The 144,179-nt window shown below is 34.0% G+C and overlaps 3 protein-coding genes across 6 annotated transcripts in view; 2 read left to right on the top strand and 1 right to left on the bottom strand.

Moving 5' to 3' along the window:
- LOC114329425 (inter-alpha-trypsin inhibitor heavy chain H3) overlaps positions 1-53,156 on the bottom strand; it is a 69,853-nt gene extending 16,697 nt beyond the window's left edge. For both annotated transcript variants that reach the window (XR_003652320.2, XM_028278524.2), the window contains exons 1-8: positions 52,894-53,156; positions 43,838-44,080; positions 40,488-40,691; positions 38,356-38,622; positions 32,190-32,486; positions 17,034-17,270; positions 3,303-3,594; positions 1,391-1,732 (exon numbers count right to left, since the gene is read on the bottom strand). Coding sequence is in view for 1 of the 2 variants with exons in the window: in XM_028278524.2 (XP_028134325.2) it covers positions 1,391-1,732; positions 3,303-3,594; positions 17,034-17,270; positions 32,190-32,486; positions 38,356-38,622; positions 40,488-40,691; positions 43,838-44,080; positions 52,894-53,031 (2,020 nt within the window). In the remaining variant the exon portion in view is untranslated. The remainder of the gene's footprint in view (positions 1-1,390; positions 1,733-3,302; positions 3,595-17,033; positions 17,271-32,189; positions 32,487-38,355; positions 38,623-40,487; positions 40,692-43,837; positions 44,081-52,893) is intronic.
- Positions 53,157-68,789: 15,633 nt separating this feature from the next.
- On the top strand, positions 68,790-143,642 carry LOC114329411 (inter-alpha-trypsin inhibitor heavy chain H5). Of its 2 annotated transcripts, XM_028278503.2 has the most exons (10): positions 68,790-68,992; positions 71,110-71,352; positions 73,598-73,801; positions 96,913-97,179; positions 101,840-102,136; positions 112,196-112,441; positions 118,675-118,972; positions 121,226-121,567; positions 137,976-138,152; positions 143,335-143,642. In XM_028278503.2, the coding sequence occupies exons 1-10, from the start codon at positions 68,864-68,866 to the stop codon at positions 143,598-143,600; spliced, it is 2,469 nt and encodes an 822-aa protein (XP_028134304.2). In that variant the 5' UTR covers positions 68,790-68,863; the 3' UTR covers positions 143,601-143,642. The 2 variants fall into 2 exon arrangements, with proteins under 2 accessions (XP_028134304.2, XP_028134311.2); XM_028278510.2 differs by lacking the exon at positions 137,976-138,152.
- On the top strand, positions 76,623-83,325 carry LOC126888315 (uncharacterized). Of its 2 annotated transcripts, XR_007699505.1 has the most exons (3): positions 76,623-77,033; positions 77,931-78,254; positions 81,998-83,322. XR_007699505.1 is itself a non-coding variant. In XM_050656450.1 (2 exons), the coding sequence occupies exon 2, from the start codon at positions 81,998-82,000 to the stop codon at positions 82,595-82,597; it is 600 nt and encodes a 199-aa protein (XP_050512407.1). In that variant the 5' UTR covers positions 77,621-78,254; the 3' UTR covers positions 82,598-83,325. The 2 variants fall into 2 exon arrangements, 1 of the variants encoding a protein (XP_050512407.1); XM_050656450.1 differs by lacking the exon at positions 76,623-77,033 and having other exon boundaries at positions 77,621-78,254; positions 81,998-83,325.
- Positions 143,643-144,179: the final 537 nt, after the last annotated feature.

Genomic DNA, 144,179 nt, shown 5'->3' with positions numbered 1-144,179 from the left:
ATTTAAAAATGTGTAACTAATACAATTTTTCTTATAAAACTCCAAATTTTGCACAACTTCCCTTTCAAACATCTTACTAAACGATGTTTTATTCAAAAAAATCTCAAAAATTTAATTCAAATGATGCGACGTCTCAAAAAATGTAATTTTTGAAAATTTCATAGTTTTACAGAATTACCACCACTTTAAGACTGTATTACTCAAGTTTGAACAGATCTATTAAAGATTTATAAGTGCTTTATTAAAGCTTAGGATGTAATCTTTAAAATGCACTCAATTATTTTACTATAGAAATAAAATAAACTATTTCTTTTTGAGAAAATTAAGAAAGATAACAAAAATGTAATACAAAAACCGAAAATTACCAGCTGAAAAAATGTTTATACAAAGTGATCGAAACTTTTTTCTGTAAAACTTACCTAAAATACATGTAATAATAAGCTTCAATAATAATATGTATTTGTTCAACAAAATTTTTTTTTAGTTCTTATACAGTATGTCTGCGTAACTTGGAACCTATTGATAACTTTTTTATTATCAGTCTTACGAAAAAAAGTTATTCTTTACAAAATAATCGTATACAATCTAAGATGCAACCATCAAATATAACCTTTTATTAATTTGTTACGAGGTATGTCAAAAAATATAAATTTCACTTAAGAGTAAAGTACCTTTATAATTCAGAATATCGAAAATTGTTATTAAGAAAAGTTGTTTGGAATTAAAACATATGTTTCAGTGTTCAATTACATCCTTCTAATTAAAATATTGTGAATAATAAAGGCACTTAAATCTTAAGAAAAATTCATATTATTTACATACCTCGTATAAAACTAAAAAAGTTTGATATCTGATGGTTGTATCTTAGATTCTAGACCAGGTAGAGCATTTTATGAAGAATAACTTTTTTTCGTAAAATTGATGATAAAAAAGTTTTCCATGTGGTACCTAGCTACGCAAACATACTGTATAAGAGCTTCTGTATAAGAATTTTCAAATTGTAATGCCATATTCGGATTCAGCATAACCAAAAACAAAATAGAAACATATTTGATGAAAATAAAATGATGAATTCAACCATATTTGTAAAATTATTTATACAAAACAGTTGTTATTGTTTAAACAATTAATAAACAATTAGCGGCCAAATCTGCGAGTAGAACTTTTTACTTTAACATAAACTTACTAAACTAACAAAAAAGGTTTTAGGAAAATTTTAGCTTGTTTGAATTTTCCGAAACAATGCATGTTTTCGTTCTAATTGCATTCCCCTAATATAGCAGTAGACCTGAAAGCTATGGGCGTGGAGAATTGGATGGAGGTTGCTCAAGACAGAGAAGACCAACATGTTATTGTGTCGTAAGTAAGTATATACTATAAAAATACGTACTTGTGATATTGCTGCACATTGGTAATTCACTAGGCTTTCTTGGAATGATCCCCTCGTAAGCATCTTCAATGTTCACAGTTTCATTAGGGGTATTTGGTTTAACTACGACCAAAGAGGTAAAATCGGTGACCAAGGAATAGTTCATAGCTATTTCTAAGCCAATTTTAGCGAGTGTTGTATTTCCTGTGACGTGATATTGATCAGCCAATTGTTTTACTGTTAAATAGGCCCAAATTCGTTCCAATTTTACCATAGGAATACCTATCTCTGCTTCAAAGTCCATGGGACCTTTCTTGGAGGTTGCTGAAATCGTTATTGGTGGAGAATTTTTACCACCAATTCCTAAAATAGATAAACTATGTAAAATAAGGACTCCTAATCGCCTTAACTTACTGATGTATTACTCTTATATTTATTTCTACAGGGTTAACCAAAATTATGTACTTAGATAACTATGATGCAAAAGTATGGAATACATTCATTATTTCTGGAATGGCGAATAGGCTAATGCTGGTTATTATGCAAAACAAATTCAAAGCGGACAGTACGGATATTATAACAAAACATTCTTACCTTGTGTAACTGGTAGGTCTCGATGTCTTCAGTTATTACTAAGGTGAGAGAAGGAGGGATAGAGGGTTAATTTATTTTATAGTATAAGTCAGTGGCGTGCGGTGACTTTTTCTAAAGGGGAAGCGATTCAATAAGGATATAAAAATATTTTCTTAAGGGTCGAGGGTCGAGCAACTTTCCACCTGATAACACTCTGATGCGCAGGGGCTCTCTATCAGCAAAGTACTTAATTATGTGAGACGTCCTGCGTACAAGGACTCACACACTAAATCCGTGACGCGTGAATGCGTGAGGCACTCTATTACCGCTATTTCTAGTGACTAGTGACATATCATTGATCTGTATTGCTAGCTCGGGCCTTGAGTCCTCGCGCCGGGCTTGGTTTTCTAAAGAAGAATCATATTAAAAAAAAAATATACTCCGAGGCATTTTCCACAACACACAACTTATGATACTAAAATGACACTTATTTAACTCGAGGTCTATTTCCTATCAACTTATTTCTATTTCCTATCAACAATAATTATACATTTGTCTATAAAGCAAAATAATTATTTACCAAACAGTTAAACTTCTTATTTCCTGGTCAATCTGTTCCAAAAGCGATACCACCGTGGTCTTTGACAAACGAAATCGGCAAAAAGGCTAAATCGTCCCAGTCATTGTAAATAGTCTCTTCTATAGGGCTTTTCATCAATAATTGTCATTTGTTTCGAGCTTCTGTCGTTCTGTTATGTGTCACATAATATTAATATATCTACGTCATACGTGTTTGGTTTGTATCATTGGTATATACCAATAACGTATGACGTAGATATATTAATATTATGTGACACATGACAAAAGCTCGAAACAAATGACTGTGAATGAAAAGCCCTATTATAAAACCGAGGTAGATATTATGAATCAAATGAAGATTTAAATATTTTTTTTAATTTGGTTATGAAATTGTTTTATTTATTTTTCTATCAAATTGATCATAATTTCTCGAACTGCACATGCGCAAGTACAATTATTAGTGCAGCCAACAGAAGAAAAAAAGTGGTTGGCTAACCGAGATTCTTTTAACTTGGTTTAAAGCACTGAAAAACGCTAGGAGGGTTAAAATATTGGTTAAAATTTAAACTAGGTTAGCTAACCAAAATTTTAACCAGCCATTGAAAAACTGGGCCTAAGAGGTCCCGATTAAACCCCGGTTAGCTAACCAAGGTTTAATCGAGACATAAAGTACCGGGACTCTTTTTTTTAAGTGGGTTTCAGAGATAATGAATTTATTCCATACTCTTGCGACACATTGTATATGCCTATCATTTGATTATTTTTTTAAATAAGAGTCTACCTTTTCCAGCAATCACCAATTCCGATCCATTAAAAAATATTGGAAAATTAATTTGTGTAACTTCAGCCGATGCAGGTAAATTTTTGACACCGACATTCTTTAAAATAGGAACTGAAATAGTTTTGTAGAAGTCTTGAATATATATCGATGAATTCAAATCCACAGTAATTTGATGTTCTTTGGCTTTAAGTCCACTTAAATCTTGCAGGAATTTTCGGTCTATATCTGGTTTTTTTCCAAAAGAAAGAGAATATATCGGAACATCGTAGCTAGCTTTGTTTAATTTTTTAATCTGTAACATTTATATAAAACATATAATTATAAAACAGGTAGTGAATCTTCGAACGAACCAAAAAAGCGATGGACAATTCTAAGGTGTTGAATCCTGTTTCCTCCATTATGTTGCACGTCAAATCTAGTTAAAAATCATTTGTAAAAGACTGATACCCATATTTATTGGACCAATCCGTCAGCAAAAATAAAATAAAAAGAGGATATATGAGACGAATATAACGAAAATGAATTTTTGGAGAAAATCAGCAGGACGAACTAGAAGAGAAAGGATTACCAACTAACGTATTAGAGAAATAAACAAATAAAAAAATATTTTTAAGAAACGCTTTTCTTTAGTTACGAGTGACTAAAATTAAACATACTTATAAAAAAATCAACACATTCGTCAAAGAAAAGCGTGGCGCGTCTTCATCGAATAAACGGTTTTCGCATCACGCTTTTCTTTAACGAATATGTTAGATTTTTTCAATTTTTTTTGCTTTTTGGTTGATTTTTTTATAATATGTATGTTTAATTTTAGTCACTCGTAACTAAAGAAAAGCGTTTCTTAAAAATATTTTTTTCATATTTTTTATTTTTTACTTTTTAGTCTTACACTTTTCAAACATTAAAATATACCATCATGTTTATTAAAATATGTATACCCAAAGCATATTATGATGTACAAACACGAAAAGTAGTCGGAATCGGCAAAAAATTTGAAAATTTATTGTTTACTTATGAATAAAATAAACAATTAACGTAAAAAGTGAAATTATGAATGTGTAGTTCATATAATTAGCTACAATCTGTAAAAGTTTCAAGTTTCTTCATTTTAAAAAACAAGAGAATTTAAGCCTTTTCGGTTAAAATCGTTTTTTTTTTATTTTAACAATTAATAACAAAAAATTTTTTTTATTGACTATTCGTGTATTGTTCCCGCAAATACATATGTCTGTAAATTTTTAGTCATTTGCATTGAAGAACAGGCAGTCAAATTAACGTCCAAAGATTTGACCCAAACAATTGAACTAAAGAAAAGCGTTTAATTAATTAATACGACAAAACGAATTCTAATGTTAATTGTAGCACAAAACGTCTCCACCGGTGGTTTTTCTAAGACTACGGAATTTTTTAAATTCGAGTTTTGGTTGAAGTTTTGTTTCGTATCGTATTGAAATTTTACACGAATAAAAGCCGATTTATATATAAACAAATATATGAGCGTTCAAAATTTGAAACTTTATTGTTTATTTATGAAGCTTAACGTAAACAATTAACGTAAGAAGTGAAATTATGTATAGTTCATATCATTAGCTACAATCCGTAAAAGTTTCAAGTTTCTACATTGTAAAAAACAAGAGATTTTAAGCATTTTCCATTAAAATCGTTTTTTTATTTAAACAGTTTTATAGTATGATAAGATTGATCCAAAAGATGGCATAACCCAGATATCCAAAGTGAAAGTTCTCCTCCAACACCAAATTGTTCTATATGGTCCACATAATGTTCAGAAAAAAGTCACACCATTTTGAGCGTCGGGTTTGGGGAGGAGAGGGGGGAGAAATCGGTAAATTCGTAGTTTTTTGCGTTTTTCGTCAATATTTCTAAAACTATACGGTTTAGCATGAACAACTTTCTATACAAAAATGTTCTACATTAAATTTGAAATAAAAAAGGTCCAATGCATAATGCTTCTAAAATGAACGGTTCCAAAGTTACAGAGGTAGGATAATTGGTCCAAAAAAGGCCTAACCCAGACATCAAAAATAAAAGTTTTCCTTAAACACCAAATTGTTCTATATGGACCACATATGGTTCAGTAAAAAGTTACACCATTTTGAGCGTCCGGTTTGGGGGAGAGATGGGGGAGAAGTCGGTAAATTAGTAGTTTTTTTACGTTTTTCGTCAATACTTCTAAAACTATGCTTTAGCGTAAACAATTTTCTATATAAAAATGTTCTACATAAAATTTAAAACAAAAAAGGTCCATATATAATTGTTATAAAATCAACGGTTCCAGAGTTACGGAGGATGAAAAGTGGAGGTTTTCGATACTTTTTATAGTTTTTGGGCAATTGATGATGATTTTGGGTGGTGAGGTTGACGTTTTTTCAAGGGCTTATCACTAACATACCATCGGCCACTGAAATAGCAAATTTGATTTATAAAACCCAATCCTGTTAAAGAAAATGAGTAGGAAATTGCCCAAAAAATATAAAAAGTATCGAAAACCTCCACTTTTCACCATCCGTAACTCTGGAACCGTTGATTTTATAACAATTATGTATAGGACCTTCTTTGTTTTAAATTTTATGTAGAACATTTTTGTATAGAAAATTGTTTACGCTAAAGTATAGTTTTAGAAATATTGACGAAAAACGTAAAAAAACTACTAATTTACCGATTTCTTTCCCATCTGCCCCCTAAACCGGACGCTCAAAATGGTGTAACTTTTTACTGAACAATATGTGGACCATATAGAACAATTTAGTGTTGGAGGAAAACTTTTACTTTGGATGTTTAGGTTAGGACTTTTTTTATACCAATTATACTATACTACCTCCGTAACTTTGAAACCGTTTATTTTAGAAGGATTATGCATAGGGCCTTTTTTATTTTAAATATAATGTAGAACATTTTTGTATAGAAGGTTGTTTATGCTAAATCGTATAGTTTTAGAAATATTTACGAAAAACGTAAAAAACTACGAATTTACCGATTTTCCCCCCTCTCCCCCCCAAACCCGACGCTCAAAATGGTGTGACTTTTTTCTGAACATTATGTGGACCATATAGAACAATTTGGTGTTGGAGGATAACTTTCACTTTGGATGTCTGGGTTTGGGTCTAGTTATACCATACTATTAATAAACATAAAAATTTTTTTATTGACTATTCGTGTATTGTTCCCGCGAATGCCTATGTCTGCAAATTTTCATTGATTTGCATTAAAGAAAAGTCAGTCAAATTAACGTCTAAAGATTTGATGCAAACTATTGAAGAAAAAAAAAAGCGCTTAATAATAAGAATCAAACAAGCAATCACGGATGACTTATCAATAAAACAACTAATCTGGATAAGACATCGAATACTTTGGTATTCGATACATCGAATACAAGGTATTTAATTTCTTCTACTCTTCCTAATTCTCCTAATGTCCCCAACCAGTCCTGTTTCTCGCAATCACATATTATACTCTCTTTTCGACCTGCTAGCCTTAAGTCCTCTCTCTTCAATAACTCTTCTCTAAACCTCCAACTTCTCCTCCAGCATTTGATAATTTTTCGAAATTTCAAAGTTGTGTCGAAAATATGGTTAACGGACCTGGAAATTTGAAAAAACCGCGGAGTGCTACCATCTAAATGATTGATTATGCTATTGATTATGTTCAAAATAAGAGAGCTAAAAGGAACTACAACGTTAACGGGATTTTATTGTCTCATATAGTCAATGGACCTCTAAATTTGAAAAAACCGCGGAGTGCTACCATTTAAATGGGTGCGTTTTTGAGAAATGGGTGAATTAGTCCCTAGGCGCATGGCGCATTAGGCTGAGTTCTATGCACTTTTGGTACAAACACGTCTACAGGAAAATTATTCCAGGTTAAATTTACTATCGAAATATCACATTTCAAAGTCAAAAATATTTGCTTTTTATAAAAATATATTCAAAAGAAAAGCAAGAGAAAAACATGAAAGAAAGCAATTTTGTTTTTTGTCCCATAACTTTTTTCCACAGTGATCTAAGTACAGGCATTGCTTTAGTGAAAAATAACCTCCATTCTTCCTCTTTAAAATGACGTCGTTTGGTAGAAGCCTTCAGGATTTATAGTTTCCAAAATACGATTTTTCAAAGCAAGTTCTGCTTTTTCAAGGTTTTATACTTTTAATGATTTTTGATATTTCTTATGATTATTTTTTAAATTTCTCATTATGACTTTTTTTCTTGTACATTTAGGTATATACATTGTGGAATAGAAAAGCTTACTTTCTTTACTTTAAAATGGTGTATTGCAAAAAATTCTAAGACTACTTTTAAACAAGATATCCGTAGAATATCCAAAGGAATTCTGAGAAAAATTTTAAATTTTTTTATTTTTTTCAATTAGAAGAATATAATTGCATATTGGAACATAATTTTTAATTCCAAATAACTTTTCTTAATAACACTTTTCGATATGGTGAAATAGAATGGTACTTTACTCTTGAGCGCAATTTATATTTTTTAACATACCTCGTACACTATTGATAAAATTTGATAATTGATGATTGCATATTAGGTTTTAGACTTTTAGACTATACAGAGCATTTTATAAGGAATAATTTTTTTCATAAAGTTAATAATAAAAAAGTTTTCCATTTGGTTCCAACTTAGTGGGACATATTGCATCTGTATATGTCACATTTTGATAAAGCATAATATCTAGTTTAAAAATAGTCCTAGAATTTTTTACTACACACACACCATTTTAAAGTAAAGAAAATATGCTTTCTTTTTTATTGCACAATGTATACGTATACCTATACCTAAATATACAATAAAAAAAGTTATAATGAGAAACTTAAAAATAATCGTAAATAATAACAAAAACCATTAAAAGTATAAAACTTTGAAAAACCATATAGTCCATGTGGTGAGACCGCTCCCGTCTGGAAAAAATTTCTGATTCGGTTTCTTTGTGGATTCATATTCAAAAATGTCCCCTTTAAGTAAATCTGAAGGGTGCCGGGCGGAATTTTTGGGCAGAAATTGTTTAAACAATTTTTTTAAACAAGTACAAAAGATAATATTTTTTTGCTCTGAAACATATATTTTTAAGTTTATTGGGACATTCTAAACAAGAAAGGTATCTTGTAATTTTTCTTAAAAATTGATAGTTTTCGAGTTATAGGCGATTTAAAATCTGAAAAATGCGAAAATACGCATTTTCGAGGCTTAAAAACTCATATTTAAATTAGTATTTTTGAGGTTGCCAGATACTTAAATTGAAATTTAAACATTCAGCTTGCAGATTCTGAAGAGTACTTGCGTCTAGCCTTAATTTAAACCGTTGTTTTTTAATTGTTAAATATGCATATCCATCCGATTTTTTTGCCGGTGCGGCGCGCTCTATTTAAAAAATCTCCAATTTTTCTCCGAAAAGTATTTTTTCTAGATTTTATAGGACATTCTAAATAAAATAAGTTTCTTGACATTTTTCTCAAAAGTTAATAGTTTTAAAGTTATAAGCGGTTTAAAATCCGAAAAAAGCCAAAAAACTCCTTTTTGGATTTTAAATCGCTTATAACTTTAAAACTATTAACTTTTGGGAAAAATGTCAAGAAACTTATTTTATTTAGAATGTCCTAAAGAATCCAGACAAAATACTTTTCGGAGAAAAATTTCAGATTTTTGAAATAGAGCGCGCCGCACCGGCAAGAAAATCGAATGGACATGCATATTTAACAATTAAAAAACAACGATTTAAATTAAGTCTAGACGCAATCACTCTTCAGAATCTGGAAGCTGAATGTTTAAACTTCAATTTAAGTATCTGGCAACCTCAAAAATACTAATTTAAATATGAGTTTTTAAGCCTCGAAAATGCGTATTTTCCCATTTTTCAGATTTTAAATCGCCTATAACTCGAAAACTATAAATTTTTGAGAAAATTTACAAGATACCTTTCTTGTTTAGAATGACCTACAAAACTTAAAAATATTTGCTCCAGAGCAAAATAAGGTGATCATTTGTATTTGTTTAAAAAAATTGTTTAAACAATTTCTGCCCAAAAATTCCGTCCGGCACCCTTCAGATTTGTTTAAAGGGGACATTTTTGAATAGGAATCCACAAAGAAACCGAATCAGAAATTTTTCCAGACTTCCAGCCTTCTGCAATAGACCATTTTAAAGGTACCTAATTGATTTTTCTTTCTATTAAATGTAACATTGCATATACCTAAAGCTGCGTAGAAAAAACTTACAGAACAATAAATAATACAATAGGTAAATGCGTGGCCAAAGTGTCCTATTTCATTTCTCCTATTTTCGTCGTCTCTTGTGCTTATACAGTATGTCCCTGTAAGTTGTATCCATATGGAAAACTTTTTTATTATTAATTTTACGAAAAAAAGTTATTCTTCATAAAAAGCTCTGCATGGTCCAAAACCTAAGATTTAACCATCAAATATCAAATTTTTTGAATATTATACGAGGTAGGGGAAGGGCGGGCACAACGGGGTGGACGGGCAAGACGGGGTACCGCAATTGAGAACGAAACCCCCAACTCTATCTACTTTGTACCATCACAGGTACTTGCAGGAGACGAGCCTCTGTAATTTGATCAAGTTTTAAACCGGTAGTGCAAACAATACCGTTGTAGGCGACTGAAGTGTATTGTGTGACTAACGGACGAGTAGTAGTTGTAATTGTTAAGAGCGATTTAAACTAAGATAAGTACTGTCAGGTTATTTGCACATTATTTTTTTTCATTTCAGCTAAACATGTACTATTTTGAGCGTAATATGTCGTAGCGGTTGTTCAAATAAACAATGTTTTAAGAATTTTTTAACACTTAACTTAAAAGTAGTGCAAAGCGGGCTAAACGGGGTAGAGTAGGGTAGGGTAAAATGGGGTACCCCATTTTGCCCTTCCTTAAATTAGGTACTTTGTTTCAGATGGTGTTTAAATACAAACGTGTCACCCAGAGGCAGAGCTGGTCTATACAGTCTATGGAAGGGGCGGTCAGAGCTGTAATCAACGGCGAAATGGGACATTACCGTGCATCGGTTCAGTTTAATGTCCCGCAAACCACACTCGAACGTTATGTGAAGAAACGAAAAAATGATCCAGATGTCCCTATTTCAAAAACTATGGGAAATTACAAGCCAGTTTTTACACAGACGCAGGAACAGGAAATCGCTGGTTACCTAAAAAATATGGAAGAACGATTATTTGGGTTTACGATGGAAGAATGCAGAGGTCTCGCCTTTCAGTTAGCTGAATTAAAAATTAAATGGTGTTGATCATCCATTCAACAAAAGAACTCGAATGGCTGGAAAAGCTTGGATGCAAAGCTTCTTAAAGAGATATGCGGAGCTGTCGATAATAAAACCTGAGGCTACGTCTGGAATGAGAGCTAGAGGGTTCAATAAAGTTGCTGTTTCACAGTTTTTTACACTACTGGTAGAAGTAGTTGAAAAGTATAATTTTTCAGCCGAAAAAATATATAACGTCGACTAAACCGGAATTACAGTGAATCCAAAGGGAAGTTCCAAAGTTATAGCTACGAAGGGTAAACGGCAGGTGGGGAACTTAACATCCGGAGAACGTGGAGAGTTAGTAACTGCGGAGATATGTTTTTCAGCAGCAGGTGCTTACATGCCTCCTATGTTGATTTTTCCTCGCAAAAGAATGCAGCAAGGGTTCATGGATGGACTGGTGCCTGGTGGTTGGGTGGAGTTGAATCAAAAAGGGTGGATAGACATGGAACTCTTTTTTAAATGGTTTAAGAAATTCGTAAAATTTTCTAAAGCATCAAAAGAAGCACCGGTGCTTCTTTTATTGGACGGCCACTCTTCCCATACAAAGAATTTGGAATTAATAAATTATGCAAGAGATAACGGTGTAATTCTCTTATGTTACCCTCCTCACACAACTCATTGGCTGCAAGCTCTTGACGTCTCATTCATGAAGCCGCTAAGCACTTATTACGATGACGAAGTGAGAAAATGGCTGAGAACCAATCCAGGTAGAGTAGTGACATTTCACCAACTCTCATCATTTAGTGCTGCTTTTATAAGGGCGGCTACAATGGCAACTGCTATAAATGGGTTTAAAAAGACTGGGGTGTGGCCTATAGACTTAGGTGTTTTTTCTGACGCAGATTTTTTGCCATCTGCAACAACTGAGATTGAAAAAAGAGAGAGAACTCCTGAACAAAATTGTGAGGTCTATCGAACTAGCAGTAAGCCAAACCAGCAAACAAATAATAATCCGACGTTTTCTGATGCAATGCCATCAACTTCAAAAGCTATTACTCAATTCGAAGAAATAACACCAAGAAAGAAAATGATTCCCACCGTTAGACCACAACCAGACACATCAAGAGCTACTGTTCCATTCGGCGAAAGAACCCCTGAAAAGAATACAACACCAATCAGCAATGCGAAGCCAGGTACCTCTAGTTCCAATGATTCAGCTTTTCCGATAGTATCACCAACCGTTTTTATGCCTATTCCGCAAGCCAGTGCTGCAACTAAACGGAGTTCAGACAGAAAGGGAAAAACTGTTATTTTGACTTCTACTCCTTACAAGAAAGAGCTGGAAGACGCTTTAGAAAAAAATAAGCCGAAAAGAATGCCAATGCTTGGGGTAGTAAAAAGAAAAATAGGAACCATCAAACAAACCAAGGGTATTAAAGGGAAAACTATCACGAAAAAAGTAAAAGTTTATAAAAAGTGTGATTCTTCAAGTGATAGTGAATCATGTGCTAGTGACGCAGAGTGCCTTTATTGTGGAGATCTTTATTCTACATCCTCTGAAGGATGGGCTTCATGTTCCAGGTGCATTCGTTGGGCGCATATGTCATGCGCTGGGATTGAAGAAGATGACGAAGAGATTTTTGATTGTTAACTCTGCAAATAGGTAGTTTACGTGTTTATTGGGTTATTATGCCTTATTTTGATCCTACCCCATTTTACCCTACCTGACAGGCAAAACGGGGTAAAAGGACTTTTCTTAATTTTTTATTGTTTTCATGTTGTATTTGTTTTTTGTTAGGAATAATTTATGTTTTTTTTGGATGTCCAAATATGCTTTTATTAATAAAATCATATGATGTTATTGTAAATATACAAATTTTTTTTGTACTGATCTTTCAACCTTAAGTACCCCATTTTGCCCGCCTTTCCCTATGTCAAAAAGTTTGAATTTTACTCAAGAGTAAAATAGCTTTATTTTTCACAATATTTAAAATTGCTATTATGAAAAGTTGTTTGGAATTAAAAACTATATTCTAGTATGCAATTACATCCTTCTAATTGAAAAATTTTTTTTTTGGAAAAATTATGAAAAACTAACATTAATTTCAATTATTTTTAATTCAGATAACTCTTTTATTATTAATTTTACGAAAAAAGTTATTCTTAATAAAAAGTTCTGCATGGTCTAAAACCTAAAATACAACCATCTTATGTCAAATTTTATCAATTTTATACGAGGTATGTTAAAAAAGATAAATTTAGAACAAAAGTAAAGTACCTTTATAGTTCAGAATATTTCAATTAGAAGGATGTAATTACACACTGAAACATAATTTTTAATTCTAAATAACTTTTCATAATAACAATTTTCGATATTGTGAAAAATAAACGTATTTTACTCTTGAGCGAAATTCATATTTTTTGACATACGTAGTATAAAATTATTAAAATTTGACACAAGATGGTTGTATTTTAGGTTTTAGACCATGCAAAACTTTTTATTAAGAATCACTTTTTTTCGTAAAATTAATAATAAAAGAGTTATCTGAATTGAAATACCTAACTGAAAATAATGTTACGTTTTCCATAATTTTTCAAAAAAAAATTTTTTTTTAATTAGAAGGATGTAATTGCATACTAGAATATAGTTTTTAATTCCAAAAAACTTTTCATAATAGCAATTTTCAATATTGTGAAAAATAAAGCTACTTTACTCTTGAGTGAAATTCAAACTGTTTGACATACCTCGTATAATATTCAAAAAAATTGATATTTGATGGTTAAATCTTAGGTTTTGGACCATGCAGAGCTTTTTATGAAAAATATCTTTTTTTCGTAAATTTAATAAATAAAAAGGTTTTCCATATGGATACAACTTACAGGGACATACTGTATATTGTAAAAGCCAGTTTATTAACGAAAAGTCTTGGATTTAAAATATTGTTTATTATATTTTTATCTCAATTATTCTAATTGTCTAAAAAGTAGTAAACTTTGTATCTAGGGCTTTTCGTTGTTTTCCTCGTTTTGCGAGAGATGTCGCTAGATTGCGTCTCAAAAGGTGGAATCATTGTATCGAGATGGTTTCTCTTAAATGCTGAAATATGCTGAAATAGCTATATGGAGATGGTGGTCCAACTCTGAATCGAATAAAAACAAAAATCTGCCTTTATTATTTTACAGAACAATGTTTGCGAAGTAACAAGGAAAATGGCCCAAAATCGCTGTGAGTGGCGAAGTTTGAGAAATCATATTTTGGAAACTATAAACTATAAAGAATTCTACCAGACATCATTTTAAAGAGGAAGGATGGACTTTTTTTCTCGTGGAAAAAAGGTATAGGCCAAAAAAACAAAATTGTTATCTTTCGTGTTTTTCCCTTGCTTTTCTTTTGAATATATTTTTGAAAAAGGTAAATATTTTTGACTTTAAAATGTGATATTTCGATAGTAAATTTAACCTGGAACAATTTTCCTGTAGACGTGTTTGTACCAAAAGTGCATAGAACTTACCCTAATTCGCCCTGTGCCTAGGGACTAATTCACCCCTTTCTCAAAAACGCACCCCTTTAAATGGTAGCACTCCGCGGTTTCTTCATATTTAGAGGTTCATTAACTATATGAAACAATAAAACCCCGTTAACGTTGTAGTTCCTTTCTAAAATACATAATCAGTAGCCTATTAAATAATGATAAGAACATAACATTCACTTCACTTTCACCCTCCTTCCCCAAAATCATCTACAGAACTTATCATCAGAAAACTTTAGATAACGCTTTTTTCACCTTTTTTGATAATTTGCCTGGTATACCAGTCCACTAATTGTATTTTAAAATTATATTTGTTGAAACTAGAATGTAACAGCTTAGAATTTCCTATCAAGCGTTCGAGTATCCAGAATCTTGTATGTAAAAGTTTTAATTATTGTACAGTAGAACCCCGCAAATACCCCCTCTGTGGCTCAGTGGTAAGAGCGCCTAACCTTTGGATCGAAAGTTCCGAATGGTAGTGAGTTCGAATCTCACCAGGGTCAGGATTTTTTTCATTTATTATAAATTAATAAATGAAAATAGTTTCTGTCCTTGTGGGATCGGTACTCACCGGAGGGACCGCAGACGTTCGGATACAATTAGCGTCTCTTTGCAAAGACAATGACGTCGACTTTGCAAAGTAACAAGACACTTACTCAACACACACACACACACACACACTACACATTACACCTGAGTTAGTGATAAGTTATACAATTACGTGGCTAAAGGTTCTAGTTCTAAACCAAGGCCAGAATCAGAGAAAAAAAAACCCCCGCAAATCAGAACCCCGCTAATTCGAACTTTCGGCATATGCAAACAATCGGAAAGTGAAAAAATAAATTCAAGACAAAAACTAAAAAATAGAAAAACAAGAAAATTTAACAATGTAGGATTAATAGGACTTTGACATTTAAAATTTTTTAAAAATGCATAGGTACGTATTTTATACGTAGTGCTTATCAAGGTCGACCATAAACTTACGTCCGTCGGTTTCTTGTAGTCAACTTGAGTCCAAAAATATTGTCCACACAGGGCCGTAAGTATGGTGTTGTCAGCACCGGGGCAAACGTGATCTGGGGCCCCCTACCGGGGTGTCTGGCGGTTTACCTCTAGGAAACCGGACCTCCAAGGGGGGTCCGGAAAAATGTTTGATATTTAACCCCTTGAAAACGCATTTTAATGCATTCCATGAAAAAAGTTTCCTGTAGGTATGTACATGTACATATTGCTATTTTAGTTTGTAAATATAGTTTAAATGGAATGGACGATTAAATACTCCCCTGAGGCATCCCCTCCTGAACTTGTTGTATCCTGGACGTCGCTTTATATCTTTACGAAAGGTCTCGGGGCCCCAGCATAGCCCGGTCCCCCGGTCCAATGGCATTTAGATTTTATTAAGCCGAAATAATTAATTTCCTAAGTAATAATTTAAATTTTTATGTTAAGTTCTTGGGGGCCCCAGCTTAGCTCAGGCCTCAGGGGCCCCTGTTCTGTTCCAATTGCATTTTAGTCGAAAAGACTAATTTCTCCAGTGAAAAATGAAAACTTTATGTTGAGGTTTAGGGTGACCCTGTGAGGTCTTTCTAAAATTGTGTCATTTGAAAATATTTCGTTAGGATCGGCTTTTAAAATACATATTATTATTTTCCTCGTTAAAATCTATGCACGGACAACCAAACGGGGGCCTCCTTGGCCGGGGGTCCCCGGGGTACTGCCCCGCTTGCCCCTATGGTAGTTATGTATCTGTGTCCACATTCTTGCGAGAACGTCGGCAGCCTTAGGCCGATGTCAGATTATGCGTTTTAACCGGATGCGTTTCCGCCGCATCAGGTGAAAACTCATAGTGTGACAGATCGGTCCGGTTGCGTTGGAACCGGACGCGTTTTGAGTCATCGGTACGCGCTTACAAACTGCACCAGCCTAAACGCATAGTGTGACAGGTCGGTCCGGTTGCGTTGGAAACGGATGCGTTTTCACCGCATCCGGTCAAAACGCATAATGTGGCATCGGCCTTAAGGTGTATTCTTAAAAAGTCTGTCACTTTCTTCTGACGCATGGAGGTGTAACGACTTGACTAAGCGTTGTTGAACCATTTACGCAGACCTCTTCTCCATGTAACGTAGAGCCACATCCAGAGCTTTAGTGGCATCTGCGTGTGAAACTCGACCTGACAGGGAAACTTCTTTCTCGGTTGCTTCATCTTCATTAGGATTGCCTTGAGTTTGAACCAAGTCTACAATGTCTTCATCCGTAAATTTTTGAAGAGCATTGTCGTCAGCTTTAATCCATTCTGTAATTGCACTTTCTTCTTCGTTTTCACAACCTGGAAGTTATATGACTTCTAGGAGGTCATTTTGTTATGGAGCTTGGAAAAATGGAACTTATAAGTCCATTCAGTCCATGGTGTTATGTAGCATTGTCTAAGAAAAATAGAGCTCTGTTGGGAAGCCCCACTCCTTATTGAATTTCGAAACGGATGGAACAAATTGTTTTCAAACCATTCCTTAAAAAGTACATTATTCATCCATGCTTTCCTTTGGGTTCTATAATAAACAGGCAAAGCCTGTTAACATGAACAGCGTTCATGTTAACGTCTTTCTAAGCTCGTGATTTTTTAGATTTGCCAATGACCGTTAAAAGTATTTTGTTGTAAGGCCATAACAGTCAAACGTTGCCTACTCATTTTAAAGCCAGATGCAGAAGCTTTTTCTTTTGAGGCAAGACTTTTGATAGACAGTGATTTGAAATTAAGTGGGAGAGGGAGAGACTGAGACAAGTGCAACAACTCAAAATCAACGACAAAGAAAGCTTTGAATTATTAGTTAGGCTAATTTTCGGATAATCCGAACAGTATGTTCCCCCATTTAGTTCGGATTTGCAGGGTTCTACTGTATTTAATAAATTAAAAAAAAATTTAACCTAAAAAACAGTAAATAGCGATGCAGTAAGAAATAAAATTACCATTTCAGTGATGAGAGTTGTATCACGAACGCCAGTATTTGGCATTCCGTCTGTGAGAAAGACAATAATAGGTAAATATTTATTCGGGTAAAGTTGTTGAGTCTTTGAGACAGCCATTAGCCCAACTTCTAAAGCTCCTATACTGTTAGTACCACCAGAATCATAAAAGTCATTAATAACGTCCGTCATGGTTGCTATATTTTTCTTGGTGGCTTGAATTATCGAAGGAGTATACGACTGCAAAACAAAAATTGTTAAAAATTTAAGCATCTACATATAGTCCTGTCGCCAGTGGGGGTGCAAAGGCATCCTTAATTCAGATGGACTTACCCAAGTTTTTTTTATGTATTTTGACCCGTAGAACACGAATTTTTTGGGTAACAGTCGATCCGGATGTCGATAAGATTGTTATAAACAAAGAACTTAAGGAATCACATAACAGCGATTTTTCACGAAACAAACCATTTTTTTGTATTTTTTGGGTCATTCTAAGCCAAAAATGTTTTTACAAGTTTTTTCGTAGGATGCATAGTTCTTGATATAAACGCGGTTGAACTTTCAAAAAATCGAAAAATTGCGTTTTTTGAACCCGAATAACTTTTGATTGAAAAATAAAATAGCAATTCTTCTTAGCGCATTTGAAAGTTGAAGTCAAATTCTATCGGCTTTGATTATTTGCATTGCTAAAAATTAATTTTTTTATTGTTAAACAAAGCTATAAACACATAGTGATTGAATGATGTTTTCAATGCATTTCTCATTTGAAATCCAACGAGTAGGCGCGCATACAGACAATTTCTACGTAGATTACGTACATTAAAACGCATGCGTTGGGCACGGGACACACTATGTGTTTATGGCTTTGTTTAACAAATAAAAACTTAATTTTTAGCAATGGAAATAATCAAAACCGATAGAATTTGACTTGAACTTTCAAATGCAGTAAGCAGAATTGCTATTTTATTTTTTAATCAAAAGTTATTCGGGTTCAAAAATTGCACTTTTTCGATTTTTTGAAAGTTCAACCGCGTATATCTCGAAAACTATGAATCCTACGAAAAAACTTGTAAGACCATTCTTTGCTGATAATCACCCAAAAAATACAAAAAAATGTTTTGTTTTGCGAAAAATCGCGGTTATGTAATTCCTCAAGTTCTTTGTTTATAACAATCTTATCGACATCCGGATCAACTTTTACCCAAAAAATTCGTGTTCTACGGGTCAAAATACATAAAAAAAACTTGGGTAAGTCCTTCTGAATTAAGGAGGCCGTTGTACCTCCCTGGCGACAGGACTAATAATATTGTAACAAGTCTGAAAAACCGCTAAACGCCGTAAAAATGAGTGACACAATATTCCAGCTACAAAAGAGCTGATATGAATATTACGTGGCGCGAAATAGTTATTTTTCTGCAAGCGTGCAAAAATGTCTACTTTCGCGCACGCATTTTAGTTTAGAAAGTTTCACTTTTCCGCACGCGTGTTACTTTTCCGCACGCGTGTTACTTTTCCGCACGCGGTTTTTACTTTTCCGCACGTGTGTTAATTTAGATATGTTAATATGGCCTTAAAATAATTATAATAAATGCAATAAACTAATATTTAGATATTATTTACTAATTTATTTCAAATATACAGTGTGTCCACGGATAGGGTGCCCAAGAGGAAAAACTTTTTTATTTTCAATTATAGCGAAAAATGTCATTCTTTATAAAAAGTTTTGGTTGTTCTAAAACCCCATCAAATGAAATAAAATTCAAGTTTTTCAAATTCTGCTTAATTTTATAGCCAATTTTATGTAAATCCCTATAAATTTTTGCACTAAGTTCGAGATTGTAACAATAATAACTTGGGAGAACAACCCTTTCGCTTCTCTGGATTATGAAGCCAGACTTTGTCGTTCTCCTTGAATTATCAAATTATTTATTAAAATAATAATTAATCATCCAATAATGTTAATAATGAAATTTATCATAAGATAAATTCTTAATTGAACGCTTAACATTGTCGAAAAAAATGACACTTTGCAAATTATTTAACGGAGTTGACAATTACTAAGCTACATTGTGGCTTGGCAACACTAGATTATTGTGTTACGATTTCGAACTTAGTGCAAAAATGTATAGGGATATACATAAAATTGGCTACAAAATTAAGCAGGATTTGAAAAACTTGAATTTTATTTCGTTTTATGGGGTTTTAGAACAAGCAAAACTTTTTATCAAGAATGACATTTTTCGCAAAAATTGAAAATAAAAAAGTTTTTCTTCTTGGGCACCATAACCGTGGACACACTGTATCTTATTGTGTTCCTGTTTTAATGAAATTAACGCGACAATTCGATGAAATAAAATTATTTTGACATAATATTCGAAAGTCAAATCGGTAGACAATAACAGTCGTTTTGAATCATCGTCATGGAAACCAAGATCGTCGTCATGCTAACTAATTATATTGAAAGTTTGGTTTTGACAACCTTGTCAAAGAATGACTTTCTGCACTTGTTAGGAAAATAACTATTTCCTAACAAGTGCAGAAAGTCATACTTTTCCGCGCGCAACTGCAGTTTGCCGAACGACGCGAAGCGGGAGTTCGGCAAGCAGTCGAGTGCGGAAAAGAGACTTTCTGCAAGCGTTAGGAACAATATTTTTTCTACGAGTCTTTAAAAAATGACCAAATCTTAATCAATTAATTTAATTAATATGAAAATACATACACAAACTAATTCTTTGACAAGGTTGTCAAAACCAAAGTTTCAGCATAATTGGTTAGCATGACGAAGATCTTGGTTTCCATGACGACGATTTAAAACCACTGTTATTGTCTACTGATTTGACTTTCGAATATTATGTCAAAATTATTTTATTTCATCGAATTCTCGCGTTAATTTCATTAAAACATGAACACAATAAGATATATTTGAAATAAATTAGTAAATATTATCTAAATATTAGTTTAATGCATGTATTATAATTACTTTAAGGCCATATTAACATATCTAAATTAACACGCGTGCGGAAAAGTAAAACGCGTGCGGAAAAGTAGCAAGGGTGCGGAAAAGTAAAACTTTCTAAACTAAAATGCGTGTGCGAAAGTAGACATTTTTGCACGCTCGTAGAAAAATGGATTTTTATTTTGATGTAAAATAAAATTCTAGTTTTATTTTGAAAGATTTTTCCAAATTATTTGCTAAATTTGAAGTAAAACGGGCACAAAAGAGTACCTTTGATACAGTATGCATTTTGAAGCTCTTTTGTGGCGCGTTTTACTTCAAATTTAGCAAATACTATGGAAAATTTTTTCAAAATACAGCTAGAATTTTATTTTCCATCAAAATAAAACCATTTTCGCGCCACGTAATATTCATATCATCTCTTTTGTGGCTGGAATATTGTATGCGCCACTCATTTTTACTCATACAAAAGAGCTGATACGAATATTATCTACTTGGCGCTACTGGCACTAAAAGGGGAGTGAAATTATGTCAAAGCGTCACGAGGGCAAAACAAATCGTTAATTTTTAAGAGTTCGAGTGTAATTCGGTAAGATTATTTCATGAACAAAACTGTTCAAAACTGAACAAAACTAGTTTAACTAATATTTTATTGATATCTTCGCCTGAATATTTGCTAAACCTGTTCATGTTATTCTATTGGACAAGTTGTAAAACATTAATTGTAATTAGTAATTATTACAATAACTTGTAATTTTGCATAGCAACGAAGGACGTCTAACGTAATACTTGACGACGGGAAATTATCGAAAAATTTCCCAATATTAATATCACTAGAGAGTGAGAATAAACTGACAATAATGGGACAATTTTTCGAAAACTTCGACAACTTCGAATACACTTCTAAATAAACTTGAAATTCAAAAGAATAAATGCTTAAGATTATGCCTAGGTTATATAAAATCCACTCCAGTCCAAATAATGGAAAATGAAGCAGTGGAACCTCCATTGCATTTACGCCGACAATTTCTCAGTGATAAATTTACAACTCGAATTCGGTCCAAAAAATGTAAATACGTTCAAGATCTACATGAGCTATCAGTTTTAGACCTCACTCATAGGTACTGGAGAACTAAAAAATCTATACCTTTGGTAGAAAGTTATCTAAGTACGGTAAAGCACAGTGAAGTTATCTATAAAAGCCAAATTCCGCCTTACTACAGTGCAATGACAAAAACATTATTTTCTAACAAGGTTAAAACATGTTATTTAAATTCACATTTACCGCCAAATATGTTTGATATACTTATTAGAGAAAAATGGTCAAATTTTCAGTACATATTTACCGATGGGTCAAAAGACGCAAATGGAACGGGCTGTGTAGTATTCCCCGAAAATAAAAATTACCATCAATATAGCCTACCTATTGAATGCTCAATATACACAGCAGAAATGATAGCGGTAATGTTTGCTTTTCAGTATGTACTACTGAATCCAACTAGCAATTATGTTATATTTACTGACAGTAAAAGCGTGGTGGACAGATTGAGTAACATTCAAATAGTCAAACACATAAATCACATTGAATTGAATATACTTAAAACTCTGTTTGAAATTATACAATTAGGAGTAAATGTAACAATTGCTTGGATTAAGGGTCATTCGGGAATAAAAGGCAATGAAATAGTTGACAATTTTGCTAAATCAGCTTATGTGATAGGAGAAAAAATAAACAAAAATTTAATTCCAGCTTCAGATATTGATACTTTTAGCAGACAAAAAAAGAATGTGTGTGTACTTTGTACGCACGTAAGAAGTTATACTTCTATTATAATATAATTTCAACGAAATAAATATACATACTTAACAGTTACAATACAAAAAATTAACAATAATTACCAAAATTTAACCAAAACTTAACAATGCCAAATATTAAAAAAAAAACGAAAAAAGTATGAATTGTCCGGGAATTGAACCCGCAACCTCGCGAATTCTCAATCTCTGGTCCAATGCTCTACCAACAAGACCATCAATGCACATACTATTAACGTGTCAGATATACATATTTACACATCACGGTGACAAGTGAAATATAAAAATAGATGTTTTATTATTTTACGCCCAAGGAAGACAAATCCAAAGACACAAAATTATAATAAAAAACTTTTAAACCACATTTTTCAAATGGCGCAAGTTGTATTATTAATATTAATGTTAATAAATGAAATATAAATATTTTGACGTTTCACAATTTGACAGTATCATAACAAAATTTGATCTACTATTTTTAAAACACTTAGGTACCAGTGTAAGATTCTTTAGCTTTGAATAAGCGAGATCGTAGATCGTCCCGGTTGATTGTTGTTATCCACAGTTTTCTACGCCTTCGAGCTAATAGGTTTTTTATCAGTAATTTTGCGGCACTCATACTAGTCACAGTTTAATGGGCTTTCACATTGACATGCAACAATCATCTCTTCTATGTTAATAAGCCCAAAAATATAATATGAAAACTATTTAAAAAGGCAGTATAACCATTAACTAACTTTTTGTTTGTTGTTTCTCTTCCTACAAATTTTAAAACGCAACAACCATACACCATACATAACCAAACCACAGTTCCACAGCTGTGATACAGCCATGCCCCGCTCACTCTAATAAAAAACATGTAATCGTATTTATTTTCCTTCCATTTAGTCAGAGGCGCTGATGTCGGCCTTGTGATTGGTGGAACATGACTTTTGACAAATCCTGCGCTATCTGTGAATCTGTGTTCAGTGTTCGTGTTCGTTCGTTCGTTGTCGTTCACTTATTTTATATGGTCGGTTATGTGATGTGTTTGTGTCACCATAAAAAGCTGATATTCAGTCGTGCTTTTTGATATTTTTGTTATTTCATAATCGAGTACCTTTTTAAAGGTAAGTTTTTCTGATTGTAGGTACTGTTTATCCAACAGTTTTAAAATACACATTTTATTTCACGTTTTGTTGTTAGGTCTAATGGCTCCGTTCAGCTGTTGTGTGCAGACGGTGGAAAAATTCGACAAGTAAACATTTATTTAATCCAAATTACTCATATTTCTATGTAAAATGTCACATTATTGTTTAAATAAATAAGTAAGAAACAAAAGTTGTTTGTGCTTTACCTTTATTGTCCACTTAAATAAATAAAATATTAAATATTGGAAGTACCGTATGGAGGCTATGGTGTACCTAGCATGGAGGCTAGATTATGCCACTCTTCCTATCCAATCAACAGCAAGAATGTTTAAAATTTCACACCTATCATGTAGAAGCTACAGACCACTTATGTGGAGGCCAGATTTGTAGTATCCTTCCAATTAAACAGGTGCTGAAATACGAGACATATTTTTTGAAGGGTAAGATCGCATTCTACCAAATCACACAACACTTTTTTCTATGGATACAGCTGCCATATTGGATAATTTTTAGTCATGTCATTTGAACATCCAATCAGAGCAAAGTTGTAATGCGACTGCACCGGGATCAAAGGTTTTAATCCTATTAAAATTCACCCTCATATGCGCGTACAGAAGTATAACTTCAAAAACTTAAAAATAATTGGCAATTGCATTTCAGAGAATGTAATACTGGCTCAAATTTTGCTCATTATAACCCTAGGATATTCTCAAAAAGATGGTTTTACACAGAATATAACAGACATTTTATAAAGACCATTAATCGGCTGAGAGCCAATCATGCTCTTACGCCATCTTACATGCATAGAATCGGCTTGTCAGATACTCCCAATAATTGTACTTGTGGCAAAATCGGAGATCTAACACATGTCATATTAGAATGTCATTTAAACATAAATAACATAAACGACTTTTATAAGGAATTAAAAGATTTAAAATGTTTTTTCCCAATAAACCTTAATACTTTAATATTTACAAATGATATGGAAATTCTTCATCTCATTTATAAACATGTTAAATTATGTAAATACAAGTTGTAAACGTAATATAATAGGCATAATTTGTTAATGTGGTTTGAAAAAAGAAAAAAATAATATATAAAAAAAACACATAATAAAATAATAACAAAAAAATAATAAATAAAAAAAAAGAAAAAAAATAGCAACAAAAATAAAAAAAGAATAGAAAAAAAAAGAAGAAAAAAAAGTGTTTCGCACAAATTAAAATATATATTAAAAAAACAGTAAAATAATTAAAAAAATATAAAAAAAAGCTACACAATGTACCAATGTATCTATAAAAATAATATTGTAGAATGTACTTATGTTTATAAGAAATTTATGACTATGAATCTGCAATCAATCACAAACAAGTCTGGCTAATTGGCTCTGCCAAAGCCATTTTTCAAAAAAAAAACTTCGAAAACACGAGAGCCCGGAGGGCTTGAGTGACTATTTTCTCATGGAAACAAATTTGAGAACAAAAATTGGAGCATTATTTTCTTATTTATTCTTTACTATCGTGTGGTATTCAACAGGTTATTTTTTAATACTTAGGTACATAAAAAATTCAAGTGTTTGTATAAAATCATTCAGTGATCCCAATTAATATGACATACTGCGGCATATTCGTGCAAATATTATAAGAATTGTGCATTTAATGATAGAAGCATATAATTTGGACCACATATACTACATACATAAAGGTTCAAATTTAGATATGAGGCCATCTCAGTCTTTGTTCTTTTTACAAAAATGGCGGGCATTCAAAATGGCGACTATACATATGTAACTAACAGTACGATAACTTTTGAACAAGACGTCAGATTTCAACCAAATTTGGTATATATGTTCTTTCTTTGATGAGTAAGATCGAGGTCTTGAACCGAAAGAATCGGTTTACCAGAAGTTGTGTTTTTACTGGTTTTTTTATATAAAAATATGTTGTTTCTTTTTCAATTCTTTCACCTTTTATATATAAATTTTTCAAAAAGGTAATACGGCCATTGAAGAGAGTAAATATATTTTTAGGAAATATTTTAAACTTTTCAGTTATGTTAATTACTATTTGATAAATGCCTAACGTATGTGCACATGTACCTATGGGCGGCAGATTCATTTTGAATGCACGCCATTTTTGTAAAAAAAATCTGAGATTGCCTCATATCTAAATTTGAATTTTTGTATGTATAGTATATGTGGTCCAAATTATATGCTTCTACCATTAAATGCACAATAATTCTTATATTATTATTTGCACGAATCTGCCGCACATAGGTACCTACATGTGAAGATACGTTATGCATTTATTAAATGGTAATTAATATTACTAAAGAGTTCAAAATATTTCCTAAAAAATATATTTTTACGCTCTTTTCAACGCCGGTATTACCTTTTTGAAAAATTAATATAAACAGGGTGAAAGAATTGAAAAAATTAACAACATATTTTTACAAAAAAAAAACAGGATAAACACAACTTCTGGTAAACCGATTCTTCTGGTTCAAGAGCTCGATCTTATTCATAAAAAAAAGAACGTATCGGACTTTTCGTTCAAAAGTTATCGTGATAATAGTCACATTTGTATAGTCGCCATTTTGAATGCGCGCCATTTTTGTAACAGGCAAAATGTGAGATGGCCTCATATCTAAATTTGAACCTTTGTATGTGTAGTATATGTGGTCCAAATTATATGCTTTTACCTTAAATGCACAATAATTCTTATAACATTTGCACGAATCTGCCGCACATAGGTACATGTGAAGATAAGTTATGAATTTATTAAATGGTAATTATCATAAGCAAAAAGTTCAAAACATTTCCTAAAAAATATTCTTACGCTCTTTTCAATGGCTTTATTGCCTTTTTGAAAAATTAACATATACCGGGTGAAATAATTGAAAAAAAAAAACAACATATTTTTACATAAAAAACCAGGAAAAACACAACTTCTGGTAAACCGATTCGTCCAATTCAAGACCTCAGATTTACACATAAAAAAAAGAACCTACATACCAAATTTGGTTAAAATCGGACATTTCTTTCAAAAGTTATCGTGCTATTAGTCAGATATGTATAGTCGCCATTTTGAATGCGCGCCATTTTTGTAGAAGGCAAAATCTGAGATGGCCTCCCATCTAAATTTGAACCTTTGTATGTGTAGTATATGTGGTCCAAATTATATGCTTTTTTCATCAAATGCACAATTGTTTCACATATCGGCTGTACTAACACACATTTTTCAACTTATTAAAGTGAACAGCACAGTTTAGCAAATATTTAGACGAAGATATTAATTAAATATTAGTTATAATTATATATAAATACAGTTTTATTCATGAAATAATCTTACCGAAGTAAACTCGAGTGCTTAAAATGGTCGATTTGTGTTCTCCTCGTGACAATTTGACATTAGATGGAGAACTAATGCCTGGTTGCACCAAAAAATCTTAAGCTCCAACTTAGCCCAGCTCAGCTTACAAAAAGGGCCGCTTTAAGACTCATATACGTTGCACCATAGTTTTAGATTCTTATCAATGCAATGCACGTGGCAATCCATTTAGCCCAATAAATGACTGTTTTGGAGTGTAATTTTCAGGGGCAACTCCTAATTGCATGAAAATTTGGATTTAGGTTCTACTTACCCTCCACTTCAAAGTTGAAATTGTGCCATTGGTTGCTTTTACTTGGGGGGTGACAGTCACCCCTTCTCGGTGGGTGAAATACGAGTGTGTAAAATAAGCCCGGAAATGGATAAATTGGCGGATTATAAGCAACTTTCGTTCTATAAAGTTTTTTGCGGAAGTCAATACTTTTCGTGATTGAAAATGTTGATTTTTCGACAAAAAACTACGTTTTCAGACCGTTTTTCGCAAATAACTCAAAAAGTTAATATTTTATCGAAAAAGTTATAATTAGCGAAAGTGTAGCTTATAAAAAAACAAAAAGAATGCTGTACCAGTAAAGTCTATAAATTGAGTGAAGGTAAAGTTGTAGCTCATGAAAAATACGTTCTTAGTCGTCTAATTCCAAATCGAATAATTCAACGCGAAATCATCGAAAAATTAAACACTTTTCGGGAAAAGCTTATTAACATTTTTAAAGTATCTAAAAAAAGCTTTATATGTATATGTTTTTTTACAAAAGTTTCTAGTATCAAAAATAAACGAGTTACACTGAAAAAAAAAAGTTGGCCCCTTTTTTTGGTAAAAAAAATTGTCAAAACCTCCAACTATTTAGCACCCTAAATAAAATTAATTATTACCCCTTTACCATTTATTTTAACTGTATGTGTATTGTTTATATTATGATCTGTAAGTTTAATTGGTTTGAAGTGTTGATTTAACAAAAAATGGTTTTATAGTAAAAAAAAAATTTACAAAAATTTCTTAAAACTTTCCGTTTTTCAACATAACTTAAAAAGTATTAGTTATAAGAAAAATCTTAAAGAGTAAAAAAATGTAGATTTTGCTATTTTAAATATGCTAGTTTCATTTTGTTTTTCCGTAAGACAAAAATTAGTTAAGATATGGCTGTTCAAAATTTGCATACACTCGTGATTAGTGACCCTTTCAAGCTTTTTCAACTATAACACTTTCAAAAATAAGCATTTTAAACCGGTGAGACTGACAGCTCATATAAAAAGTAGATAAGTAAGTAAATTGTTTGTAAAGCGGTAGCGATTAATTTCATTTGGGGAGCTAAACACGTAGATATTTTTATGATTTTTTTACCAAAAAAAAAGAGGGCCAATTGTATTTTGAGCGTAACTCGCTTATTTTTAATGCTAGAAACTTTTAGAGACAATTAGAATAAAGCTTCTTATAAACACTTCAAAAGTTTGAATGTATTTTTCCTGAAAAGTGCTTAATTTTTCAATGATTTCACCTTGATATATTCGATTTTAAATTAGACGAATAAGAACGTATTTTTCATGAGCTACAACTTTGTTTTTACTCGATTGATAGACTTTCCTGATATACAGTTTTTTTCGATTTTTTATAAGCTACACTTTTGCTAAGACCATTTTTTTTGATCAAATATTTACTTTATGAGTTATTTGCGAAAAACCGTCTGAAAAAGTAGTTTTTTTTGTCGAAAAATAAACATTTTCAATTGCCAATAGCTCGAAAAGTATTGATTTATATAAAATACTCTATCAAACAAAAGTTACTTAAAATCAGTCAATTTATCCATTTCCGGTCTTATATTGAACGTATGTTTTTCACCCCCGAAAAGGGGTGACTGTCACCCCCAAGTAAAAGCAACCAACGGCACAATTTCAACTTTGAAGTGGAGGGTAAGTAGAACCTAAATCCAAATTATCATGCAATTCGGAGTTGACCCTGAAAATTACACGGTATCGCCTTATTTCCCGTTCATTTACTGGGCAAATTGTGGCAAGCTGAAGGTTGATCTAAGGCTCAATGGTGCAACGCGTATGTTTCATAAGCTGAGTTTAAAGCCCGTCTTAAGCTTAAGATCTGTTGGTGCAACCAGGCATTAAAGTTTATTATGGATATTTTCTTAAATGTGACAGTTGTCAAAACTAGGAAACTGGTTGCAATTAAACAAAAAAATAATAATCCACAAGGAAGAATTTCCTGTAGCTGGCTGTATACCATTAATTACAAGTAAAATTTAATAAAAAATTTTGGTCTTGGTAAAAGGTATATTATTTTAAAAAGCCCTATAGGGCTACAAACATCGAACAAAACGTTTTGTTCGATGTTTGTAGCCCTATAGGGCTTTTTAAAATAATATACCTTTTACCAAGACCAAAATTTTTTATTAAATTTTACTTAAAAAAATAATACTCTTATTGGACAGAATTAAACACGTGATGAAAAATCTTACTACACGAATTGAAGGTAAAATCATTAAAAAATAACCGCTGTAATTTTTATTCTTGTAGGTTTCTGTTGGTCAGAATCTCTATGAATGAATAGGCCTGGGTCCCGAGTACCAAAAAAAAATGATTAATAAAATGCTGAAAATTTGTTAATATCTTAACGGTGTCTAGTCGGACAAACTTTGATGTATGTGAACACTGGAACAGGGGAAGTTTTAATAGGGACCTTGCATAAAATTTTAAATTCGACAAAAATGTTATAAATCAGAACAGAACATAATTTAAAACATGTATCAAAGATAAAAAAAGTTTTGTTTGGCTTTCGTTTGGCCCCTAAAGACGATTAAAAATTCAAATTATACCAGCCAGCTCAAAACGCGTCGTGACGTAATCCGTTTATATGTATACATTGTTCCAACAAAGTAAACAGAATTTTAAATTAGATGTTATAAACGTCAGTAGAAAATACAGTTATGTGACGTTACAAGTGTTTTTGATCGTTTGAACTATTCATAGAAAACTTGTACTTTTACAAAATGTTTTTAGGTTCCTTAGTAAACCTTCTTTTCTTTCCTTCAATAACTATATCAAATTCCAATGTCAACAAACTGGTATATATTATTACAATGACATACGATAAATAATGTTAATAAAATATATATATCTTTCCTTTATTCCGCGACGAGGTATACCCAAGTAGGTGGAGGCCAATAAACTAAAGAAGAAGAAGAAGCATATACCTAATTATAACCATAAACGGTACCATATAGTTAAACTGTGTGTCGTCACGGGTCGTTTGCACCATTTTAAAATACAGAAGACTTTAAATTTGTACTTCTAAGTTATTATACTTCTAAGTTTCAAACCGAAGAGAGTGGCACCAACACAAACAAAAATCAAAGTCGAAGGACTAAGTACGGAATCCACGGAGTACTTATATAGAAAAAGAATATCAGAGAAGATTGCTGATAATGAAATACTAGAAAACGATAACATCGAGGAAAGCTGGGAAACACTCAAAAGTAACATAATTAACGCAGCAACAGAATCACTTGGAGAGAGGAAAGTAACGAATACTTACCAATATATCAAAAAAGAAAACCCTATGGTTTCGAGAGGAAGTTAAGATAAAATGTGAAGAAAAGAAGAAGGCCTTTTTACAATACAGAACACAACAAACACAACAGGCATACAACCACTATAAAAGAATTAGAAACGAAACAAACACTCTAGTCAGACAAATAAAAAGAGAACACTGGGAGAGTTTCTCAAAACAGATGGAACACGACTTCTACGGAACACAAAAGGAAATATGGAGAATGATCAGAGGACAAAGACAAGAGATGAACGAACTAATAAAAACGAAACACATTCAGAAGGAAACTTGGGCAGACTATTTTCGATCTCTGTTTGCTAAATATAACGATAACGAACCACCAACACCTGAAGTGACAACAAACGAAGAAACAAATATTGAAGAAGCAGAGGTAACGGAAGCATTAAGGAAATTAAAAAATAGAAAATCACCAGGAGATGACAGAATATCGAATGAACTCCTAAAGTATGGAGGACAAGACCTGACCAAACAATTATTAAAACTAATACAAAAAATAATAGAACAAAACAGGATACCACAAGAATAGAGATCAAACATCCTAATACCTCTCTTCAAAAAGGGAGAAAAATCGGACCCAGAGAATTACAGGAATTAATTTATTAAACACAACACTAAAATTAACGATCAAAGTGATAACAAACAAACTGAATAAAATTATAACATTAGCAGAAGAACAACAAGGTTTTAGGTCGAGAAGATCATACACCGACGCTATATTTATAATGAGGCAGATTCAAGAAAAATCGTTAGAATACAACAAACCGGCATACTTATGTTTCGTGGACCTTAAGAAGGCATTTGACAGGGTCAAATTAAAGGACGTTATCCATTTATTGTACGCAAGAGAGGTACCTCTAGGAATAATTAAAACGATCGAAAATATCTACCAGAACAACACGATAAAAATAAAATTAGATGAAGAACTAACTGACCCAATTGAAGCTGGCAATGGGATAAGACAGGGAGATTCCCTGAGTCCTCTGTTGTTCAACCTGATCATGGACGAAATAATAAAAAAAGTAAGAACAAAAAAAGGATACCAAATGGGAGAAAAACAACTTAAAATAATCTGCTATGCAGACGACGCAATACTAATCTCTCAAAGTGAAGATGATTTAGAACGTATGCTGCACGAATTTAATATAACCGCTAGAAAATTTAACATGTTAATTTCCCCAAAAAAGACTAAATGCATGGTTATAACAGCAGATCTAATAAGGTGTAAATTAGAGCTGGAGGGTCAAATAATAGAACAAGTTATGGAGTTTAAATATCTAATCATCACACTATGCAGCTCGGAGAGCTCGAAACAGAAGTGGAAGATCAGGTGAATAAAGCAAACAGAGCCGCAGGTTGCCTGAATGAAACAATATGGAGAAACAAGGTCATCGGAGAAGAAGTGAAGGGTAGAATTTACAAAACAGTCATCAGACCAAAAATCGATGGTAAGACGATGTGGGATAGAGCTAGAAGTGCAGATATACGAAGGAGATGCAAGGTGGACAACATTAGTGGCTGGTTGAAGAGCAGAAGAGTAGAATGGAACGACCACATAAGCCGAATGGCAACGAATAGAGTAGTAAGGACGGCGAGGGACGGTTCCCCAATAGGAAGACGATCAGTGGGAATACCACGAAAGAGATGGAATGACAACTTACTGGAGGCACATTGAAAAACAGACAGAGTAATGTCTGTATAGAAAGAAAGAAGAAGAAGGTATTATGAGTTTTTGAAGCGTAAAATTTTGAAAATCTCATTTTTATACAAAACAACATTATTATGTAATAAAAAAAATGTGCAAGTTCCCTATTGTGGAACAGGTTAAAAATTTGGAACGTTACACTACGAAAACGTCCCATGTATTTTGTCGGACAGAACTTCCAATTTATTTGTTACCCTTTCATTAAACTCTCATGCAAAAATCAGACTGCTATTTATCACCTGTCATAATTCCTGTGATTTGACATGTTCTATGTGTCGGACTTATTAAAATGCCCAGTTGGTGATAAATAGCAGTCTGATTTTTGCATGAGAGTTTAATGAAAGGGTAACAAATCAATTGGACGCTCTGTCCGACAAAATACATGGGACGTTTTCGTAGTCTGACGTTCCAAACTTTTAACCTGTTCCACAATTAACACTTTCCCTGTCCCAGTGTTCCCATACATCAAAGTTTGTCCGACGAGACACCGTTAAACTATGAACAAATTTTCAGCTTGCTATTAATCAACTTTTTTTGGTACGTGGGATCCAGGCCTAGAAATAATCAAACTGATTTATTGGAACAATGCAACTTACCTGAAACCGATCAGCCAAATTTCCATAAGGCAGATTTTCCGGGTCCGCGTGACCAAACACATCATTTTTATTTTTGTATTCATCCCAATCAAAAACATAGTCCTCAAATTGAAGAACAGTGAAGACATCATCTTCGTTTAACTGAGGCAAAATCTTGGACATTGCATCCTTGAGTTGGCTAATTTTAAAACCGTACATACTTCCGCTAGTGTCAAGTATAAAAACCATATGTTTGGGGATGGGATCTAAACTGTGTGGTGCGAAGGAAATGAAGAAGAAATTATCTTGATAAAGTACCTAGAAAAATATAATTATTAATAAGCGATCGAATCGACCGCTACTTGATGGAAGTTCATTTTATCTAAAGGTCGGTACACATAATATGCGAGCCTAACTGTTTGCGAACTGCTCGCATACAGTTCGTTGAAAATATATTTACAGCGAACTCATCGCAAACTCATCACGATCCATGGAAAGCGACGAAGCAACACTTGTGCGAAGATTAATTTAATTTGTAATTTTATCTCAAAGTCCCGTTCTAAATAGATATAAATAAAAACAGCAATCATTGGTTTATCACTTATAAAATTAAAATTTATTACATTGTGTTTCTTACGTTTCTTATCTCTAGGAACTCGTCATTTACACAATCTCGATCCGAGGACACGAACAGACAATATCGTTGAGAACGCCGTCCAAATTGAACTTCGAATATCCTTTGTATTTGTCCCAAAAACCGACAGGCCGTGGTTCGTGACGAGCGACGAACAAACAGCTCGCAAGAGGTTTGTCCCGCCGTACAAATTATACGAATATAGCGTTCGCCAAATATCTAACACGACGTTCTCTGGCGAAAACTGGAACCAGTTTGGCCGATGTTAGATTTTGGACAGTCACCACATTATGTCAGTTTTTTTGCCTTTTCGCCACCACTCTGTAATTGCCTTTTCTTTCGACTTTTCTTTTTTTTACAAACGGACATGTGGTATCTGTCCAAAAACGTACATCGGTCAAATTGGCAGAAACTTTGACAAACGGATGGCAGAACATAAGAGTTTTCAAGTACGAAAAATCTGTTTTTGTACTATTTAAAGCCGTTTTGTATTCTGCTGTAGGGTTGTCAAAGGTTCTGAATGAGAACTGTTTGAATACGGGGCGTTTTGAAATAGTTGTTGAAAATAGTCCTGATTTATGCAAATTTCAAGAAGATTTATTATTATTAGAAGAATTATTAGTTTAATTTTACAAATTAATACTTTGTCATATAAATTTATTATTTAAGTTAAAAATAAGCCAATTTTGTGGGTCTTATTCCCAACTAAAATAATCAATTGGGATGACAAAGTATAAATTTCTAAAATTAAAATAATATTTTTTCTGATTTATGCGTTTTATTCTCTTTGTAAAGATTTTTTTGCCGGCACTGTATACCTATGTGGTTAAACAACCCCAATTTGTTTTCTCAGAAGGGTTTGCACACAATAATGAAAGGCAACAAACTGTTTGTAGGCAAAATGTTTATTGCTAAGTAGTCATAAACATTTTCAGGAAAACCAAATAATTAGGTTACATATTATGTTTTTTTTGGAAATAGTTGGGGTGCATTTTTTTTGTACATTATGTAGTATAGTCAAAACGCAAAAAGGTGGGAATGCGCATTTTTACAATGAAATTCGATATGTATAAGACATTGCAGAAGCCGCTAAAGATAACATGTTTTAACAAACCGTTAATCATTCTAAATCAGTAGACGGATATTAGTACAGTTAAAATAATTAGACGATAACTGGACAATAATGATTATGCAACAGAAATTTAACGTTTTTCTACTTTAATAACAAAAAAAGCAAGTTCATTAGCGGAACCTAAATTAATAGTACATTATATACCGCGGGACTGAAGTAGTACATTTAATCCTGAAGGCAGAGTTTATGGCCCGACCGCAGGGAGGGCCATAATTTACCTGAAGGATTAAATGTACTTCAGTCGCAAGGTATATACGATACTTTTCGTACTTCCAGTATGATTTTATTAATTATTTCAATAATTTCAATCAGTTTTTTCTCTCTTCAACTCATTTAATAAACTGTCTTTAAAATAAGTTACCATAGTAACATTGCGTTGTGACAGTTATAATTTAGAAACATTGTCATTACTAGTGTCATTGTAAAGAAACATTGTTATTGATAATTATTGGTATCATGAGTGAAGAAGGTGTATCTGATATTGATAAAAGAGCAGCCGAAGTAGGTGAAGAATTGTTACCACCGAAATCTAGAAAACTATACGAGCAGCAGTACGATGCTTTTAAAAAGTGGTGCCGCTTAAAAAATGTGAGACAACCTACTGAAAATGCGCTGTTAGTCTACTTCGATGATAAATCAAAAGCGGTTTGTGCCTCAACTCTCTGGGCACATTACTCAATGCTGAAATCGGTTATTAACATTAGAGAAGATATTGATATAAGTAAATTTCCAAAATTATTAGCTTTTTTGAAGAGAAGAAATGAGGGATTTAAGCCAAAGAAGTCAAGAATTCTCACGTCTGAGCAGGTAGATCAGTTCTTACGGGAGGCTCCGGATGATAAATATTTAATGCTTAAGGTAAATTTGGAAATTTGTTTATATTCAGAAATTTTAAGAAATCAATTTTTTTGTAGGTTGCACTTATTTTGGGCGTTGCGGGAGCTTGTCGTGGAAAAGAGTTGGTTGATTTAGAAATCGACGATGTGAGAGATTTGGGCGATTCCTTCCTAATTGCGATTAGAAACACCAAAAATAAAATTGACCGAAATTTTGTGATCAAAAATTCAGAAAACAGTGCCATCAGTTTTGTGGCGATATTTCGGAAATATGTGGCATTGCGAAAGACAGGGACAACTCATTCAAAATTTTTTGTTCAATACATCAACAAAGAATGTACTACGCGAGTAGTAGGAAAAAACATGTTTGGTACAATTCCACGGCAAATAGCAGCTTTCTTGAAATTAGAAAATGCGACGTCTTATACGGGACATTGTTTTAGACGCACATCTGCGTCTTTGTTAGCTGATTCGGGAGCAACAATAGACGTGCTGAAGAGACATGGAGGATGGAAATCCTCCAACGTGGCCGAGGGATATATTGAATCGTCTATTAAAAATAAACAAAAAATTTCAGATAAAATATTTGGTCAAGTCGCCGATTCGTCCACTATAGTTATGCCACAGTCCTCATTCTCGCTTCCTGTTTCCGCAGGATCTTCGAAACAAACACCAGTTCAATATGAAAAGGACCTATCTGTTACTCGTCAGTTACCTGCTGCATTAACCCAGGAAAGACTGGTCAATATGACGAACTGTCACAATATTAATTTGAATATTAACGTTAATTACCATTCTAATTAATTATATTTTTCAATAAAATATCCCTTAAATTCGTTTGTTTGTGATTTAATCGTTCCGGGAGTTTCGTCAATATTTAATCCCGGAGGGATTAAATGTGACACTTTAGTACCTGTCACAAGGGAGTGAAGTTGTCACTTTAGGCCCGGAAGTACGAAAAATTATTTTGCACATCATATTTGAAACGCTATATGGGTAAAACACCTCATTTTTGTTACCAAAAAAATATATTAATTTGTCTGGACTAAATAACAGTTCTGTTTATTTTAGAAGGGATATGCTAGGTAACATTCACACAATTTTGCCAAACTGAATTTTGTTATATTCGGTGTAAATTTTCTAACCGATTCGCCGAGGTTTGTTCCAACACAACGAAAAACCGTCATGCAACGATCACGAAACTGCGCAGTAAACAAAATAACCCATGGAACGTACTATTTTGCTATCTGCGCGCAGTTTCGTGATCGTTTCATGACGCTTTTCGTTATGTTGGAACAAACCTTATACGTTATTACTCTTTCATTGTGCATTTCTTCTTCTTCTTCAGGTGCCATATTCGCTACGGACGTTGGCAATCATCATAGCTATTTTAATTTTTGAGGCAGTAGCTCTAAATAGTTGTTTTGAGCTGCAACCAAACCATTCTCTCAGGTTCTTCAGCCATGAAATTCGTCTCCTTCCGATGCTTCTTCTGCCATCTATCTTTCCTTGCATTATTAGTCGCAGGATGCCATACTTCTCGCCCCGCATCACATGTCCGAGATACTGTAGTTTTCTTTCTTTAATTGTAAGTTCAACTTCCTTCTCTTTACCTATTCTTCTCAGTACTTCGTTGTTCGTAACTCTATCTACCCAGGAAACCCTCATAATTCTTCTATAGGTCCACATTTCAAAGGCATTAAGTCGTCTCATTGTCTCTACATTTAACGTCCATGATTCCACTCCATAGTATAGTACACTGTATACGTAACATTTTGTTAGGCGTACTTTAAGAGCTAATGTTAAATCTTTGCTACATAGGACTTTTTTCATTTTCATAAAATTAGAACGAGCTTTTTCGATTCTGACTTTGATTTCTGCAGTGTAGTCATTATGTTATGTTATACTTAAGTGTTCCTAGGTAAATGTACTTTTTTACTCTTTCGATCTGCTGGCCCTCTACTATCAATATTTCGTTATTATTATAGTTGTTTTTACTAATTTTCATAAACTTCGTCTTTTTGATATTGAGAGAGAGTCTGTACTCCCTACTCTACTACACTTTACTATTTTACTCATGAGTCTTTGAAGGTCTTGTAAACTATCGGCTATTATTACTGTATCATCTGCATATCTCATGTTGTTAACTAAGACTCCATTTACTCTTATGCCGACTGTTTCATCTTCCAGAGTTTCTCGCATTACCTCTTCAGAATAAGCGTTAAATAATAGAGGTGATAGTATACAGCCTTGCCTGACTCCTCTTTTTATTTCCATTTCTTCAGATGTTTCTTTTTCAACTCTTACTATTGCTCGCTGATTGTAATAGAGGTGTGTTATTAGTCTTAAATCTCTTTCATCTAGGTTTTTAGTTTTCAGAATTTCCATGAGTCGATCATGTTTTACTTTATCAAACGCTTTATTGTAGTCTATAAAACAGACGTAAAGGGGACGGTGAACATCCAAACATCTCTGTGTCAGCACGTTGAAGGAGAATAATGCCTCTCTGGTACCCATACCATTGCGGAACCCATATTGAGTGTCACTAATATCCAGCTTCAGTTTAGAGTATATTCTGGCGTGGATAATTTTCAGCAGAATTTTCAAGGTATGTGACATTAAGCTTATGGTTCGGTAGTCACTACATTCTTTGGCATTCACTGTCTTTGGCAAATACACAAATGCTGATGTCAACATTTCTCTAGGGATCATTCCCGTAGTTTAGAACAGTTCTACTATTATGTTTAGGTTTTTCTCGTTGACCAACTTTATCAGCTCGCTAGGTAATTCATCTGGACCAGCAGATTTATTGGTTTTCATAGAGTCTATTGCCTGACTAACCTCTGATTTGGTTATCGCTGGGCCCACATCTCCGGTTTGGCTATCTGCGGATGTACTAGCTTCTCTCTGGTCATGAAATAGTTCCTCGATGTACTCTTTCTATCGTCGTAGTTTTCGTTCGGTCTCCATTATAATATTTCCATTTTTGTCGAGAAATATATTTAAAGTTCTTCTATTTCCTATTCCGGCTAGTTCCTTGACTTTTTTATGTAGGTTGAAGTTGTCATATCTATTTTGTAGTTCTTCTATTTCTTTACATTTTTCAGAGAAGTAGGTTTCTTTAGTCTCCCTAATTTTTCTTCTTATTTAGTTTTGAATCTATTTATAGCGGGTCTTATTGATGGTTTTGTTTTTTCCTCTTTCATTCATCAACTCTAGAATTTCCTCCGTCATCCATTCTGCTTTCTTACATTTGGTTGTTGTAAGTACTTTCTTACTTGGCTCTAATATAGAGGTTTTGAAGAATTGCCACTGCTATTCTACGTTGCAATTATATCCTAAATATTGTACATTTATTTTACTCCAAATGGTTATTACTTGTGAATAAATATTGTTTTCTACAAGAGCTTTCTTGCATTTCTTTATATTCCGAAAATTCGTCATGAATTGTCAGATTGCGATCGGTAGACTGCACAGTATCATAGATATGCACAGGTAGACCGCATCCTTGGAGTAGACCGCATACTAAAGTGTCATCATAAAATATTTTTGTCCCTAAAATATTTAACTTTTTTCAATACTTACTTCTCCACCTTCATTTGTCCTATTAACATCATAATTAACAATAAACTGTCCAGCAAATCCATTATATTCTGTATTTCCGAGTCCATTGCACGCAAACTCCACTTGTCTTTCAATATTCGGTTCGAAGATTATCAGAGCTGAATTATTTTTCTTATAGACACGTGCATCAGGATCTATAGTTGTTTGTGCCAGTTCCATCGATGAGCTACCTGCTTGAAGATACGGCGTGTTCAAGAAAGCTAGAGGTTGATTTTCCCTGATTATCACCTAAAACCATAAAAACAAACTTAAATTTAACAAAAGACTATAGAAACAATTATAGTAGCAATAGAAAGTAGCAACATAATATTGGTTATTATACAATTAACGAAAAGAGAAAAAAAATCGCTGCAAAGAGAAATGAAGAGCCGTCCTATGTTTCAGTTCGTTCAGAGAGCGCCATAAACACCCTTACTAGTTTCACCATCATTAGATATCTTCAGAAGGTGTATATATGATTATCTCTGGTTAACCAAAACTCACCAACCTCTAGAAGACTACTAGGTAAGGAGAAACCATCTCTTCTAGAATATGCAACGTTTTGTAGAATGCTATGCTAATGCTATGAAGAGTGCTATGAGAAACAATAATTAAGAAACCATGGGGAGTTTCTAAACAACTTGAGGTTTGCAGATGATATAGTTTCTCCTGAATGTAGGTCTCTTCCAATAACTTCCATATTTCTCCATCTTGCGCCAATCTAATCCACTGTTTGTCTGCCACTGTTCATATGTCATTTACCTATGATTCTCGTCCACTTTGGTCTTGATCTCCACGTACATACATAATATATACTTGGCCTCATACAACATATATTGTGAATTGAGCAAATTACTAGATAAATTGGATCAACGGCGTAGCCAGGATGATGCTAGGGGGGGGGGGGTTTACAACTTCCAAATGGCTTTATTTGTCAACAACACATAATGGTGTTAAGCGTATAGAGCTCAAACTAGATCCCAATGGGAGCAGGGTTATAACCCCCAAAACCCCCCTGGTTACGCCTATGAATTGGATGAAGAAATCACTACAGGAGCCAGAAAAATCAATAAACTACGATACGCAGATGACATACTTATACTAGCAGCGTATAAAGTGAAATGACCACCATCACAGGATGGCTAAGCTGGATTAATGATTCGGACTTCATATCAACACCGGAAAAACAAAAATGATGATTGTAGACAGGGCAAATAATAATCTACGGCACATATACCAAGTCGCGAATATCGAAGTAGCAGACAGATTGTACAGACAGACTGATAACCAACAATGGCGATAGCTCCTTAGAAATCAAGTTTAGTCCAGCTGTAACGGGTAGCGCTTTCAGGACGACATACTCAGTAAAACACAGGTTAAAAATAAAGTAAATATATTTAAGATAATTATATACAGTTTAAAACAAATATAATAAAATACAATTCCATCTTCTGCAAAGGAAAAACAATATTAAACTTTATTACAGTCATCCGATCGTAATAGCAACATTCAAATGATACGATAAACAGCACAATAACAATCTCGTTTTGTTAAATCAACATAGCCATATATGGAGACACCGCATTTCACTTCAATGCAGCACGGCTGAACAGCGACACGCAGTCGCTCGTTCCTCGCTACTATGGTGGACGCCACTTCATCACGGTGGCATCCACCTAGGCACACAGGCATCCACACGGACACTCCTCCGGTCGTCTCTGGTAGATCAGCTCATCGCTTGCCGAGGCATCATATCGTTACATAGCAATTGCCCGAACCGAAATAGCTAAATTAATTAAAATATGGAAAGACCTGGCAGTACCAAGTAAGACTAAGCTCAAGTTGGTCAATACCCTTATTTTTCCCATTGCTACATACGTAGCTGAAACATGGACAAAATCAAGTCGAGAAAGGATGACAAAGAAAGATTAGACAAATACGGACCAAACAATAATTATTTGTCATATTAATTATTATTATGATACGCACATGTAAAAAAATGTCCAATCTCAGACCCACGGATAGTGTTACAATGGGATCCAAAAGAAGGAGTTAACGAGCAAGACCACGGAAGCTTTGAGAAATGTAGATTAGGAATAATATTAAATACTTACCATGACCTTTAGTTTTTTAACCATTTGTCCAGGTTGAATATTGCTAATGATTTGGTACTGTCCATTTTCTCTTTGCAATAGTTCTTCATATTCTAATTTAAAGATGACCTTGCTTAGGGGTTCTACGTTGACGGTTACGGTGAATCTGTTGGAATTTTTCGTACTCACAGCGACATGTCCAGCACTTTGTCCTGTTGCTACAGACTAAAAACAAATGAATTAGATACTTTTGGTAAAACAATAGTGTAAACTAGTAGTCGAGGAAATGAAGCATTTTGGCTCGCAATTTTTTCGTCCAGCATGGATTTACTTGAAATTTTCACAAAAGGTAGGGAATAGTCCAAGGATCATTTTCTATATCATGCCACTGTACGCTAAAACCTTGGGGGTGGTTGCCACCCCATCTCGGGGGCGGGAATTTTTTATTACTTTTTAACCATGTAAATCGATGTAAAAAGTAATTCTAAGAAAAAAATATTTTTTACATTTTCTTCGTAAAACTAATAATTTTTGAGTTATTCGTGCTTGAAAGTAACAGTTTTTCGATGAAAAAATCGACTTTTTAGAGGGTTTTTGAGAATACCTCGAAAAATATGCATTTAATCAAAAAAACTGTAGATATCAAAATTGTATCTTTTAGTAACGCAAACCAAATTATTGTTCTGTAATATCTTTAAGACCAACACAAATCGAGATACGGCATGTTAAAAGTTAGCTTTTTTCGTCAAATGCATAATTTGAAATATTCAAAGTAAAATAACGGAAAAACTTTGCATTTTTCGAGGAAAACTTAAATAATATTTTTTCAAGTATACAGATAGGCCTTTTAAAAAATATTCATTAAAAGTTTCCGGCCTAAAAATTAAGCGACTTATGATCAAAAAATGCCGGTGCCTGCTTTTCTCTATGAAAAAATTAGTGAAAACGACCCCCTAACTACTCTCCCAATTAAAAATTGGTCTTCACTTTTCTGTAATTCATTTTAAATTTGTATTATCAATACACCCAAGAAGTTTGACCAATTTAAAAGGGCTAATTTTAGAAAAATTGGAGTTTAAAGAAAAATTAATTTTTTGGAATTTCCCATTTTTTACCTTTTACTTCAAAATATCTCCGAAAATACTGGAGATACGAAAAAAATGATGGACTACCAAATTATAGCTTTTTAATAACTAAAATTTCCTTATACATAGATTTTCATTACAGTGAACAGTTAGCGAGATATAGTTATTTAAAACCTCTATTTACGAGCAAACACCCCCTTATTCGAGCCCTTTAAACCCACTCTAATTAAAAACTAAGGGATCTTACGGAATTTAGTTTACACAATCAACTATTTTCAATGGGAAATAAGCCACAATTTTACCAAAAAAAAATATTTTATTAACGTTTCGAAGCCCAAATCGGGTTTCGTTGTCAAAATACAAAATACTACTAAAATAAAAAAAATATTTTTGTTTATTTTAGTAGTATTTTGTCTTTTGACAACGAAACCCGATTTGGGCTTCGAAACGTTAATAAAATAATTTTTTTGGTAAAATTGTGGCTTATTTTTTTTATTTTGTATTTTGACAACGAAACCCGATTTGGGCTTCGAAACGTTAATAAAATCATTTTTTTGGTAAAATTGTGGCTTATTTCCCATTGAAAATAGTTGATTATAAAAATGCCACAAGGAAATAGCTTCAGAACAACATTAGTTTACACAGTCTTATAACTCTTCAAAACTCCTACAAAGTCATTTTTGAAAAAACTTTTTATCGCCAAAAATGAAGGAGCTATGTTTATAAAACGAATTTCTTTTTTCGAAAAATTCGGATAGTCTGCTTATGGATAATTTTCAATGTATGTATAGTGTGACCAACTCCAATTTAGTCAAATTCGGGACAAAACTGAAAAAACTTACTAAAATCCGGGACTTTTCAATGAAAATCGGGCCATTTTTTTTTAATATAAAACTTAAAACTTTCATATCATCATTTTATTGATTATTTAACATTTTTATGTTGACAAACTTTTTTTTGGTGGAATGGGTTGTAATGATAATTACATTTTTGTTTTTTGACTTTTTTTGTTTTTGACGTTTCGACTTTCAAGCCGTAAATCGTTCTCAAAAAACGAAAAATTAGAAAATCAACTTATGTTGGATTTCCATGTAAATTGAACCTTGGGTTAAAATATAATTATCATTAAATGATATTCATGTTTTTAAATCGTCTTTTCAGAAGAGAATAATTAAAATTTAGAATCCGGAAAAAGTCCAGAGTTAGAGTTTTCGTAGAACTATAATACGACGATATAAAATGCATGCGTTTTGTATGTGGTATTAGTATAACATTCTAGATGAACTGGAACTAGAAGATTGTCGACTTTTTTTCGTCCCAGTGAATTCTTAGAAGAATGATGTATTAAAAATTTCAATATGGAATTTTACCAAAACATTGAAAATTCGGATGGCCCGGAAGCCTTGTCCGGGACGCCGGGACACGACTTTGTAATTCGGGCCATGTCCCGGATTTTTCGGGCTAGTTGGTCACACTATGTATGTATAATACCACAGAAAAGGTTCGTATACTGGAAGATGAGTTAAAAACTATTTGTATTTGTAATTGTACATATTTGTAAATTCGTATTTTTGTGTAAATAAATGTTTTTCTAATTCTTGAATTCTACTTTTTATTCTGTATAATCTATTAAAATATCTACTTGTAAAAACTGTAATGTTATTAAGGGTGGTTTTTAAGGGTTGAAATATTATGAGATTATATCCTAAAGTATAAAACAATCATTATTTAACCAATCAAAACCAAATTTTAAACATACTAAAGTTTACAATGTTTTTATATAATTTTGGACAATAAGGGGTAGTTTACACCCCTAAAAATAATCAACGCCCTTAGGCATGATATAGAATATGAAGTACAGGGTGAGATGATCCTAATCCCAAATTTTTATGTAAATCGATGCAAGCCGAAATTATTCTTTTAGGATAAGTAAATTTGTTATATATAGCTCCAACATGGGTGGTTTTAAGGGTTGAAATATTATGATAGTATATCTTAAAGCATAAAACAATCATTATGTAACTAATAAGAACCAAATGTTGACAATATTAAAGTTTAAAATGTTATTTTTTAATTTTTTACAATTAGGGGTAGTTTTCACCCTTAAAAAACCAAAAGCGTGCAACGGCTCAATATAGAAAATGAACTAGAGGGTGTAATGAGGCTATTTCCAAATTTTTGTACAAATCGATGCTGGACGAAAAAATTGCGAGGTTTTGCCATTTTTTCAGCTTCATTTCCTCGACTATAATGCAACGATTTTAAATAAAACGGGTAATATCAAACCTCGTCATAAATTTTTTTAGCTATCTCCTTTTCTTTCACGAATGCCTTGTATTGTATTCCATCAATTTCCATAGAAAATCCTGAAATAAAAGCTCTATCTGGTAGAACCACCGAAAAAGCTGTTTGCTTTGCATTTCTATCTGCGTTTTCCACGTTACTTACAACACTAGTTACTGCAAAATGGTTAGATACATTTGTGGTGACCAGAAATTCTTTAATTCTTGGAGGATCAGATTCGGTATTCTAAAAATAAAATGAATAAATGAATGTGAAAATAAAATGTATAATATTTCAGTAATTTTAACATTATAATATCTAGCACAAAAGTTTTAAAAAGTTAAAACATCAACTGTGCTCGTAAATAAATTGGAAGACTCTTAAAGGTGGATCTAACGGAGAATCTTCAAAATTTCATGGACATCGCATCAGGCCCGGCCCTAGGGATTTTGCCGCCCTGGGCAAGATCGGCGACCGCCGCCCCCTCACCCCCACCTCTGTGTAGATCCAAGACTAACAACCTTCCTTCAGCTATCGCCAAGATTGTATTTTTATTGATGTGTGCTTTGTGATAAATTATTTAACGCCATTTTCCACTTTATTTGAACGATACAAGCTTAAAACCACATTTGCAATATTTTCATGAAATTTTACTACATAACTATAAATAGATTAACATGCTTTAATATCCAAAAACTCACTATGCATATCCATAATTACACACTTACGTTTTAAAGTAAGTAGTACTATTCTTGCCTTGGCACGGAAAAAGTCGTTTAATATTTCTCAAGATCCAGGGACTCATTTATTTCGTGTTCAATATAGATTGTCGCTAGAGCACTCAAACGTTTCTGGGACAAAATTAATCTTAAGTACTTTTTTATTAGTTTTAGCTTTGAAAAGCTTCTCTCTCTAGAGACCACTGTCACTGGTAGGGTTAATAAAATCTTTAAAGCAACACTTACTTGGGTGCAAAATCAAAATCATACTCTCTAATCATTTTCAGGGTATCTAGAGGTGTACTCTTGGGCTTCACAATCGTGGAAAGTACGATAAGTTAAACTTTTAGATCAGCATAATTTAGATCTTTTGACTCATCAAAAATTAAAGAACTTAAAACGTTTATCTGATAAATCACTAGCAGTCACATCCTTAATTTGGTTTATATCGTACAAAAACCCAAAAATTTCACCATGGCTCTTAATTTGCAAAAATCTATCACTTAATGCATTAACCGTTGTCAAATAGACGTCAACCCAATGAACTGTCAACACCGAGTTGACAGTTCATTGCGTCAACCTTATATCGTGTCTCTGGATCTAGGTCCATACTTTCATCTTCAGCCTCATAGCCAAATTGTCTTTTTACTTTCCTCTTTCTTGCTATTACTGTGCCTCCGATTTTCGGGTTCTCAATTTCTAACTTTGATGATAACTCTTTTGCGTCTATTAAATAGCCCTGGAATTTTAAATTACTTCTGAGATATTTAAAATGGATTTCCGCCTTTTCTAATAAACTGACAGCTGATACATTCCCATATAAATACTCTGCAGTGATTTGCTGACTACGTTAATGTGAAGTAAAATGTATATGTAGTGAAAATATTACCATATAGCAAAGAAAAGTAAAATCACGGATTTGATTTGCCAAACAGCTTGCCTCTTGCCTCATGAGCAACCAATTTATCGTTGTTTTTATTGACAGTGATCTTTACTGATCGGAGTAATTGCATCAATTTCTCACAATGTGGTACAATGGGAAAGTACCATCTAGATTCGGACAAAGGTTTCAGTAATGTGCTAGAAATATGATTTTTCAGTATAGCCCAACAATGAATATCTAGATGCCGAGAAAAAATTGTAAATTTTTATTTGTATACACCGTTCTTAGGCGTCAACGCCCTTCGGTAGGGATCTATGGAGGAGTATCACCAAGCCGGAAGCCCTTATCCCTTCCCGTACCGCTCCTCCATAGGCCGATCAGACGCCAGTTTATTCCAGACCCAGCCGTAGACTCTATTGAGTTTTATACTACGGCGTTGGCCTTTTATAAATTTCATGACCTAGCTGAGGCTCGAACCAGCGACCGCAAATCGCAAATCCACTAAACTTGTCGATCGACTGAGCCCCAGCTAACTGGACCGTCAAGACCGACAAATTTTTATTACTAAGGAAAAGATAGAAACTGCAAACTGTGAGGATTAAGCAGCATCGTTCACGACTAAGTTGAGTGAATGACCAGAAAATGGGCTAAAAAGTTCTTCGCTTTCGTGTTTGCCCCATTATCATACCCTTGTGCTCTCATATCTTGCAAAGGCATTCCCAGTTCATTCAGTTTTTTCAAAATAACTTCTGTAAGTCCCAAGCTAGTGGTTTCCAGTACAGGCACAAATCCAAGAAAACGTTTTGCAATATTAACACTTTTTGTGCACAGGAAGCTTAATCGACAAAATATACAACAATAGTCATTTGTTCTCCACAGAAATATCAGGTGTATAATCTAAAATTATGCTATAATACTTTGATGATTTCAAAAAGTTTAAAATTTTATTTTTGATTTGGTCATGGAGGAGCTGAGTAATTTCGTTTTGAATACGTTTTCCCAAGTAGTGATGCTGCTTTTTACTACCAATCGTTGTTCTCTTAATGTACTCTTGTAAAACAAAATAAAATTTTTCAAAGAGCTCAACTCAACAAACTTTAAAAAATTGCCATTTTTGCGATGAAAAAGTTTATTAGAATCGCCCCTTAAAGGAAGACACTGCCGTGCCAAGAACTGTATTATTAATATAAGTTGTTCTATTACATTTTTCCAATGACGAGTTTCTGAATTTAGAACGTTTTGTGTTTCTTCGACTAGGGTTTGCCCGATTCTAGTCTAATTGCTAGTTCTACCCACTGTCGCTGTGACTGTAGATGAGCTGGAGACTTAGCGTGGCTGGACAAAGCTTCAGCCATATGTTTCCAATTATTATATTCATCTTCAGTATATTTAATTTTAAGTGAATTTTAGCAATTTAATTTAGTTCTGATCCCACTATTCTTATGTTATGAAGAAGAATGCGGTATTGTCGATTTCCCATAAAACGAGCCTTGCAATTGTTCTTGTTTCATTTATTTAATTCTCCTTTTTCCAGTTGCATTCATGCCGCTCTTGTTCATAATATTGATATTTTGTAATATTAAAAACGTAATTTCTTATTTCCTCAATTTCAAAAATTTGCTTTCATCTAAAATTTGCCGCCCCTACATTTGCCGCCCCGGGCGGCCGCCCAGTTCGCCCATCCCTGGGGCCGGGCCGCGTATTTACGTTTCCGTGTTCATTTCAAGACTGGGTAGTTTTGAAATCGGCACGTAAACGGCGGAGCATATCTGCTTTCAAATACGTGTCCATTTCAAGACGTTTAATTTGGAAATGCGCACTGGTTTGTAAAAGAACTTCGCGCGTGAAATTATCACAAATACGTGTTAAGTTGTAACATTATTTTATTTTATTGGAACTGTTTATCACAAATAGCGCCTATCTGCAGAATAATAAATTATTATTCATTGGATCTGTGGAAATAAAACAATTTTGTTTTTTGTTACCAAAGTTACCTTCTTTTTTTCTTAATAATTGTTAAAAAACTCAAAGTAGTGCCAAAATATCCTGTCAAAATAAATTATTACGATACGTATACATTTTGTAGTAATGCACAACAATATATGTAGGTACTAAAAGTGTTATATTAAAAATATATTTTAATTTCAGCTAAACAATTATTGTTCAGCAAACATATATTTAGCTATTTTTAAAGCTATTTTTAATGAAGCAATATCAGAGAAAGAACAGGGTATATCAATAAACGGAAAAATCTTGAAAAACATAAGATTCGCAGACGACACCGCTATTTTTGCAGACAGTTTAAAAGCACTCCAACGATTAGTACCTAAATATATTACATCAAGTCAGTATCAAATATGAACTACGAATGAACGTTAAGAACACCAAGTTCATGATTAATTCTAAGCAACATACAGTAGGAAGGCTAGATATCGAGGGAAAAATCATAATTTTTTATGTAAATATATCAATTTGCATAAAATTGGTATATAGGAGGTATTGGTAGTAAGGAGTCGGTTTGTTATACCTAATGGTGTACAAATGTTTGAAGTATGTAGTATGAAACACAAATAGGTACATTTATTTGAAAGTAATTTTTTTTACAAACGTACATTATAACAATAGTATTAATGTTTCTTGCAACATATTCATTGTTTTTAATGTTTAATGAAATATTAGGTATGTTTTCTTTTTCGGGATTCTGCTTTTGTAGGTCTGCCTGATTGAATTCTTCCACTACAAGGTAAACCTCTATCTTTGCGTCGAGCGATCGATGTAGGCTGAACATACACGGATTTTTCGAGATGTTCTTATAATATTATTTTCACAAATAAATGATATAATATTCGATGGAGTTTTTAGTTGTGACAAATTAGACGGCAAATGATAATAGACCTATTAGTTCTATGCACCTATTTGTAGAATTCCAACGCCACATGTTTCGGTACAAACCCGTGCACATTTCGGGGGTTGGCGCTTTCAAATCAACACCTTTTTGGAACTAGATATGTATCACCGTTTCGGTGTCCGTTTCAAAACCGCAATGTCTTGAAATGGACACGTAAACGGAAATACGCGGCCGGGCCTGCATCGCATACTTTCATCAAAGAAGTAGACAGTAGATAGAAAAACATCATACCTAGGCCACATATTGAGAAATACAGTTCACCAAGAATAGCTGAAAGTCTGAAATTAGTGATGTAACGAATATTCGTATTCGCATTCGCATTCGCGAATATTCGCATGTTTTTGCATATTCGCATTCGCATCCGCATTCGCGAAATTTGTGCGAATGTTTTGCGAATATGAAAACCAGAAAAAAAATAATTTTAAGATAATATTAGGTTAATAAAATCAAAATCTTCTCTTCACTTCTCATCTTTTTTATTAAGAAAAGGTAACTTAACCTCAAACATGCAGCTACTCTCAAATGGAAATATGCAGGACACAACAGCAGACAAAGAGACGGAAGATGGAATGAAGCGATAACTCACTAGAGACGTTGGGACTACAAAAGAGGAAGGGGCAGACCACAGACGAGATGGTTGGATGACCTAAAAAGATACGCAGGGACCAGATCGACAGCATTAGCACTGAACCGAGAAGAGTGGAAAAATAAGGGGGAGGCCTACGTTCAATTTTGTATAATCACATTATCAGCCTTCACTTTTTTTTATTATTTGGTATTATGTAATACCAAAAGGCATTTGATTGTGTTAGCTGGATAAATCTGTGGTCAATTTTAATAGAAATTGGCGCACCAATGCACCTAGTGACACTTATTAAAAATCTGTACCAGTCTAATATAGCGACAGTACGACTAGATCAGAAGTTCTCAAACCAATTCAAGACCGAGAGATGTGTTAGACAAGGATGCGTGTTGTCACCTGACTTATTTAACATTTATGGTGAACATGTCATGAGGATGGTTTTAGAAGGATGGGCCGGTGGAGTAACAGTAGCTGCTAGGAAAATCTCCAATTGAAGATTTTATGATGACACTACACTTATAGCAGCAAATGAGCAAGAAATGTTTGATCTTCTGCAAAGAGCTGAGTACGAAAGCATTAAAGTTGGTCTGAAAATCAATAAAGCTAAGACAAAAATAATAGTGGTCGACAGATTTGACACTATTCGACTGACTAACATATTACAGGAATACCAGATAGTAAACACCTTTGTCTATCTCGGGTCTAGTATAACTAACGATGGTAACTGTGAAGCAGAAGTTCGGAGACGTATTGGTATGGCCAAAAATGCGATGAGTCGCCTAACTAAAGTTTGGAAAGACACATCTATCTCTCAAAATATCAAGATGAGACTGGTGAATGCCCTTGTATTTTCAATATTTTTATACGGAGCAGAGACTTGGACTCTTCGCGCATGCAAGAGCCAAAAAATTGATGTCTTTGAGATGTGGTGCTGGAGAAGAATGCTGCGCATACCTTGGACAGCTCATAGGACAAACGTTTCCATTCTAAACCAACTCAATATTAAAAAAAGGCTGTCCACAATATGTCTGCAACGAATTCTGCAATTCTTTGGTCACGTGGTTCGCAGAGATGACGACCGTTTGGAGAGATTAATTGTTTGTGGAAACGTTTCGGGGAGAAGATCAAGTGGACGATCACCTACTAGGTGGTCTGACCAAATAAAGCATTCAGCTGGAAACTCATTATGCGAAGCTCTTAGAGCATCTGAAGATAGAGACCAATGGAGAAACATTGTTAGGAATATTGGAAGAAATCACGATCCTCAGTAATGGGGAAACGACAGGAGAGAGAGAGAGAGATGTAATAAAGCTTAAGATTCAGATTGATTTACACTAAATATCAATTAACTTTTCATTATAAATTTAGGAAACATTACAAAAATAGAAACAAATTAAAAAAAACTGAATATTCGCATTCGCATCCGCATTCGCGAATGTCGGTAGCAGATATTCGCATTCGCATTCGTATTCGCGAATGTTCAAAAAATGACATTCGTTACATCACTATCTGAAATTCTAACTGCCTGCGCGAACAATGAAGTGAGAACGCACTCGGAAGGAAAAAGATAGCCTGTACGCGCGGGTGAACTTTAAAATGTAGGTACAATCGGAGACACAAATATAGAAACGTAAAGTTTGAATAGTTTCTAATAGGTCCCGTACACAATTATTATTATGTACTGTCATTACTTTTCTTCAGTATATTTGTAGTATTTTTTTACAAAGTGAGATGTAATAAAATAGATCCAACAAAAACCGCTTGTGTTGCTATAAATTATGGCATTATAAACCAAAAATTATATTTTTATATTGACTATTTGTACTTTATATTACCATTATATTGACCAAAAGGTTTCGGAGAAAAAGGGCGTAAGCAGTAGGATAATAAATAGAAATTAGATGTTCGGTCCCGGTGAAGCATAAATATGGTGTCTTTGTACCAGTACCTTTTGTTAAAAGAGATATTTATAACCTTTCTCGTATCCATTTCCATAGCATTTGTCGTCATCGTTTTATTCAGTCCACACAAACTTTTCACTAATTTAAAATCAAAACTGACATTTTTTTCAGCGACATATTGCTTCATAGAAGCCCATACTAACTCTATAGGATTCAAATCCGGATAATATCTTGGGTAACCGTAAAACTGAATGTCCTTTATCCTCGAGTATTTTGTCAATTTCATAGGTTTTAAACAGAGGTTTGTGTAATTTTATAATGTCGTATAATTCAAATTTCAACATGTCATCTGTAAAGGAAATATTTCGCGTTGTCAGCCACTGCTGCATTTCTGCTTTCCTGGAAGACATAGTTGGACATTTCTCAGTTTGTACGTTGTGATACGGTGCATTATCAATCACTAAAACGCTGTGAGGGGGCAAATTTGGTATCAGTTTATCCTGAAGCCACTTTTTGTAATTGTCGTAGTTCATTGCATCATGATAATCTCCTGTTTTTATAGTAGGTTTGTAGCGCAGATAAGCGTTTTTAACAAAACCACTTTCACCTCCAGCATGCACTATCACAAGCATCTGTCCTTTAGATACTGGTTTTTGTATGCCCTTGTTTGAACTATCAGACCAGCTCTTTTGGTGGGTATCAGATGAATGGACGTATGTTTCATCCATGTATATAATTGGGCGATTTGCGTTCCTGTAACGTTTCATACTACGTAAGAAATTCAGTCTAAGATGTTGAATATTGGGCTTTTCTATTAATAATTTTCTATTAGTTCTGGTTTTTCGCCAACGAAATCCCATCTTTCTAATTACTGTTCGTAGGCTTTCTATGGAACCTGAGTAGTTGTACTCCTCTGCAAATGTTCTGTGTATGCGTTTCATAGTTGGGACTTGTTTTTGTGTTATACAAAAATCCATTATATAACGTCGAAGACGCCCTATATCAAAATCGTCCAAGCACGTTTTTGAAGCGCTTTTTTTTCTCTTTTTGTTTGGAGTTACAAATGAGGAATATTCGCCATCTTCAATTAATTGCATTTCCCGAGCAATTTTTTGAACGCTGCTTAAACTAACACCTGTTGTCAATACCACACGTTCCTGCACTTTTTTCAAATCTCTACACGGTTCATTGTTTTTCGCTTCATTTATCATAAAATGAATCACGTTTGCTATAACTTGCCGTGTCTGATTATTTAAAACTTTTCCCTTCAAATTCGATTTAAACAAAATTTGCAAATTTTAAATTGATTCTCCTTTGCGGTTCGTACTTACAAAAAAATGTTTCGCAGACTGTACCGACTTGTTCACGTTACAAACGGTAGATATTAAGTGAACGCTGAGTGCGAGATCCGTCGGATGACGAATGCGCATCATGGGCGTGGTTATTTTCAGACTTTCAGCTATTCTTGGTGAACTGTAATAAGTACCAATCTGCTCAACTAACATTGAAAGGAAAGCTCGAGGAAAAGAGAGGACTAGTAAGGAAAAGACTATCGTGCCTGAGAAACGTCCGACAATGGTCAGGGCTAAATTTTGAACAGCTGAAGACAGAGAAGAGTTTGCAATTGTAGTAGCCAATGGCTACTACATCCACCGGACCACCGGTTTCGATGTTTATCATTTTAGCTCATCTTCGGATCCTGGATAAAAGGCTACCTTGTTCTTCTTGATAATGGCTACTAGCCATCCTCTATTAAGGAGAGGGCACGTTAAGAAGAACAAGGTAGCCTTTTATCCAGGATCCGAAGATGAGCTAAAATGATAAACATCGAAACCGGTGGTCCGGCTAAAATTATTATAAAATATCAAGTCTTTTCGGTTTTTTACCTATTTAAATAATGATTTTCTTTTATAGAGCCTTGTAATCTTACAAGATATTGGAACTTGTTTAGGAACTTTTGGAAGATTAGAAATAGTTAATGGAACTTTTATATTTTTGGACGTTTTTACAGAGTAGTACATGTAAATATTTACAAATAAGAATAAAATGAGTAAATGATACTTACCCTTTTAACAATTGAGGGTCTTGAAGCTGTACCATCCCTAAACACTACATACTCATATGCAAAACTTTGTCCTATAAATAATATTAAACAAACCACAACACAAAAATAGCTTTTTTGCAACCTTAACATTGTAACCATATAGTTTTATCAAAAGTCGTAAAGAATAAGTGAACCCATAACAATTACTCTCTAAAATGAACTTATTCTGCTTTGCAATTATAAATTTATTTCGATTTATTTGATAAGAAATACGGGTGTCAAAGTTTATCAGTGAATTTAATTCAAATTTCTGCATTTAATGGCAATATTTATATATTTATATCTTTTAGGTATATTTATGGTGGGGCTTCCCATGCTTAAGTAATTTACAAAATTTGAAACCTTGCAATCAAAGACGGAGTTTATCCTAAATATTGATGTTGACCTAATAGACCGATCAAAGAACACTGTGACCCAAAAATAAATAAATTAAGGATGGAAATTTGGGAATACGTACTTAGATGGCAGTATTTTCCAAAAACTCATAAGCAATAAAATACACTGTTCAACATAATATACGTATAAAGTCATCATCATCATCCAGCCTTCTGCATCCAAAGTTGAACATAGGCCTCCCCTAATTTCTTTCAGTTCTGTCGGACTTGGGCTTCCTGCAACCAATTCCCGGCAATCCTTTTGACGTCGTCTGTCCATCGTGTAGGGGGTCTACTTCCACTTCTTCTGTCTGCTCCTGGTCTCTACACTGTAATTTTTTGGGTCCACCTCCCGTCCTTTATTCTGGCTACATGGGTCGCCCAATTGCACTTCAGCCATGCTACTCGCTCTATGACATCTGTGATGTCTGTCCTTCTTCTGATTTGCTCGTTTCTAACTCTGTCTCTGGGAGTCAGTCCAAGTAGTGACCGTTCCATTCTTCTTTGTGCCACTCCCCAGGCAACCAAATAACGTTTACAAAACTTTGAAAAGACGTCGGAATTATTACCTAACCACGTCAATTTATCACGTTTTTTCGACGTCGAAATCACGTGAATTTGTCCCACCATAATTAACGTCATTTTTATCACGTTCTGAATACGTGATATCAAAAACGTAGTTTTTATGTCGTTTTTTAGATGATTTTTCATTTTATGGTTTTAAAGATACACAATAATTATTCGTATGGGCATTGTTGGTATTGCAATTTTTCATTTAACCGTTTTAAATTTAGCCCATAGGCTAAAAGTAAAACCAAATGGAAGACTCTCTAAAATGTATAGAATTACAATACCCTCAGTACAACAGAAAATATAAACACCAAAACAAATTAAAACATAACCTTAAACAGTTTTCAAGAAGAATTATTGCATTAAACTAACTCACTTGAGAAAAACGAACGAAAATCTCTTAACTAACACGTTTCTTCAACTAAATATCTAAATGAAAAGTCTTATTTTACCACACAAAGCACGTAAACAATAAATGAAAAACTTCTTCAAAAATGAATACCAACCATTTTCAATTTCGTTGCAACACGAAACTACAGCCGCGGTATTATTCTAGTTCAATCAGAGAGTGTACCTCTACCGGTTTCGAAACTTATTAGTCTCTCATCAGGAGGCACATATGCTGTTCTCTCTGGCCCAACTAGGACAAATCCCGGCGTGCAGTCACGGTTTGCAAAGAACGAAATGGCAGGGATGCCCTAGCGGCAACTGTTAGCAAAAACTTCTTATGGAAATTGTTTGGAGTCATGAGCACTAATTCTTTAAGCTCCTCCCAATTTTGTGACGTCAGTCTTAGACTATCTGAAATGTAAACGTGTTTTTAGACGTATTTTAACGTCATTAATCTTACGTATCTAAAATCAACTACAAAAGACGTTTATACGACAGGTTTGTTCCAACACGACTGAGAACCGTCATAAAACGATCACGAAACTGCGCAGTAAACAAAATAACGGTGATCGTTTCATGACGGTTCTCGTCGTGTTGGAACAAACCTGACGTAATCTTCAAACACGTGTATATGTATATTCAACCAAAAACTGACGTTTCCGTGACGTTCTTGACGTCATTTGGTTGCCTGCGTCTAAGTTTGGTTGCTGTGGCCTGATCATGACTGGAAGCATACATTGATCAAACTATTTCTTTTTCAAATAATTTGGCATGTTGCTCTTGAAGATGTCTGATTGAGCTCTAATGCGACTCATGCTAAGGTGATTTTTTTTTGTAATTCGGCAGTTTGATTGTCTCTGGCAATTTGGATTTCAGGCCCTATGCTATTTCATTGAAGTCGACTTTTGGATTTTCGCTTGGTACAGGTTTGTCATGTATTGTGTCTTTCCAAAATTTATGTTTAAACCAACTTTCTTACAGGCGGCATCATACTCAGTAAGCATAGCTTTAATCTGTTTTAAGGTGTCTGTTATACGAACTTTGTCGTCTGCGAATCGTAGTTGGAAGAGCCTTTCACCGTCGGCATTTATTCCTTTAGCGTTCCACTCTAATTGTTTGAAAGCATGTTCAAGTACTTCCGTAAAGAATTTGGGAGATAACGTGTCTCCCTGTCTTATTCCTCTTTTGAGGATTCCTCAAAAGAGGATGTATAAAGTACACTGCTAAAAAAGAGATAACAAGACAGAAAAACGGCCTATGACGCATCCCCACATCTAACCGGCATCTATTCCTATCCTGGACGTCCTCTTCCTCCAAATCTCGATGTTCCATGGCTTTTCCGATATTTTCATTCCAGGATGGCTTGGTCTTCCCCTCCTCCTCGTACCTGGGGGTTTCAACTTTAATAATTTTTTTGGCCACCGCTGTTCATCCATCCGAAGCACGTAACCAAACCACTCAAGCTACTCCGCTCTATTCTGTCCACTGCAGTGTCTTAGGCGTACATTCGTCTTTGGATTTCCTCGTTACGCACTCGATCCTGTTTTGAAACTCAAGCACTTCAAGCAACATTCAAAATTTTTAAAATCGTAGTTTTAGTAACCATTTTTTTAATAAAAAAATACTTTCAAGCACTTAACTTACTCCGGTCAATATAGACATTTGAAATAACAAAAATTACCGGAAAGCCAAATTATGGTGGATAGTTGGGGTTTACCATTACAAATAAAGTTTTAAGAATCCCCATCGATCCTAAGTGTGCAACAAAAGCTATTCGGGGTCAAAGGTGAAAATTTGAGATTTTTTGGATTTTTCTTAAAAACGGTAAAAAAATCCTCAAACCAGAGTTTTCCTTAAAATTCTCTACAAAAATAGTATTTACGATTTTTTTCCTAAGAGTTGCCATTATACAAGATTTGCACACATTTCCACACCGCCTATGAGATAGGGTACTCGGCGCGTTATTTTTACCGTGGTTTCCCCTGTAGGCCTAGTAGTGATGTTGAAAAAGTAACTATTCGTTACAAAGTACTCCTTACTTACGAAGACCGAAAGTAACGATTACTATACAGAGAGGCAAATCGTCACTTTGATTACACTGGTTACTTCGTTACTTCGTACCAATCATATTAGAGCGAGTAACGACTATTGTATCTACTTTGATTACTCTGATTACTCCGTTACTTCGTACCAATCGTACTAGAGCGAGTAATGGCTATTGTATCTACTTTGATTACTTCGTTACAAAAGTAATCATAGTAATCAAATCATTTTATCCCTTAAACAGATCGGTGAAGGTTGTTATTATATCGAAATACCTATACAGAATACCTACCTACTGAGAAATACGATTCTCATTAATTATGATTACCGTTACTCAAATACAAAAGTAACAAAAGCAATCATAGTAATTAAAGTAACGAATACTATAAATGGTTACTTTATACAAAATCCTTACCTTCTGAGAAATACGATTCTCGATATAATTACCGGTACTCAAATACAAAAGTAACAAAAGTAATCATAGTAATCCAAGTAACGAATACTGTAAATGATTACTTTATACAAAAGTAACGATTTGTAACGAATACTCGAAAGTAACTATAATCAATATCACTACTCCACTATCTATCATGACAATTTTAGGATAATTTGAGGGAACAATACCCGTCAAGTTCTAAATATTACCTTATTATTGATATTGATATTGATTATTGGGTTAACAAATATTGTTTTGATTTCTTTAGATATTTTAATCAGATTCTTATTCTTGAAAGTCTACTTCAACAGTCAAGTCTTAGTTGATTTATTTCTTCTTCTTTCTTTTCCTCTTGCTTCCACTTGTATCGAGTATAATATCAAGTTCAAACATGGCTAGGCAGCCAACTGAATCCAGAAGACTGGAGTTGGAAATTGATAAATAATACTCTAACCGATTAAAACTTTACTCCCATCTGCTCCAGAAAAACTCCTTAACACTATTGTTTGCAATTGCAAAAAAGGTTGTAGTGCCGAATGTGGCTGTAAAAAAAGTCTGGTTGCTGTGTTCTCCAGCGTGTAGCAATTGTCAAGGTCAGTCTTGATCAAATGTCCAGTTGAGTACAATAGAGGAAGATTCCTGTGATTTTAATGAAGAGGCCAATGACTCAGCCACATTTGAACAATTTTTTGAACATTCAGCAAGAGGAAGAGGAATAAGAAGAAATCGAAGAAGACTTGACTGTTGCAGTAGACTTTTAAGAATACGAATCTGATTAAAATATCTAAAGAAATCAAAACAATAGCTAACCCAATAATTAATAGCAATATCAATAATCAATATCAATAAGAAGGTAATATCTAGAACTTGACGGGTATCGTTCCCTCAAATTATCCTAAAATTGTCATGACAGTTAGTGGAGTAGCCCTACAGGGAAAACCACGGTAAAAATAACGCGCCGAGTACACTACCTCGTAGGGTGGAAGTGGAAATGTGTGCATAAATATCATGTATAATGTGACTCTTGGAATCACGATATCTCAGGAATGGCACCTCTTAGGAAAAAAATCGTAAAAACTATTTTTGTAGAGAATTTTAAGATCTACAACTCTAGTTTGAGGATTTTTTTTTTTGATAAAACTTACCGTTTTCGAGAAAAATCCAAAAAATCTCAACCTTTGACCCCGAATAACTTTTGTTGCACACTTAGGATCGATGGAGATTTTTAAAACTTTAGTTGTAATGGTAAACCCCAGCTCTCCACCAAAATTTGGCTTTCCGGGAATTTTTGTTATTTGACCACTATTTTTATGTCTAAGTTGACCGGATTATCTATAATTCCAAATTTTCATCCTTTATTTTTTTGATTTTTGTGTTCAATGATCGGGCTATAATGAAATTGCAAAACTGTAGATACAGTTAAATTGCGAAAACGCTGAAATAAATTAATGGGGATATTTTTTTTCTTGGGCATTAAAATTGTTACAAAATAAATATAATCTGAAGATGTTTTTTTTTGTAGTTTAGTTCCAGAAGTAGATTTTTAAGCTGTAATTTTTAAGTAATAATACTGAGCGCCATGCATGTGGTAAGATGTGCAAGTAAGATGCACAATGAGTGCAAGTAAGATGCACAATTGGACTGCCGGAGTGGCATCTCTTTTGCACTCAGCATTTACGGCCGACTACCACGTACATGGCGCTCAATATTATTACTTAAAAATAACAGCTTAATAATAAAATAATGACAACAATTTCTTCAGGATCTTGTAGGGGGGGCATTAAACTTTAATTTAGTCACTTTCTGACTTTCATAATAATAACTTTTTTAACCGAGTTTTAAGCCTTGAAAATCGCCATTTATCGTTTTTTTCAATCTTAAATTGCTTATAACTCGAAAACGATCAACTTCAGAGAAAAATTATAAGAGACCTTTTTTATCCAGAATGGTCCAAAAAACCTAAAAAAAATTGTCCGGGCCAAAAATACTGATTTTTGCAGTTTGATTAAAAAAAATTGTTAAAAACATTTGGCCCACTTTTCACGTGGGCGATTTCTTGAACCTTATTCTGGGATGTCTCACTAATGTAATTATGCAAAAAAATCTCATGGGAATATATTTCCCAACGCACCCGCCGTTTTCGTCTTGTCTATTAGAGATAGCTACATATACATTATCTGATGAAAAACTAACGAGTTTTGAAACCATTCGGTCAGATTACTTGTAGCGCTCTCTAAGCGAACTAAAATATAAGACGGCTTTGGCTTCGTGTGGCAACGAAATAAAACTGGAAATTCATTTTTATTATTATTTTTTCAATTTTATTAAATTTCTATTTACATAATATTAACTTGGTATATACCATTTTCGATTTTTTCAGACATTATTTACTAAATTACTTAAATACAGAAATTCCTACCATATAAATATTTGCACAGGAACTTTTAATTAGATCAACTGATACACTTTGACTTTCTATTCCACAAATAGAAATCAATGAATCTTTTGAAATCAAAAATCTAAATAGTTCAGGAGCAAAAGTTATGAATTCACTTATTTCTTTTGATAATACAAAATAGTTACAATGTCAAAGTCGCAGAAAAGTCATTTTTGTGTTATACTGTGTTTTATATTTTATTTAAGAGGAAACAGTAGCGACCAACAGGTAGCAAAAACGCGTCCCAAGATTGCGGCTGTAATTTTGAATATTTTTTCGAGATATTTGGCACATGTATTCGTAATATAATAAAGAATGGCGGTACAGAGCCCAATTTGAAAAATATATTAATATGTGGAAATTACTCTGTAATTAAATACAATATTTAAAAAACGAGCCTGTACCGCCATTAAGAAGAACAAAAAAATACACTGTCTTCAAATAAACTTTTTTATCCGATGCCTAGATATTGTGTCATTTTGGAACTACTAAAATTTTTTATTTCATTAGTAGTTCCAAAATGACACAAAATCTAGGCATCGGATAAAAAAGTTTATTAGAAGAAAGTTTATTTTTTTGTTCTTCTTAATGGCGGTACAGGCTCGTTTTTTTAATATTGTATTTAATTACAGAGTAATTAAACCGCCATTCTTTATTATATTACGAATATATGTGCCACATATCTCGAAAAAATATTCAAAATTACGGCCGCAATCTTGGAACGCGTTTTCGCTACCTGTTGATCGCTACTGTTTCCTCTTAAGGGGAAAGATTTTGCTTTTGAGTATGTTGTATTGAAAACCTACATCGTTTCTATACCTTCAATTATTGTTAAAAGAGTAGATGTTTTCATTTCATGATCACCATCATCATCAATGATATACCCAGTGCAATCGAACTAAGAGAATCATTAATATTCAGCTCCGCGGGGTGCTCCGCGGGGTGCCCCTTCGAGGTGTCAAATTCTATAAACAAGGGATTTGACTGCTTTATGGAATGAACCCTTGTTTATTTAAGTATACATTTCCATCAATAGTACCCCGCTGAGCTGAATATTAATGACTCTCTTAGTTTGTTTGCAGAACTATACCTACTGCAACTCAACTTGTATAGATACCAAATTCACAATTGAGCTGCTCAGAGCAACAATGGCCTAACCAACAACCGTCAATTTTACCAAAACGCTTTTATTGCATTAAGGTGATCCCTTATTTAAGTAGGGATGCAGAGTGGCTCAAGCAATCAATGTTTGAGCCACCCTGCATCTGAAAATACTTAAATAAGGGATAACTTTAATGTAATAAAAGCGTTTTGGTAGGAACAAGACGGCTCAGAGCAGTTTTGCTCTGATCGCGTCAATTATAATAATACTGCATGTACACAGACTTTTGCATAATTGTGTTATAAGCAGTAAACCAAGCAATAAACACGGCGGGAGCTTAAAAAGCTTTGAACTTTTAAAATGGCCTTGCTAAATCCAAGGATCCCGATTTATCCCGAAATATCCCGATTTACATAGAAAATTTTAAACCAAAAACTCCATAAGGAAGCCCTGAAATTAGTGTATCCACCACCACAGAAAGAACCCAGTACCTTCTGCTCTCTAACCTATACTGGAAAGATAACAACAAAAATAGCCAGATACATATAAAAGAAAGGAATAACACCAGCTTTCAGAACTAACAACAACTTAAGTAAATATATTAAGAACAATAAAAGCCGAAAGAGAAAGCAACTACAGAGTGGTGTGTACAAACTAACTTGTGGTGACTGTCCGAAAACTTACATCGGTCAAACTGGCAGAACCTTTGACAAACGGATAGCAGAACACAAAAGGGCTTTCAACAATAGAAAAACAGACACTTCTACATACGCACTTCACCTTCTAGATCATAATCATTCTTTTAATGAACAGTTTCAAATTCTGCATATTCAAATAAAGGCCTTAAGCTATCTTTATTAGAATCTATGGAAATTAATAAATTGAAATATACAGATATAATTCTGAATGACTAACTCGAGACAAACAGCTCCCCACTCCTCAACCTCTTCAGTTAAAGACTTTAAATAGGCAAACCATTGTAAACTAAATCACTTGAGAAAGGCACTCTGTCGAAACAGCTCTAGTCACTTAGTTGTAATAATTTTGTGGAAGTATAGAAAACAAACGTTTTCAGTGTTTTATTGTTAGATAGAAAATTAGAGTTACAAAATCATTAAGTACGAATTTTTATAAAAACGTTAGGCACATGAATAGCACTAAAAAAGTTCAACACAAGAAGCAAAAACGCTTGTATTGAATAAAATATTTATTAAATCTACAAAATAGTACTTACGTTAATCAAACAATTTAAAAATGAATTTTTCTTGCCTTTTGTTCGGCAAACTTATTTATGAAAGCGTCCATAACTGAAGAAGATTTAAATTATTCTAGATTTTCGGTTTCTATAGACAGTAGTATAACGACAAGTCAGATAGTCTTTCCTATTTCATTGAAGACCTGAGGTAGTTTTTAATAAATTTTAATTCTGAGAACTTTTTTCATCTACGGCAGTATTTGTCAGAAGGATTAAAAACAGAAAACATGCTGTTATTACCTCCGGAAAATTGGATGTAATGTTATTTTATTTAATTATTAATAACTCTAAGTTATTTTTTATCAGATTAAATTTTCTGACTTTCAGTTAAGCAGATTTTTAAAGCAAATAACTATTCTTCTTCTTTTTCTTCTTCTTCTTCCTTTTCGGATTTTAGAGAAGTAACTGTTGATAAAGATCAAATCAAATGTCTATAACAGTGAGTCTTTCGACATGCTTTTTTATAATTTCATTTGGGAATGACAAAAATTTTTTCTGAAGCTATTTCTTTGTGGCATCTTAAGTAATTTACTAAGCATACGCCCACAATAACGTATGCAGCATTGGTCTGGTGGCCAAAGGAGCAGCAGAGAAATGCTATAGAGAAGTTAGGCATGATACAAAGGCTTGTCTGTCTCAGCATAACAGGTGCAATGAGAGGCACACCAACTGCAGCAATGGAAGCCTTACTAGACCTTCCTTCCTTACACATCATAGTGAAGAGTGAGGCAAGGATGGGGTTACATAGACTGCAGGGAAATCAAAGCAAAATTGCAGTGGGCAAAGGACACTGCAGCATCAAAGATATATGCGGGGATCCGATATGGGGAATGATAACAGTCCATTCTATCCCCAAATATAAAATGGAAATATTTTTACTATCTGTTTCTTAAAAAGAGAAAAATCAAAGAAGCGGCTCTAATTATGCTAAACGAAACCAATTGTGTCGCAAATTTCTCGGTGGAATGCAGTAGGATGTGGATACCCATACTGAAAGAGGAAGTCAATAGAAAGAAAATACCACAATTAGTAAGTCAATAGTCGAGTTAGGACATATTTTATATTTTAATATTACTTATATATCCATGTATTATTGATATTATTTATAATTTAAACAAAATTATAGTAAAGTCAGAATTTGGTATTAATTTTGAGAGTAAATTAAATGTAAGACCAAATACTTACGATGTCGGGATAGTATCACGAGGTTTTTCCTGGTTTTCCCTCGTGATTTACTATGAGATCTCTAACGCGAGAATTTTAATGTCACCGTTGCATGTGGTTGTCTTTTTAAAGACAGATCACATGCTATGATTTTTTTTTGTGACGGATATTCTTGAGTTGGGGTTGATTTCATGTAATCGAATCAACTATCTTTCAGTAAAGTCGTCCCAGGAACGCAACTCATAAATATTGGCAATATCATTTTAAAGTCTTCTACTTTAAAGTATCATATGTATCTGAATTGCAGATATAAATGAGTCAAATTAAATAAATTATTAGAAGAATTTTTTTACTAAGCAACATTTTTGTTTATGTTAGTAGTATTTTGTATTTTGACAACGGCACCCGATTTGGGCGTCGAAACGTTAATAAAAATCATTTTTTAATAATATTGTGGCTTATTTCCCATTATAAATAGTTAAAATCGAATTCATATCCTATCACCTCTGTTCCCTTTACTATCCTTTCTTTAATATTTTCTTTGTTTCGTCCTCTACTCGTTAGTTGTATTCCCAGATATACATATAGTATTCACTGCAACTTGCAATTGTCTCCTCTTCCAGATTCAGGTTTCTCGTTTCTTCCCTTCCTACGCATAGATATTGTAATTCTTTGGTATTTATCTCCAGACCCTATACATTCCTCTATTACAAGTAAAATTTAATAAAAAATGTTTGTCCTGGTAAAAGGTATATTAGTTTGAAAAGCCCCTATAGGGCTACAAACACATAAACAAAACGTTTTCGCTCTGTAACAAGAGCATCATCAGTGTTACAAGAACATGGTGAGCCACCAAAAATACAAAGGTAAAACCTTTTAAAAATAGACTAAAAGTCTTATATGTGTAAAAACATAGTAAAATCCAAAGGATTGATATAAAATCCTATGGATATGGCCTTAGAACAACATATGACTCCCGCACGTGGTAAGTAGTTACTAGTAACCCACTTACTACGTGTGGGAGTCATATGTTCTCCTAAGGCCATATCCATAGGATTTTATATCCATCCTTTACTATGTTTTTACACATATAAGACTTTTAGTCTATTTTTAAAAGGTTTTTACCTTTGTATTTTTGGTGGCTCACCGTGTTCTTGTAACACTGATGATCATCTTGTTACAGAGCGAAAACGTTTTGTTTCTATGTTTGTAGCCCTATAGGGGCCTTTTAAACTAATATACCTTTTACCAGGACAAAATGTTTTCTATTAAATTTTACTTGTAATTAATGGTATGCAGCCAGCTATCCTTGTGGATATTCCTCTATTAGTTTCCTTTCCATACATTCAAAATATTCCTTGTCCTGTGCAAGTACAATTTGGTCACCTTCATAGAGCAGCACGTAAAGTATCGTATCTCCGATTTGGGCGTCGAAACGTTAATAAAAATCATTTTTTAATAATATTGTGGCTTATTTCCCATTATAAATAGTTAAAATCGAATTCATATCCTATCACCTCTGTTCCCTTTACTATCCTTTCTTTAATATTTTCTTTGTTTCGTCCTCTACTCGTTAGTTGTATTCCCAGATATACATATAGTATTCACTGCAACTTGCAATTGTCTCCTCTTCCAGATTCAGGTTTCTCGTTTCTTCCCTTCCTACGCATAGATATTGTAATTCTTTGGTATTTATCTCCAGACCCTATACATTCCTCTATTACAAGTAAAATTTAATAAAAAATGTTTGTCCTGGTAAAAGGTATATTAGTTTGAAAAGCCCCTATAGGGCTACAAACACATAAACAAAACGTTTTCGCTCTGTAACAAGAGCATCATCAGTGTTACAAGAACATGGTGAGCCACCAAAAATACAAAGGTAAAACCTTTTAAAAATAGACTAAAAGTCTTATATGTGTAAAAACATAGTAAAATCCAAAGGATTGATATAAAATCCTATGGATATGGCCTTAGAACAACATATGACTCCCGCACGTGGTAAGTAGTTACTAGTAACCCACTTACTACGTGTGGGAGTCATATGTTCTCCTAAGGCCATATCCATAGGATTTTATATCCATCCTTTACTATGTTTTTACACATATAAGACTTTTAGTCTATTTTTAAAAGGTTTTCACCTTTGTATTTTTGGTGGCTCACCGTGTTCTTGTAACACTGATGATCATCTTGTTACAGAGCGAAAACGTTTTGTTTCTATGTTTGTAGCCCTATAGGGGCCTTTTAAACTAATATACCTTTTACCAGGACAAAATGTTTTCTATTAAATTTTACTTGTAATTAATGGTATGCAGCCAGCTATCCTTGTGGATATTCCTCTATTAGTTTCCTTTCCATACATTCAAAATATTCCTTGTCCTGTGCAAGTACAATTTGGTCACCTTCATAGAGCAGCACGTAAAGTATCGTATCTCCTATCGGTGGTCCTTGTCAGAAATGGGCGAAAACAAAAGGAAAACAAGACAAAGAAAGAAAAGTAATACAGAAATAGACACTAGGAACACCACACTTATTGGTACGAGGAATGTAAGAACGTTATATGAAATAAGCAAACATAAATAAGGTTTTTTCCAGGAATATTTTGAACATTGCTTTTAGGTATCGAGTCATAGGTCTTCTTAAGATCTACAGCACGTAAATGTATGCTTTCCTCGCTGCAAACTCTGCCTGGTCTTCTCCGATTTTCTCCTTTATATTTTTTTCTAATTTTTCTTTTTTTCCATACAGTCTGCCAGAGACTGACAAATGCTGATAGTTTTCGAAGTTGTTTCTATTTTATTTCGTATATACAGGGTGTCCAGAAACTCTACAGATAAACGAAGACAGGAGATCCCTTAGTTAAATTTAAAAAAATTTAACCCAATTCACCTAGTACGAAAATGCTTTCTAAGGGAGCTAGAGCTATTTGAAAATGGCGTCTTGTAATTAGCTTTTCTTAAATACCTCCAGAACGCTTCTATTTAGAAAAACAAAAATTGGTATGCATATTTACTTTCCAGAAATGAATCGATTCTATCCGTTGTGAATTTCTAGTATCGGTCATAGGCGTCTGTTTTGGGTAGGGCAACGGTTATTTTATCGCAAAATTTTTGAGTGCTAAAAGGTCCTCTTGCTTAAAGTCGATAGGATACACCGTTTTCTAGAAAAATCGATTTGAAAATTTTTCGTTTTTTGAATTTCAAAAAATAATTAAAAAAAAACTATTTAGAAACAAGAAAACTGGTATGTTTATTTATATTCCAGAGATGAATTGCGAATTTCTAGTATCGGTCATATGCGTCCGTTTTGGGTAGGTCAACGGTTATTTTATCGCATAACCTTTTTGTCTTTAATTTTTAAGGATTTTTGACACTAGATCTTTAAATTATGAGGTATTCTAGTACGTAAAGTTACTCTTGCTTTAAATTGGCAAAATACGCCGTTTTTTTGAAAATATTTTTCAATTCTTTTTCAAATTCAAAAAACGAAAAATTTTCAAATCGATTTTTCTAGAAAACGGTGTGTCCTACGGACTTAAAGAAAGAGTACCTTTTAGTAGTAGAACACCTCACAATTTCATAATCCAAAGTCAAAAATGCAAAGTTATGCGATAAAATAACCGTTGCCTTGCCCAAAACAGACGCCTAAGACCGGTACTAAAAACTCACAATAGATGGAATCGATTTATCTCTGGAAGTTAAATAGGCGTACCAATTTTCGTTTTTCTAACTGGAAGCGTTCTGGAGGTACTTAAGAAAAACTAATTACAAGACGCCTTTTCAAAGAGCTCTATCTCCCTTAGGAAGCATTTTCGAAATAGGTTAATTCAGCGTTTCTCAACGTTTTACCATTTGCGCCCCAATTTTCCATAATTATTTTCACCGCGCCCCCCCCCCTCGTTCAATAACAATATATCTATGCAATAATAGTATACCTTGAGCAGCATGAAACCTAATAAACTAAAAAGACATTGGGAAACGCTTCATAGTGAGTACATTAACAAACCCCGAGAATTCTTCGAGTTAAAATTAAACCGGCGTGAAAAGCAAAAATTAGTTTTAATAAAAACTTTGACTGTGATTGAAATAGCTTTACTTGCCTCTTATAAAGTCTGATATTAAATAGCCAGATCTAAAAAGCCTAACACTATTGGTGAAGATCTTATATTACCAACTGCAATCAAAATTGTAGAAACTGTGTTTGGAGATAATTTTGCTAAAAAATTGGAGTTTATACCTCTATCAAATGATACTGTTGCCCGCCGAATTGGTGATATAGCTGAATATGTACAGGATCAGCTAATCAGGAAGTTGCGTGAAAAGCCGTTTTCGATTCAGCTTGATGAGGCAACATTAGCAATAAATATGCTCATTTTATTGCCTACGTTCGATTTTGTGATGGCAGATCAGTAGCAGAATTACTTTTCTGCAAACCAATAGAATTGATAGCAAAGTCTCTTGCATTATTGGTTATGTTAAATGATTATATAAATGAAGCAAACATAGAGACACTGTATGATCAACAGAGAAGCTCTGGCTTGAATATTGTGCTAACTACGGTTGTAACAATAGTTAATTATCTACATAAAAATGAGACCTTTAAAAACTAGAATCTTTTCTTTACTTTGCAAAGTCATGGATGCGGTACATTCAGCATTACTATTTTATTGTGAGGCAAGCTGGTTATTACGTGGGAAATTTTTACAACGTGTTTTGAATTAAGACATGGAATCGCCATTTTTTAGAAAAAGAAAAGAGGCCGCAAGCCAAGATGTTTCACGATGGTTTATTTTTGATGAAATTGAGTTACTTGGTTGATATATTCGAGAAACTAAATATTTTAAACTTACAACTTCAAGGGGCCAATACACATATATTTGATACGAATGATAAAATTAACGCTTTCTGTAGAAAATTGAAATTGTGGAGCAGAAATTTAAAGCAAAAAACCTAGAAATATTTGAAAATGTGGATGAATGTTTTAAAACTTACCAGGTTGAAGAACAACACGTGAAAGTTGTTTTTGTAACCATTGAAAATCATTTAGCAATGCTGACAAAAATTTTTAAAAGATACTTTTTTGCCGACGACCAATTAATACTTACCTAATAGTTATGAGTGGGTCGGGAATCCGTTTCAAATTACACCCGAAGAGCTCTCTACTGCAGAAGAAGAAACCTTCATAGACTTCACAGCAAATGCCGAAATCAAGAAACAGTTTAACAGTAGATCCCTCTTTAAATTTTGGGCAGGAGTAAATGATGAGTTTTCTGCACTGAAAACCAGAGCGTTTCGTACACTATTACCGTTTTCACCATCCTACCTTTGCGAAACAGGATTTTCCGCGATGGCTGCTTTAAAGACCAAATATAGATCGCAGCTAAATATAGAGAAAGAACTGAGAGCGTCTATTTTTAATATTACACCCTGTTTTGATAAGCTTTGCTCTGCAAAACAGGCCCAAGGAAGTCACTAATTTACATTAAATTAGTTGATTTAATATTCAGTGCTCATAACTATGTATAGCTCCTTGTTCATGGGTATTTTATTTTTTTGTTTGTCAGAATTTTGTTTTGCTTTGATTTTAGTAAATTAGTCAATGTTTTAGGTGTTTTTTTTTTATATTTTCACGCCCCCTCATTGCTAAAAGCGCGCCCCCCTAGGGGGGCGCGCCCCACAGGTTGAGAATCACTGGGTTAATTGAGTTAAATTGTCTTAAAATTGTCTGAGAAATCTCCTGTCTTCGTTTGCCGGTAGAGTTTCTGGACACTCTGTAGGTATTGATGTCATAATATGCATGAGCTTATATTTATAATCTTGAGTCCATTCTGCCGGTGAGTCTTTTCCACTCAGTACTCAGTATTCTCTAAAACATTTTATGTATCATGTGAAAGATCTTTGTCGATCCGTACTTTATCAAATTTTAAGTAATATTAACTTGGTATATTTGTTTTCGATTTTTTCGGACATTATTTACTAAATTATTTAATATAGGAATTACCGCCATATAAATATTGCACGGGATGTTATAATTAGATCAACTGATACACTTTGACTTTATATTCCACAAAAAAGAGAAATAATGTTTTAAATGCAAATATAAATAGTTCAAGAATAATATTTATGAATGCACTTGCTTCTTTTAATAATAAAAAATAGTTACAATGGCAAAGTTGCAGAAAAGTAGTTTTTGTGTTATACTGTGTTTAATATTGTTTACGGGGAAAGTTTTTGCTTTTGAGTATGTTGTATTTAAAACCGACACAGTTCCTGTACCTTCTATTGTTAAAAGAGTAAGTTTTTTCTATTCATCAACACCATCATCATCAGTGATACTACAACTCTACTTGTATGCTAGGTTCACAATAATTATAGTACCTAGACTTATGCATAATAAATATGGTATACGTCGGCCTAATGTGAAAAATGCATAAGTCCAAAATACCTGATTTTACAGGAGAGGCAAAAAATTAACTGTGCAAAGTCCACTTGTAGTCCAGGAACCGAAGCTTTTCACCTCGCAATTTTTACAGAATGGATCGATTTGCTTGAAAATTTGAGAATAAGTACTGGACAGTCCAAGGATCAAAATATATATTATACCGAAAGGTGCTTTTACCATGGGGGTGGTTGCCACCCCATATCGGGGGTGGAAATTTTTTATTATATTTTGACCGGGAAGTTGGTAAAACGTTCATTCTAGGCAAAAAACGTTCTATACATTTTTTTGATAAAATTAATAGTTTTCGAATTATTCGCAATCGAAAGTGTTAGTTTTATATCTAAAAAATCAATCATTTACGATTCACTCAATTTTTGCCGTAGAAAAATTTTTTCAAACCAAGTTCTTGGGAATTAAATAACCTACAATTTCATATTTGAACATTTTTTCGTATCTCTTATGCTAATCTTTCTATTCTGAAGAAAATGACTTTTTTACCAAATTGCAAAAATTCGATATTCGCTTTAAACTTCAGTTTTTTAAAAACTAATCATTCTAAGCTAGTCCAACTTCTAGAATCTATTAATAATACATAAATAAAGAAGAATGAATAAGGTCAATGATTAAAAACACCGATAACTTACATTATTATGCTTCCAGTTGGATTTCTCCTTTTATTTTCAAAAAAATATAAATATTGATTTTTTAGCCATAATCTTTTCCTTTTTATCTTAGAAAATTTGATAAAAAAGAATTTTGTAGGATTTTACAAGATCTATAAGGCTATTAAAATTAACTTTTAAAATTCTCAGTCACAAAAAGAGGTGACTTTGAAAGTGTTGCTAAAGGTGGTTTTATGCTAATCTTTCTATTCTGAAGAAAAATGCATTTTTTACCCAACTACAAAAACTCGTTATTCTCTTTTAACTACATTTTTTTTAAATTAATCATTCTAAACCGATCAAACTTCTAGAACCTATTAATAATACATAAATAAATAAGACTAAATCAGGTCATTGACTAATTTTAATTAGGGTGGTGATTACGGGGATGCTTCACATCACTTTTTGCTGAAAAAATACGGACTGACATTCTTTTGATTATAAGTCACTTAATTTTTAAGCTAGAGACTTCTTTTTTATTTCTGAAGATAGAAATTTTAAATACTTTAAATTAGTTTAAACAAATTATCCTCTAAAAATGCATAGTTTTCCCGTCTTTTGACTTTAAAACTACAATATTTAGCATTTGACGAAGAAGAGCTAACATATAATAAAGTATAGCTCAATTACTATTGGTCTTAAAGAAAATTAAAAAAGACGGTTTTGTTTATTTTTTCAAAAGGTATATTTTTGTTATTCCCGCTTCGCGTCGTTCGGCAAACTGCAGTCGCGTGCGGAAAAGAATGACTTTCTGCACTTGTTAGGAAAATAACTATATATTTTTCTTTATATTATCAAGAACTTACTTCGCCACCTGAATATATATTTCGATTAGAGATTTGAATCATATTTTCTTTGAATGCAAAATTAACGAGAGATATATAGACCAATTTTATCACAATCTACGACAAACACAAGTGTATTTTTCAATTAGTATAGAATATCTACTAAGTTGTCATGAAATGAAAATAATTAAATAACTCATAAACTACTTGAAAGGAACAATTATAGTCATTTAAATGAAATAGGTATAAATATAACAAAACTAATAAATTAAGATAAAAATAATATAAAAATCTGTGGCTAACAGACCTACATCCAAGCCATCTTACATCATTTACAGGATTTTCACCTAGATATTCTTTGTGTCTCAACCATGTATACCTTGTAAGTAGCACTGATGATGGAATTTTAAGTCCGAAAACTTTCTGTGTTGTATTACAAAAGGGTCTTTTTAATAAATGTACCTTTTATAATGAAGTTGTTAATAAATTTTTCTTCATAATCTTAATAATTTTACTTCCAGGACATCAAACCGGATCTTCCGGAAATTAAAGAATTTATGGTTGACACACGTGTATCTAACCATTTTGCAGAAACTAGTGTTACTAACTTAGTCGAAAACCCAGACAATTACACCAAACAAACTACTTTTTCCGTAGTTCTGCCAGAGAGGGCTTTCATTTCAGGTTTTTACATGGAAACTGATGGAAAAAAATATAAGGCCTTCGTGACCGAAAAGGATTTAGCTAGAAATATCTTTTACAAGGTATATATGATAGACATAATCAATATCTTGCTGTTCTGGTGCATAATTATCGATTCCCTTCACTAATTTGTCTTCTTCCAGTTCCATGACCGTCATCGAGCGTTGGATATTATGCTGGCTACCACATTCGCTACCTTGACTTTATTGACATCTTTAAATAATTTCCTAGATTTTTCAGTCATGATGCTCTTAAGACCACATTTATCTTGGATCTTTCCCTGAATGATCAGGTGTAAAAGATCATATTTTTCAGGGTGTTCATAATGTTACCGAAGTATTCTAGCTTGCGTTTATTTATTATATTGGTTAGTTGTGCTGTTTGGTTGAGCCGTCTAAGGACCTCCTTATTTCTAACTCTGACATCTAACATCGACCCAGCTTACTTGAAGTAGTCGTCTGTATATCCATGTCTCCAAGCGTTTCGCACCGTTTAAACATAGCATCACTTAGAGTTCACGCTTCCACTTCATACGGTAGGAATGGAAAAATATACTAATATGTTATTCGAACTCGAAGGTCAATATTAAGATCGTGGCTGCAAAGTACGGTTCTACTACTACTACTACTACCACTACTACTACTACTACTACTACTACTATTACTACTACTACTACTACTACTACTACTACTACTACTACTACTACTACTACTACTACTACTACTATCGGTTTACAGCGTTCTCCGACGCCTTTCGACTTCTAACCGCCATTCTTCCCTGTTTAACCATAGACCTGGAGGGATTTCTCTTTCCTCTAGTTTTTTTTCAATTCCCTCCCTTCAGCTTCTTCTCGGCCTTCCTCTTTTTCTTCTCCCTTGTGGTGTCCATGCCAAAATCTCCTTAGGGATCCTGTCATCTGGCATTCTCTGTACATGGCTGTGCCATACTAGTTGTTTTGTTTTTATGTCAGCAATTATTGTATGTGTGACCCATCATTTCTCGTATTCTCTCATTTGGTATCCGATCTCTTCTTGATTTGAGTGCTGCTCTTCTCCAGAAGTCCATTCCTGTCACTAGTAACATTTTCTCCGTTCTTTGTTTCAGTGGCCAAACTTCACTGCCATATGTGATTATACTTTTAAGTATGCTATTGTATATGAGCTGTTTGTTCGCTTTAGATATTGTCTGGTTCCACAGAATGCCATTCATGATGAATATGGCTTTCCTACCCTGTAGGTTTCTATCTTTTATAGTGGCGTGGAGTGTTCCATCTTGAGTTATCTTCATGCCCAGGTACTTGTATTCATCGCAGTGTTTATTTTCTACCCCATCGTCTAATGTAATGGACTGCTTTGTTCCTCCAATACACATGCCTTCAGTTTTCTTAATGTTGACTTCGAGTCCCATTTATTATATTCTTCTATTAGCTTCCGCGTCATGTAACTCACGTTGTCATGATCCTGAGCAATCAGAATTTGGTCATCAGCGAAACATAAAGTGTATAGTGTTGTGTCGTCATTGAGAGGGATTCCCATGCTATTACATTTTCTTTTCCACAGTTTGAGTGCTTGTTCCAGATACATTTTAATAAGGGTAGGCGAAATACAACAACCCTGCTTCAATCCTTTCGTGACCCTAAATCCCTCAAACATCCTTGATCCAGTTTTAATTTTTGCAGTCGTTCCATTATATAGACTTTGGACTGCTTTGAAAAGACCATGTTTAATGTTGGTTTATGTAGGGTTGACCAAAGTTTGCTGAGGGGCACACTGTCATATGCTTTTTGTAAGTCTATGTATACCAGGTGAACTTTTTTATTGACGGCTGTTTTTTTCTCAATAACTTGCGTGATAGAGTACAGGTGGTCTATTGTGGACCGCCCAGCTCTAAAGCCAGCTTGCTCCTCTGCTTTGTAATCTCTATAATCATTTTCTCTCTCTCTCTCTCTCTTTCTCTCTCTCTCTCTCTCTCTCTCTCTCTCTCTCTCTCTCTCTCTCTCTCTCTCTCAAAAGTACGTTTCTCATTTTGACAAAGGTAGCGAGTTGTTCTATTTGGCTTTTAGTTTCTGAGGTTGAATCCCAGTTCTCATTGATAGTACTGCCGAGATACACGAGTTTGACTACTCTGACCAGTGTGACATGTCCGACTTAAACCGTCATCCTGTGTCATACTAGTTATCTTCTTCCACATACACACATCACTAATACCACCATAAGTGAATCTGATGATGGCCAGTAACGTAGCATTTTTTTACTACTTCATCTTTTTCAATTATCCTCAAAAATGGTTTAACCCATTTATTTTTAGTCTGTAGCAACAGGACAAACTGCTGGACATGTTGCTGTGAGCACAAAAAATTCAAACAGATTTACTATAACGGTCAACGTAGAACCTCTAAGCAAGGTACTCTTTAAATTAGATTATGAGGAACTACTACAAAGAGAAAATGGACAGTACGAAATTATCACCAACATCCAACCTGGTCAAATTGTCAAAAAATTGAAGGTGACGGTAAGTGTTTACATTTTAATCACTTATGGGATAATCTTCTTCTTATTTTTGTATAGACATCGTTCCATCGTTTTCTTGGTCTTACCTTGTAAAATGCATTGGAGTAGCTCGTATCTACCTTGATTTCTGATTATACGTCCTAAGTACTGAAGCCTTTGGTCCTTTACGATGTTGACTAAATTTGCGGTTGTGTTCATCCTCCGTAGTACTTCTTCATTGGTGACTTTGTCTGCCCATGGTGTCTTCAGTATCCTTCTGTACAACCATAGATCAAAAGCCTGAAATTTCGATAGAGTTTCTGCCTTTAATGTCCACGTGTCTACTCCGTATAGAAATACTGAGTACACGTAACATTTAAGGAGCTTCATTTTTGTTTTTAGGATGAGGTCATGGCTCTTGAACGCAGAGCTCATAGTCAAGAATGCACTTTTTGCCATTCCGATGCGACATTTATGAGTATTGTCCCACGACTCATTGATTATAGTTCCCAAGTAGTTGTAATATGAGACACATTCAATTCTCATTTGTTTCACATAGAGATTTGCTCCAGTTATGTTTAGCTTGCTGATGATCAGTAGCTTGGTTTTGCTGGTGTTTTTATCTAGCCCACATCTTCTACTTGTTTCCGTTATTTTGTTCATACACACAGTGGCGTAACAAACTCCATGACACATGACATGTGTTATAGCTAAGTAAATGAAAGTGAAATACGGCGGTATCGTGTAATTTTCAGTGTCAACACGGAAGTGGTCAAGTCGATACTTTTAGAGTTATTTAGTAGTGAAAATGTTTATTGTTACAAAAAAAAACAAGTTTTCAGGCTGTTTTCCGCAAATAGTTCAAAAACTAAGTACCTATGTATTTGATCGAAAAAAAATTATTCCTAGCAAAAATGTAGATTATAAAAAAATGAACAAATGAAGTCTATCGACCCAGTAAAAGCGAAGTTGTAGCTCATGAAAAATTGTTCTTATTCGTCAAATTACAAATCAAATATTTAACATGAAATAAGCAAAAAATGAAGCATTTTTGGGGAGAGCTCATTTAAACTTTTTTAAAAATAAAGTTTAAAAAAACTTTATTTTTTTTTGTAAAAGTTTCTAGCATTAAAACTAAGCGAGCTGCGCACAAAATACAGTCAAAACCATTTTTGGTTGAAAAAAATTGTGAAAATCTCTCCGTATTTAGCACCCCAAATGAAAATGATCATTACCGCTTTACAAATTACTTAACTTTTTTTATATGACTAGTAAGCAACGAGCAAAAGTACCTGTTAACGATCAGCTGTCAGAGGAAATTGAAATCAGATGTGGAGTGAGACAGGGATGCGTGTTGTCGCCGGTTCTTTTTAATGCCTACTCGGAAGAGATCTTGAAAAAAGCTCTTGAGGGTGAAACAGCTGGAATAAAGGTAAATGGAGTTCTCATTAATAACATTAGATATGCGGATGAGTAGATGATCTAAACGGGTGTCACTACAGATATAGGGAATTCTGTGTGTTAGAGAGAGAGGTATGTGATGTCACAGCTGATATAGGAAAGTATGTGTGTTAGAGAGAGAAACATGGTATCTCTGCTGCTATTGGTCCGATTTAAACGTACGACGGCTCGTTGGAATGGGCGGGAGATAACGAATACAAAAAAACATGGCGGCATAGTGTCAAAAGGGCGCTTTCCGATGTGACGACGTCCGATGGGGCGCGTTCCGATGTGACGGCGTTATAGCGCTGGTCGATCGGTGCGCGATACCAGATGTGCGATCGGTACCTTAATTTTTCGCGGAACGCGAAGCAGATGCGCGGTCGGTACCTTAAGTTTTTCGCGGATCTCGTAGATACGAAGCGCGCGGTAATTTTGGAATTTAAATAAAACAACAACATAATGCAATTTTTTTATTAAAAGAACTTAAAAGGAACACAGCGGCGCAGCGGTGCGCGATACCAGATGTGCGATCGGTACCTTAATTTTTCGCGGAACGCGAAGCAGATGCGCGGTCGGTACCTTAAGTTTTTCGCGGATCTCGTAGATACGAAGCGCGCGGCTGGTAATTGTGGAATTTAAATAAAATAAAAAAACATAATGCAATTTTTTATTAAAAGAACTTAAAAGGAACACAGCACGTCAACGCGTCACGTAAAAACGTCACATCAAAACGTCACGTAGGCTTGTGAAATGTCACGTGAAAACGTCACGTCAAAGCACGTCACGTAAAACGTCACGTCAAAGCACGTGAAAACGTCACGTCAAAGCACGTCACGTAAAACGTCACGTCAAAGCACGTCACGTAAAACGTCACGTCAAAGCACGTAAAAACGTCACGTCAAAACGTCACGTGGGCTCGTGAAATGTCGCGTAGGCCTTATTGTCATGGGGAGCTCAGTCGCAAGAACTTATTGTCACAGCGCGACGTGAGGTAGTAACATCATGTCTTTGAATGAGTATAGACGTAAATTAGCAGAATTTAGAGAAAAACTGACACAGTTAAGAAGTCAGGTTTTATTTTATGAGGATAAAAATAAGGTTATAAAACAAATAGAGAACCTAACACTGGGAAGCAGCATAGACTGGACACCTAAGGAATTTAGCCAGCAGCTGCGACAAGAATATTCAAGTGCTGCGGATTACTTATTTAGGGAAACTCCAACAAGGCGAATTCATCCAATTACTATTAATGATGTTATCGACGCCGGCGCCAACAACGATGAACAAAGAAAGCATGAAAAGTGAAATAGATAATGTTTTTGCAATGACTTGTATAATATTAGCTTCAGTGTTTATTTTAATTATAAAGATTATATTTAAAATTTTTAAGAGAAAATTTGAATCATCATGTAATATAAGACTTGATCAATAAATAAGGCGTTTAAATAAAAAACCCATAACTCTAAAAAATATTTAGTTGAAAATAATGAAAATAAATGTTAGCAGATAATTTACATATCGCATAGGAAATAGCGGTTGAGGGTCTAATCGCATTACTATGCAATTTTCGTTATCATACCCACATTTTGTTATTGAGTTATATTTCTTATCATGTGCATAGAAAATGTTGGAATTTTTAAAACCAATGACAATGATAAAACTGAATATAATTTTGCACACGCACACTTTCTACAACACGTCATAGGGTGGGGCACGCAACCTTATAAATTTCAAAATCCACCTCAGGACGGTCTATTCCATAGTCTATTCCTTACTGTTAGTGCTCGTTGTGGTTCAACTAGTTTTGCAAGGTAAGTGTTCTCTTAATTATTTTTTGTTAAATATTTTTTATTTTTCTTGTTTGATTTTGAATAAAACTTAATGTTTTCTGCTCTGCTATTTATAAAATCTCTTCATTCCAGCTGAGATTTATTATTTCAACATTAAATAATTATCTAATTGTCGACATTTTGAATGACATTTATTTTTTATTTTCTCGTAATTATTCGTTGTTAAAATCTTTTCGGTTTTTCAAGTTTTTGGTTAGCTATTTATAAAATTCCTTCATTCCAGATGAGATTTATTATTTTAGCACCTGATTGTCTACAAGACCTCATGTCAGCATGACAATTATTTTTTATTTTCTCGTAATTATTATTTGCTAAATCTGTTCGGTTTTTTCAAGTTTTTGGTCAGCTATTTATAAAATTCCTTCATTTCAGATGAGATTTATTATTTTAGCACCTGATTGTCTACAAAAAAGACATGCTAGCATGACAATTATTTTTTTATTTTCTCGTAATTATTCGTTGTTAAATCTGTTCGGTTTTTTGGTCAGCTATTTATAAAATTCCTTTATTCCAGATGAGATTTATTATTTTAGCACCTGATTGTCTACAAGACCTCATGCCAGCATGACAATTATTCTTTTTTATTTTCTCGTAATTATTCTTTGTTAAATCTGTTCTGTTTTTCTTTGATTTTTTTAATTAATGTTTTCTACTCTGCTATTTATCCCTTTATTCCAGATGACAGTTATTATTTCGACATCTGATTGTCTACAAACAAAAAAGACTTACTGTTAGCATGCTGAATGTCAATTATTCGTCATTCTTCGTAATTATTCTTTGTTAAATCTTTTCGGGTTTTGATTTTGAATACAACTCAATGTTTTTTGCTTGGTTATTTATATCACTCCTTCATTTCAGATGGATTTATCAAAAATTAATGCCTCATCTGTCGTAGCGAGGAAACCCGTGAAGAAACTCAAAGAATTACCGATCGACATTCCAGTACCCATTACGGGAGCCAAAATTGTGAAGACAAAGTTTGGGCAAGCTGTTCTGTTAGATTTGGGGGAAGAGGTGGTGTTTCTACCGCCTAGAGTCACAGATACCTACAGCCCCGTCATTGAGGAGTTTTCGAGCGGGAAGTATTCGATAGTTTATCACGGCCTGGTGGACTGCGGCCAACAGTACCAGCCCATGACATCATTTAAAATTATCTAAGCGAAAATACTGAGAGAAAGAGAGGTAAGCAATATGGATATTGTTAAACAATGTAAAAATTTACTGTTATTCATCAAAAGAATCAGAAAGATAGTTTTTGATAAATTCACAGCTAAAGACAAAGAAATTTGGGTGAAACGCTTAACGAAACAAATCAAAACTTGTAATAAAGTAATAAAAAAACGCACTTTACCTATAGGTACAATTAGAAAACTGCAAACGCATGTAGGACATTTTAAACATTTTAAACAGATTATTTTCAATAGACATGTCGGTATGGGGCTAGACAACAAACTAAAACATAGAGTTAAATGGGAAAATGTAGTTTCCGCGTTTAAAAGTCGAATTAAAACTGGAGTTATAGTTAATTTATGGCATAAGGACTTAGCACATTTCCTAAATGATTGTTATATTATTTTTAAAAATAAAATCAGAAAAATTTTAAAAGCAGATAAAGTTGTTAAAGTTAATGTTTGTTTTTGTGGAGAATTTATTAAAAAATCGGGGGAGGAGGAAATTGTAAATTTTAAATATTTTAATACAAAAAATGCTGTACTAGACGTATCTACCGATACAGAGCGGTGGTTTTTTGAGAATGTTAAAGATAAAATAAATCTTAAATTATCCGAGTTTCAGGAAAGGGACTCCGGTTTTGCATTAAATAGAATTGTATCTTTAGAAGTAAATATTAATCGATATGAAATTGGAAATGGTTCCTCGTATATTAAACTTCCTGAGAGTATTCAAAAAAAGCGTGCTTGTATTAATGTAAAAAATTCTGATCAAGCATGTTTTTATTGGGCAATAGTTAGTGCCCTCTATCCAGCTAAAGCACATAAAGAACTCCCATCCTCATACCCATGGTACAGTACAGTACTAAAAACAGAAGACCTAGAGGCACCAATGCCGTTACATCAAATTTCAAAATTTGAAAAATTAAATAATATATCAGTCAATGTATTTGCTTTAGAATTAATAGAAAATAATGAAAAGTCATTTTTCACAGTATATCCAGCTAGATTAACTAAAACAGTCGTTGCCAAACATGTAAATCTTCTTTTAATTCAGAATCACTATTTTCCTAAATTAAACGATTATGAAGCACCTCCAGTGGATAATGATAATTCAGAAATTAAGTACCACTACTGTCACATTACGGATATGTCTAAATTAGTTGCTGGTCAATTAAATAAAAGAAAGACCAAATTATTTCTTTGCAATAGATGCTTAAATTATTTTTCAACTGAAGGGAAATTGTCGGAACATGAAAAAATGTGTGCAGATATGAATAATTGTAAAATGTCTTTTCCTAAATATGATGCTGTTAGTTTTAAAAATTATACTTATAAACAAACAACGCCATTTGTCATATATGCAGATTTTGAGTGCATGTTAGAAAAAGTTACAGACCTCCAAACATCCTGTTGTACTAAAAAATATCAAAAACATATTCCGTATAGTGCTGGATACTATGTAAAATGTAGCTATGATGAAAAGTTGTCTTTTTTTAAGAGTTATAGAGGCATTGACTGCATGGAGTGGTTTGCTAATGAATTACCAAATTTAGCTCAAAGTATTCATTCGAAAATTAAGAAAATTATACCAATGCAGGAAAACCCGAGTACCAGTAAAGCCACAAGGTGTCACATATGCGAAAAATGTTTTTCTCCTACAGATATCATTGTTAAAGACCACGACCATTTTACGGGGGAGTTCAGAAATTTCGCCCACCAAGCCTGTAATTTAAATTTCAAAAAATTGTTTGTCGTCCCAGTTATTTTTCACAATATGAGTGGCTACGACAGTCATTTTATAATTTCAGAGTTAAGCAAAAAAGGAGATATTAGTCTACTTCCAGTCAATAAAGAAAAATACATTTCATTTACACTTAACGATGCTGTTACTAATATAAAATTTCGATTTATTGATTCATTAAGATTTTTAGGAGCCTCTTTAGATGAATTGGTCTCAACATTAAATAAAAATGACTTTAAAATTTGCAAGCGAGAATTTAGCAGGTTAAGTGACGATGAATTTAAATTAATAACTAAAAAAGGGGTATTTTGCTATGATTTTATTGATTCTTGGGAAAAATTAAACATTACCGATTTACCTCCAATAGAGGCATTTTATAATAAGCTAAACGATACGAATCTTACAGATGAGAAGTATGCTCATGCTAAAATAGTTTGGGATACCTTTAACATTGAAAATTTAGGTCAATATTCAGATTTGTACTTAAAAACCGATATTGTGCTTTTAGCAGATGTTTTTGAAACTTTCCGCAAAAAATGTTTTATAACTTATGGGTTAGATCCAGCCTGGTACTACACAATGCCCGGTTATTCTTGGGATTGTATGTTGAAATACGTGGGGTGTAACCTCGAGTTATTGCGTGACGTTGACATGATACTATTTATGGAGAAAGCAATTCGTGGAGGAATTTCAGTATGTAGCGGTAGAATGTCGGAGGCCAATAATAAGTACATGTCTAATTATGACCCCGCACAGCCCTCAAAATACTTAATGTATTTTGATGTCAATAATTTATATGGGTGGGCTATGGGAGAACCCTTACCCTACGGAGGGTTCGAATGGATGGATGCCAAAGACATTGATGTTATGTCTGTACCTGATGACTCTCCCGTAGGGTACATGTTACAAGTTGACTTGGACTATCCTCGCCAATTACATGATCTGCACTCAGATTTTCCATTCGCTGCCGAACACCGCAAAGCTTTGGGTTCAAATCATACTAAACTAATGACAACACTTTATAATAAAAAAGAATATATCGTTCATTATAGAAATTTAAAACAAATGCTGGCTAATGGGTTAGTTTTAAAAAAGATTCATAAAATTTTGAAATTTAAGCAGTCTGCGTGGCTGCGACCCTACATAGAATTAAATACTCGACTTAGAGCTGCAGCTACGAACGATTTTGGAAGAAATTTATACAAATTGGCCAATAATAGTGTATTTGGAAAGACTATGGAGAATATAAGGAAACATAGAATAGTAAAACTAGTCAGATCATGGAATGGGCGATATGGTGCTAAAAATTTAATTTCTAGTGCCAGGTTTCATAGCAGAAAGATATTTAATGAAAATTTAGTAGCTATAGAACTGATTAAATCAGATCTAGTTTTTAATAAACCCTTATACATTGGCATGACTGTTTTAGATATATCAAAATTATGTATGTACCAATTTCATTACGATTATATGCTTCCAAAATTGGGCGCAGATAAATGTAATTTAATGTATATGGATACCGATAGCTTTATTTATGAACTGTACTGTCATGATGCATATGAGGAAGTAATAAAACAAGATCTATCAAAATTTGATACATCCGATTACGCTGTAGATAATATCTATAATATTCCTCGCGTAAATAAAAAAGTTTTAGGAGTAATGAAAGATGAAAATAAAGGAGAAATTATGACAAAATTTGTGGGATTACGATCAAAAATGTATACTTTTAAAGTTCAATCTGGTCGAATCACTAAAAAAGCAAAAGGGACTAAATATAATATAGTAAAAAATGTTATAAAATTCGATGATTATGTAAACTGTTTAAATGATTTTAAGGAACAAACTGCTACTCAACACTCCATTCGGTCATATAGCCATAACATCTATAGTATAGAACAAACAAAAATTGCGCTAAGTCCTTATGACGATAAAAGATATTTAATTCCAAATAGTTTTAGAACCCTACCATTGGGACATTACAGTATTTTAGAATAGATTTTTTTTTGTAGATGAATGTTCCATCATTGACCGACCTGTCTATCAAAAAAATCTGTGAAACAACAGTATCAGCATCATATTTCATCGAGCAGTCCCCCTTGCCGTGGACATTAACAAAAATAATATTAAAAAAATTTCCTTTATATAAATGGGAAACGATGATAAGCAGTGCTAAAAATGATCCTATTCCTTCATATAAAGGAATAGAATTTATTGCTTGCTCTAAACACATACCGTCACATTTAAGAAATGTCGTATTAGGAAAGTCAGATTGGGGGAGTATATTTGAAGATGAACACTCCAGTTATTGTGTATGGGCTAATGGATATTATCTTAAGCAGCATCGCCTAAACGTATGTAAATCATGTTTTTTTGCATTCAAAAATGCTCATGAGACCTTAAATAAATTTTTACTGGTGCGTTACGACCATACTCACGAAGTTTATGATGCTGATGATATCGTTGAATGCGTATATCAGCAACCATATTATTGGTGCAATAGTTGCTTTACTCAAGTTTTATTCGATTTAAAAGATTACGAGTCTTGCGTTAATGCATTACATGAAATGCCTAGAAATAACAGGTTTGATGATTCTGAACCAGAAGTCTGAAGTAGGCAGTAATATTGATTCTTTTTTAAGGAACAAACTGCTACTCAACACTCCATTCGGTCATATAGCCATAACGTCTATAGTATAGAACAAACAAAAATTGCGCTAAGTCCTTATGACGATAAAAGATATTTAATTCCAAATAGTTTTAGAACCCTACCATTGGGACATTACAGTATTTTAGAATAGATTTTTATTGCAGAAGAACGTTGAAATGTCTCACAGATGTGTTACACCAGACCTATGGACTCCCGCTAATCTGCAACAAATAGCAGCCAATAAAATTTATTGGGATGTAGTTGATGCTAATACAAAGACATTTACGCTTCCAAGTGGAGAGCAACATCCTCTCCCTCAAGATGTGATTGGTATTGAACGATGGTACAGCAAGCAAGGATGTACCGCGAATTTTAAGATTCCCAAGCAAATACGATTCAGTTTAAACGTAAATTGTATAAGAGAATTAAAACTACAAATTGTGAAGAACTGTGAAAAAGTGATGTCATGCGGGTGTCGAAGATGCGGGGCTCCCTATGGATTCCCCCCAATTTACAAAAAATAGCGAATACAATCCTAAGTAAATTGTCTAAGAGAATTAAAACTACAAATTGCAAATATATAAAAATTGATTTTTGAGACGAATTATGTTCATAAGCTACTATCTCTCTTTTGTACTAAACGCATAACAATATCCACGTGCTATCTCTCTCTTTCTTGTATATATATTGTAAAATAGTTTGTAATATATATTATGGTAAAATAAAAACTCTAAATTGGTATTTTTTTTTTATTTATTCAAATCATTAATTACCCTAATTTTATAAAAATAAATGAACTCTCTAAGAGCATTGTTTGTCATATCATCTGACATTATAGAACAAAAAGCATACAATATTTGCAAGGGGTTTAAACTATCTGCAGCATTTTTACAAAAATCTAAAACATTATAATAATATTCACAAAAGTTCAAATTTTCTAACAACTGCATACGAGGTGATAGCACACTAGTGTTAAGTTCAACAATTTGCTTCACTTCTTCTTCATCCATATAGTACTCCACACCATGCTTCTTAACAATAATGAATTTACAATCATCGTAAACTATCGGGGTAACAGTGCAGTATTCTTCGCATGGAAAAGTTGGGTGCATGAGGTCATCAGTTGATTGGAAAAAATCAATTAGTTGTTGTGTAATGATTGAAATAAAGGAATACCATTCGTATGCGCTGAGTGATATTCTGGTTGGTTTATATTGCTGAGATAAAATCACTGCAGGCGAAAATGATCTTGCAGGGCTTATACCACATTGTACTTCATAGCCCGATAACGTGTATTTTGTTGCAAGCAGGTAGAAAACTTCTGATTTGGCGGCAGCCTCATAATTTTCCAAAGCTCTATCTAATTCTTGATTATAGTCTTCGTTGCTAGGCATATCGATGCTAAATTCACAACCACCTGAGGAATACCCACTATCTTGAGAGCCACCTGAAGAATACCCACTATCTTGAGAGCTCATGTTCACTTGTACTGACATTGATACTGAAGCATGAGTTCTTTTATATTCCCCTACTCCTTGTGGTAAAAACAACCTCTTTGCAAAAAATGTATTGCTACGCGGCGGATTAAAAGATAGATCCTCCTAAACTACGTCATTAACGTTAATCCAGCTGTTATGTTTGCTGTCCATACCGAGCCATTTCACATACATCTTATTGCCTTTTCGTCTAAGTACTTTTTCAACCAAGTAAATGTCAGGGTTTAATGTTTTCTGTAATTCTTCTTCGTAAAACCCTCCGCTAATCGGTATACCGTGCATGTCTTCAAGCAAATACGTTATAGGATTTGTTATCTTAACTTTTACAATTTTAAATAATTCCGTCGTCCAATTGGGCGTGTAGGCCTTTTCAAATAAATGTTTTGTCTTTGAGACACGCACAATGTCACCAATTTTATATTTTCTTGGACCAGCAATTTTTAAATGACTATAACTCTTGTTTAAAATAGCTTTTTCGTTGGATTTGTTGACCTGAGATGGTTTGTATCCCGTTTTACTGTGCCTTGTATTGTTGTATTCCTCGGTAATTACAGGTAGAGCTTCTAACCATTTGTATGATCCATGTAAACTGAAATACTTGTACAACTTTGCTTTTAACGTTCTAATGACTCTTTCACAAATGGCGGCTTTTTTAATCGTGTAGGTGCTGTAATGATTAATTTCGTGTTTTTTCATTAAATTTTGAAATTTTCTGTTATAAAATTCTGTTCCCTGATCGGATTGGAGGTTCTTCGGAAGTCGTCGAGTATGGGCGAGAATATCCGAAAATGCTTGAGTAATTTCCTCGCCAGTCTTGGTCTTTAGAGGGCGTGTCCACACATATTTTGAAAAACAATCAATTACGACTAGTATTAGTTTAAAATTTTTATTTTGGTGTGCGTAAGGACGCATTTCGGCCAAATCCATTTGCCACAAGTCATCGATTCCTTTGATTATTGTTCGTCGACGAGGATAGATTTTTCGTGCTGGTTTATGCAATTCGTTCACCACCTGTTCCTTTTCTGTAGACATTTTCTTATTAACGACTTCCAGCATCTACATCTACAACATGTGTGCGCAATAGATCAATATTACGTACTATATCCTGTAATGTTTGCTCCACTTGTTTTAACCTCTGTTCCATCTTCATATCGTGCATCGTATGGTTTGCAAGTGTTTCTGCAGCTTCTTTTATGCTTTTATCCGTATCCTTTTTTAGTGTATTCACATCATCTTTGATTATTTTTTTCAATTTTTGCTCGAGAAGTGGAACTGTGGTTTTATGAAGCTCTTCTCTTACTTGATTTAGTTCGATCGCTAAATGTGGAACTGTGGTTTTATGAATTTCTTTTTGTACTTCGTTTAGTCCGACGGCTAAATCCTGTATATCATTAGTTTTTTGTTGCAACAACTTATTTATATTGTTCTCCGTATCCTTTTTTAGTGTATTCATAGCATCTGCGATTATTTTTTGTAGCTTTTGCTCGAGCAGTGGAACTTCTTTTCTTACTTCGTTTAGTCCGATTGTTAAATCTTTTATATTAATAGATTTTTGATCTAATATCGCATCATGGGCTTTAATTATTGGAAAGTATACGCTACGCATCTCATTTATTAGATTATCAACGTATTTTTTCGTTGCAGCATCACTATATTCTGATGGGTCCTTAACACGTTGACGGACAGAACGTCTATAGACGTCTAATTTCCATTGATGTAATGTGACACAACGTCTATAGACGTTGCACTTTTCCCTATTCTACTTTGCAAAATACATATAGTGTCACAACATTTGCTTATACATTTGACGCACTGTCCTTCAACGTGTTAACATTACAAATTTTCACATTTTCGGCATTAATATTTCCGGCAGGAGTATGTGGAAATGTAACTCGTACTGCCTTTTGGGTGATACTGTTACGAGAGTGATGACCGAATTTGTCGACACTCATAATGGAAATGATGCCATCATTCTCAGTTACTCTATTATATTGGCTTCTTTTAGTTCATTGATGATAGCCACGATTTCGTTGTCGTGAGATGTGTTGCCGGCGTCTTTCGAAGCCACCAAGAGTTTAAGACGATCAACTAACTCATTGACGTCATCCCAATAAATATACTCTAAGGGTGCAGCGTTGTATGTTAAACGAGAGTCATCCAACCCCGTTCCTTTGACCGTAGATGAAGATGCTGACCGAGCTGTTTTCGTTCTGTGGTCGAGTTCTTTTTGTGATCGAGTTGCATGCTTTTTCATTGTTGCATCAGATGGTTTGAATAGAGGTTTAATAATAGAATGATATTTTTCTCCGCTGGAACCTTTAAGGCGTCCTAAGGTATCCAGATGAATCTCTGTGTTAATCAGCAGTGTTTTATACTTTTGTAAATCCTCATCATTATACTGTTCTGGGTTTGGGTTGGCATAAAATAAAAGGTGATATAGGCCTGGCGTACCACTTAACCTACGTTCTTCAAAATCCCGTTCTCGAATTATTACTATGTCTCCATTGTCTTTGTCAAAGTTTATTCGACGTTTTCCCAATATCCAGCCACTAATACTATCGTAAAATGGACCATAGTTTTTATCGATTTTATCGTCTTTTATCAAATATTCTTTTATGTACTTGTGACTTATTGGAGGATAGTGGTCGATATATTCGTCTGTGGCGTCCATCGGAATCTCGTTAGAACCGGAGATTGGCTCTTGAATGTTTTCATCAGGTGCCTCGGGTGCATCAAGAAATACATCCTCATCCTCCTCCTTTTTCACCTCTTCTTTTTTAACATGTCCAAACTTGTTAGTGATAGTATGATGTAACGTTTTTGATGATTGAGCAATATCCTTGAGAGGCTTCGAGATTGGTTTAAAAAGTTTATTTAGTGACTCATCTTGCTCTGTTCTACCTAACTTCAATGCCAAATATTTTTTGCGAATTGATCTAGCCAATTCGGTAACTTTCTTCTTGCGAAGGGCAATGGCGACCGTATCATCTGGCATTTTGCTGGCGACTAAACAAACACCTTACAATTTTATATATTTATCAAATCCTTTGCGATATCGTCCATTGTTGAGAGCAAAATCTTTCATAATTACCACAGTACCATACCTATCTCTCCAACATTCTGAACACATTTTTTTAAATTCATCAAATGACATGTCTGGCGATACGTGTTCATCAAATATATGTTTCAAATTTATCTCGTCTTGCTTGAACAGCACAATCATGTTACAATTGTCTCTTATTAGCTGCTTAGGTATTTTTGAATATGTTTGGCATAAGTAAGCCGCATCGATATCTTTATGTCTGCACATGGAATAATACTCACGAATCTTGTGTTGGCCATCACATGCGACATCGTCAAATAAAAACACAGAGTTTGGTTGAGCTTTGTTGGGATCAATAATTTCTTCATTGTCTTTAAATGGAAAATACCCTACACCTTTGACTTGCGCTAATGCATCTCGCAATAGTTGGTATTTCGGTTGAAAGAGGGATTTTGAATAAACATAGACATTTTTAAACTTGACGCCATTTGGACTAAATAAAAGTGATAGCATGGCGTTAGTTTTTCCACATCCACTTGGACCACAAATAATGGCTCTGAATGAGTTTGGTAATAATTTTCCATGTTTACTGTTGGTTGCTTTCTGTACAATATCTAGATTATCAATTGGTAACGTCTGCTCTTGTTGAATGACTCTCATCGTGTGTTAAACATAGTAAAAATATGAACAATATATTACCAATGTCACCAAATGCATGACCATCAGTCCAATGTTGGTGTTCAAAGGGGAAGGTCTTTTGAACTCTCTAATTAATAAACTTCCAGTTGAGCTTCATATTCCTGGTTATCAGTATTGTGGACCTGGAACAAAACTAAAAAAACGTCTTGCACGCGGAGATCCAGGAATTAATCCTTTAGACGCAGCTTGTAAACAACACGATATCGCTTATTCGCATCATACATCTCTCGAAGAACGTCACAAGGCCGATAAAGAATTGGAAGATAGGGCTTGGGAGCGATTCAAGTCTAAGGACGCTAGCTTTGGCGAAAAAAGTGCTGCTTTACTTGTAACCGGTGGAATGAAAACGAAAAGAAAGTTGGGAATGGGATGTCCTCGTCGTCGTGGAAGAAAGGGACGTTATTCTTTCAATCGGGATGTGGTACCTAAAATTGCAAAGTCCATGAAGAGAGGAGCATCGTTAAGAGATACTGCTTTGACAGCTGTACGAATAGCAAAATCGGTAATTAAAAAACTTGGTGGACGAAAAACAGTTGATCTTCCACGAGTGTTGCCACTAAAATCTGGAGGTTTCCTACCCCTCATACCCCTATTTGCAGGTCTTTCTGCATTGGGGGCTTTAGCCGGTGGTGCAGCAGGGGTGGCGAAGACTGTGGTTGACGCAAAGAACGCCCAAAAGAAATTGGAAGAGGATATGCGCCATAATAAGGCGATGGAACACATCGGCTCAGGTCTGTACTTGCGTAAGAAACCAAGAGGCGGATTCGGTTTGTATCTGAAAAAAAACTTCCAATAAAGCTACCCAATCGTCCGCTGTACGACTTAGAGATTGCGCATTACGCGAAAACACTTAAAATCCCACATTTTCGAGGTGTTTTCATGAATGACACTCTGCCTAGACACGGTCCTCGAAAACGTGAATGCGCAATAGTTAATCTAGATGCATCATCACACAGCGGAACACATTGGGTAGCATATAGAAAGATAAACAACGACGTAGAGTATTTCGATTCATTTGGTAATTTGAAGCCGACCAAAGAACTTGTTAAATATCTAGGTACACATACAAAAATTTTCTATAATAACCATCAGTATCAAACCTACAATCAAATCATTTGTGGACATTTATGCCTAAAGTTTTTATATAATGGAGCATATTAAAGGCATGGAACTGCTTCTGGACCATATGTTTCACAAAAAACGTTTTGAAGGATTCAGTGAAGAAGAACTAAAATTAATACCGCTAGATTATATTATACGAACTGTAGAACCTATAGAATTGTTATATATATGGCATAAATTGCCTGGGGAATATCGACAAGAATTTAACCTGCAGATACTACTTCCCTGCTTCGTGCATTACAACAGACCTGATTGGAGGACTCATTGTGATGGCCCACCCGGTTCTCAAGCATCTTGTCATTTATGTAAACTTGCTTTAGAACAAATAAAAAAAATGTGAATAAATTTGTTTTTTTACTGTATATAAACCTATTAATCTCTTGACCTGAATCAGTCATCATGTCGCAGTTGTTGAGAGTAAACAGCACGAATAACATATTCTCGTTTCAACCTCCCACACCGATCGTATTAGATCCGAAAAAAGATTACGAAATAGCTCTTCGATTTTTCCATTCTTACAACAGTATACCAAACATCGAAAATTGCAAGTTTTATTACTACGATGTCAATAACCGAGTGCAACATTTTGATTTCCCCGATGGATGTTATGAAATTATCGATATTGAGGAATACATACAAAAGAAATTGGGGGCTGCCAATACATCTAAACCTGACATGATATTTAGTCTAAAACCTAACCACAATACGTTGCAGTGCGAAATCTTCAGTCAATTTAAAATTTCATTTCAACCAAATGACAGTCTTGGTACAATATTAGGGTTTTCTCCCGTAATACTAAATCCTAGACAGACACATTCTTCAGATCTACCTGTTAGGATTATTAAAGTATCTAGCATACGCTTTGAATGCAACATTAGTACCGGAGCCTTTGACGGTAACAGACCTGCTCACACGCTCTACGAATTTGTCATACAATCAAATCCTGGGTACGCAATTGACGAAACCCCTCACAATTTGTTGTATTTACCTGTTGTGCCACAGCGTGAAATTACCAATATCACTGTGTTGGCTGTCGATCAAGAAGGACGACCTGTGAACTTTAGAGGAGAAGAGAGCACATTGGTGCTGGAACTTAGATCAAAAAGCAGATGGGATTAGTAATAGAACAATCTACCCAGAGAACGCCATTAGTTGTGCAACCATCTCAGCAGCAATATCTTAAACAATCTACCTACAGAACACCATTAGTTGTGCAACCATCTAAGCAGCAACATCTTACGTCCGCAAACAAATTGTTTTTACAAACGTTGGGTTTTAAACTGAAAAAATGACTACAATGTATGGAAAGAGAGCGCGTTCAAACAACATCACAATGCCTCCAATATTTGATATTTATCGTAAGCCAATATTTGATGAATCGATTCGAAAGGCTGAATACCGAACTTATGCACCATTCATCAAATCATTCAACTGCAATGATATTGTCGAATTTAGCATTAATCAAGTTGACTCGTTTTTTGCAATGAGCGAAACCTTGTTATGCATTAAAGGATCACTCGAAATAACTGGAAATGGTGGCGTCAAACTAGCAAATAATGTGGGTGCCTTCCTTTTCGATTCGTGTACGTACAGCGAAAGCGCAAGGGAGATGGAAACAGTGCGGGATCCTGGCATCGTAAGTGCTGTACGTGCCATGACATGTTATACGCAAGAAGATTCTAATTATATGGTTATGGCTGGATGGAATTACCCTAAGGATCCAATTCTAAACGCTGCAGATCATTCATTCAGCATACAGATGCCTCTTAAGCATGTTTTCAACATTTTTAATGATTATCCATTGATTACGTGTGGTCGTCAAACAATAAGACTAGTTCGAGCTCGAAATGATAACGATTGCATAGTTATTACAGAAAAACAAAACGCTGACAAAACTACAACTGTTACAACCGCTAAGATTAACATTACCAATATTGAGCTTAGAGTGAAGCACATATTCCCCAATGATGATATTAAATTGGAACTCATGAAATCTATTCAACAAGATCAACCTATAGTTATTCCGTTTAGAAAGTGGGAATTACATGAATTACCTGCTATTACGAGAGGTGCCAGGCGTGAAGTTTGGGCTGTTAAAACTAGCACATCAGTTGAAAGACCTCGTTATGTTATTGTTTTCTTTCAAACCAACAAACGCGACAAGATTACAGCTGATCCTACTTTATTTGACAATGTCAACATCCAAAGTATTAGATTATCGTTAAATGGAGAATACTGGCCAAACGAGAGAATGCAATTGGATTTTAGCAAAACCGATTACAATGAAGCCTATTTTAACTATACCGAATTTTATCCTAGCTACATACATTCCCAACAAAAACGACCTCTACTCGATTTCTCAGCTTTTAAGAATCGTGCATTGTTCGTTATCGATTGTTCGAAACAAGAAGAAAGCATGAAAGCATCCACCGTTGACGTAAAACTCGATATTGAAGCGAATAACGGTTTTCCCGACAATACCAAGGCCTATTGTATTATTATTCACGACTGTGTAATGGAGTACTTCCCTCTCACCGAAATTGTAAAAAGTCTAAATTAGATGCATGAGGTGTCAGTAGTACACGAGCAATCATCATGAGAATAGCATTCGTAGATATTCAGGGATTCGTTGTGGATGGGTGGTTTGTTCCTAAAGAACTTTCCATTGAAATAGGTTATAAACGAAGTCATTACATCTTTTTGCCTCCGAAACCATTCAATGCGCTAAGTAATGTGGATAAGAAGACCGCATCATACGTGGAGAAGAATCTGCTAGGCATCCGGTACTCTGATGGAGAAGTTGAACTATCTGAAATGAATAAGATACTGCAAACCGAGTTGTTATATACAGCTGACTGTATCTACGTTCGAGGGAAACAAAAAGCAGAATATTTGGATAAGAAACGCCACGTTTTTGGAATTTTTCCTCATATTATTGATGTTTGCAAGTTCGATGGTACGCCTCGTGCTGCTGGAAATCTTGGTTTTACTGCAAACCCCCCATGTCATGCCGCTGGATTATTTTCATGTGCAGAAACAAATGTGAATCGCCTGCGTGACTGGTTTGTCAATAAAATAATGCCAATGTAATTTTTCTGTGTACAAAATAAATATTTTTTTAAAGTTATGGGTTTTTTATTTAAACGCCTTATTTATTGATCAAGTCTTATATTACATGATGATTCAACCATGACAATAAGGCCTACGCGACATTTCACGAGCCCACGTGACGTTTTGACGTGACGTTTTTACGTGCTTTGACGTGACGTTTTACGTGACGTGCTTTGACGTGACGTTTTACGTGACGTGCTTTGACGTGACGTTTTCACGTGCTTTGACGTGACGTTTTACGTGACGTGCTTTGACGTGACGTTTTCACGTGACATTTCACAAGCCTACGTGACGTTTTGATGTGACGTTTTTACGTGACGCGTTGACGTGCTGTGTTCCTTTTTAGTTCTTTTAATAAAAAAATTGCATTATGTTGTTGTTTTATTTAAATTCCAAAATTACCGCGCGCTTCGTATCTACGAGATCCGCGAAAAACTTAAGGTACCGACCGCGCATCTGCTTCGCGTTCCGCGAAAAATTAAGGTACCGATCGCACATCTGGTATCGCGCACCGCTGCGCCGCTGTGTTCCTTTTAAGTTCTTTTAATAAAAAAATTGCATTATGTTGTTGTTTTATTTAAATTCCAAAATTACCGCGCGCTTCGTATCTACGAGATCCGCGAAAAACTTAAGGTACCGACCGCGCATCTGCTTCGCGTTCCGCGAAAAATTAAGGTACCGATCGCACATCTGGTATCGCGCACCGATCGACCAGCGCTATAACGCCGTCACATCGGAACGCGCCCCATCGGACGTCGTCACATCGGAAAGCGCCCTTTTGACACTATGCCGCCATGTTTTTTTGTATTCGTTATCTCCCGCCCATTCCAACGAGCCGTCGTACGTTTAAATCGGACCAATAGCAGCAGAGATACCATGTTTCTCTCTCTAACACACATACTTTCCTATATCAGCTGTGACATCACATACCTCTCTCTCTAACACACAGAATTCCCTATATCTGTAGTGACACCCGTTTAGATCATCTACTCGGATGACACTTTCATCTTAGCTGAAAATATTGGGGATCTTCAGAGGCTGGTGACCAGAATAGCAGCGATTGGACAAGAATACGGGCTAACAATGAATGTCAAGAAGACAAAGTTAATGAGAATATCGAAAACTCAGAAATAACGAAAATCTCATCATAAACGGATCCAATATCGAACGAGTCGATCAATATGCATACCTTGGAACAATGATCAACTCCACAGGAGATTACTTACAGGAAATCAAAATCAGAATAGAAAAGGCTAGAGCAAATTTTAACAAAATGAGGAAAGTGATCTGCACAAGAGATTTGAAGTTGGAGCTAAGAGTTAGGTTGGCTAGGTGCTACGTTTTCTCGACTCTGTTTTATGGAATGGAAGCTTGGACCTTGAATGCTGCATCAATAAAAAAACTAGAATCATTCAAGATGTGGTTGTACAGAAGAATTCTGAAAATATCGTGGACAGAACACGTTACAAACAAAGAGGCTCTGAGAAAGATGAATAAAGAAATGGAAATCCTAAATACCATAAAAACAAGAAAATTGGAATATCTCGGACATATTACACGTGGAGAGAGATACAGCTTGCTCCAATTGATTATGCAAGGAAAGATTCAAGTAAAGAGAAGCATAGGGAGACGCAGAATATCGTGGCTGCGCAACCTGAGAGAGTGGTACGGATGTACATCAAATGAACTTTTCAGAGCAGCCATCTCTGAAATACGAATAGCTATGATGATTGCCGACCTCCGCCGCGGAGATGGCACTTTAAGAAGAAGTAAGTTTCATCTGTTCAACGTGCTTATTTTTGAAAGGGCGATTATACGAGTCAGTAATCACGAGTGTATGCAAATTTTGAACAGCCACATGTTAACCAATGTTTGTCTTACAGAAAAACAAAATAAAACACAAAATATTTACAAAATCAAAACCTACATTTCTTTACTGTTCATTTTTTTCGTATCACTAATACTTTATAAGTTATTTTGAAAAAAGGACATTTTTACAAAATAAAGAAATTTTTTTTAACTATAAAACCAAATTTTTTCAAAAATAAGAGCTTCGAACTGGTCAAAGTTACAGATCATAATAAACAATACATATTTAAAATAAATAATAAAGAGCTAACGATTAATTTTATTTGAGGTGCTAAATAGAAGGAGATATTCACGATTTTTTTTACCAAAAAAATGGGTCCTAACTCGCCTAGTTTTGATGCTAGAACCTTTTATAAAAAATAAAAAAAATTTAAACATTTAAAAATTTTTATGTGTTTTCCCCAAAACATGCTTCACTTTTTGGTTATTTCACGTTGAACTATTCGATTTGGAATTGGACGAATAAGAACAATTTTTCATAAGCTAAAACTTTGCATTTACTGTGTCGATATACTTCATGAATACATTTTTTTGTTTTTTTTATAAGTTACATTTTTGCTAAAAATATTTTTTTATAAGATATATTTAATTCGATAAAAGACTTATTTTCCGAGTTAGTTGCGAAAAACCGATTGAAAACGTGTTTTATTTGTTTAAAAATAAACATTTTTACTCTCAAATAACTTGAAAAGTATTGACTTACATAAAGAAAGTCTATAGAACAAGAATTGCTTAGAATTAGTCAATTTATCCATTTTCTGTCTTGAAGGGTATGTTTTCACCTCCGAGAGTCACCCCTTTTGCCCGCCAAGTAAAAGCAACCAACAACCCAAGTCCAACTTTGAAGTTGAAGTTTAAGTAGAACCTAAATCCAAATTGTCAAGAAAATCCGTCGTGGCGCTGATAATTACACTACAAAACGGTCATTTACTGGGCTACTATTGTATTCACGCACTGTTTTATGGCAACTTACATTTTTCATCTATGCGTAAATTAATATAATAAAAACAGATTTTTACATATATTAGACGATAAGATGGGGCTTCTAAAACATTGGGGCCCCCCGCAAGCTTCATGCTGCGGGGGCCTCTGTTGCGCTTCTGCATACACAGGTGATAATCTGAAACTATAACAAAATTTATAAATATTCGGTCTTTCACCAAGACATTTAGTGTGTGTCGACATTCACCGGTGAATGTCGACATACACCAATTTGGCACTTTCACAGTAATACAACTTGAAGTAAATGAGTCCTTAAAGACATAAAAATTGGGCGAAACACGACACGTTCATCTTAAGTGATACTTGTCAGGATTATCATCATTCTCTTGGCCTTACCCCTATGCGGGGTCGGCTACCCAAATTGCATTTCTCCATACAATTCTATCTTGGGTCATATAAATGTTAAACCCCTTTACCAACATGTCCTGCCTTATCGTCTCCCCCCAGGTCTTCTTTGGTCTTCCTCTCCTACTCCTTCCAGGAATCTGCACTTCAGCTTTTCTTCGTATTGGGTGATTAACGTCTCGACGTTGAACATGACCAAACCATCTTAACCTATGCTTTCTCATTTTGGCATCAATTGGTGCCACACCTAGACTTCCCCTAATACACTTATTTCTAATTTTATTCTTCTTTGTCACTCCACTCATCCATCTAAGCATTCTCACTTCCGCCACATACATTCGTTGTTTCTTTTTCTTTGTCACTGCCCAACATTCAGTTCCGTACATCATAGCCGGTCTTATGGCTATTTTATAGAATTTTTTCCCTTCATCCAGCCCTAATTCTACTGCATGTATCTCCATCTATTTCTCCATTACTCTGTAATACCGATCATAGGTACTTAAAACTATTGATTTTCACAATCATTTCACCATCCAAAGATACCATTTTATTTGTAGTAACTCCATCTTTAAATGAACATTCCAAATACTCTGTTTTTGTCCTACTAAGTTTTAAACCTTTTTCCTCCATAGCTTGTCTCCACTCTTTCAGTTTTTGTTCTAAGTCTCTTTCACTAATTCCTATTAACACTAAATCATCAGCATACATTAGGCACCATGGAATGATACCCTGTAGTTTCGCTGTTATCTGGTCCAAAACTAATGAGAATAAATAAGGACTAAGCACCGAGCCTTGGTGCAATCCTACTTTCACCTGAAATTTATAAGTCTCTCACACACCTGTTCTAACACTAGTCGTTACTCCCTCATACATATCTCTCACAATCTTTACATATTCGCCAGGGACTCCTTTCTTATTGAGTGCCCACCATAGAATCTCTCGAAGAACTCTATCATATGCTTTCTCAAGATCAGTGATTACCATATGAGCGTTGGTCTCTTTATTCCTTTATTTTTCCATCAGTTGCCTTACAACGAAAATTGCATCTGTTGTTGATCTTCCCTCCATAAAGCCAAATTGATTATCGGATATTTCGGTTTCTTCACTTATCCGTCTATCAATTACTCTCTCCCATATTTTCATGGTGTGGCAAGTAGTTTTATAGCCCTGTAGTTTGTACATTGTTGTATATCTCCCTTGTTTTTATAAACAGGTACCAGTATACTGCTTCTCCATTCGTCTGGCATTTGTCCAACTTCCATAATTCTATTAAATAGACCTGCTAGCTAACTTATTCCTGTCTCTCCCAATGCTCTCCATACTTCCCCAGGAATATCATCTGGCCCGACTCCTTTTCCTTTCTTTATTTTTTGAAGCGTTTGAGCCACTTTCTCGTCTGTTATTCTGGTAACCATTGCTGTTACTGTCTCCTATAACTCCACCGGCTGTCTGTCAAATTCTTCATTTAATAAACTGTCAAAATACTTTCTCCATCTCTTTTTGACATCCTTTTCGTGAATTAGTATTTTTCAGGTAATCATAAAAGGTAATTTCAGGTATTTCAGGTAATCGTGAATCAACTATTTTCAGGTAACCATAAAAGAGAATCAACCCTTGGTGTTATTGAAAACACCTTACCTTCAGGCAGGCAGTGGGTCGATGGACCTGGGACAAACGAAAATAGATCCTGATGCACGTGTCCATATAAAAAAGAGTACAGCTAGGGTAATATTTGAACCGGATGTTGAAAGACAAATGGAGTTTGCCTGCAGCGGACTCGGAAATACGGAGTATAATGGATTTGCTGGACAGTTTATTGTTAATTATGATGTTAATAGGACCAATGAAGCAGGAGAAGTAAGATACATACCTACATAATGGTGTTCCAATATAGAGACAGTGGTCTGCTATTTGGAATTAAACTACATTTAAATTGAAAAATTAGATATTTCGTTGAATTCTTATTTTTTCATCATAAAAGTTCAACGAAATATCGAAGTTTAACAAAATACATGGAACTCTGGAAGAGGGAAAATTTTAATAGTGGAACGTGATTTTAATTGTGGAACCTGTCATCCTGGCAAGTTTATGATTGTGAAAAGTAGGTAGCAATTTATTTTTAAGTTTATTCAATGGCAAACTTTAAACAGGGTGTCCAGAAACTCTACCACAAACGAAAGACAGGAGATTTCTCAGATAATTTTAAGACAATTTAACCCAATTCATCTAGTCCGAAAATGCTTCCTAAGGGAGCTAGAGCTCTTTGAAGATGGCGTCATGTAATTAGTTTTTCTTAAATACCTCCAGAACGCTTCTATTTAGAAAAACGAAAATTGGTATGCATATTTACTTTCCAGAAGTGAATCGATTCTATCCGTTGTGAATTTCTAGTATCGGTCATAGGCGTCCGTTTTGGGTAGGGCAACGGTTATTTTAACGCATAATTTTTTTGTCTTGAACTTTTAAGCATCTTTGACACTGTATTATTAAATTGTGAGGTATTCTAGTATTAAAAGGTACTGCTTTAAGTTGGTAGGATACACCGTTTTCTAGAAAAACCAATTTGAAAGTTTTTTGTTTTTGGAATTTGAAAAAAAATTGAAATTTTTTCAGAAAAACGATGTATTTTACTAACTTAAAGCAAGAGTAACTTTTAGTACTCGAATACCTCATAATTTATTAATCTAGTGTTAAAAATGCTTAAAAATTAAAGACAAAAAAGTTATGCTGTAAAATAACTGTTGACCTACCCAAAACGAACGCCTATAACCGGTACTAGAAATTCGCAATAAATGAAATCGATTCATCTCAGGAATATAAATAAATGTACCAGTTTTCGTCTTTCTAAATAGGTTTTTTTTTGAATTTTTTTTTTTGAAATTCAAAGAACGAAAAATTTTCAAATTGATTTTTCTAGAAAACGGTGTATCCTATCGACTTAAAGCAAGAATACCTTTTAGTACTAGAATACCTCACAATTTAATAATTTAGTGTCAAAAATGCTCAAAAATTAAAGACCAAAAAGTTATGCGATAAAATACGCGTTACCCTACCCAAAACGGACGCCTATGATCGGTACCTACTAAAAATTCGCAATCGCAATGGATGGAATAGATTTATCTCTGAAAGATAAATACGCGTACCAATTATGGTTGTTCAAAACAAAAGCGTACTGGAGGTATTTAAGAAAAACTCATACAAGACGCCATCTTCAAAGAGCTCTAGCTCCATTGGGAAGCATTTTCGGACTAAGTGAATTGGGTTAAATTGTCTTAAAATTATCTGAAGAATCTTCTGTCTTCGTTTGTCGGTAGAGTTTCTGGACACCCTATGTAATATGTATATGAAAAAATGTTTGCCCGACAAATATGTTGGCCATTTTAATAAGTACGACACGTCTCCTCCTCTATCTGTTCTCCTTCGTAAGGATGTAGTGGCGTCATGTAAGTCGTTTGACTATTTTTGTCCAGTTCTCTCTCTCCTGTGCGTGTTGTTTTGCTTCGGAGAATGAGTAACCGATCATGTCCTTTATTTGGTCCGACCATCGTAATGGAGATCTTCCTCTGGATCTTCTGCCCTGTACGTTGCCTTCAACTATCATTCGTTCCATGCCTTCTATTCTTCTAGTTATATGTCCAAAATATCTCAGTATATTTTGGTTGATAGTTGTGCTGAGTCTAGTTTCTATGTTAAGTTCGGCTAATATTGAATTATTTGTGCGATGTGCGGTCCATGGTATGCGCAACATTTTCCGGTAGACCCACATTTCAAATGCCATTATACGTTTTGAATCTGCTTTTTTGATGGTCCAAGTCTCTGAAGCGTAGGTGGCGATAGGAAATATTAACGCTCGGACAAGGCGTAATTTTGTGTTTTTTGTAATGTCAGTATTCTTCCATATTTTTGTGAGTTTGGCTGTTGCCGATCTGGCCATTATGATGCGCCTACGAATCTCGTCTTCGCATGCTCCACTGTTAGTAATAACGGAGCCTAAGTAATTAAATTGTCTGACCACTTCGTAACCTGCCAAGTCTCTTATCTCCGGTTGGTTGTTTCTGACTCTATCGATGATCATTACTTTGGTTTTCTGTATATTTATTTTCAAACCATATTCCGTACTCACCGTTCCTAGCCTATTCATAATTTCTTCCAGTTCTTCTGGTGAAGACGCCAATATAACAGTGTCATCAGCATAATGTAGGTTTTTTATTTTTCTTCCTCCTATCGTTGCTCCACCTTGCCATTCCTCAAAAACTTGACGCATAATGTGTTCACTATACAGAGTGGGCCAAATAAAAGGAGCCACCCCTATATTTGGCAGTATTTATTAGATTTTAAGAAAATAAAAAAACAGGTCAATTGTTGATCTAAGGGGGACACATTTTTACGATACAAACATCTGTCATTTGTCAACTCCCTCCCTTCTACTTCCCCCACCCCTTATTTTTAAATAGGGAATAGGGGTCGTGTGCTAGCTCATTTGAAAGGTTATTCAATTATCTATTCAGTAATATCAACATCGACTTAAAAATGTATACAGGGTGTCCAAGAAAAATTATTTTGAATTAAGTTAATTGACACAAAAAGAAGAATGTATGTAATTTATTTAACTCAGAACACATTCTACTGCTGACAGAAAACAGAAAAAAATGTTTCTTGATAAATAGACACTACTTTCTGCTTAATTTTAATGTTCAAGCTTCCACCCATCTGTCTCTTGGTAGGTTGAATATTGAATTTAAGCATCAAACAGTGTTTATTTATCAAATAAACATTTTTTTCTGTTTTTTATCAGCAGTAGAATGTATTCTGAGTTAAATAAATTACATACATTCTTCTTTTTGTTTCAATTAATTTAATTTAAAATAATTTTTCTTGGACACCCTGTATAAATTTTTATGTCAATGCTGATATTACTGAATAGAGAATTGAATAACCTTTCAAATCAACTAGCACACGACCCCTATTCCCTATTTAAAAATAAGGGGTGGGGGAAGTGGAAGGGAGGGAGTTGACAAATGACAGATGTTTGTACCGTAAAAATGTGTCCCCCTTAGATCAAAAATTGACCTGTTTTTTTATTTTCTTAAAATCCAATAAATACTGCCAAATATCGGGGTGGCTCCTTTTATTTGGCCCACTCTGTATATACAGTGAGCACGTAAAGGTTGGAATAAACTCATTTTCTCGTGAATGGACCATTTTGGAAAAAAATCCCGAAACAGGTCAATTTTTAATTTTAAATTGCGACTTTTTGGCATAAGTATCATACTATTGACGTCACCCATCTAGGCGTGATGACGTCGTCTATAATTTTATTAAATGAGAATAGGGGTCGTGTGACAGCTCATTTGAAAGGTAATTCAATTCTCTATTCAGTAATATAAACATTAACATTATTATTTATACAGGGCGTCCAAAAAAAATTTTTCTTAATTAAATTTATTGACATAAAAAGAAGAATGTGTGTAATTTATTTAACTCAAAACACATTTTACTGCTATCAGAAAACAGGAAATAATGTTTATTTGACAAATAAATATTGTTTTTTGCTTAAATTCAATATTAAAGCCGCCACCCAACTTTCTCTTGACAGTTTGAACATTTAATTTAAGCGAAAAGTAATGATTATTTTTCAAGTAAACATTTTTTTCTGTTTTCTGAGAGCAGTAAAATGTATTTTGGACTAAATAAATTACATGCATTCTTCTTCTTATGTCAATAAATTTAATTTTTTTTTGGACACCCTGTATAAATAATTATGTAAATGTTTATATCACTGAATAGAGAATTAAATTACCTTTCAAATGAGCTATCACACGATCCCTATTTTCATTTAAAAAAATCATCGATGACGTCATCACGCCGAGATGGGTGACGTCACTAGTATGACATAAATGCCAAAAAGTCGTAATTTAAAAATAAAAATTGACCTATTTCGGGATTTTTTTCCAAAATCGTCCGTTCTTGAGAAAATGAATTTATTCCAACCTTTACGTGCTTACTGTATATTGGATAGAATGGGGGATATTATACATCCCTGCCGTACTCCAGATTTTAATTTGAAGTTTTTCGAAACCACATTATTAACTCTTACATTAGCGGTGTTATTTACATAAAGTGCTTGTAATAGATAGATTAGATGTTCTGGCGTACCCATTTTTCTAAGTATATGCTACATTTGCCATGTCCGACACGTAGAACATGTCAAATGACACGAATTATGTTGGTGATAAATAGCAGTCTGATTTTTGCATGAGAGTTTAATGAAAGGGTAACAACTCAATTGGAAGTTCTGTCCGACAAAATACATGGGACGTTTTCGTAGTCTGACGTTCGAAACCTGTGACCTGTTCCACAATTAAAACTTGCCCTGTTCCAGTGTTCCCGTACATCAAAGTTTGTTCGACTAGACACCGTTAAGCTATTAACAAATTTTCAGCTTGTTAATAATTAACTTTTTTGGTACGTGGGATCCAGGCTTATTACCTACTTAATTTGGCTGCATCATTTTCAGGTATTTTATCAAGATAATTTCTTCTTTATTTCCTTTGCACCACAAAGTTTAGATCCTCTCCCCAAACATATGGTTTTTATACTTGATACCAGTGGAAGTATGGAAGGTTTCAGAATTAGCCAGCTAAAGGATGCAATGTCGAAGATTTTGCCTCAGTTAAACGAAGAAGATGTCTTCACTATTATTCAATTTGAGTTTAATGTTTTCGATTGGAATCTAAATAATAATGGAAATAACGTCTTTAATAATAAGGATATCTATAATCTACCTTATGGACATTTGGCTGACGAGTTTAAGGTAAGTACGTAAGGGCTTTCATCTCTGCTGTTTTTAGCATTATTTTTGTCCTCTCTGTATCAGGTTATGTTTCCGCCACCTATGCCATTATTGGTCTGATGACTGTTTTGTAAATTCTAACTTTCATTTCTTTTCCGATATTTTTATTTCTCCACATTGTTTCATTCAGGCAACCTGCGGCTCTGTTTGCTTTATTCAATTGATTTTTCACTTCTGTTATAAGAGGATCGGTACGTATTTTCGGCTGCAATGCTATTCAAATTGGGATTCATTTTTTTCGAATCCTGAGAAAACTACTAAGTATTTTTAAAAAATTTAAACGCAGAATGAAAGACTACGTTATTAGCGAGGGCCGAAAGTCCCTGAGAACTTCTATAATGTTTATTTTAATAAGTTACAGGGGTGAAAAACTAAGAGAAAATGTAGTGTGATTTTTAATTTCAAATATCTCATTCGAAAGAAACTTCTTATATACTCTAAGGGACTTTCGGCCCTCGATAATAATTTAGTCTTTCATTTTGTGTTTAAATTTTTTAAAAATATTTATTAGTTTTTTCAGGATTCGAAAAAAATAGATACCATGTCCGTGGAAATCGAACATTCGCTATTTTTGTCATACAACGCACTCATTCGAATATAATGTTATGACAAGACTCAAGACAGTGACAAGTAGAGATGTGTCCGACCCGCTACTTTGATATAGCAGTTCATTCTGCTACTGCTTTTTAACGCTTTTACGATGATAATAAAATCAAACAAAGGCGTACAATTAATAAAAAGTTATTTATTGTTTATATATTATTTATAGAAAATCCAAGTATTTCAAGTCATTAAAATTCAAATAAAAGTATTATTTTATAAGAGTTTGTTCCGATAACCGTAAATAGGTACGAGTTTAGCTATAAAGTAAAGTGCCCATGGTAGCATAAAATGTAGTAAATGCTAATGCTTCAAGTACGTACTATATTTTTGAAGATTTCACTACACTTAAAAAGCATTTGCTTTTCTCCGTAGTATTTGCTGCTATTTACCAGCCTACATAGAAGAATGTACTACGCTTTTGAAGTACAGTGGAACCTCGATAACTCGAATTAATCGGGACCGCGGCCGATCCGGGTTATCGAAAATCCGGGATAGCCGGAGAATATGGTAAAAATTAATAAAATACGGTATACTTACAGATAAACTCCCTTAGAATTGAAATAACATGAACTATATTTATAAATATGCACAGTACCTACACATCAAAATTACTAAAAAAAACACCAAACACAAAGCTAAGCAAACTGAAGCCAACAATACAAGACACACAATACAGTCACAACGATGTTATGTTATTTAAGAACAGTGAAAACTAAAGACCATTGTTTATAAAAGAATTTTTTAAATAGTCTTTCCTAAACAATGCTAAGACAGTTTGAAATAAAAAGGAATAGGTACTACAGACAGGTGCCTGTTGTTTCTGCGGCGTGTGCTATGAGTCATTTTTACTATTGTATAGTTCAAATTACACACATACACATTATCTCTCAAATATTATATTACATACATTTTTATTGTTGAAAGGTTTGTCTGATAATTAACTATTTTGATGGGAAACCTCAAACAAATTGAAAAATAATTTTATTAACGTTTCGACGCCCAAATCGGGTCGTTGTCAAAATACAAAATATTGAAAATCAAAATGTTTATCTGATGAAAATCGGTCCGGGTTAGCCGGACTTCCGGGTTATCGGGGGCCGACTTATCGGGGTTCCACTGTATGTGCTTGTTTAGTAGTATTTTGCTTCAGTTTAAGTGAAGTTGGTGGGTGGACGTCTTCGGCGTAGGTATTTTTTGTTACAATATGGCAGCATTTATGAATGTGTATCATAGAAAAATTTACAAACTAAGAAGAAGATTCTTAATTTTTGGGGTCATTCTTTTATCAAATAAAATTTAATAATTGTGAAGAAGATTAACAAATAACAATTGTTCATTTTTATCATCGCGTAACTCTTTTGTCGCTTCGGATCTGAGTCACTCATTTTTACTCATGTACAATTCTAATAATTTGGTACGTAAAAATGTGAATTCACAAATCACAAGCACATGGAAAACTAATTCCATCACGATTGGTGTAATGCAGACACGGCTGGCGTAACGCTTTGTAGTAGATACTTCTGGTCAGTAGTAGGTACTTCTGTTGTGTAGTAATAAATAGTTTACTCCTTTAAACGAGAATAAAATTTAATGCGAAAATTATTGGTTTACCGATAGATTTTATAGATCATATTTTCACTATAAATTTAAAATTAATTTGAAAAATACAAAAGTAATTAATTTGATTTATGTAAAAAAGTACTTACTTCAATTGAGCTAACCGTCTATTTCTTCGCTTTTCAGTAACACATTTCTTATAACAACGTCCCATATTTTAATTTGCGCAAATAAAGAAATAAATAAAGTCTTTATAAATTAATTGAATAATACTACATTTATACAACGCAGTTCTTCACATGTTCAAACCTTATCTAAGCTTTCCATGGTAACAGGACATTATTAAAATAACTTTACAACTTTTTTTCTTTTTCGACTATTTGTATAGTATATAAATAATGGTAACCACTGAATACAGCTGAAATAGCCATCTCTACCTTTCTAATGACAATGTCAGTGTCAACCTAATGTTTATATCTGTAGTTTCCATACCAGTAAGAATTTTACTACACGTAATTTGCCGTGTAAAGACAGAAAAAGTAGGGATAGCCGTAAAATATTTGCGAATAATGTACCCATAGCATTAAGCTTTCCGTAGCTAATGACTTGTTCTATTATCTGATCTTTCAGCTCTAATTTATATCTTAGTAGATTTGATGTTATAACCATGAATTTGGTCTTTTTTGGGAAAATAACATGTTACATTTTCTGGCAGTTACATAATATTAAATTGGTGCACCATACGTGGTAAATCATCTTCACTTTGCGAGATTATATACTATTGCGTATTTTAAGTTGTTTTCCTCCCATTTGGTATCCTTGTTTAGTTCTCATTTTTTTATTATTTCATCCATGATCAGGTTGAACAAAGGAGGACTCAGGGAATCCTCCCTGTCTTATCCCATTGTGACCTTCAACTGGGTCAGTTAGTTCTTCTTCTACTTTTACTTTTATTGTGTTGGTCTGGTAGATATTTTTTGTACCTGTCAATGTAAAAACTATACCTAAATAAACACATATTTTATTCGGAACTCAGGAAGAGTACAAATGCCTGGAGAAAGATCAGAAGAATTTAATTGGAAGAGAGATATTAAACAAGTCTCAGCATCTTACTATCCGTAGAGGAAAGTCGCCAATTATGGAATACCATTTTGTTTTGGGGATATAAAATAATACCTTTATAGAAATGAAAACAATTTAATATTATGACATACCAGTCATACATTTTTATGTAGTAATTAAAAGCCTTCTATTAAATATCTTAATTAACAAAAAAAATCAAACAAAAAAAAAACAAAATCACAAATGAGTAACCAAATATGGAATAGGTACCCATATATGGAATATAGGCATAAACCAACATATCAATAACAAAAATAGACATAAACATCTGAGATCAAATAGGGTACCCCCCGTTAAGATAGGCAAAATGCCCTCACCCTCAGAATTAAATCTTTTTAATTTTTTACGTTCTGTGCAATTAAAACATGAGATAATGTGGATTTTTAGCTCGCCACCCCCCTTACCCCTCCCCGACAGCCTAAAACGTAGATTTTTAGATTTAATTTTTTTTAGTTGGGTTCCAATTGATTTAAAAATTTCAAAAAATTCACACGTGTAACTGAGGCTTTTACAAAACATGTCCATTTTTTATGGACCCTTAGGTCGAGTGTACATAACCTCAAAATTTTTTTTAACTTTTTTAAAACCTATAACTTTTTTTTGGAGGGGGCTGCAGGTCCAATTTTTCTTGCATTTTGTGTATTTTATCAAAAGCTATCTCTCTGATTTTTTTCAAATTTTTCCGTCAGGTGCGCCATCTTGAAAAATCCGGAAAACTGTTTTTTTAGGGGGTTTTTAGGGATTTTCTCCATTTTACAGACTGCAACATAGATCAACTCAAGGTTTTGTTAATAGATTATGTATAATTTGAAATAAATGAGTATTTTAGGATTATCAAAAATTGGGCAAAATACCTTTAAACCCCCCCCCCCCCAAAAACCATGTTTTTTTAAGTTATGTAAGGGTTTTTGCGGGCTTAATGATATTTTTTGAGGTCGATACAGCCTGAATATATTTTTTATTTTTTTACGTTCTATATGATTTTAAAAATTAGGACTCACCGCAATTTTAGCCCACTTCCCCTATTCCCCCTCCCCCACAGCCAAAAATATCAATTTTTCGATTTTATTTTTTTTTAAGTTGGTTTGAAATTAGATTAAAAATGTTGTTCTGAAGCTTTTTCTTTGTGGCATTTTTGTAATTAACTATTCTAAATGGGAAATAAGCCACAATTTAACTAAAAAATGATTTTATTTTCCATCTGTAATGCGATAGAAAGAATTCGATAATCTGTGACGCACTGAAAAAATGGTTTGGGACGATCTATATAAATAAGTCAGATTAAATTAAATTATTAGAAGATTTTTTTACCAAGTCACCTTTTTGTTTAATTTATTAATATTTTGTATATTGACAACGACGTCCGTGGTGGACGTCGAAACGTTAATAAAATAATTTTTTAGTTAAATTGTGGCTTATGTCGCATTTAGAATAGTTAGTACCTAATTATTAAATTATAAATTACAAAAAATTCACACGCACAGCTGAGGCTGTTACAGAACGTCTATTTTTATGGACCCGAAGGTCGAGTGTACATATTTTAACCTCATTTTTTTTGTTTTTTAATAGGTACGTATAACTTTTTTTGGCGATGGCTGCTAATTTTTTTTGTCTTTTGTGTATTTTACAAACCATCTACGTTTGGCTCCTAATGCAAATAGTCCACGCTGTATGCTTGTCCCGTTAGGTAAATTATTCCGATTAATTTTTTTGCACAAACTTACTCAAAAACAGGTCCTTATAACAAATCCACAAGGTGCCAGGCAGTACCGCGATCGGAAAATTGTTTAAACATTTTTTTAAACGAATTCAAAAAATCAATTTTTTCACTTCGGACAAATTTGTTTTAGATTCTCTGGATCAAGCTGAGCAAAAAAGGTATCTTCTGATTTTTCTATAAAATTGACTGTTGTCGAGTTACATGCAATTTCAAATTTGAAAAACGCGAAAATGGCCATTTTCAAGGCTTAATAACTCGATTAAAAATTATTATTATGAAAGTCATAAAGTGACCAACTCAAAGTTTAAAGCTCCCCTGCAATAGCCTAAAGAAATTTTTGTCATTATTTTATTGCTAAATATTATTTTTAATAATTAAAAATGAGCGCTAAGCATGTATTGAAGCAACCGTCCGCGAGAGAGAGATGTACAATATTCATTGGACGTTTTAAAAAAATATCGATTGGAAGTCAAAAATACGTTTTAAAAAAATAAAAAAGGAATTTTGAGGTTATATGTATTGTACACTCGACCTACACGGGTCTATAAAAAAAAGATACGTTTTGTAGACGCCTCATAAAAATTTTAAATTAATTGCAACTTTAAACAAAAAAAAAAAAAAATAGAAAAATTGACGTTTTGTGGGGGTAGGGGGGGTGCTAAAAATGCGATTAGTCTTATTTTTTATTCACATATAACGTAAAAAAAATGAAAAAAAATGAAAAAAAAATTATTCAGGCTGTATCGATTTAAAAAAATAATATCATTAAGCCCGCAAAAACCCTTACATAACTTAAAAAAACATGGTTTTTGGGGGGTTTAAAGGTATTTTGCCCAATTTTTGATAATGCTAAAATACTCATTTATTTCAAATTATACATAATCTATTAACAAAACCTTGAGTTGATCTATGTTGCAGTCTATAAAATGGAGAAAATCCCTAAAAACCCCCTAAAAAAACAGTTTTCCGGATTTTTCAAGATGGCGCACCTGACGGAAAAATCTGAAAAAAATCAGAGATATAGCTTTTGATAAAATACACAAAATGCAAAAAAAATTGGACCTGCAGCCCCCTCCAAAAAAAAGTTATAGGCTTTAAAAAAGGTAAAAAAAAATTTGAGGTTATGTACACTCGACATAAGGGTCCATAAAAAATGGACATGTTTTGTAAAAGCCTCAGCTACACGTGTCAATTTTTTGAAATTTTTAAATCAATTGCAACCCAACTAAAAAAAATTAAATCTAAAAATCTACGTTTTTGGCTGTGGGGGGAGGGGTAAGGGGGGTGGCGAGCTAAAAATCCGCGTTATCTCATTTTTTAATTGCACAGAACGTAAAAAAATTAAAAAAATTGAATTCTGAGAGTGAGGGCATTTTGCCTATCTTAACGGGGGGTACCCTTTAAATAAGAAAATTGTGAAAAATGAAAGAAGTAGCTTAATTCAAAAATCCACAAGGAAAAAGTTTTCCTGTAGTTGGCTGTATACCATGTGATACAAAAAACAATAAATCTTGTATAAAAGGTATATTTAAAAACCCTCAAAAGGGCCACATCAAATTCACATAACTAGTTTTCGACTGGTTTACCAGTCATCATAAGTGCTTACGTGCAATGTACATGCTAGTCACCAAGATGGTATTATACAAAAATATGTGGGTCAAAGCCCAGTAAAAGTAGTCCGTCAAGGAAACATTGGTATAAAATGCTACTTAAGCCTGGATGTTTAAAATATTATCTAATTTGCCCTAGGTAACATCTGAGAGCTAGGTATGACTTGTTCACATGTTGGAAGTGAGACGGCAAGTTTCACGACTTTTACTGGGCTTTGACCCACATATTTTGGTGTAATACTATCTTGGTGGTTAAGCATGTACATTGCACGTAAGCACTGATGATGACTTATAAACCAGTCGAAAACTAGTTATGTGAATTTGATGTGGCTCTTTTGAGGTTTTTTTAAATATACCTTTTATACAAGATTTATTGTTTTTTTTTAGCTTAATTCACTTGCAGACATCACAGATCCATGTATGAAACTCTGGATCAGCACAATCATAATGAGTTCACTTACACTTACTCAACTATTCCATAATTAGGCACCAACGACTGTCCATATTTGGATTTGTACATTAGTTCAAACTAGTATCAACATTTTTTCAAGTCGTAATGTTTTAATTACAGAAGGTCATAAAATATCAAAATAAAGGTACTATTGACATACGCAATAGCATAACATGTCTGTATTCATGCATAATAACCAATAATACTCGTTGAATATATTTACCTTTGAAATTTTCTACGAGACGATAAAACAAAACGCGCCTGTCAGACACGTATCGTTCGCGCATCTGACACAGAGGTGTGAATACGATAATAAAGAGAGCGACTGAAATAGAGGATGGTCCTGTAGTGAGCTTCCAACTAATATTTTCGGAGAAATCAAGGAATTCCATATTAGAGCACTATTCCATATTTGGTTACTTTTCTCTAATAGTAATGAACGAGGTGATAAGAAATATTACAGTAAGAAGCAACCAACTACAGACAATAATATGACACAATAGATTACAACAGGTAACAATATAGTCCTTATTGTATGCAAAATATTTTTTTATTAAATTTCATACATAGACAAATATTTCTAGCATGGGTTGCCTATAAAAATCGTGTCATAGCTATCAATAAGGGGGGGCGTCGGGGTTAAAATCAATACTTCAAGCACATTTTTTAGTATGGTAGAATTATTTAATTTTTAAATTAAATAGTCATATTCGCAGTACAATTGATAGATTATTCAATAAAAAATTCAAGGAAAAATATTGAAAAATAACCTAACGGTGGCAAATTTTTAAAGACACCGCAAAAAACAATGAATTTTGCGGTGGACATCAGAACTCATCGTTGGATTATGGTAAACAAAAATTTCAGAAGGATTTTATTAGCTTATGAGTTTCTCGAGGTAACGCTGTCGAGTTTTTTAGTTTTATCAAATTTTGACATTTTGATATCACTCAGAATTCAAAACAACGAATTTTTGTGCAAAAAAGGGTGAAAATCAACATATTTATTATTATTAAATAAAAAATAAGCACAAAACCAAAAGTATCTTGACAGCGTTACCTCAAGGAATGTATAAAGAAAATATGTAGAAAACTGTAGGTGAGTTGGTCAAGTAGTTTTTGAGTTACAATGTCTACAGGCTTTGAAAAAAGTTTTAAGAAAAATGCGTTTAAAGTATTGTCAACTTTTATTTTCAATTTCTTTTTTGTCTGGCGAATCGTAAAGTGATGCACACGGGAATATGTTTTTGAATCGGGGAGTAATCTACGAAATAAAATGAGAATAGCTGTTAACCGTTTCTCACTACGCTCAAGCGCGCTGGCGCGAACTTGGTGGGAAGCGAGTCGAAGGTAGGGAGGTGAGGAGATAGTGTTGAATAGCCCTATCTTCGACTCGCTTTGAAGCAGCTTCGCGTCAGCACGCTTGAACGTAATGAACAAAGGTCAACAGCTATTCCCATTTTCTTTTGTAAATTACTCCGCGATTCAAAAAGATATCCCGATGTGCATCATTTTACGATTTGACAAACAAACAAAAAATTGAAAATAAAAGTTGACAATACCTTATACGCTTTTTCCTTAAAACTGCTTTTTTAAAAGGCTGTAGACATTGTAACTCAAAAACTACTTGACCGACACACCTGGAATTTTGTATAAATATATAATGAATTTTGTGGTGGACATCAGAACTCATCAATGGATCATGGTAAACAAAAAATTCAAACAGATTTTATTAGCTTATGAGTTTTTAGAGGTAACGCTGACGAGTTTTTTAGTTTTACCGACTTTTGAATTTTTGATATCACTGAGAAGTCAAAACAACGAATTTTTTTGCAACAAAGGGTAAAAGTCAACATATTTATTATTGTTAAACAAGATCTCTACAGCGTTACCTCAAGGAATGTCTAAAGAAAATATAATACATTTTCTTTTTTTTTTTTCGTTTATTGTGTCTCAACAACAAGGTTATTGACACTGGGCCAATTTTGTTACATAAGCTATTACATTCGATTATATTATTCAAATGTTGAATGGGTTGCATGTGAGAATTCATTTTAAATGAAGTAAAAGACAGACGTACTCTCAATCATTTAATTGTGTACTTCCGACGACCGGTTTCGCTCTCTATAGGTTGCAGAGCATCATAAGGTCAACGGTTACAAGTCACTAAATGCTACAAATAAAAACCAGAGTTAGAACAATGTCTGGTTATAAAAGATGCTAAAGATCCATAAGATCAAGCCAATGTTGAACAACATACATAAAAATAGTAAAAACAGCAGACAAATACATATGCATGTAAAAACGGGGGCGGTAACAAACGTCCCCAAGCTTACAAACACATGCAGCTGTATACTGTCAACAATCATGCAATTATAACGTGTGGTACTTACATTCGGATACAAAGAGCAATAACCTCAGTATTCCTTAACATGATGTCTCTGCTTAAGTTATGCCAACGGGATATGGTGGATAGACGGAGAATGTTACAAAGGTAAACAAGTTTATGGGATTTGGGATTTCTTGAGGGTGAAGAGTTAGTTGTTGAGAGACAACCAACAAATCTGTGTCTATTGTTGTGTTTGTGAAGTAAAATACTGAATGTCATATATACAATTTTTTAAAATGTTTACTGTTTACAGAAAGGGTTTTGGAGGTTTTATTGGTTTTAAAGATTTATATTTTTACTTATTAAAGAATTTGTTTTTATTATTTTATTTATATTTATTAACAGACTTCTATTTATTAATGTGTGTGTTAAGGCAAGATTGACAACGTTTGGATACAGACGGGTAGAATGTGTATTATGTATGTTAGATGTGGATGTGCAGCTGTAACCTAAATTGTTAAGGCCTTAACTATTCTTCCTTAATCAGTTGGAGCAAGCCCTACATCTCATAACATTATCCGTATCAATCTACATACATGCTTTAAGTCTTAACCGTTTTTATTTTACAGTCGTATACTCCTTCAATAATAGAAGCCTCCAAGAAAAATATTGAAACTATGAAAAATGCAATTAATAATTTTAATGCTAAGGGTGGTACGAATACTATAGGAGCGTTAGAAGTTGGATTAATGGCTGTATCAGCGACCCAGAAAAAATACCCAAATAAATATCTACCCATTATCGTCTTTCTTACAGACGGAGAGCCAGAAATTAGGTCTAAAGATGCAGATAATGTAACTTATATAAACGAAGTGGTAAATATATTTCTTTACTTTTACTGTCACCCTGTCATTTGCTACTATTCATTAGATTTTGTGAAAATGCTAAAAATGGTTGATTTTTGATTCAAAGATTGAGGATTTCTGACTGTGTTGGATTGTTCTATGCATGGAATTGCTGGACATGCTGCTGCCTTATGGTTATCTTCTTAGACTAATCTCGATCAACATTAGCTCACCTTCAGCGGCTTGTATGCATTTATAAGGGTCTATTTGGAGTACCACCTCCACTACATCTTATTGGAAGCTAATAGAATAAGAAGTTATATTTTCTGACTGGCCGTGTAACTGCTGGTAATTGGTTGGACCTTTCGGACATTGTCATATTTATAGTACCTCCTGCTATTACCAGAACGAGTACTGGAAATAAGTAATAGAGCTGGCTTTGGCAGAAACATTTTTATCTGTCCTGACAATCAGACAGCTCTAAAAGCTCTAAAAGCACCCAGAGTTAGTTCAAAGGTATTTTTAGAATGCAAAAGATACCGATGTACTTGAAAACTGGAAATCATCCACTCTGCCTCTGGTATCCGAACCTATGATTGAAGAGCACTCCAATGCTAGCCGAAGTAGTCACAGTAAGATTCTTTTGAGGAAATTCCATGATTCTGGTCTTAATGGTATAAGTATGAGGGTCCATGTAGCGGGGTCTTGTTAAAGTCTGTCAATGATGCTCATTGGCTGCTACAGACAGACGGCACCTATGCCTACTTGGATTGGAGATAACCCAAAGTATCATCGAATTCTCTTCTTATGTCTTATGTAAGATGCCAGTACTGGACTATCTGAGGTAGGTTCAGCGTTTATCCAGTTGACTCAAGTGAATAAAACAAAAGTCTCTTAAGTGATTAGACGCCTAGTTAGGCGGGCTCATACTCCGGACACTTCTTAGTGAACAACAGAAGCCTAAGTCGCTATAGGTACCGAATACTGAGACAGAAAATCTATGAATAGTTCAAAAACTAGCCTTCTAGTTACTTCTACTACTCTTCTGCCTTCTTCTACTTCTTCTACCTTCTACTATTCTTCTTTTTAATGTGCCTATCCTTTACGAATGTTGGCGACCTTCATGACAATATTTATCTTATCCACACCAACGGAAAAGCTGCACAGATGTTAGGTTCAGTAACTGGCACAGCCAGGTGCTGAGGTTCTTTAATTAAAATGTTCTTCTATCCCCTTAGTCGAGGCGTTGAAGGATTGAAGTGTCGATTATTTTTGCAGTAAGACGGATTTTAATGCGGATTGGTGCGTTGGATTCGTGAGAATGTCAGGAAATTTTGTGAACTAATGTAATGAATAAGAAATCTCAAATTGCATTTGTGCATAAGAAAACTGCATTTCAAAAATGCATTTTGGTAAATAGTGGGAAAAATTGACTTAATTTTCTTACTCGGGGTTTTTGGGGTCGCTGAAAACGAATATCAGGTCGGCGAGAGTGTGCAAAATACCTGGTGCCTGCAGCGGGTGTAATAAACGTCTTCCTCTGGAGTACTATGGTAATTTATCATATAATTAATTTAAACTCGTTACTCGGGGGTTTTGGGGTAATCTATTTTCTTCGATTTAACTATAGTGATCGAAAAGGGTGGTATTTTTATTATAAATAAACATAAATTTTTATTATTATCATATATTTATGATTAAAAAAGTTCATTATACAAAATTTATCGTAATTTATCTTTAAAATTCATTTTCTTCATCATTATCATCCTCTTCTTCATTATTGCCTTCCTCTCTTAAGTCCAATGGCAATATTTGTGCAATCAGAGCCTGCACAATTTTTGCAGGCTAAATTACAAATTAACCCATGCTTCCTGCACCCGCATGAGTTGGGGTTGCTGAAAATGAATATAAGGTCGGCGAGAGTGTGCAAATTACCTGGTGCCTGCAGCGGGTTTAATAAACTTTTTTCTCTGGAGTACTATGGTAATTTATCATATAATTAATTTAAACTCGTTACTCGGGGGTTTTTGGGGTAATCTATTTTCTTCGATGTATGACTATTTATGACTAAAAAAGTTCATTATACAAAATGTATCGTAATTTATCTTTAAAATTCATTTTCTTCATCATTATCATCTTCTTCTTCACTATTGCCTTCCTCTCTCAAGTCCAATGGCAATATTTGTGCAATCAGAGTCGCATGAGTTGCCGCAGTCTGACTTACAACTACAGAATATTAAATTTAAAATGTTTGGAGGACCAGGTGACTGAGTCATTCTAACTGGAATTAATACATTATTTTGTAATTCCCATCTCCAATCGGTTGGGTTCATGTACTGTCCTCTCCATGCAGCCAAATTTGTGTTTGTAAATTTACACTTTTTAAATGCTGGGTAAATGCATCAACAGATGAAAGAATTTTTCCGATGGCAATCTTTTTATTTTTGGCAATAGCCATTAAGTACATTCTGTATCGGTAAGTTTCAGCTAATTGGATATTACTCAGTTTAAACTGATCAGGAATATTCAGTTTCCTGAAACTTATCGGGACATTGTACATAGCCATAAGAAGTTGTCAACCGTGGTTAATAATTTCATTAAGGGGTACAACATACAGTACACCAAATGTGCTTGAGAGTGCAATAAAGGTGGTATCAATACTGCCAACATAATTTTAAGCGCCAGATTAAAAAAAATGGAGATCCTGAACAAAATAATCATGTTTTTTTATAATATCCTATGAAATTAGAATTTAGTCGTTGCGATATTTATTTTCAGTGACCCCAAAGACCCCCGAGTAAGAAGTTTGGGCCAATTATTTAACAAATTACCCTAATAGTCCAGAGGAATATATTTATTACACCTGCTGCAGGCACCAGGTAGTTTGCACACTCTAGCCGACCTCACATTCATTTTCAGCGACCCCAAAAACCCCCCAAATAATGAGTTTAAGCCAATTATATGATAAATTACCACAATTTTCCAGAGGAAGACGTTTATTACAACCGCTGCAGGCACCAGGTAGTTTGCACACTCTCGCCGACCTCATATTCATTTTCAGCGACCCCAAAACTCCCCGAGTAATGAGTTTAAGCCAATTATATGATAAATTACCACAATTTTCCAAAGGAAGACGTTTATTACACCCGCTGCACCAGGTAGTTTGCACACTCTCGCCGATCTCATATTCGTTTTCAGCGACCCCAAAAACCACCGAGTAAAAAAATTTACCGAGTTGCAAATTTATAATAATTGCCTATTTTAAAATGCACTTTTGAAATGCATTTTTCTTATGCACAAATGCAATTTAAGATTTCTTATTCATTACATTAGTTCACAAAATTTCCTAACATTATCACGAATCCAACGCACCAAACTGCATTAAAATCCGTCTTACTGCGCCAAAAATCGACAGTAAGGCCTTTTTTTGTGCTTCAATGCTTCGACTACCTGGACCTCGCTTTCCAAATATTTTCCTCGTAGGATGTCTTTTAGAAGTTCATTTCGCATAAGGTGTCCGATGTATTCCAACTTTCGAGATTTGATGGTGGTCAGTACCTCTCGGTTCTTTTCCATTCTTCTGAGGACCTCATCATTTGTGACCCGATCAGTCCACGGGATTCTAAGCATTCTCCGATATAGCCACATCTCAAATGCTTCCAATTTTCTGCACATATTTTCATTCAAGGTTCACGATTTAACACCATAAAAAAGGACAGAGAAGATATAGCATCGCAGCATTCTCACTTTTATGCCAAGAGTGAAGTTGTGGCTCTTGAAGAAGCCCCCCATCCGGTTAAAGATGATCTAGCTTTTCCAGTGCGAGCTCTTATCTCTTATCTCTTGGTTGTTGGTCCATTCTTCATTTGTTGTGGTTTGGAGGTAGTTGTAGTGCGTCACTCCTTCTATAGTGGTTTGCTTGACGTTGATATTGTTAATGAAGTAATATTTCTGACAGCAGTTGATGAAACATCAAGTAAATTCGACCAGAAACTTCTTATTCTTCTTCTTCGTGCGACTTGATTACTCCTGTTTGTCTGCCTCTTATTCTATTTCAGTTGTTCTTCTTCTTGTAGTGCCTATCCGTTTCGAATGTTGGCGACCATCATGGCAATCTGTACTTTGCACACTGCTGCTCTGAAAAGATTTGTAGTGGTTGTGTTGAACCACGTACGTAGATTTTTCAGCCACGAAATCCTTCGCCTTCCTGGTCCACGCTTTCCCTCTACTTTTCCCTGTAAGACCAGTTGCAGCAGTCCATATGTTTCACTGTTCCTCATGAAGTGACCGAGGTATTCGATTTTGGCTGTTTTTACTTTGATTAACAGCTCTTTTTCTTTTTGCATTCTCAGCAAAACACCCTCATTAGTAATGTGGTCGGTATAAGATATCTTCAGGATTCGTCGATAAAGCCACATCTCAAAAGCCTCAATTTTCTTTCAGGTGGCGTCTGTGAGAGTCCACGACTCAACTCCGTACAACAGTATAGGAAAGATATAACATCGTAGTAATCTGACTTTTATGGGTATCGACAAATCATGACATTTGAACAACTTTGACATTTTTTGAAATGCAGATCTTGCTTTCTCTATCCTACATTTGATTTCTATAGAATGGTCCCAATTTTCATTTCAGTTGTTGTTGACTGTATATTGTCTTTCCGCCTTTTCGGCGGCCTTCCAACGGGTCTTCTGCTATACGGCTTGTTGTTTTTACAGATGTTCGCTAATCTATCTGGTTCCATTCGATTTACATGTTCGTTTCAGTTTTTCTTTCTTGTTTTTATCCACCTGTTAATATTTTGAATTTTGCATCGTTCTCGTATACTTCTGTTGCTTTGTCTGTCTCTTAATGATATTCCCGCTATTGATCTTAATACTTTCATTTTGATGGTGTTGATTTGTTGTTTCGTCTTTCTTGTATCGGTCCTTGTCTCCACTGCGTATGTTAGAATAGGTCTTACTGTTGCCTTGTATACTTTTATTTTGCTTTCCATGGTCAGATATTTGTTTCTCCATATGGTTTCTCGGAGGCAACCACTTACTCTTACCGCTTTTGTTGCTTGTGTTGTGGTCTCTGTTCTTATATTCCTGTCACTAGTGATCTCTACTCCTAGGTAAATGAATTTCATTATTTGTTCTACAATTTTGCCGTCTATTTCTAACTTGCATCTACGCGGCTCTTTACTTATCTCTATACATTTAGTTTTTTCTACTGATATTCTCATATTAAGTTTATTTTCTGTGATATTGAAAGTGTGGAGCTGCCTTTGTAGGTCATCCTCGTTATCAGCAATTAGTACTGCATCATCGGCATAGCATAGTATCGTGATTTTATGCGCTACCATGTGGTATCCATGTCGTTTTCTTAATTCGTGAATTATTTGATTCATCACCATATTGAATAGCAATGGGCTGAGCGGGTCTCCTTGGCGGATTCCTCCTTTTAGTTCTATGCGTTCTGTATCTCCTGTTGACATTATAACTCTGGTCTTGTTGTTCTTGTTAATTTCATTAATTAGCCTTATTATTTGGTGGTCTATTTGTTCAGCTTGTAATAAATTTAAGATGTCATTTCGCCTCACCCTGTCAAAAGCACTTTTTAAATCTACAAAGCACATGTATGCTGGTTTTCCATATTCAATAGACTTTTCTACTATTTGTCTGATAATAAAAATTGCATCTATTGTGCTGCGGTTCTTCCGGAAGCCTTGTTGTTCATCTGCCATGTTCGCTTTTTCCTCGATTTTATCTTTTATGACTGCCGTCAACAATTTTAATGTGCTGTTCATCAGACTAATGCGTCTATAATTTTCAGGGTTTTTTGAGTCTCCCTTTTTGAGTATCGGGAGCAGGATATTTTCTTTCCATTCCGCTGGTACTACTCCGATATAAGAAACTGAAAAATAAATTGGTCGGTTTCAGTATTTTCCATAAAAGCTGATGGCTACTAGATTATTAGAGTTAGTCCATAAAACGGTGACACGGAATATTCTAATTTTTATAGTTCAGAAAATAGATAGGGGTATAGTAGTACCAGCTCTCGAAAAGACTCATTAATATTCAGCTCAGCGGGGTGCTATAATTCGAGGTGTGAAATTCCATAAACAAGGGATCTACCTGTTTTTTGAAATGATCCCTTGTTTATGCAATTTCACACCTCGGACGATAGCATCCCGCTGAGCGGAATATTAATGATTCACTTAAATAGCTGGTAGGTACTAGGTACTATAATATTTAGAGACTCATTTTATACTGTTGTAGATAACAAAATTGAACAAAGCTAGTTTTAAAACTCCGATATATTCGTTATCCTTCGGAGATGACGTAAAACCTTTATACAGAAGGTTCCTGATAAACCTAAGTAATAATAATTTTGGAAAGGAGCATAAGGTTTTTGTCGACTTGGATTCATCGCAATATCTTCAAAAATTCTACGAAACTATTTCTGTGCCTTTGTTAAGAAACATTTCTTTGAATAACTTACCACCATCAGCACAACTCACAAAAATAAATTTTCCAATTTTTTTTAACGGATCGGAGATAGTGATTGCTGGAAAAGGTAAGAAATTTTATTTAGAAAATATTAAGAGGCCACATTAGCGCGTCATTAATATTACTTCGGAAGACAGTAGCACACCCTTTTTCAGGGCCGTGCCGTGCTATGATGCGGCGAGGCAGTCGCATCAGGCGACATCACAAGGGGGACGGCATAATCAGTAAAATAAAAAAAAATGTCAGATTGTGTAAAAATGTTTTCAGAAACTATAGAAAAAATGAAAAGTTACCGACAATAAGGCTAATGACCAAATTAAAATTTAATGAAATTGCAGAAAATTTTGATATAAGTTCCGAATTTCCAGCTGAAAATAAAATTCGCGCCAGGAGAAAAAAGCGTTTATTTGACCACGAAAAATCTGTGGAGGAGCTCTTAACAGCTAATTTTAAAATAAATTTATAAATTAATAAATTTAAAAGCTAAATTTAAAATAAATTTATTTATCTATATCTTAGACATTGCCGTTAAAACTTTGATTGATCGATTTTCGCTTCTAGAAACTCATAATAAAAATTTTAAAATTTTATATGATATTTTTAAAAGGGAAACTGATGATGAAACACCAAAAAAATATTATATGATTCTCCATTCAATACTTTCAATAGAAAAAGAAAAAAAATCTGATGATATAATGATCTTCTAGAAATCTAGAAGAATTGCGTGATATATTTCAAATGATACCATACTCCATGCATGAAACCTTTAGAGGTTTTGAACTATTTGTGCCAAAATGATCTAATTTATTTATACCCAAATGTAGTTGTAAGCTAATAATTTTATTAACCCTGTCTCGGTAGCTAGTGGGGAAAGAAGTTTTTCAAAATTAAAAACTATTTACGAAGCTCCATAAGACATACAAAACTAAAAAAATAAACACTGATTTCAATAGAGTTCTCACTAGCTGCTACACCTATCTATCCCAGTAGACTACACCAATCTGATTGACGAGTTTGCCAAAATTAAAGTAAGAAGGGTAAAATTATAATTTTTCTAAATGTTACTTAAGGGCATAGGCGCAAAATGTCGCCTATCAAAATGTTAAATGTGTTTTAAATGTATTCATTTTTTCGAATCCTGAGAAAACTAATAAATATTTTTGAAAAATTTAAGCGCAGAATGAAATACTAAATTATTATTGAGGGCCAAAAGTCTCTGAAAAATTCTATAATGTTTAGTTTAATAAGTTACAGAGGTGAAAACAAAAGAGAAAATTTAGTGTGATTTTTAATTGCAACTATTTCATTCAAAAGAAACTTTTTATTTATTCTAAAGGACTTTCGGCCCTCGGTAATAATGTAATCTTTCATTGTACGTTTAAATTTTTTAAAAATAATCATTAGTTTTCTCAAGATTCGACAAAAATGAATACATTTAAAACACATGGAAAATTTTGACAGGCGACATTTTGCGCCTGTGCCCTTAAGTAACATTTAGAAAAATTATAATTTTACCCTTCTTACTTTAATTTTGGCAAACTGAATATTGTGACAATATACTCATAGGCGCGCTAAATGGAAGTAACAAAAAACAATTTTATTATAAGTAAATAAATATTTATAAAAATAAACCAAAATAGGTGAAAATTTCATTAAAAGCGTGTGTTTTGGTTTTTTTTATTTAGATTTAAAATTTAAATTTTAAACTATTCAGTAGAATAAAAAATCATCCTAATACTTACCTACAAAACTAACAATTAAAAATAATCTATTTTTTCAAATAGTCCGACAACTTAGTTCTATTACAGAAAAACATAATAAATTAATTATAAACAAACACTACTTTCCTATGGATCAACAATAACGAATTCCAATATCTTAGAAAATAATTTACTACTGCACTGAACAGATATCGATACTGATGAGTCCGCTAATAACCGGCAAAATAACGCAAAAAGATGGAAAACATATTAAGTTGTGAAATAAAACGAAATGAAACTAGTAGAGGTGGGAAGTTTAGCGATAAAAACATATAAATTTACATTATATTTATTGTTTCCCACCATTATACGGATCGGACGAGTTTAGCAACTGCCACTGTGACAGTGACAGTTTTAGTTGATATACTCCTCTCATACGTCTAAAGATGGGAAACAATGGCGGTACAGGCTCGTTTTTGTAATATTTTATTTAATTATAGAGTAATTTCCACATTCTAATGACCACGTTTTGATGACGCGGTGATGTAGGCTCTTAAATGATTCGTATATCCTTGTATTTCCAAAAAAAATATAAAACTCTCATTGTGTATTTGCTTTAGGGGTTGGAAAGAACAAAGCCTTGCCAGTAACAGTTTCAGCAAACTCAAAAAAAGGCCTCAAACACTTCGAACCACAGATAGGCGTTCCTTTGGCAAGACTAGAACGAATTTGGGCGTATTTAACAGTGAAACAATTAGCCGACCAATATTATGCCACAAAAAACAGCACACTTGCCAAAATAGGTTTAGAAATAGCTATGAACCATTCCTTGGTAACGGATTTTACTTCTTTAGTTGTGGTCAAATCAGATACACCTAATGAAACCGTGGAAATTGAAGATGCTTACACTGGAATATTTCCCAAAAAACCCACTGAATTACCAATGTGCAAAAATATCACAAGTACGTATGTAGCCGATATAGTGACCATTCAATTATTATTATTTTTTAGAGTAATTCATTACTTAATGTTATGGTAGGGGAGCCCAAGCGGGGATTGTTGTAGTTACTCGAGCGCGTCAGATTAGCATATGGAGAGAAACCTGGTACCCTGCAGATGTACCTCTACCATAAATTGGCTCTTAACACAGGGGAGTTCGTTAAGGGGGGCCCGAAAAAAAATCTATCCTTAAAAAAACTCAAAATTGTCAGATTAAGATAAGGTAAGTTACGTACATGCACAACAGTGTATATTTAAAAAATCTGACGATTTGAGCCGGGCGTAAGGAAATGGGTGAGTCCCAAAGTTTCACAAGAAAAAAGCGAATATTTCGCGAAATGAACGACAAATCGAAAAACTAAAAAATATGTGCTCAATATTTTTTAAAAATCTATCGAATGATATCCAACACGACTTCCCACGGAGAGGGGTGGGGGTAAATTTAATATTTTAAATACGAATCCCGCGATATTTCGCGAAATGAACATCAGATCGAAAAACTGTAAAATACACTTATTTAATATTTTTGAAAAATCTATCGAATGGCACCAAACACGACCCCCCGGAGGTGGGGTGGGGGTTACTTTAAAATCTTAAATAAAAGCCCCCATTTTTGGTAGATTTGGATTTCTTACGTAAAAATAAGTAACTTTTATTCGAAACATTTTTTCGAATTATGGATAGATGGCGTAATAATCGGAAAAAACGATTGTTGGAAATAGAAAATTAAATTAAAAAATGGCAAGCGCCCACTAAAATGGAAAACTTTACTTAACTTTTTTTGATTTTAAGTACTCTGGTGTACTCTTCACAACCCAATAGGTCCCCATAACGCTCGAGTGACAGCATATTTTGCTCCCCTACTATTAGTTATGTTCTTCTTTAGATGCAAATCCACTATAATGGATGTTAGCGGTCACATTTTCCATTAACTCTCTGTTTCTTGCAATGTGTATCAGAGATTGTATGTCGTTAATCCCTGTCCATTGCCTTATGTTTTGGACATTTTCTTGCGTCCTATTCCTCTCTTGCATTAAATTTTACCCTCGATTGTAAGTTTAAGGAACAGGGCCCCGATTTTTGACCCTTCGCTTCGTTATCGAACGTATTCGCTTCGTATATGTTTAGTGTACAGATAGCGAATGATCGATAACGAAATGAAGTGTCAAAAATCGAGGTCCTGGTATTTTTTGTTTTGCATGATGTGACCCAGATTCGCCGTTTTCCTTTTCTTGGTGGTTTCTAAAAGTTGGCGTTCTTGGATGATTCTCTTAAAGACATCTACATTTGTGACTTTCGCCGTCCATGGTATCTTTAGGATACAGCGATAAAGCCACATTTCGAAGGCTTCTAATCTATTTATCTCCCTCGTTTTAAGTCCTCTACGCGATATAGCAGTACCGACCATACGTAGCACTTGGTAAACCTTAGTCTCAGTTGAAGATCGAACTCTGAACAGGTCAGTACCTTCCTGAATTTTACTATAGCTTGTCGAGCTTGCTCAATGTGACATTTTACTTCCGTGTCCGATGCCCAGTCTTCAAAAAGCCACGTTCCCAGGTATTTAAATTTGCTCACTCTTTCAATGGACTTGGTATTCAGTGTTATGCTGGAGTTTTCAAGTGCATCCAAGTTTCTGGATATGATCATGAATTTGGTCTTTTTGGTATTAATCTCTAATCCCATTTGATTACTGTATTCTCCGATTATAGTGACAAGTTGTTGAAGATCTGCTATGTTGTCGCAAATTAAGACAGCATCATCAGCATATCGTATGTTGTTGATCAATATTCCATTAACTTTGATTCTCATCTCTGCATCTTCCAAAGACTCTTGAAATGTGCTTTCCGAATAAAAGAGGGGAAAGCACACATCCCTGTCGAACACCGCTTCTTATATGTATGGGTTTGAATATACAGGGTGATTGATTAGTAGGGTAAAGCTCAATAGCTCCGCTATAGTAATAGATAGCAATAAAAGTTAATAACAAAAATTTTAGCCACCATTGAGCTTCACATTACAAAATTAGTTAGAATGTTACAGAGTGTTCGATAACACAGTGGCAGACCAAACATATGTTTTTTTAAATGGAACACTCTATATTTTATTTTAAATTAGAAATCGTGTTAACTTCTCCATCACAAAAATATAAAGGTGTTTTATGTTATACAGGGTATTTACAAAGTTATAACCAATTTTATATGAAAATCGTAACAAGTTCAACTCCCTGTATAAATAAAAATAAGCAAAACAACAATGGTTTATTAATGCCATATTTTTTAACGTATTGTCAAAATTTTCAAGAATGGTCGATATTGCTAATTTTCTTTATATCAAATACAGGGTGAGTCAAAACGCAAGTACATTATTTTCTCAGTAATTTTAAATAGAACGCCCTGTATTTTATATCACTATTGAAAAGTACCATTACCGTACTTTAATTTTTAGATAACATTCCCTATGTCTAAATTTATTAGTTTTCGAGATATTTTCATTTTTCAATGGACCAGTTGCGTGGCCACCCAAATCACCAGAATTTAATAAACTGGACTGATTTTTTGGGGTTACGTTAATAACGAAGTTTATAAAATACCTCCAACAACAAGGGATGAGATGAAAAATAGAATACAAAGTGTATTTCGATGTGTTAATTTACAAAGGCTCCGTAGAGTAAGTAGCTCATTCAATGATCGTTTTTAGGCGTACATAAATGTGTTAGGAGATAATTTTGAACACCTTATGTAAGTAAATATTAAAAATATTTTATTAAAAGTAGCTTCTAATTTTTTCAAACATGTTTTTGCAAAATGTATTACTGATATATTATGTTTCGTTCTTTATTTGTTACATTGTTACATTTACATAAAAAAGTAGTGTTTACTTATTGTCTTCACAAAATATTGTATTTTGTGTTTGTGTGTTTTTTTGTAAAATTTATTACTAATTTTTTTTGTTTATTTGTTGCATTTACATAAAAAGATAGTTTTTAATTGTTTCAAAAATGTTGCATGTAGTGGTTGTGTTTTTGTTTGTAAAATGTATTACTAATAAATTATTTTTATTTCTTTATTTGCTACAGTGTTACATTGATTACCGGATATATAATCGGTAATCTTCATTTGTCAATTCAGTCATGGCTTACTTAAAATTTAGATAAATTTAGACACCTAAAATAATTTGCTCTGAAAAATGAAAATATCTCGAAAACTAATAAATTTGGGCATAGGGAATGTTATATAAAAATTAAAGTACGTTAATGTCACTTTTCAATAATGACATAAAATACAGGGTGTTCTATTTAACATTACTGAGAAAATAATCTTCTTGCGTTTTGCTCACCATGTATTTGATATAAAGAAAATTAGCAATATCAATAATTTTTAAAAATTTTGACAATAAATAAAAAAATATTGCATTAAACCATTGCTGTTGTGCTTATTTTTATTTATACAGGGAGTTGAACTTGTTACGATTTTCATACAAAATTGGTTATAACTTTGTAAATACCCTGTATAACATTACAAACCATTATATTTTTGTGATGGAGAAGTTAACAAGATTTCGAATATAAAATAAAATATAGGGTGTTCCATTTAAAAAAACAAAAGTAAGGTCTGCCAATATGTTATCGAACACCCTGTAACATTCTAACTAATTTTGTAATGTGAACCTTAAATCTATTACTATAGCGGAGCTATTGAGCTTTACCCTACTAATCAGTCACCCTGTATAATTGTCTATTTTTAATTGTGCCGTTTGATACCAGTACAAGTTTTCAATGCAGCTTGTGTCTTTTTGGTCTATATCAAGTTTCTTTAGGATCTGCATTAACTTGTGGTATTGGACACGATCAAACGCTTTTTCGTAATCTAAAAAGCATAGGAACAGGTCCTTCCTCTGATCGTTACAATTTTAGACCAGCATCTGTGTTGCTACTATTACTTATATTGTTCCTAAACCTTGCCTAAACCCGAACTGAGAATCACTGATGTCCCATTCACATTTTTTGTATAATCATGATATTGATCATTCAGTTATTATTATTTTTTCGATTATTATAATTCATTACTTAACGTTAGTCCAATGTAACTAGCTTAGTCATTTTCGCTAAATATTTGTTTCAGATTTTTGAATATCTATTTTTCTTCATAAGGAACAAACTACAAGATTAACTAACAATTAGATAAAAACATAACGTTACAATAATATGACTTACGAAATGCGTTATGTTATAATTTAAAGCAATTTAACTTAGAAATACACATTGTTTTCACGAACGGTTCAGACGACGACTAAGGGGTATCTTTTTTCAATATGCGGCAAGGGCTAACGAGTCATATTATCGAAATAACTGTGAAATATTTTGTTATGTTTAGAATTTTAAAATATTGCAAGAAACATCGCTCAACCTACTGGTATGTGTTTTATAATTAATTGAATTTTAATTTTTGTTTATCTTGTACATTTCGAGAAAGAATCTTTTTAAAAACTTTATTAGCGAAGATGTGCACTTTTTGGATGGGAAAAAGCATTGAATTCGCGACCGTCATCGCTACGGCGAGATATTAGTAATTTATATACTATAGGTTTAATTGCGTATAAGTTCGACCGAAGTTATAGTGGCCACACTATCCCTAATCCAATCATTATAACTGATAAGTATTTAAAGTATTTTTGAAGTGAACACTTCTTTAGCGACGTTGTGCACTGTTTGGTCTGAAGTCGATGAAGCCATAAAACACCTTAAAAGAAATAAATCACCTGGTTGCGATGACATCACGGCAGAACTTTTAAAGAACATGGTGAACATGGTCTCCAATTAATGTGGAGACTGTGCAATCATGTATGGAGAATCGGCAAATGGCTCAGTGATTGGTGCACCGCACTATTTACTCCCATTCATAAGAAAGGCATAACCACAAAATGTATTAACTACCGAACCATTTCACTAATTTCACACCCAAGTAAAATTCTGTTGAGAATCATCAAGTGTCGCATGCAGACATACCTGGATAGACAAATACCACAAGAACAGGCAGGCTTCTTGAAGGGTAAAGGCACAAGGGAGCAAATTCCTAATATGCGACAACTCTTTGAGAAAGCAGGAGAATTCAAAATTCCGATGATCATCTGCTTTCTGGATTATCAGAAGGCATTTGACTGTGTAAACTGGACAGTTTTGTGGAAAGTTCTACATGAGATGGGTTCCTGATCATCTGTCAGCTCGGGTGAAAAGCCTATATGAGAACAGTGAAACCAGAATAAGAATTGAAAACCATAAGCACGATCCTTTTAAAATAGGAAGAGGAGTCCGACAAGGATGTATTCTATCTCCAAGTCTTTTTAATTCCTATGGGGAATATATAATGAGAAAAGCAGTCGACAAATAGAATGGCGGTATTTCTATCGCAGGAAAGAAGATCTCAAATCTCAGATATGCAGATGGTACAACATTAATAACTGCATCCGAAGAAGAAATGTCCAGCCTGCTGCAGCTAGTGGAAGCCGAAAGCAATAGATGTGGTCTCAAGATCAATAAACAAAAAACAAAAATTATGATAGTAGATTATTCAAATTCACTTCAGACAACAGGAGCCTTGGACCAGTTTGAAGTGTTTAACGAGTTCAATTATCTAGGATCCTACATCAGTAATACAGGATCTTGTGAAACAGAAATACGTAGAAGAATAGGCATGACCAAAAACGCTATGAGTCGATTAACGAAAATCTGGAAAGATCGCTCCTTGTCGAAGAACACCAAAATAAGATTAGTACGTGCCTTAATTTTTCTCATATTTAATTACGGATCCGAAACATGGCCAATGAAATCGGACGACAGAAAAAGGATTGACGCCTTTGAAATGTGGTGCTGGAGAAGAATGCTTCGGATCTCATGGACGGAACACAGTACAAATCACTCATTCCTCCAAGAGCTTAATATTCAGACTCAACTTTCCTCTATTTGCCTCTCCACTGTCTTAAAATTTTTCGGCCATATTGCAAGAAAAAGTGATGATAATCTTGAGAGACTTATAATTTCGGGACACGTTGAAGGGCGCAGAAGTAGAGGTCGCTCACCTACTCGATGGACGGATCAAGTATAGAAAGCCAGTGGAAAAACATTCTCTGAATCCATTGAGGGAAGCTCAGGACAGAAGCCGATGGAAAGAGATAGTTGCTCGTATTATAGGGAATCACGACACTCGGCAATGAGGAAAGGACTGGGGAGGAGGCACTGTTTGGATGGGGAAGAGCATTAAATTCGCTACCGTCATCGCTACGGCGAGATATTATCAATTTATATACTATAGGTTGCATTGCATATAAGTTCGACTGAAGTTATAATGGTTGGAGGAAGGAGAGAGTGTGTACTCGAAGGAGCTTGCGACGCTATCTAAGATTTTGATATGTGATAAATTAAATGAGTGGCATGTTGTGATGGTGTGTTGTTGCACGTGTTTTGAAATCACTTTTGTGCTGAATTATTCTTTGTTTCAACCGCTGCGAGGTTTGCCCTATATATATATATATATATATATATATATATATATATATATATATATATATATATATATATATATATACCGGGTGGTGAATTGGAAAGCGGGCCATAGGAAACTCAATGTAAAATTCTAAACTGTTGAATTCCTGCTTCCCTAATTATTTTACATCAAAAGTCATAAGAAACTATTTGTAGAGAATTGAAATCTGTATTGAAAACAACTGTTAATATTGTTCTACGAACAATAATTATTCAAAATTTTGTAAAAATATAATACATTTTTCAGAGTAATACGCCAAAGTTAGGCCACACGCAATACCATAATGTGTATAAGGTTGCATTTGTTGACAATAAATTTATTATATTAACAATTTGAACTGTCAATTTTTTTATTTATTTTATCAATTACTGTTTAAAACACAATAAAGTTGATAAGATACCTTTAGTTAAGGAGAAGTATTAATAATAAAGATATCTTCTTCAGTCAATAATGTGCTCACTGTCAGTTAAATAATAACGTGTGGCCTAACATGCCCACACATACCTACTGCGGTAAATACATTATATTTTTCAAAATTTTGGAATGTGTTTAAATCGTAGAACAATTGTAACTTCTGTTTCTAATACAGATTTCAATCCTCTACAAATAACTTCTCATGACTTTTGATGTAACATAATTAGGGAAGCAGAAATTCAACAGTTTAGAATTTTACATTGAGTATCCTATGGCCCGTTTTCCGATTCACCACCCTGTATATATATATATATATATATATATATATATATATATAATATAGCTCAACAGGCCTTAAAGGCCCATGGCTTGGAATTTCTCCACGGTTTTTCTCCATTTTCTCCTGTCCATGGCCGCAGTTCTCCAATTTGATATCCCGATTGTTTGCAGGTCTTCCTTACATGCTTCTAGCCACTTTTTCCTAGGTCGTCCTCTTCTCCTCTTTCCTTCCCCTCTCAGCAGCGAGTCCTTTGCCCACCTTCCGTCTGCCATTCTCGCAAGATGACCTAACCAACTTAGTCTCTTTGTTCTGACCATCTGGCTTATTTCTGGTTTCCGGTACAGCTCTCTGATCTCTGCATTTGTTCGTCTCCTCCAAATGTCTTCATCGTTTTTTACTCCCCCGAATATCTTCCTTAGGACACTCCGCTCCCAGATGTTCAGCATATTTTCTTGGTTTTTGTTCATGACCCATGTTTCGCTCCCGTAAAGAACTGTGGGCTGGATCACTGTTCGATAAAGTCTTAATTTTGCCTCTCTGGAGATGTTTTTGGCTCTTAGTAGTTTGTGTAGGGCTTCGACTGTCTTTCTTCTTTTCGAGATTCTTTTTTCGATTTCCTGGCTTTCTTCCCCTTTACTTGTTAGCGTTACTCCTAGATACTCAAACTCCGTCACCTTTTTGAAGCAATACTCTTTATTCTCATTGTTTGTGGTAGTTTTCAGTTGTGTGTCTTCATTTGAGGTCTGTCCCATTTCCATATACTTTGTTTTTTGCTCATTAATTCTCAGTCCATACTGCTTAGCCTTTACTTCAAAGAGTTTGAAAATCCTCAGCAGTTCCCTTTCCGTTCTTGCCATTAGCACTATATCGTCCGCAAAGGCCAGAACCTGGTTTCTGTTGTCAAAGATCATACCTTTCGTTGGTATTCCACTCTCTCTCAATATTGCCTCCAACAAGAAATTGAAAAGTACTGTGGACAGCGGATCTCCCTGCTTTAATCCCCTTTTAACTTCAAATTTTCCTGACAGGCTTCCTTCTATCCTTACTCTGTTGTCGGTCTTCACTAAGGTCATTTTTACGAGTCTGATCATCTTTTCCGGAATTCCAAGTACTCTTAGGGCCTGGTACAAACGCCTTCTTATCACAGAATCGTAAGCTTGTTTGAAATCTATAAAGAGGAGGTTTAACTTTAACTGTTGCTCGTATGTACTGCTCATTTTCAATACGAATATTTGATCAATGGTGGATCTGCCCTTTTTGAATCCTCCCTGGTATTCACCAACCTGCTCGTTTAAGTGCCTTTCCAGTCTGCTTCTTACGACTCTGGCGAGTACCTTATATGTTACGTCTAGGAGAGTGATACCCCTATAGTTTTCATATTGCCCTATATACTGCCCGTCATATTCGAGACAAGAAAGTTTTTATTTAAGCTTTGAGAATAAGCTGTAGTTGGATATGCTATTATACTTAGCTATTTTGATTTTGAGAATTTCGCTCAGCAGCTTCATTACATTGTTAGTTAAGCCATTTTAGACAAGGCGAAATCGGCGGGTTCTTTGGAAAAAATATTCCCATGAGATTTTTTTGCATAATCATATTCGTTATAAGGTTCAAGAAGTCGTCCACGCGAAAAGTGGTCCAATTTTTTTTAACAATTTTTGTTTAGGTCCAATCGGCAGAAGAAGTATCGGCCGACCGCGTAAAAGATGGAGTGGCAACCTTCCATAGAGGTATCAATCCGCCAATGAACAAGTAGAATTGCTTATAAAGAGGAAGAAGAAGAAGAAGAATTTTTTAATCAAATTGCAAAAATCAATATTTTGGCCCGAACAATATTTTCAGACCATTCCGGATAGAAAAGGTCTCTTATAATTTTTCTCTAAAGTTGATCGTGTTCGAGTTATAAGCAATTTAAAATTTGAAAAACGCGAAATCAAATTTAAAGCCCCCGTTCATAATCCTGAAGAAAGGCAAGCAAGCAAGCAAGCATAGTGATTTAACCCAGCCTGAGAGACTTGCTCACCCCTAGAGAATGACATTCGGGTGATACAATTCATTGGGGCGAGGAGGATTAACTCCCGTAAGCAGGAATCACTCCACCCCGCTTCAATGCTCCAGACCATCCACTTACCCCCCGATAGCACTCTGATGCGCTATAGAGGCTCTCAATCAGCAAAGTGCTTATCATATGGGAGTCTTGGGTACACGGACTCCCATATGAAATCCTACCCCGATCAATGCAGGCCAGCGTGAGGCGCTCTATTCCCGCTATCTCTAGTGACTTATCTTCGATCTGTTTTGCTTGCTCGGGCGCCGAGTCCCCGCTCTGGGCTCTGTCCAGTTCGGCGACTCGGCGCTCGAGGATGTGGGCCCCTCATGCCCTTTATTGGGTTTTGTTACTAATATTTTTTTTTGTGGCTTTCGCCTATTGTTAATATTTTATTGATTTTTTTAGTGGCTGAAGCCGATTTGAAGTTTTTTTGTATATTTTTTTGAGGGATGTCTGAAAATTATAAAAATCAACATTAATAAATATAATGAGATGCCAAAGGTGAGCAAGTTGTCTTCTTTTGATAGAGCTACGATTATCTAGCCTTTATTATATATTTACTAATATTTGTTGTTTGGGTCTCCTATGTTTCCATCTATGGTACACATCATACCTTAATATCTCTTGCAAGATCCGGTTTGGGTGGTCTTCTAGCTCAGCAAATTTTGTTCTGGCTTTTTCCTCCATAATATCCAGTACTCTTATTTGTTTTAGGTCTCTAAATAAGAACCGTTCGGCGACGTATCTGGGCACGTTTGCAGCTTCTCTGAGGCAGTTGTTGTGTGCCGCTTGTATCTTCTTTTTGTTACTTTGACTTATGTGACCCCATGCAAGAGATGCGTATGTAATTATTGGCAGTATAATGCTATTTATCAGTCTTAATTTTGTTTTCATAGCTAATTTGCTTCTTCTTCCTGTGAGTCCTCTTATTGCTCTGAAGAAAGGCTATAGCGGGATAAGATGGTCAAAAATGCCCCCGCACCGATCAGCCCCGCTACTTATTTTTTCGATCAAGGATATAAAATTATGCCCTCGTGCAAATTTTTAGCTTCCCAGAGGTCCTAAAACGTCTTAAATCAAGAAAAGAAGAATTTTTGGGTTGTATTTTTTTGTGAGCGCAATTTTACTTAAAAAAATCTGAAAAAATTCAAGAGGTTGCATCCTTTGAATACAAAACAACATAATTTTTTTCAGATTTTTGTAATGAAAAATGAGCGCAGGAAATTTTTTTGAAATTTTCAAACAATTTTTAGGTTATGATAATATGATTTGGCCAACTTTTAAATAATAGTTTTTTGTGTACTTTTTGCCGTTCTTTTAAATGACAGAAGCAGAATTTTTAATATCTGAGCGGAAAGAACGAAAAAATCGAAAAAACCGTTTTTGGCTGTCTCGAGATGCATCTCGGGACAGCCAATTTTAGGATTTAGGATCCTGACTACAACAACTGAAAAAAACTTAAATTGTGAATTTTGTCATAAAATTTGGTATGTGGGGTTATAATAATATTTGGAACAACTTTTCCAAATAACTTTTATCGATATCTGTAGCGCGAAGCAAATCGAATCGCATATCGAAAATTCAGCCTGTTTGTAGAAGGCCGCGTTTAAAATTTAAAGTTCAGTTGACTATTTTAAAAATTGTGAACCATCACCCTGTATGACTGTGCAAAACTTCAAATCTGTATATATTTTTATAGCCAAAACATAGAGGTGTCTTCATCTTAAATGCGACACACTGTATCTTATCAATTTGATAATTTATTGCAACTAATATAGTCGTATTATTTATAGATTCAAAATATACAATCAAGGTACTGACTAATTCACTAATTTTATCATAAAAAATTCAAATTGATTGCATTGAAGTATTGAACCAATTATTAATTGTGTATTAATAAAAAAGAATGTTTATATAATTATGTGTAATAATAATATAATATACTTAGTGAGTTTTATGTATGGAAACCCTCAATTATCTCGGAAATGGCTTGCACGATTTTTATGGATTGTGGTGGTTTGGGGTTTTCTAATGTGGCCGATATTATAGTAATACTTATATTGTTGTCAGATCTTCAGTTTTTCTGAAAACCTAATTAACTTTCTTATTTCAAATAGAACACCCTGTATATTTTTTGTGTTTTGAAGTCCTTAAGAAATACTGATTATTTTCCATGTTATATTCCCTATACCTAAAGGCCATAATTTCGGAGTTATTGCTACATTTATTTAAAAAAAAATTTTTAAACAAATTATAAAAATCAATCTTTTCGGCCTGCGTAGACAATATTTTACGTTCTTTGGACCATTGGGAACAAAAAAGTTCTCTTGTAATTTTTCTATAAAGTTAATCGTTTTCGAGTTATAAATAATTTAAAACTGAAAGGAAATCGAATAATTACGATTTTCAAGGTTAAAAACACAAATCAAAAATATTATTTTTGAAACTGCCAATTATAGAAATTCTAGCTAAAGCCTTATTTTATCAGTTACCAATTAGTAATTATTTGAGCTAGTTTCATTCTAAAATATTGTTTTTTATGTTATTCAACCCGTCCTCTCAAATGCGCTTCATTAACATTTAAAAAGCAATGTTTTAGAATAAAACGTGCCAAAAAATTTTATAGCGAGCCCCTGGAAGAAGGGTTTTGGGTACTCCGCAGTTTCAAAAATAATGGTTTTTATTTTTGTTTTTGAACCTTGAAAATCGTCATTATTCGATTTTTTTCAGTTTTAAATTGTTTATAACTCGAAGACGATTAACTTTGGAGAAAAATTACAAAAGACCTTTTTTTGTTCCCAATGATCCAAAGAACGTAAAATGATGTCTACACGGGCCGAAAAAATTGATTTTTATAATTTCTTTAATTTTTTTTTAATCAATGTAGCAATAACTCCGAAACTATGGTATTTAGGTATAGAGAATATAACATAAAAAATAATCAGTATATCTTAAGGACTTTGAAACGCAAAAAATATACAGGGTGTTCTATTTGAAATAAGAAATTTCATTAGATTTACAGGAAAACGGAAAATCTGACAACAATATAATTATCACTGTAATATCGGCTGCATTAGAAAACCCCTACCCACCAAAACCTATGAAAAACGTGCAAGTCGTTTCCGAGATACTTGAGAATTTTTATACATAAAACTCACTCTATTATAAATATTATAATAATAATTATAATAATATTATATTAATACGCATTAATTGGTTCAATATTTCAATGCAATCAATTTGAACTTTTTATGATAAAATTAGTGAATTAGTCAGTATTCTCATTGTATATTTTGAATCTATAAAAAATACGACTGTATTAGTTGTAATAAATGATCGAATTAATAAGATACAGTGTGTCGCATTTAAGATGAAGACATCCCTAAGTTTCGGCTATGAAAATATATACAGATTTGAAATTTTGCACAGTCATACAGGTTGATGGTTCACAATTTTTAAAATAGTCAACTGAACTTTAAATTTTAAACGCGGCCTTCTACAAACAGGGTGAGTTTTCGATATGCGATTCGATGTGCTTCGCGTTACAGATATCGATAAAAGTTATTTGGAAAAGTTGTTCCAAATATTATTATAACCCCACATACCAAATTTTATGATAAAATTCACAATTTTTTTTTTCAGTTGTTGTAGTCAAGATCCTAAATCCTAAAATTGGCTGTCCCGAGATGCATCTCGAGACAACCAAAAACGGTTTTTTCGATTTTTTCGTTCTTTCCGCTCAGATATTAAAAATTTCGCCTCTGCTGTTTAAAAGAACGGCAAAAAGTACACAAAAAAATACTATTTAAAAGTTGGCCAAATCATATTATCATAACCTAAAATTTTTTTGAAAATTTCATTAATTTTTCCTGGGCTCATTTTTCATTACAAAAATCTGAAAAAAATTAGGTTGTTTTGTATTCAAAAAATACAACCTCTTGAATTTTTTTCAGATTTTTTAAAGTAAAATTGCGCTCACAAAAGAATAAAACCTAAAAATTTTTCTTTTTTCGATTCAAGACGTTTTAGGACATCTGGGAAGCTAAAAATTTGCATGAGGGCATAATTTTATATCCTTGATCGAAAAAATAAGTAGCGGGGCTGATCGGTGCGGGGGCATTTTTGACCATCTTATCCCGCTATAGCCTTTGTGTCATTAATTTGTTACTAAGCTGTTATTTTTAATTATTAATAATGAGTTGGAAGATCGCATTGACGCGGTTGTAAATGTGAGTGCGAGTGAGATGCGCCATTGGACTGCCTGAATGGACTTTCTTTCGGACTCATCATGGACGGCCGCCTAATACGTGCATGGCGCTCATTATTTTTACTTAAAAATAACAGCTTAGTAATCAAATAATGACAAAAATTTCTTCAGGATCCTGTAGGGTGGGCTTTAGACTTTGATTTAGTTACTTTATGACTTTCATAGTAATAACTTTTAACCGAGTTATTAAGCCTTGAAAATTACCATTTTTCGATTTTTTTCAATTTTAAAATGCTTTTACCTCGAAAACGATCAACTTTAGAGAAAAATTATAAGAGACCTTTTTTATCCAGAATGGCCCAAAAAACCTAAAAAATGTTCCGGCCAAAAATATTGATTTTTGCAATTTGATTAAAAAAAATTGTTAAAAAAAATTGGACCACTTTTCGCGTGGGCAACTTCTTGTACCTTATTCTGGGGTGTCTCACGAATGAGATTATGCAAAAAAATCTCATGGAAATATTTTCTCCAAAGAACCCGCTGTTTTCGCCTTGTCTATTTATGTAGGGTAACTTTTTGTAAATAACGGGATCTGGTGGTCTGTTATCACATTGCCGGTCATGTAAGTCTCAGTTGCTTAAGAATTTTACTAGGATAGCCGTTGTTTAAAAATATGTTATTAAATGTTTTTAAATTTTTTTGTGTGAACATGTCATTGGTAATCTGTAAAATTATGCTCTTCATCGCAACAACAGTGCTCTTCCGGTGTCAGTTGGTTTCTGATACCAATCCAAAATGATCTTGTTCTCTGAAGTTCTTATCACCTTAGTGTCTAAAAAAGGTATGGTATGTTAAACAGTAAATGGTTAAGTTCAATTAGTTACCACTATAAACAGCCCGGATTAACCGATAATAGTATAAAAGGCCCGGTTTCAGGTAAAATTTATTTTAGGCTTTATTATGGGAGTACCGTCTAGTCAGTGTTAATTGCAAAAGACCAACTCTGTCTACCTCGGTGGCTTATCACTCCGGGTGGGTCTTAACAATGGGCCAGGTCAGATAAATTTAATAATATTTACGACCGCACTAATTAAACTCTAACCAATTACTGTTGAACAAACCATACACCTTGTTCTTGCTCTTCCTCAACGGTATGCTGTAGGTATTTGTGAAGTCCATTGAAGACGTTTAGTGTAGTTTGAATACTGTCCTCGGGGATGGCACTGATTTTGTGCATAATGCATTTTAAATGGATATTTATTCTTGGCACCAACGCGTTCAACTGAGGCCCCCTCTCCTTGATTTGCTACCCGAGTGACCTTCGCGTTTTCAGGTATTTATGTACAACTGTACATAATATAGTATAAATACACTTTTAAATTAGTCCAGAAAGCCACTGCGCATCCGCTAGGAAAAATATTCCGATTCGGATTTTTTGCACAATCTTACTCAAAAACGACCCTATTTAACAAATTTGCATGTTGCCAGGACCAAAAATGGGTCAAAAATGTTTAAAATGTCTTTTTTTGTTTTTTTCCTAAAATTTTTTTTTTGCATGGAACAAAGTTTTTTTTAGGTTTTTTGGATCATTCCAAACAGAAAAGGTCTTCAGTGACATTTCTCTAAAGTTGATAGTTTATGACATATAAGCGATTAAAAATTGAAAAATTGCGAAATTGGCCATTTTTAACCCTCAAAAACTATGTGAAAAACTGAAAATTTGAATGTTACCAAGGTAGATAGATATTTTTTAAACATCGATTGATGAAATCCCTAAGAGATTTTTGCAGTACAATATTCAAAACTCCTTTGTTTTTTAATTGCTAATCAAACGTGCGCGACACTATTTTTCACCGACAGTATGGTGCAAATGAAAGGAATAAATTCGTTATTTCGTAAACCGGCGACTTTAAGGAAAAATACCGGTCGATTTTTATTTTTAAGTTATGATATTGTGGCATATATGGTATACTAGTGACTTCATCCATCTGGGCGTGATGACGTAATCGATGATTTTTTAAATGAAAATAGGGGTCGTGTGCTAGCTCATTTGAAAGGCTCTTCAATTCTATATTAAGTAATATAAACATTTATATAATTATTTATACAGGGTCCTTCTACTTCTTTTTTTGTCAAATAATTTAATTTAATAAAAAATTTTTGGACACCCTGTATAAATAATTATGTAAATGTTTACATTACTAAATAGAGAATTAAAGAACCTTTTAAATGAGCTACCACACGATCCCTATTCTCATTTAAAAAAATCATCGATTACGTCATCACGCCCAGACGGATGACGTCACTAGTATACCATATATGCCACAATATCATAACTTAAAAATAAAAATCGACCTGTTTCGGGTTTTTTCCTTAAAGTCGCCGGTTTACGAAATATCGAATTTATTCCTTTCATTTGCACCATACTGTATACACATGCAATTGAAATTAGAAATTAAAAAACAAAGGAGTTTTGAATACTGTATTGCAAAAAACTCTTCGGGATTTCATCAATCAATGTTTAAAGAATATCTACCTATCTTGGCAACATTCGGATTTTAAAATTTTCACATAGTTTTTGAAGGTTAAAAATGGCCGATTAAAAATGTCAAAAACTATCATTTTTAGAGAAAAGTCACTAAAGACCTTTTCTGTTTGGATTAATCCAAAAAATCTAAAAAAACTTTGTTCCATGCGAAAAAAATAATTTTAGAAAAAAAAACAAAAAATTTTTGACCCACTTTTGGTCCTGGCAACATGCAAATGTATTAAAAGGGGTCCTTTTTGAGTAGGATTGTGCAAAAAATCCGAATCGGAATATTTTTCCTAGCGGATGCGCAGTGGCTTTCTCTACTAAATATTAATACGTGTTTTTCAGGTAGTTGCTCTTTGCCTGATGATAGTGGAATTTGTGTCGATTTTACCGATAAATGGTTTTATAGTACACTTAAACACCAATGTGAACAGTTTAAATATGGCGGATGTTATGGAAACGATAATAGATTTGCAACTAAACAAGATTGTGAACAAGCATGTGTGAATCCAACGGGTCCAGGTAAAGCACTGAGCACTGTCTAATCTTTTAACCAAGCTTAATTATATACTTACTTTAGAAAGGAAATATTGTTTTGTAAAGTCAATGGGCCCCCAATATGAAAAATTCGTGGACTGCTACCATTTAAAGCTATTCAGAATTAGTCCCTATACACTAGGGTCCATTGGGTTAATTCTGTGCAATTTGAATAGCTCTATAGAAAGTTGTTCAAAATTAAATTTTATATCGGAATGTCACCTACAAAAGAGGGGAAACCCATAGAACAGCTAAACCAGTTCAAATATCTAGTTGTAGAGTTATCAAGTTATCATGACCCAGCCAGAGACCTAAGAGGACAAATTAACAAGGCCGCTGTCTTGTCCGGATGTTTCAGAGATGTGGTCTGGAATAACCCATAATATATGAGACTGGACAGCAAAGTTAGAATTTATAAAACTTGTATCAGACCTGTTATGACCTATGGCATTGAATCAAGAGAAGACACCAATAAAACCAAAAACATGCTACGAACAGCCGAAATGAAGACACTAAAAGCAACAGCAGGGAAGACAAGAAGAGATAGTGTTGTTTTGAAGCTATTTCCTTGTGGCATTTTTATAATCAACTATTTTTAATGGGAAATAAGCCACAATTTTGTCAAAAAAATGATTTTATTAACGTTTCGACGCCCAAGTCGGGTGTCGTTGTTAAAATACCAAATAATACTCTATTTCCCATTAAAAATAGTTGATTATAAGAAGAGATAGAATACGAAACAACATCATCAGGGAACAATGTGGCATGCAAGATGTAGTCAGATGGGGCAGGCAAAGACGAAGAGAATGGTTCAGTCATGTAAAAAGAATGCAGGAGCACAGACTACCAAGAATTGCTCTAGAAGGAAAACCAGCAGGCAAGCGTCCACCGGGGAGGCCACCAAAAAGATGGAGAGATAGCTGGCAGTCTGCCTCTCAAGAAATACTTCAACGTCGGAATTAACAGATCGACAGATCTACAACAAGAATAAGAAGAAGAAGAAGAAGAAGAAGAAGAAGAAGAAGAAGACCTTCAAAAGCCAAAAATAGTTTTTTTGACAAAAATATATTCAAACAACGAAGCAAAAAACAACAAGAATAACCGATTTTTTTGTCCGATAACTTTTTACCACGAGGGTATAATATTAATAGTCTTTGTTTTACTGAAAAAACTTCTATCCTTCCTCTTCAAAGTAACGCCTTGTAGAAGTTTTTAGGATTCATTTGGCTTTCCCTATTTTTTCGCAACATTGTTCTATAAATTTTTTTTACGCAAATTGAGATATACGCTATAAAGTTAGTAGAAAGAAAGATCAACTATGTTTAAAATAATGTATTTTAGAAGGTTCTGGAACTAATAATTTTAAACAAAACACGATTTTTCAAAGTTTTCTACTTTTAAAGATTTTTGCTAACTTTTAAAACTGTTTAAAACTGTTTTTCTTGCACATTTAGATTAATAAAAATAGTTATTTTCCTAACTAGTGCGGAAAGTGATACTTTCACGCACGACACTGCCGTTGACCCGAACGACGCAATAGCGGAGTTCGGGCAAGCAGTCGAGTGCGGGGAAGACACTTTCTGCATGAGTTAGGAACAATATTTTTTCTAGGGCCGTACGTTTGGAAAAAAGCCACAAAAAATAGAGTTATATCAATTTTTATTTAGGATTGAAAATACACAAATTAATTCTTTGACAAGGTTATCAAAACCAAACTTTCAATATAATGGATTACCACGACGACGATCTTGGTTTCCATGACGATGCGACGATTCAAAACCATTGTAATTATCTACTGATCTGACTTTTAAATATTATGTCAAAATAATTTTATTTCATCGAATTATCGCGCTAATTTCATTAAAACATGAACACAATAAGATAAATTTGAAATAAATTAGTGAATAATATCTAAATATTAGTTTATTGCATGTATTATAATATATTATAAGGCCATATTACAAGGTATTTTACTTTCACGCACGCCGTGCGGGAAAGTGCAACTTTCGGAAACAAAATGCGTGCGGGAAAGTGGCTCTTTTAGCACGGTCGCAGAAAACGAAAATTTTATGTACTTTAATAGTTATTTTTCTACAACCGTGTTAAAAATGCAATTTTTAGCACTCCATACGAGCGTTAAAAATGCTAATTTAAGGCAATAGTGCTTTAACAAATTTATGGCACTGCAGTTCGTATTAACCGTATGGGCAATTTTGATGTAATGCCAAAAAAAATATAAAAATGGAATGTCAGTCAAGTTAAAGTAAAAGTTTGTGTAGATATTGTCCTGTAATTACGTTTGTAGAAAAAATATTGTATGATATGCGTGTTAAAAAGTACATTTTTAGGCACTCATGTGAATTGCAGAACTCGCTTCGCTCTTTCTGCAAACTTTCACATGCGTGCCTTAAACGTGTACTTTTAACACTTATATCATAATAGTTATTTATGATTACGTAATTACAGGACAATATCTACAAAAACTTTTACTTTAATTTGACATTCCATTTTTATATTTTTTTTTGACATTACACGGTCAAACGAACTGCAGTGCCATAAAAATTTTAAAGCACTAGTGCCTTAAAGTAGCATTTTTAACGCTCGTATGGAGTATTAAAAATGGCATTTTTAACACGGTTATAGAAAAAATTGTTTATTACAAATGATTTTAAGTAAAACTAAGTATATTAAGGTCACAAATAATAATCAAGTAGCAGAATCTGAAGATCTAATGGTTGAAACCTAATATATCGTTTCGAAAGAGGAAGAGAGTTCGTATATATAGGCTCACAAATTAACCAAAGTAATACAATAACTGCAGAAATAAACAGACGTATATATCTAGCAAATAGAGCGTACTATGGATTAAAGAAACGTTTAACATCAAACATAGTCACAAAAAGAACACAAATATTAACATACAGAACTCTAATCAAGCCCGTCTTCACTTATACGTGTCAGAAACGTGGACGATAACAAAAAGGTGATGAAGAACGGTTAGGCTGTTTTAAATCCTCAGACATATATTGATACGATACGATAAACTACCCCAGATAATTTAAACTTTACCCCAGATAATTGAAATAATATTGAATAATAATATTTCAATCATCCATGGTCCATGATAGATATCGTTCACCCTGGCCTAGCTCAGTATCCCAAGGTGTGTGTTCATCTTGTCCTAATCTTAAACCTTCTTCTTCTTCTTCTTCTTCTTCTTCTTCTTCTTCTTCTTCTTCTTCTTCTTCTTTTTATATAGACATTACTCTGTCTGTTTTTCAATGTGCCTCCAGCAAGTTGTCATTCCATCTTTTTTGTGGTTTTCCCACTGATCGCCTTCCTATTGGGGAACCGTCTCTCGCCGTCCTTACTACTCTATTTGTTGTCATTCGGCTTATGTGGTCGTTCCATTCTACTCTTCTGCTTTTCACCCAGTTATTAATGTTGCCCACCTTGCATCTCCTTCGTATATCTGCACTTCTAGCTCTATCCCACATCGTCTTACTATCGATTTTTCGCAATTTTTTCATCTCTGCTGTTTCTAGCATTCTTTTTGTTCTTTCTGCGTCAGGTCATGTTTCTGCCGCGTATGTCATTATTGGACTGATGACTGTTTTGTAAATTCTGCCTTTCACTTCTTTTCCGATGTTTTTATTTCTCCATATTGTTTCATTCAAGCAACCTGCGGCTCTGTTTGCTTTATTCACCTGATCTTCCACTTCTGTTTCGAGCTTTCCGTAGCTGCATAGTGTGATGCCTAGATATTTAAACTCCATGACTTGTTCTATTATTTGACCCTCCAGCTCTACACCTTATTTACACCTTATTAGATCTGCTGTTATAACCATGCATTTAGTCTTTTTTTTTTGGAAATTAACATGTTAAATTTTCTAGCGGTTATATTAAATTCGTGCAGCATACGTTGTAAATCATCTTCACTTTGAGATATTAGTATTGCGTCGTCTGCGTAGCAGATTATTTTAAGTTGTTTTTCGCCCATTTGGTATCCCTTTTTTTTATTATTTCGTCCATGATCAGGTTGAACAACAGAGGACTCAGGGAATCTCCCTGTCTTATCCCATTGCCAGCTTCAATTGGGTCAGTTAGTAATCTTAAACCTGAACTATGAAAATCTGGATTGGAAGCAAAAGCAAACAAAACAATATTTTAACTAATTGTTTATTGTCCAATAAAGTTTTAATAAAAAAATATGACTTATTAAATGCATTACCAAACATATTCAAATTCTTGTCAAAAGCTAACAATTTTTTTATTATACTTATGTATGGCTTGTGATATTTGTTGGTAGATCTTCTTGATGTCGGATGGTACAGCTGGTGCCTTTTCAAACTGGGCTGAATGGTCGGCCCCAGGTCACTGCAGCTCTAGTTGTTGGTGGGTTGCTGTTGTTGTAATCTAATTGCATCCTGTTGTTATTCTTGGCCTTTAAGTGGCATCACAGGTGATATATGAGGCTGGAGGCTCCCGAAGGGAGAAATATTGATTTTCTATCCAAAAACTAGAATACAAAACGTGTATTAGGTTAACATCAAGAAGAAAGAAAAAGTACCTTGCCAAAAAGTTTTCAAAAAGCAGATGGCAAGGGGCAATTTAAAACAATGATGATTTGATGATGATGATTATTGCAAAATATTCTAGGACTAACGGTAACCAAAATATAAAAAGTGATACTTGCAACGATGTTTACAAATTACAATTTTTAAAACTATTATGGAAAAAGTTTATAAGTAATCAGAATAATAAAAACGACGTTTTCTTTGTCTGGTATATAAGCCTTATTTAGTAGATAATGTATCTACATAAATAAGGGCAGATTTTTTTTCTGTGAAATAATGCGTATACTTATACCCCCGTGGAAAAAAGTTTAGGGACAAAAAAGGAAAACACGTTTTTTCGTGTTATTTTTTTTATGTTTTGAATATATTTTGTCAAAAAAACTTATTTTTCACTTTAAAGGGTGACATTTCGATAAGAAATTGAATTTTAAACAAATTTTCTTTACTCACTCCTGGCTCCGTGTTTTTTTATGTTTGGGGGTCCATTGAACATTTATGAAACAATAAAGTCCCTTTAACGTTGTAGTTCTTTTATCCTTCTTTTATTGGACATAATCAATAACCTATTTTTTTATATTTTTTGATTCTAGAGAGATGTAAGCTCCCAATTTCTTTGGGTACGTGCAATAAAAAATTACTGCAATGGTTTTACGACCAAGCCAAACATACTTGTGTCCAATATGCATACGGTGGTTGTCTCGGTAATTCCAATAGGTTTAATTCAAAATACGAATGCTTAAAATTATGCAATCCGAATAAGGTGAAGAAAACTGTAAACGCTACGGTAACGATTAAAAAAAAGTGTATTAAAGTAAAATCTACGAAAGGAAAGACATACAATATTTGTCTGTCTTAATAATATTTTTATTTTTGGAATAATAAATATGTCTTAAGTTTTGATGATGTTTTTTATTTTATTTAAACCTTAAGTAGAAAACTAAAGGAACACACATGTCAAAATACTCTTGCATCTAACCGTGTAACGTTAGCGTCACCAACTCGCGCCGATGGCTTGCCAACGCCCTGTCACATCTTCCACTACCTATCACGTCCATTCCATTTGCGGCGGAGGTGGATCACGGATCACGGATCATGGATGGTGGAGTCAAAGCAATAGTAAAAAATACAGTTTATTCAGAAACTGTTATGTTTATTCACAAACGAAGAGCAATAGAAAATTCCTAAGCCAAGATATATACGAACGAAGTATCATAGTAAAAGAAAACGATGTTGCAATATTTGCTTTCTTCATGTTTATGTACCGTGTCCAGATTCAGGCTATCCTTATGAAAATTTAACATTAGTTGCGTGTGAATTTGTATACCTATATGTAGAGTCCCAAAAATATATAAAGCCAATGTACCACCAAGTCTGGGCTGAAAAAGGAAGATCTGTTGTCCCCATTGTTGTTTAACTTGGCCTTAGAATATGTCAT

The sequence above is a fragment of the Diabrotica virgifera genome, chromosome 7 (genome assembly GCF_917563875.1).
Source record: "Diabrotica virgifera virgifera chromosome 7, PGI_DIABVI_V3a".
NCBI classification, from domain to species: domain Eukaryota; kingdom Metazoa; phylum Arthropoda; class Insecta; order Coleoptera; family Chrysomelidae; genus Diabrotica; species Diabrotica virgifera.
The sequence above is the reverse complement of the archived record's forward strand: the minus strand, read 5'-3'. Positions and strand labels throughout refer to the sequence as shown.

Bases quoted from the DNA above. Each gene is read 5' to 3' on its own strand.
- LOC114329411 (XM_028278503.2), top strand. From the start codon at position 68,864: ATGGCAAAGTTGCAGAAAAGTAGTTTTTGTGTTATACTGTGTTTAATA. The intron at 71,353-73,597 runs GTATATATGATA...ATTTATTTTTAG, and splicing joins CTAGAAATATCTTTTACAAG to TCTGTAGCAACAGGACAAAC. The intron at 102,137-112,195 runs GTAAGTACGTAA...TTTATTTTACAG, and splicing joins ATTTGGCTGACGAGTTTAAG to TCGTATACTCCTTCAATAAT.
- LOC126888315 (XM_050656450.1), top strand. From the start codon at position 81,998: ATGAATGTTCCATCATTGACCGACCTGTCTATCAAAAAAATCTGTGAA.